The 143,446-nt window shown below is 32.5% G+C and overlaps 10 protein-coding genes and 3 long non-coding RNA genes across 18 annotated transcripts in view; 9 read left to right on the top strand and 4 right to left on the bottom strand.

Moving 5' to 3' along the window:
* The window catches only part of LOC111702916 (serine--pyruvate aminotransferase, mitochondrial), an 11,901-nt gene extending 5,559 nt beyond the window's left edge, over positions 1–6,342 (top strand). The window contains exons 4-13 of the mRNA XM_023474724.1: positions 243–299; positions 958–1,013; positions 1,459–1,574; positions 1,669–1,779; positions 2,322–2,400; positions 2,547–2,652; positions 3,652–3,751; positions 5,312–5,361; positions 5,575–5,620; positions 6,142–6,342. Coding sequence (XP_023330492.1) covers positions 243–299; positions 958–1,013; positions 1,459–1,574; positions 1,669–1,779; positions 2,322–2,400; positions 2,547–2,652; positions 3,652–3,751; positions 5,312–5,361; positions 5,575–5,620; positions 6,142–6,246 — 826 coding nt within the window. The 3' untranslated portion in view covers positions 6,247–6,342. The remainder of the gene's footprint in view (positions 1–242; positions 300–957; positions 1,014–1,458; positions 1,575–1,668; positions 1,780–2,321; positions 2,401–2,546; positions 2,653–3,651; positions 3,752–5,311; positions 5,362–5,574; positions 5,621–6,141) is intronic.
* A 1,015-nt stretch (positions 6,343–7,357) lies between these two features.
* On the top strand, positions 7,358–12,292 carry LOC111702915 (uncharacterized). The gene is made up of 7 exons (XR_002765524.1): positions 7,358–7,469; positions 7,670–7,763; positions 7,990–8,099; positions 10,802–10,900; positions 10,979–11,062; positions 11,953–12,010; positions 12,234–12,292. It is a non-coding gene; the product is annotated as an uncharacterized LOC111702915 (long non-coding RNA).
* A 6,052-nt stretch (positions 12,293–18,344) lies between these two features.
* LOC111702909 (F-box/LRR-repeat protein 16) lies at positions 18,345–32,976 on the bottom strand. The gene is made up of 14 exons (XM_023474713.1): positions 32,729–32,976; positions 31,903–32,020; positions 31,539–31,659; positions 30,882–30,977; positions 29,310–29,429; positions 29,058–29,159; positions 28,055–28,195; positions 26,934–27,413; positions 25,152–25,269; positions 23,582–23,676; positions 22,794–22,894; positions 20,836–20,907; positions 19,679–19,755; positions 18,345–18,622 (listed from the first exon to the last, which is right to left on the bottom strand). The coding sequence occupies exons 1-14, from the start codon at positions 32,745–32,747 to the stop codon at positions 18,474–18,476; spliced, it is 1,809 nt and encodes a 602-aa protein (XP_023330481.1). The 5' UTR covers positions 32,748–32,976; the 3' UTR covers positions 18,345–18,473.
* LOC111702912 (uncharacterized) lies at positions 22,901–30,515 on the top strand. Of its 2 annotated transcripts, XR_002765522.1 has the most exons (6): positions 22,901–23,182; positions 23,591–23,664; positions 25,187–25,283; positions 28,346–28,449; positions 29,043–29,155; positions 29,327–30,515. It is a non-coding gene; the product is annotated as an uncharacterized LOC111702912 (long non-coding RNA). The 2 variants fall into 2 exon arrangements; XR_002765521.1 differs by lacking the exon at positions 28,346–28,449.
* A 16,393-nt stretch (positions 32,977–49,369) lies between the features above and the next one.
* Positions 49,370–56,752, top strand: LOC111702910 (G2/mitotic-specific cyclin-B). Its single transcript, XM_023474714.1, has 9 exons — positions 49,370–49,424; positions 49,621–49,700; positions 50,613–50,666; positions 51,288–51,526; positions 51,831–52,009; positions 53,074–53,158; positions 54,230–54,331; positions 55,794–55,904; positions 56,193–56,752. The coding sequence occupies exons 1-9, from the start codon at positions 49,414–49,416 to the stop codon at positions 56,493–56,495; spliced, it is 1,164 nt and encodes a 387-aa protein (XP_023330482.1). The 5' UTR covers positions 49,370–49,413; the 3' UTR covers positions 56,496–56,752.
* On the bottom strand, positions 54,973–55,733 carry LOC111702911 (uncharacterized). Its single transcript, XR_002765520.1, has 2 exons — positions 55,141–55,733; positions 54,973–55,039 (listed from the first exon to the last, which is right to left on the bottom strand). It is a non-coding gene; the product is annotated as an uncharacterized LOC111702911 (long non-coding RNA).
* Positions 56,753–62,770: 6,018 nt separating the features above from the next.
* LOC111702924 (splicing factor 3A subunit 3) lies at positions 62,771–71,864 on the top strand. Its single transcript, XM_023474735.1, has 14 exons — positions 62,771–62,849; positions 63,364–63,437; positions 63,794–63,907; positions 64,044–64,172; positions 66,272–66,338; positions 66,921–66,986; positions 67,247–67,391; positions 67,919–68,033; positions 68,326–68,407; positions 68,664–68,752; positions 68,902–69,091; positions 70,564–70,727; positions 70,944–71,061; positions 71,665–71,864. Exons 1-14 carry the CDS (start codon positions 62,778–62,780, stop codon positions 71,743–71,745), a joined length of 1,506 nt encoding a protein of 501 aa, XP_023330503.1. The 5' UTR covers positions 62,771–62,777; the 3' UTR covers positions 71,746–71,864.
* A 1,246-nt stretch (positions 71,865–73,110) lies between these two features.
* On the bottom strand, positions 73,111–79,714 carry LOC111702925 (putative hydroxypyruvate isomerase). Its single transcript, XM_023474736.1, has 12 exons — positions 78,937–79,714; positions 78,509–78,575; positions 77,502–77,579; positions 76,631–76,673; positions 76,404–76,497; positions 75,647–75,674; positions 75,236–75,299; positions 74,554–74,641; positions 74,316–74,370; positions 73,901–73,969; positions 73,430–73,513; positions 73,111–73,231 (listed from the first exon to the last, which is right to left on the bottom strand). Exons 1-12 carry the CDS (start codon positions 78,957–78,959, stop codon positions 73,139–73,141), a joined length of 786 nt encoding a protein of 261 aa, XP_023330504.1. The 5' UTR covers positions 78,960–79,714; the 3' UTR covers positions 73,111–73,138.
* A 1,920-nt stretch (positions 79,715–81,634) lies between these two features.
* Positions 81,635–96,748, top strand: LOC111702926 (synaptic vesicle glycoprotein 2B). The gene is made up of 18 exons (XM_023474737.1): positions 81,635–81,967; positions 83,653–83,759; positions 84,372–84,465; positions 85,285–85,377; positions 85,856–85,925; positions 86,189–86,329; positions 86,638–86,737; positions 88,330–88,469; positions 88,870–88,936; positions 90,066–90,128; positions 90,373–90,497; positions 90,693–90,831; positions 91,301–91,375; positions 92,264–92,337; positions 93,491–93,561; positions 94,169–94,252; positions 94,451–94,504; positions 96,636–96,748. Exons 1-18 carry the CDS (start codon positions 81,919–81,921, stop codon positions 96,746–96,748), a joined length of 1,659 nt encoding a protein of 552 aa, XP_023330505.1. The 5' UTR covers positions 81,635–81,918.
* Positions 96,749–100,479: 3,731 nt separating this feature from the next.
* On the top strand, positions 100,480–108,351 carry LOC111702923 (ankyrin repeat and KH domain-containing protein mask). 2 transcript variants are annotated; one of them, XM_023474732.1, is made up of 7 exons: positions 100,480–100,971; positions 102,400–103,478; positions 103,606–104,398; positions 104,579–105,657; positions 105,732–105,821; positions 106,448–106,505; positions 107,689–108,351. In XM_023474732.1, the coding sequence occupies exons 2-7, from the start codon at positions 102,433–102,435 to the stop codon at positions 107,770–107,772; spliced, it is 3,150 nt and encodes a 1,049-aa protein (XP_023330500.1). In that variant the 5' UTR covers positions 100,480–100,971; positions 102,400–102,432; the 3' UTR covers positions 107,773–108,351. The 2 variants fall into 2 exon arrangements, with proteins under 2 accessions (XP_023330500.1, XP_023330501.1); XM_023474733.1 differs by lacking the exon at positions 100,480–100,971 and having other exon boundaries at positions 101,421–103,478.
* A 516-nt stretch (positions 108,352–108,867) lies between these two features.
* Positions 108,868–116,804, bottom strand: LOC111702921 (uncharacterized). 3 transcript variants are annotated; one of them, XM_023474729.1, is made up of 12 exons: positions 116,708–116,804; positions 116,117–116,201; positions 115,342–115,442; positions 114,779–114,837; positions 114,347–114,482; positions 113,874–114,035; positions 112,950–113,465; positions 112,713–112,849; positions 111,404–111,497; positions 110,954–111,016; positions 110,320–110,376; positions 108,868–109,236 (listed from the first exon to the last, which is right to left on the bottom strand). In XM_023474729.1, the coding sequence occupies exons 1-12, from the start codon at positions 116,762–116,764 to the stop codon at positions 109,138–109,140; spliced, it is 1,566 nt and encodes a 521-aa protein (XP_023330497.1). In that variant the 5' UTR covers positions 116,765–116,804; the 3' UTR covers positions 108,868–109,137. The 3 variants fall into 3 exon arrangements, with proteins under 3 accessions (XP_023330497.1, XP_023330498.1, XP_023330499.1); XM_023474730.1 differs by having other exon boundaries at positions 113,886–114,035; XM_023474731.1 differs by lacking the exon at positions 113,874–114,035 and having other exon boundaries at positions 112,950–113,432.
* Positions 116,805–117,888: 1,084 nt separating this feature from the next.
* On the top strand, positions 117,889–127,208 carry LOC111702920 (endoplasmic reticulum resident protein 29). 2 transcript variants are annotated; one of them, XM_023474727.1, is made up of 10 exons: positions 117,893–118,391; positions 119,792–119,838; positions 120,272–120,352; positions 121,017–121,049; positions 121,281–121,335; positions 122,656–122,704; positions 122,888–123,004; positions 123,475–123,568; positions 126,213–126,304; positions 127,127–127,208. In XM_023474727.1, the coding sequence occupies exons 1-10, from the start codon at positions 118,325–118,327 to the stop codon at positions 127,194–127,196; spliced, it is 705 nt and encodes a 234-aa protein (XP_023330495.1). In that variant the 5' UTR covers positions 117,893–118,324; the 3' UTR covers positions 127,197–127,208. The 2 variants fall into 2 exon arrangements, with proteins under 2 accessions (XP_023330496.1, XP_023330495.1); XM_023474728.1 differs by lacking the exon at positions 120,272–120,352 and having other exon boundaries at positions 117,889–118,391.
* Positions 127,209–131,014: 3,806 nt separating this feature from the next.
* Positions 131,015–138,213, top strand: LOC111702918 (acidic leucine-rich nuclear phosphoprotein 32 family member B). Its single transcript, XM_023474725.1, has 8 exons — positions 131,015–131,148; positions 132,829–132,975; positions 133,162–133,281; positions 133,557–133,619; positions 135,200–135,341; positions 136,004–136,204; positions 137,123–137,491; positions 137,845–138,213. Exons 1-7 carry the CDS (start codon positions 131,101–131,103, stop codon positions 137,176–137,178), a joined length of 777 nt encoding a protein of 258 aa, XP_023330493.1. The 5' UTR covers positions 131,015–131,100; the 3' UTR covers positions 137,179–137,491; positions 137,845–138,213.
* The last annotated feature ends 5,233 nt before the right edge of the window (positions 138,214–143,446 follow it).

The raw sequence follows: 143,446 nt of genomic DNA, 5'->3' as shown, positions 1-143,446 counted from the left end.
TCGTCTATAACGATCGTTCACGAATGGTCGTTGTTAACGATCATTAACAATGGGTCATCTTCAACGATCGTTAACGAAACGACGAGTTTTATAAAAAACGATCGTTTTGAAAAACGATCGTTTTTAACAACGAAAGTTTCGTTTTAGATTTTTTGGCGTCTTTTTCATAACGAAACGATCGTTTTTCAAAAAAAAATGAAAACTTTAACATCCCTATTTGTACATGACAATATATTGTACAGGCAAGGTGCTGTTGTACACGAGTTAAACACTCCAACAGGATCTAACTTTACCCTCAGGTTAGTATTTTTTTCTCTTCGTACTAGACAATTCATTCAGAATTAGACAATTTCACGGTTTTATTTAATCTCTGGTAATTTTGAAAGCAAAAAAATGGAAGACCACATCTTGGACACAGACCACATCTTGGACACAGACCACATCTTGGACATGGCGGAAATAAAGAGCTATTTTGCGATCATTGTTGATCAAGGGCGCCATTACAAACTCCTAAAATACAAACTCCTTGAATTCAAACTCCCGAAAGACATACTCTTGACAGGACAAACTACTGACATGACAAATTCCTGAAACTTCTTAACTACCAATTTCTAGTTTCTCTCGTTAGGAGTTTTCTTGTCAGGAGTTTGTCTTTTAGGAGTTTGAACTTCAGGAGTTTGAATTTCAGGAGTTTGAATTTCTGGAGTTTGAATTTCGGGAGTTTGATTTTTAGAAATTTGAATTTAAGAAGTTTGAATTTCGGGAGTTTGAATTTCAGGAGTTTGTCATGGCCCTTACTATGTAGTCTTGTAGAATGATGTACATATATTTTTTTACTCTGTATATAGTTCTGTATTAGATGTACATATATTGTTTACTCTTGTTGTCATTTATTTTAAAGATGTAATTTTTCTTCTTTTTAATATTGATGTCATTTAATCCTACATTTTGTTAAAGTGAGCTAGAAGAGGGAGTTAAGAAGTATAAGCCTAATCTACTCTTTGTTACTCACGGTAATCTTTTAAACTAAACTAGGATTTCAGAACGCGTCGCAACCCTCTTGTTTAGCCTTTATTGTTGCAGTTAAGGCGTCCTTTTCTCACAGTTCATCCAGGGGGGATGTTTTAACCAGTTTTACACAGTGGTAGACATCAAATGTTATGCTTAAACACTTTCAAAAGTTTATTTGAAAAAAATATTAAAAAGTGTCAATGATGTCTAAAATCAGAAAGCTAAACTTTTTTAGCGTTTTTCTCTTTATAAAACCTTTTAAGATATGATCTCCTATAACCGTGTTGTTAGTTTATTGAAGAAAAACTAACGAACAAGCCAAGTATATATTTAAATTATCTGTGTCAAAAAAACAGTATTTTATTAAAAACACAGTAATTAATCATTTAAAAAAAATAATTTTAATTCAACGTAATATTTTCAAGCTAATCCTCAAGTTTGTGTCAGGTGAGAGTAGTACTGGTGTTGTTCAACCCCTGGAAGGGGTGGGAGCAATGTGCCACGCCAACAATTGCCTCTTTGCTGTTGACACAGTTGCAAGCCTAGGGGGTGTTCCTTTAGAGGTAAAGGAAGGATTATTTGTTGCATTTATATCAAATAAAGAATTCATAACATGAATTAAGAAAAACCTAATAGCTTTTATCTTATATAATGTAGGCTGATAAACTTGAGATAGATGTTATCTATACTGGAAGCCAGAAGGTTCTAGGTGTTCCCCCGGGTACTGCACCAATTTCCTTTAGTTCCAGAGCTGTAGAACATTTTCAGGTATAATTATTACTACATTTTAAGAATAGTAATAATAGTAGGAATCCTCATCTTGATAATCTGCTGTCTCGTATACCATATCTTGTCACAGACGCTGATTGTCTAATCCATTTATCTTTGCAACCTAATTTCGTAGATCTTAGATATTTCAAACTATTCTGTTAGATCAAATAATCTAAGTTTGAAATATCAATGTTTTACAGAATCAGGTTGCAAAGATTTATGTATTAAAAAATTTGAGTTTGTTGGAAAGATTTTTTTTCTTTAGAACCTGAACTCACATTTTGATACTTCATATAAATATTCTACTTTTACTGTCATAATACACATAAAACATATTCATAATACACATAAAACATATTCATAATACACATAAAACATATTCATAATACACATAAAACATATTCACAATACACATAAAACATATTCATAATACACATAAAACATATTCATAATACACAAAGTTCAAACATTTTCGAATTTAGACCTGGAAACCATTTCCAGGTACTTCCCAGTATGAAGTTAAATAATTTTCTTTTTAGAACCGGAAAACCGCTCCACGATCTTTCTACCTGGATCTGGGTTGGCTGGGAGAATACTGGAATTGCTGGCCTGGAAAAGGTTGGAATTTAAATCATTTCCAACTCAAAGTAATTAATATTTAAACGTAGAATTTCACACAAACACACGCATATTTGACCGTTGCTTTAAATTTCTATTTATAAGTTTTAGAATGAACTAATCTTTTCTCTTTGCTTTTTGTTCAGGTCGTGTTTACCATCATACAGGACCGGTCAACTCAATGTACGCTCTCAGAGAAGGGTTAGCCATCCTAGCAGAGGAGGGGCTAGAGAACTGTTGGAGACGGCATAGGTAGAGTTAACTTTTTATTTATTTCCATTTTTCATTGATCCGTTCCAGCAGGGGCGGATACTGGAATTTATTAGGGGTGAGCAAAACTTTGGATACGCATAGCTCAACATTTGTTTTCTTGCTCACCCCTAGAGTGAGCATATAATCTTGATCCTGACCTCAAATTGCAAAGGTTTTAAATTATTGTTATGCTATTTTCACCCAAAAAGTTTAACAGTTTTCTGAATCACTTCTCCTATTTTTTAGCTTTAGGACTTTGTTTAAATAGTTTACGCTGACTTAAGTGCGAAATTCAACCTAAATATAAAATTACTAAACACTCTTGAGAAAGCTATATAGAATTTATTTTAAAATTTGGAATTTAGAATTTTCATCTTTTTATCCCTATTTTCCCTAGCTCATCTTTAAAGCTACAGCCGCAGGGGTGATCAATTTAGCTTCAGGTTTGAGCAATTTTCCACGGGTGAGCACTGAGCGGCCGTTCCATGGATCATGCATCACCCCTGTATCCGCTCCTGAGTTCCAGAGATAAAAACACAACATTTTGTATTTTCATTTAAAATGAATAAAATTAAATTTAAGACCTTCTTTAAATCTAAATTAAAGTACTTTTCATTTCCGATCATTTTTCCAGTGATAGAACTCTTTGATAGTGGTAGAAATACTATTAAACATGTTGTCATGCAATAAAAAGATGCAATAAGGCGTTTCATAAAGATATATACAGGATGTCCCATAATAAAGCTCTTAATGTACTTCGGTTCTCATCAAAACTCGATTTTTAGATTTTTCATTTTCGAAATCTACGTTACATTTGCCATTTAGGCTTGCTTAAAAATTGAGATCGATATAATTATATAAAAAGTAAAAAAAAACTTTTTTTAACTACATAATTTTTATAATTTAAAAAAAAATTTAGATGGTTGACAAATTATAAATTGACTTGTCGACTTATAAAGAGGTATTGGCTGATTAAATAACAAATAATTTTATCTACAGGGTGTGCGCTGATCTTCTCCACGAAGGATTAGAAAAGCTTGGACTAGAACTTTTTGTATCCAACCCAGCAGCCAGACTTCCAACTGTAAATACTATCAAGGTATGTATTGGTTCATAAAACCGTAGTTTGCAAACCTTGCTAAATAAAATAATGTTCTTGTATCACCTTTCATACAAGAAGACCGCGATTTGTTTAAGATAAAAATGATAAGACGAAACCTCAACTAAATCACAATTTATTCTTTTAAAATACAACAAAAAATAATCCTAAAGGAATGGCTCAGTTTCATTTGCCATAATATTTTTGCCATAAATATTTTTGCCATAATTACATTGGCCATAATACATTTGCCATAAGTAACACTTGCCATAAATTACACTTGCCATAAGTTACACTTGCCATAATGGTTACACTTGCCATAATTACACCTGCTATAATTACACCTGCCATAATTAAAGTTAAATTTGGTTAGAATTAACAAACACAAATATGTATATACTTTTTTTTTAATTACAAATAAAATACAAAATACAAATCTAACTCTGAGACAGTTCGAATTCTAGCTGAGCACATTTTGACCGAACATTTCCAACATTTCACTTCTGTAGACGAGGCATTGGCTACATAGGTGTAGTTGTTGCTGTCTCGAGAACCATTGGTTTACCCTTACTTGTGGTCTCAAAGGTCACCAAAGGGTCCTCCATTGTGAGAAAATATGGAGCTGAACTTGTGTCAACTGTTCTGTTTTAAAACAATGAGAAAAGTAAAGTTGAGAATTTTCATGGGACAATTTCCCGCATTTACAATAAAAAAGACAGATTCATATCTTTTTAGAAATTAGAAAATTTTGACAAAAGTAATTATAGCAATTTTGTAATTATGGCAAGTGTAACCATTATAGCAAGTGTAACTTATGGCAAGTGTGACTTATGGCAAGTGTAACTTATGGCAAGTGTTACTTATGGCAAAAGTATTATGTCAAGTGTAATTATGGCAAAAATATTATGGCAAATGAATTGAGTGTTTGCCACACTGATGGTTTTAAACCGTTGATATTTCAAACTTAGACTTTATGATCTAACAGGATTCATAGTTTGAAATATCTACGGTTTCCGAAATTGATTTGCAAAGATATAGGGATTACAAAATTAGAGTTTGTGGCAAAGACTCAATGCCCTTCTTTATAATTTAGTACATTTAACACTAGTGCCCATCTTTAACTTTTAATTGTTGCTCTGTTATCGTTTTTTTTCCGTGGATTATGAAAAATCTACATTTTTAAGGCAATATTTTTTCAATTCTTACATCCATAAACCTTCCCTGGGATCATGTGAGGTCCCGGGAAAAAAATGGGTCCGATCGGTTAAGCCGTTTTTACAAACAAATAAGCAAAGTATATACATAATTCAACATATTTACAAGAAATAAAATGTCTTAACAACAATATTTCAACAAAAAAAATATTTCCACTTATTTTAACAGCTTCTGATTGTTTACATGTATTGTATATTTGTCGCATGTGAATAAAAGCTGGTTAGTAATTAAAGCTTAGATAAAAATGATCATCAGTGTATTAAAATAAACGAAGACTACTGTTAAAATATTTTTTCATGTGTAATAATGAGATTAATATCGAGTAAAGTACCTTTCCACTTTTAGGTTCCAGAAGGCGTAGATTGGATGGCGGTATCAAGCTATTGCATGAAAAAGTAAATTATTCCATTTTATAAAATTACCCTTTGTAAATATTAAATATTTGATTAATATTATATTAGTATATTATCTATTATTAAATGGGAAAATAAGAAAATCATAATGAAATTCTATCAGTTCGATCAAACTTAAGTTATACATATGTATATATTAAATTTTCATGTGTATTTACTTTTATTTTGTCTTGTTTGACACATTTAATAATCTAGGCATCTCGTGGAAATATCCGGAGGTCTGGGGCCTACTGCTGGAAAAGTTAGTATTAGAAAACAATATAAATGTCGTCATCATCCGAATTTCATTTTACATTTTCATGCGAGGCTTTATAAACTTTGCTTTTTTAGTTTTTACACAAAAATTCGCATATCATTGCCGACCTGAAATTTATACTGAACTATTTTTAATCAATACAAATCTCTACGTAGATCTTTAGCTTTGTTTACAACATAAAGACATTCAAAATAATAGTACTACAAAATTTTGTCTGGAAAAAATGTCGAGTGTCGACATGTACAATCTGCGAAAATGTAAAATTTAAAGGTTTACTTTTAGATTTAATAATTAAGTAACTAAGTAACTAAGTAACTAAGTAACTAAGTCCCTACAAAATATGCAATTAAAAGTTTATCTGAGAAAATATTTTTGAGTTTAAACTTTTTGGAATAAATCTTTTGTTTTAAACAATCGTCTTACTTTGCGCATACGCCCTCCCATCACACAGATTATAATACCTTATATCTTACACTCATAATTATCATGCACTAATCACTATCTAGGTGTGGAGGATTGGTGTAATGGGAAACAACGCGAACATCAAGACCATCAACAAGGTCTTGGACACCCTCAAGGAGGCTCTGGAGTCTGTTGGATACAAGAAATAAAATTGGATTATCTAATCAATAAATTGATCATTTAGTTCATCATTGTAACCTTTTTATTAACTTTTGTTAATTTAAATAAAGATCAGTTTTCTCCGAGTTCACAGTTCACGCCTACATGATCTACATGATTACTCATGGACACAGATATATTATTAGTTGGATGGGTTAATGTACTATTAATTCTATAACCACCATGGTTTGAAAGTGAGTACGGATAGTTGGACAGGCAAAATCACGTCGACAAATTGGGCTATTTTTCAATTTTTACTGCAAAATTATTATTAGGCCATGAGTACGAATTCAATGAATTTGAGCCGCGTCTCAAATCTGCCAAAAACCGGTTTCGATTGAGCGCCGGCTAAAATCTTGAAACATCGAATCCAATTTTAGGTTTAAATTATTGGTTTTACCCCGTATTACCCTGTAACTTTTACAATTTCTTTAGTTCCTTCTTTTATATTAACTTCTTGAAGTATTTTAATTTAGAATAAGTAAATATGTATTAAAAAAGTCGTTCTGCTGATATTGATTGTTTTGTATGCCTTTTTTAAAATGTATGAAGGAGGACAACAGCAAATATCTCTATTACATAAGAAATTAGTTCCAGAACTGTTTTATGTCCGATTTCTATTACTGAGTATACGAAATGGGCCAAATCGCGTTTTGAAACTATAAATATCCTAGCTGTATTAATAAAAAGGTGTTACACTGTAATAAAAATTACCAATTTTTGCTTTAAATAGTTCTTTCGAAAAAGGGGGTTCTCAGGAATTTGTCTATAGGGAGGAAGGTTTCAGCTCTCTATCTCTGTCTCTCTCTCTCTTTGTTCGAGGGGGGAGGGGAGGTCAGTTCTCTTTCTTTCTCTTTTTGTCTCTCTCTATCTCTTTGTCTATCTGTTTGTTGTCTTTCTTTCTCTCTGTCTTTTTACTCTCTATCTATCTGTGTTTCTCTCTCAGTCTCTCACGAATTGGAATAAAATCATTGCACTCACTCCATCCATATCGATCAATCTATCTATCCACCTTCAATCTATGAAACCTACTATCCTACCTGCCTACCTTGCCTTATACCTACATTATACCTGCCTACCTGCCTTATACCTGCATACCTACCTCCCTGCCTGGACCGTGTAATCCCGCCCAACCCAACCTATTTCTAGCTGTTTACTAGGTTTACCAGGCTGGTATCGCGTAGTAAAGGGGAATCCACTGGTTTATATACAGGTAGATCATTGTTAATGTTTAGGAATAATTCAATTGTGTCTCTTGGTGAATGTCTCTCTTTCCGTTAGAAGTTTAAATCTTCATAGAACTTCTTAAATTTTTTTGTCATAGATATTACTTAGATTTTAGAAGTTCTTGATCGCAATCTTTTCATTAAAACAGGAGCATTTGAAAATGTTCTAATTTTCACTTGATTTCAGGGATGATATGGGTAATCAGCTAAGCACCTGGAATTTAACAATCCAATCAGCTGTAGACGGGCCTAACTTCAACTATAATTCAGAATATAATCAGGTTTCTATGGTTCTAATCATAAATAATCAAAATATATTAATTTATAGCAGAATTCAGATCAAAAGAATACAATTATGGTTTAGAATTCATAAATTAATGATTATTTGTTCAAACCATGAAAAATTAAAGTTAAACAATGTATTGCAAAATTATTGAAAAATAAACCAAAACAAAGAATTTACAGAACCTTTTTTTAACTTCTTATTCTTTGACATTTTTTCTTTAGGAGCCTTATATCTTTGCCGACTACCGAAACTTCTATATTGGTATTGGCGCAACAGCCCTAGCAGCTCTACTTCTTATTCTCTTCAATATTGTACTCGGCTGCAAATACAAGTAAATTTTTTACATTTTGAATATTCTTTTTGGTCACTACTCACTTTATCCTGAAGTTGACGCGTCAATGATATAAGCAAATAGTAACAGTGCATCATATTTAACAAATATGTTAAAGGTTGCCTTTGATCCCTTTGTAACATGAAAGTTAAAAGACAACTTGAATATAGTTTTTGATCTCTGAAGTTTTCCATTAACCTAATTTTGCACGCATAATTCTTTGAACAATAATCAGAAAAAAGTAACCAAATTTCGGAAATGCCCGGACTAGAGGAATTTTATTATTTTTTAAATAATTAAATTGCTAAATTGTGTGGACAAAGGATTGACGCTAATAAATTTAACGATCAAAGACGACACCCAATCCTTCTCTAAACTGTCATTTTTTGTAGTAAATATGTGAAATATTTCTCAATATAATCATGTAAGACGCGGCAGGGCGTTCTTTACAATTTCTTGATAATTCACGTAACGTTAAAATTTCTGTGACCCTACCAAACTAAAACATTGAGATTTGAATGAGAAGTAACAAAAATAAAAATGTCACACTTTTCGCCCGGGGAAACATAGTTAAGCACCCCCCCTAGAATTTTTTTACCCCCCTCTAGAAAATATCATGATGTATATCGAATTATTGGTTTTAGTTGGTTTGATTTGTATTTTACACTCATTTCTGGCATTTACAAACTCCATCAAATAAAGGCAATTCGTTTCCTACCTTTCAGCTTTCACCTTGTTTTGTATCCTTCATTATATTCATTCATTTTACATTAACTACAAAGATCTGTAAAAAAGCTGAATTTATTTTAAGCAACATAAAAAATAGTTTTACTCTAAGAGGAAAAAGATGTAACTTTTTTAAATCTTTAGAAAAGCTACTCTGCAAAACCTTGAAAAAATATTGTCTTTGCTTATATTCTAATTTATAATTTCCAAAATTTTCTTGTCGTCAATGTACTAGGTATTATTTTCACTATATCAAAAGTAAAATGTCTTACTTTTTAAAATTCAATTCTTAATAATCTTGATCTTTTAACATTTTATCCCCCCCCCCGGAAGAGCTTTATACTTAATTTGACATAAAGTGCAAGTACGCTGCTGTATTAAAAAACTCCCTTTTGGGTAACATTTATCTATGTTACTTTGTTAAAGTTGATTGAGTAAGATTATCTGCGCGAAGCGTCAAACATTTTTTTACATTTTTCCTTTTAATGGTAATCATGGACATGGAGTTACTAAACGGGGACGTTTCTGATCCTTNGGGGGTAAGTAACCTTAATAACCCCCCTTACTTACGCCACTGGAACTCCTCTTATTGAAGTAGAGAGGGGTGGCTGCCCTTAGGGTTTTAGAGTTGATCTTAGGATTTATTCTGAAAAAAAATTGGCAATAAGATAGCTTCTAAAGATGCTGAGATGTATTAGACCAGCTCAAATGAAACTGTTATGAATCTAGCTAAAAAAAAAGGTTTCTTTTCATTTACCAACAATGTTTAATGTAAAAGCTAAAACAAATGTCGTCAGTTTGGCCAAAAAAAACTATATGATCGCCAAAGACTACTCGGACTGAAATTTTCTATTTTTTTCCCTGCAAATATCTGAACAAAGGTAAAATTTGAAGGGGCGTAGCAGAGCCCTTTTTTCAATTTTCGGTTTCAAAGTACCCTTTTAAAAGGATTTTTCATATTTATTTGGGATGAATTTTTACGTTTTATCCCTGAACCATGGGGGCTACTCAAAAATCCTGGGAGCACTCCAAACCCCTGAAAGCATATCCAAAACCCTGAGAGCAGCCACCGCTCCCTCATAGATGAGTAAATGAGAAAAACAAAAGCTACGAGGTAACATAGGTGAAAAGTATCCCTCGGATTAATCGTTTCAACGTTAGAGGTTGTTATTTCCCAAGTGTTTTTGATTTTAAAAATAACTGTGGTTAGCCACTAGGCCTGGGCAGGTTGGGTTAGAACTGTGGTTAGCCACTAGGCCTGGGCAGGTTGGCTTAGAACTGTGGTTAGCCACTAGGCCTGGGCAGGTTGGGTTAGAACTGTGGTTAGCCACTAGGCCTGGGCAGGTTGGGTTAGAACTGTGGTTAGCTACTAGGCCTGGGCTTGTTGGGTTAGAACTGTGGTTAGCCACTAGGCCTGGGCAGGTTGTGTTAGAACTGTAGTTAGCCAATAGGCCTGGGCAGGTTGGGTTAGAACTGTGGTTAGCTAATAGGCCTGGGCAGGTTGGGTTAGAACTGTGGTTAGCCAATATGCCTGGGCAGGTTGGGTTAGAACTGTGGTTAGCTACTAGGCCTGGGCAGGTTGGGTAAGAACTTTGGTTAGCCACTAGGCCTGGGCAGGTTGGCTTAGAACTGTGGTTAGCTACTAGGCCTGGGCAGGTTGTGTTAGATCTGTGGTTAGCCACTAGGCCTGGGCAGATTGGGTTAGGCTGTAGGCATGAAAAATGAATGAAAATCACATGAAAAGTAAAAATTCCGCCAGAACTTTTGGCCAGGAAGATAAATCGATATTTCCATGTCTAAGGATATTACATCATTACATGAAAGTTTTTTTGCTATGTTATCAGGGGCTGACACATTGAATAATGACATTTTTAGATATCAATTCCTTTGTAAAATTACCCAAAAACGGCATAAGAAGTAAACATTAAGCCCAGCTTTTTCAATTGCAACTTTCTAAACTTTCTTGTAATGTGCAGGAAGTACTGGTACAGCAGGTATAGCGGAAATCGGTTTTTACTTCCGGTCTTTGTACTTCCACCTAAAGATCAGACCCCACTAGATATCTAAACAGCCAGGTAAACAACTAAAAACCCAAAGTTTTGTTAAGGATAATAAATCATAGTCTTTATCAATTTTGAAGATTTAATCTCTAGTATGTTTGTTATGTGGCCTTGGATAGGCCTAATATCCTCTTTGACGGTCATATCAGCGGTCTTCGTTATCAAGCTTGCAAAAAGGTTGGTTCTTTTAATTTAGAGACTGTATGTTAAGAAACTGATTAGTCATTCATTTTCGATCTAGTTAAATATTTTCAACTTAATGATGTAAACATTTCAAACGTTGCTTATATACATGGAAGTCTAGTATAATTCAAATATCTACGACAGCAAGTTGCAAAAATGTAATTATTAGATAATAAAAGTTTGAGGTAAGTAATCAGTTCCTTTGTTTGTATTATATAGGGGGGCCCGTAAATACTCGGAGTGGAAAGAGGTTCTGATTTTAAATAGTCTATAGTAAGCACAAACAAATTTCGCATTAACTAACTATTTACTTTACAACTACATTCGATCAAAATTTCTGAATTGTCGTCTTTTTACGATCCATGCGTCTGTCTCACGTTTATGGAATCTATATATAAACTTGGCTCGTCTGTCTGGGTGGGTGTCTGTTTGTATCCTATAAACGTCAAACCAGCTGAACCGATCGGGCCCAAATTTTTTGTGGGACATCACGTGACCACAGGGAAGGTTTATGAATGATAAAAATTTAAAAAAATGTGTCTGAAAGGTTTTTAATTTTGTAAAAAAATTGAATTCTTGAAAAAAATTTTTCTTCTTTGTTTTTAAATGTAAACAAAAAGAACATGTTCACAATTTAAATAGAAGATGGGCGCGAAGCGCCCTAAAAGCCATAGAAAGAAGGGCGCGAAGCGCCTTGAATGTCTAGTAGAGTAAATTGTGCTTGATTGGACATGATTTACAAATTACAAGACGAGAAAGAAAGAAAATTAATTATTTTTTTACGGGACATGACTCATATATGACTCTAACACTCTCGTAAAAAGTATTAGTCCCGATACAATGAGTGGAGAGTAAAAACCTAAAAATGTTTAAAACATATTTAGATGTGGAGTGAGGATGACGACATTACCTGACAGAACTGTAAGTTCCTACTTAGACCAGGTAAATAGTAAATAAACTTTTGTATCTTCTAAAAAAGCCTATTTTACGATGCATTTTTTGAGTTTCAAACAAACATAGTATAGAAGAAACATTTAGTATGAACAGTTTAATCAATTGTTTATTTTTCGGATTTCAAAAAAATAACCTTTATTTTATTTCTCCTGTTTTCTTGTTAACCCTGTTTGTTTGGTAAATATACTATAATATGATGATAAAATGCTAGGAGGACAATTTTGTCGTGATGGAAGATGGAACTGTGGACTATAACCTGCAGACTATGGACCAGTATACACCGGACGAATACCATCGGGAACAGGACTATCCTGGTATGACCGATTATCCCCCGCATGAGTCTCAATACATCTCAAGAGACGAGTACTCTTCCCAGGCGGACTATGGGCCTACTGAACTTCACCCTCCACCAGCAAGTTCATCTGGGAGGGAGTACGCATTATAAACTGGATGCATTACGTGCATAGAGAATAGAATATATATTAGAGGGGAATTTACTAGAAAAAAGTGTAAAACGGCCATTTTGTTGTATTGTTTCCATACTGCAGGTGTACTTCACATATTTATGCTATATAACCTTTTGGGCCCTGGAATATCATTTTATAGAAAACCTAAAATTAATGTTAAAAGAAAACCAAATTATGAAATAGGCTGGTTTCATAATTGACCAATGATCATTTCACATAGACTCTATGCCTTCCACTTTACAAACGATGATTTTCCGTTATAACTATAAATCAAATGATGTTTTTATTCACCTAATTCATTATAAATTTCATTTAACAGTTTAAAAAATTCGAAATTGAAATGAATAGTCTAGGGAACATTCTGTATTCATGTACTTTACTGCATATAATTTGTGAACATTTACATGATTTGTACACTTTGAACTCGCTTTCAGGCTGAAAGGGACTGAAAAATTCATACCGAGACATTCTTTAAATTCCTCTCTAATATATATTCTATTTTCTATGATTGCGTGCATTATTCAGTGCTGTTTTTTTAACGCACCATTCATCGAAATAAATTAATACAGTACTGGATATGAAATACAGTACTGTACACTTAATATTCGGATGTAATAGTGTACATACTGTATTTCATTATACACTACTGTACTCGTATTATGGTACAGTACACTGCTAGTACAACAAAACCTTTGAAGAAACAAAAACATATTCTTTTTATAAGGGGGGGGGGGGCAACTTTTTTATATTTTGTACATAGTATTTTAAGATTAAGTTAATGCTCTTTAAATAGAATACAGTTTTTATGGCAAATACACATCCTACAACCTGAAAAAAAAATATTTTTTAAAATCTCTTGAATGCAGTTTTTTGTAAAACAATTTATGTTAACCTAGTTTAATAATACTGTTTTTAATAATAGATAAAGATTTAAATAATAAATATTTTAAGATAAAAATACGTTTTAACAACTATTACTTTTTGAAATAAATTATGAATTCTGAAGAACAATAGATAATTTTTTGTATCTATAAAATTGACAAGTGTATCAAACATTTAAGCAATATTTTTGTTATTTGATAAATAGAAATGTGGATAGAGTTTTCAATGTTTCTGTCCGTTTAGAAGATGCAAAAACGGTAGACCTCATTTTGTAGTTTATTTATGTATTTCTGAAGAAATAAATGTAAAGATTTAGTTTTGGCAACTGATCTTGAATTCTTAAAAAAATGCCATTTTGTCGTTTCTGAAATGAAAAATAAAGAACTTCTCCATTATTGTCATAAACTGAACCAAAGAGTTAAAAGAGTATTTTAAAACCTGGTTTTCTCATGAACGTCTTTATATTAAAGAATTTAAGTTTAAAATTTTAATTCACTATACCCTTCTTTTAAAAAATTTAACCAAATATTTTTTTAAATGTCAGCATTTTTAGTTTAAAAAAGATCACTTTTTTGATAGAAATATCACGTATTTTTCAGAAAATAGTTTATGGCATTTTTTTAAAACTGATGATATAATTTAAAGAAAGAACATCATTTTAGAAAGTATTTGATGATATTTTTAGACTAATGTGTGGTGTGACCCCTTCATTTAAAGTTAAGAACTTGACATAAGATTTTTTATTGAATTTTTATTTAGAACGTCATTATCTTTTTTTAATTAAAATTTTTCTTGTAAGGAATTTCTCATTATTTCTGTAGAAAATTGTATTTTTATCTTTTAACGGTGAATTGGTTTCTCAGACTCTTTTTTACAAAGAAAACTTATAATTTGTCAGGAAATTTCGTAGAAAATCATTTTTATTTTGTAAGTTTAAAAATTTGTTAGAATAATTTTATGTAATCGAATTTTTTTCTTGATGACCTTGTTTAAAATGTTTGATTTTTTCATTACTTCACTGAAAAATCGTTTTTTTATCTTTTGAGAACTATTATACGACGATTTGGTTGGCGATTTTATAAAAAAAAATTAAAACTTTCTCTTGTAAGTTTTATAATTTGTAAGAATGATTATAAGTAAAATATTTGACAATATTTTTGATCGAATATTTTTTAAGAACATCATTATCATCAGAAGAAAACTTTTTTGAATAAATATTATTTTCATGAGATAAACTTCTATTTTGTCTTTTGAGAACTATTTTACGGCGATTTGATAAAAAATGGTAAACATCTCAAAATTTGATCCTGTATTGACTTTCCTGACAAGTTTTCTTTGAACGAGGTGTGATCAATAAGTTTTGCTAATCTTTGTTGTGATGTAAGGAGAATTCTTCTGAAAGTAATTACCTAATGGTTCGTCACAGCAAGAAAACTTGATCCACCAAAGTCTTTTTTGACCTTTTTAGAGGGATCAAAAGAAAAAAAAGAGATTGAGTATTGATTGCATTAAAGACTTTGAAGGAATTTTCTGGTTTTGATTTACATTTAAGATCTACGTAAGCATGTAAGGTTGTCAAAGAAAGGATTTAAAGCAGATAAAATGATTCTTAAGAACTATTTTTTCAATCAAAAGATATTCCAGGGCCCAAAAGGTTATAGAGCACAAATATGGAAACAGTACAACGAAATGGCCGTTTTACACTTTTTTCGAGTTAATTCCAATCTAAACTAATAAATGTATTCTCTTTCGTCGCATCCCCATCCCCACCTGTCCAGCTAAAACTACCCCCTTGGCTTCTTTACTTTTTCGCCTTCAGTTCCTGGCTGATCCTTCCTACAATTGACTGCCAGTGATGCAATAAGGGGAAGTGCCCCCGATTTTGTCCATCTCTCCCCTCGCTTTATTCGATCATGATCATGATTATGGACCATCTTTTATCAAATTTTACCAATCTATAGAAAATGACAAAATTTGACTTTGGCCCTTCGTGCATCATGTCTAATAGAACTTCGAACTATTTCTCTTTTTTAACTTAAAGAAAGTCAGTCTTTTAAAATCTATCCTCTCACTAAAAAACTATAAATGATGTTACTTTTAAAGATAAACTTAGGCTTACAATAAAAATGAGAACCTAAGAACTTCATACTAATAATAAAAATATCAGGGAATAATGAGGATTATAACAGACTATTAGGACTTTTGGAGCCTATATGAGTAGAACATGGGTAAGCCATTTACAAGCAAACAAGGGCAGATAAACTACAAAAAATAAGGTGTGTAGAGTATGGGGGATAGGAGTTGCGTATATTTAGCTGTGAAAATAAATCTCGGTGTGAGGAATGTAAGGCAGTGAATGCAAGGATTGTGTTAGGAAAAAAATCTTTTAGTGACAGTATTTTTCCTTATTTCATAATCCTTAGGGGATGGGGGAATATCCTCAAAGGCATAACCCCCCCCCCCTCATTGAAGGCGTACGGAAATCATATTGCCCCCCAGATTGTAACTTTCCTTGCATTACAACCTTTTTCGGCCCCAGCTTTACCTTGTCCCAACAAGTGTATCATCTTACTTTTCTCATTGTAAGGTTTCCAAACATTTCTAATAGATATTTATTTTTCAAATTTTATCAAATTTAAGTATTTTTCCTTGATTTAACTAAATAAAAATCACAATTACAAAAGAACATAACATAAAGGTAACATTAATTCTAAGTTTATACAAACTTATTTTTATCACAACAAAAGAGAAAGACAATTGTTTAGTTTCTTTAAAAATTGTTGTTTGCAGACATTCCTATTTTTAGGTAATACATCTTTCTGAAATAAGATGTTTGTCCTTGAACTTTTTATTAATAATACATTGCGAAATAATCTGAATTATATTAAAACATTACAGATGTCATCCTTATTGAAGAAAAATGGAAAAGAGAAACCTACTCAGTATAAGAAAAAAACTTTTTTAAAATTATGTGGAGGATGTGTCGTGGTCTCTAAATTTGTTAATAGTTTGTCTTTGTTTTTTTTTTCACTAAAACATAAGTTTTACAGAAATAAAATGATTAGTACACGATAATATGTAAAGAAATCGAATATTCAATCAGAAATCTAATTTTGAATTTTTTAAATATTTTTTAAAAGATATTTTTATTACTTTAAACATATTTTTCTTTAGTCTTCCAAAAAAACAATTGTTACCATCTAAATCATAAACCTATTTTAATTTTTAGATAAAGGAAAAAAAATCCCTATGATAAAAACTGTGACTTCAGAACAAAATATTTGCAAACATTTATCTAACATTGGTTGAACTTAAAGATCACAATAATGAGCGTAAACAAACGAGAAGAAAAATAACCAAAAAATACAAAACCAAAACAAAATGACTTCTTTTAATAATATTCCTTTTAATAAAATATTAAAAATTTTGTGATAATAGTTTAAAATTTAAGCTGTTTTACAAACTTACCTTAATTTTTCCATTCTCTCCTCAAAATTCTTTCTTTAGACTTTTTAATGCTGTATTACAAAAACATTCGTTCTTCATCAGAAAAGTTAGACTTTTCTCTTCAGGCTTAACAAAAATAAAATATTTATATCTACAAGTATGAGAATTTTTTTTGAGAAAGGGCAACTAACGGCAACGGCACAGAATACAATCTCTACAACCTGACCAATTTATTGAAGTTACTAAATTAAGTTAACACAGACGTGATACATCTGCATGTGTATGCTGTATCTTAACACTTACGTGGTACACCGGGGTGTATGCTGTGTATTAACACATATTCGTGGTACATCTGAGTGTATACTGTGTCTTAACAGATATACATGGTACACCTGTGTGTATGCTGTGTCTTAACACATATACGTGGTACACCGGGGTGTATGCTGTGTCTTAACACATATACGTGGTACACCTGTGCGTATGCTGTGTTTTAACACATATACGTGGTATACCTGTTTGTATGCTGTGTCTTAACACATACGTGGTGCACCTATGTGTATGCTGTGCCTTAACAGATATACGTGGTGCACCTGTGTGTATGCTGTGTCTTAACGCATGTATGTGGTACACCGGGGTGTTAGCTGTGTCTTAACACATATACGTGGTACATCTGTGTGTATGCTGTGTTTTAACACATATACGTGGTCTACCTGTGCGTATGCTGTGTTTTAACACATATACGAGGTATACCTGTGTGTATACTGCGTCTTAACACATATACGTGGTACACCTGTGTGTATGCTGAATCTTAACACATATACGTGGTACACCTGTGTGTTTGCTGTGTCTTAATACATATACATGGTACACCTGTGTGTTTGCTGTGTCTTAACAAATATACGTGGTACACCTGTGTGTATGCTGTGTCTTAACACATATACGTGGTACACCTGTGTGTATGCTGTGTCTTAACACATATACGTGGTACACCGGGGTGTATGCTGTGTCTTAACACATATACGTGGTACACCGGGGTGTATGCTGTGTCTTAACACATATACGTGGTACACCTGTGCGTATGCTGTGTTTTAACACATATACGTGGTATACCTGTTTGTATGCTGTGTCTTAACACATACGTGGTGCACCTATGTGTATGCTGTGTCTTAACACATACGTGGTAAACCTGTGTGTATGCTGTATCTTAACACATACGTGGTGAACCTGTGTGTATGCTGTGTCTTAATACATACGTGGTAAACCTATGTGTATGCTGTGTCTTTTAAAAAATCAAAACTAAAGAAACCCCTTTAAATTTGGTTACATTTAACAAGATTAGTCAGTCCTTGTGAATATTGATGAGTTCTAAATTAGGAAAATGTATTTTTATATTTTTGAAAAGACTTATTACTAATTGTTTGAGTAAAGTAATTGATATTTTTTTCTACACTGTACAAACATCTATTATTGATTCTACGCCAACAGGCAAGAATCGTGTATCGTTTTAAATTACATTTTTAACAAAATTGAGTTTCTCCAGAGCCTTAGCTTTGCAGTTTATTTACACCAGAAATTTGAGATTTCAATATAGTTTTAACTCGTTTCTAAATAGTTATTTCACAACTTGAGGATCTAGGCATTTGTAAATTGCTCTACTAATCGACAATAAGACAATTTGGTAGATTTTCTCTCAGATATAAAACTAGCTCACTAGTTGAGCCAGGACAATTGGTAAGTTCAAGTTCTTCAAGTTGCCGCAACTGAAGCAGGTTTGATAATCCACTGGATGTTAGCTGTGCGCATCCTGAAAAAAAGTAAGATTTCAGTATTTTAAAGTTTCTTGAAGGGACGGTCGACGAAATTTCAAATTTATTTATTTATAATAGATTTTTGAAAAAAAAAGTGTTCTATTTATCAAAGATTTTTTCATGAGATTTCAAAATGAAAAAAAAATTTAATCGATTTTGATTTTTTTTTCTTAAATGTTTTGCATTCGATTTCTTCGCACCAAAAAATGCATTTGCATTGTTAACTTTATTTGGATATTTTTCAACCCAAACATAACTTTACAAACAGTTTTGTAGTGTAGTGTAAGACAACACTGCTCCCCTTTTTTACTCATCCCATTCCCATACATTTTAGAGCTTTATGATTTCACATATTGTAAGGTATTAAAACGCAATAAAATCGAAACCTCTCAACCTTCAGTATCTGAATCGCCCCTTTGAAGTAGAAAAGCTAAATTTCGGACCATTCCATAGAATTTTATATTCTAAAGTAATCTTTCTAGATTTTCCACAAACTATGTTTTATATTAAAAATTCTCTATGATGGTGGTAAAACATGATATCCAGGATTTTTAATTAAAACTTCATCAAAAAATGTTAATTGAAAAACTAAAAACAGGTTTTTTCAACAAGAAGGAAAATATGCATTTTTATTTAAGTTTTTAAATCTTATTTTTGTATTGTTATGCACAATTAGTAAAAAAGAAAATTTTAACTTACGCTGGTAATTCAAAGAAAAATGTTTGCAGTAAAATTATGAAGATAGTATTCAGTTCATCTTCAAAAAGAGTTTTTGTGTCGAGTTGTTTCGCTTTCTTTTAATAAACTCAAACGATGATTTATTGAGCGACAAAACAAAATTAGTAATTAATAGCAATTCTTTATTCTCAAAAACACCAGGATTTTTTTTTGTAAAACAATTAAAAATGTTTATTCGAAAAAACATTATCTAATTAACGATTACGAAGAATTTACATTTGTGGCTAAAACTCAATTTCTCATTAAAACCAACAGATTTGAATTCGATTTATTTACTAAACCTGCCACAGATAGTACATGAATATTTACTATACCTGCCACAGATAGTACATGAATATTTCGCATTCCACAAACATGTTGTAGCCCAAAGTCCCTGATCTGGGTACACCATCTAGAAGAAGTTTGTTGTTAGAATAAATAAGAGTTTGTTCTTATCAAGCAATGTGAGGATACCAACAAAATAAAAAAGTTTTAAAATGAAATAAAATATTTTAGGAACATAATCTTCCTAAATTTTAAGAGAAAAGTATCTCTTAAGAATTTTAAAAAAATTGTTTATTTTTAATGAATGTTTCAACATGAATATATATCTATTTACATTGTTAAGAGACAAATGTAAAAAATATATTTAAACTCAACATTTGAGCAGGCCTGTAACTAGAGGGGGGGGGAGAATGTCCTCCCTCTTTTTTGAAAATAAAGTAATGATTTTAACAACTATTCTAAAGCATAATGTAACCTTGCCGGTATAGAGACAAATTGAATTTATGCATATAAATAGGCGATGTACTCATTCTCCAACTTGTAGGGGTTGTTTTCTCAAATTCGCTATGGGAGGCTTTAAAAAAATGAAGATTTGAATGCTTTATCCATTGAGCTTTTAAAGACATTTGCATCCTTTTAGATCTCATTATCTTTAAAGGTGAAGTTTTTTTATGTATGATAAATCGCTATTGTGATATATCATCATAAAACTTCACTTTTAAAGATAATAGTACTATTCCTCCAAGCATAAAAGAATTATTGAAAGGCAATTTCGCTTTGCTGCACAAATAGATTCTTAATAACTAGTAAGGGAATGAAAAGTAAAGACATCTAGATTTTCATTTTTGATTCATTGATTTTAACATAATCCTAAGGTTTAAGGTCAAGTAAATTCTAAATTAAAAACTAATATGTTACTTTCATCTATGTTGCGACTTTACAAATAAAAACATAATAAAACATAAAACATATCTTGTTAGCTTTAACTTGGACCGTTACCTTGATCTTGACTTTGTTCTAAAATATGCCCTTATTTTGGACCAATGACCTTGACATTGAACTAAACCTTGACCGTGATCATGGCTTTGAAAGTGACCTTGACCGCTGACTTGACTGTGACCATGACTTTAATCTTTACAATGACCTTGACTGTGACCTTGCCAATCACCTTTACCGTGATCATAAATTTGACATTGCCATGAAATACCTGAGAAAAAGTGAATGAAGAGCCAGCATAGTGGATATATATCCTACCCCAATATCACTTATATGAACACACCTAAAGTAAAACATGAACATTAAATGTATTAGGAATAAGATATGTATTGTTTATTGTATACTGCAATGAGCACAATTAAAATAAACGTGTCAATTTTAATTTGCAATTGATTTCCTTAAAATTGTTTTTCTTAAATATAATCTTAAAACCTTGCAAATATTAAGGAGAACTAATTAAAAATTATTTTCCCAAACTGTAAGTTACAGAGCTTTTTAAAGGTCGATAGAGGAAGGATGACACAAAAGCTAAAAGTACTATTTACATTTTTGAAAAGTTGGCGCACTCTTATAATAGTTCTGATTTTTATAGTTCGAACTTCGAACCCCTGATTGTGACATTTCAGGAACTTGTAGCCTCGAACTTTTTACAATGATGCATACATCATTTCAAGTGATCGAATAGTGGACGAATAGCATTTCAGATTCATAACTGTAGCCTTTAAATTTCTGTTTACTCAAGAATGGCGCATTATTTTATTTGCAGAGAACTTTGTGAATAGAACATGTTTCACATTTTAAAAATCTTATTGTTGATCTCAAAAGCATTTAAAGAAAACAGAATAAATATGCTAGTATACAGAAATAAATAAAATTGTACAGAAAAACTATATAGAAAGAGAACTAAATTAACGGTAAGACTTCAAAGTTAAAATAGAGTTTACTGTTTTGATTAATCGTCCTTGCAGGTCATTATTTTCGTTCTTTGCGGATCTTATTTTGGAAAGGAGGAGGTTTAATCAAATATTTCGTTTTGGGCTGAAAACTTTTATAATTTCTAGATGTTGATCCGTTCTATGTCGATGCATTGTAACTTCTAATAATCATACTCTGAATTTTTACACATTTTTAAAAATAAACAGTGTGTTTCTAAAACGTTGCATGTTTATTTTTCATTAATGTTGTCTGTGAGAAGTGTTATGGATCAAAAGATAGATAAAAAATCGAACGATAACATAATGAAATTTATCTTATATTGTTCCATGAAAAAAATACCAAACATACTGCCTGAATGTCAAAAAAGAAATATAAGTTTCTGCACAACGTTTCAAAAAGTCTCTTGACCAAACGTTTCTCCTTTTTAGGTCTCAAAAATAATTATTAAGCATAATCCTTTAAACTATTTATAGAAATATTTGCGAATGTTACTTCTGAAAAATTAATCATTTGCGGTTTAGCTTCAGTGAAATATCAGGAAACCTTTCAAGGTTGGTATTTATACTTCTAGAGAATTAGAAATGAAGATTCACAGATTAAATAACGAGAATTGGGGGTACTGTGAGTGAAGGCCACATAATGTAAACGTAGATTTAAAGGCATTGATTTGTATATTGTATGGGGAAATTGATGAACAGGCAATTAATATTCAAGTTTTTAACGTAAAAATTACAGATTTCTAAATGTTTCATCGATTAAAAATGTTTTCAATAAAATGTCACAAGAAATAAATAAGCAAAATTCAAGATTCAAGCAAGCAAGATTCAAGTCCTCTCGTGAAGAGAGAATAAAATCCATGAGATGAACAGCGAGAACAAGTTGATCTGATTAGACATGGTTAATCCACTTCTCACAATCTTGAACCGGCGCACGAGAGAAGTGGTTTAATTACTTCTACTGTAAATTAATCTACCTCTCACTATTTATTAAATCTGGTTTAAGGTATCTCGTTGTCTTTGAAAAAAAAAAACTACTATAAAAGAGCTTTAAAACGTTACGCATGAAACAGCAATTTTGGTTGCAGAACCCATGAACCAAGGAAAAATTTCCCCTTTAACCATTTAAAGTTGTTTTTTTGGACGGGTTGTTTTAAATAACCAGTTTAACCTGAATCTGCACTTAACATTAAAGATTCGAAACATTAAAAATCGTAAATTATTGAAATAGCCCCACCTGTCTAGCGTCAGTTCCTCAAGATGCGTCAGATCGCAGGCGATATATTCAAGGGCTGCATCAGTGACACGGGGACACCAAGACAAATCCAGAGATACAAGCTAGTCAATTAGTTGATTATTTTTTTTATAATATATTTCATTTGTTGGTTAATTCATTTTACTTTATGTAATTTCTTAAAGCAATTTTGATCAATTTTCCATTTTAAGTCCTTTACAAAAGAAATGATACTCGTTCCAGACTTTAATTTTTCTTTCCTGATATATTTGTAATATAATAGTGTTACCAATAATATTTCAAACTTTTACTATTTGATTAAGCAGAATATAAATCAAAAGTAAATGACATCGGGTAACAAAGAAATGAGACTTAGAAAATCAGTTTTGTAGGTGAGTAATAAGTTCCTTAACTTGAAATTATATATTTGTAAATCGCGAATATTTTACATATTTGTTAGATAACACCTAATTAGTTCCTTAACTTGAAATTATATATTTGTAAATCGCGAATATTTTACATATTTGTTAGATAACACCTAATCCTTTTTTATAAATTAATATAATGTTGTTAAGAGATGATGAGAAGTCTCCGAATCCAATATCATCGTGCAATGAAATATTAGAGAATTTACGACATGATCAATTGAAATATTTAAGTGAAAAAATGATCTAAATATAAAAATGGATGAAAACTGTAGAAAAGTGGTAATCTTCTTTAAATTGACCGTAAAACAATACAATTTTATAATAAAAAATCAGCGAAAATAGAATTTTGATCAGTTTCATTACCTTGCGCAGGTTCTCTGCTATCAGCTCTATCCCGTCATCTGTTACCTTAGAACACCCCGACAGAGATAGCACAGTAAGGTTAGGTAGGGAATGAACTGAATAATAATAATTCTGATAATTGAATTTATATTTTGGTTTCAGTGGCACAGCGGTCTTATAATTTTAGAAAGCAAACAATTTTAAGAAGAGAAAAATGTTAACTAAATTTGTAATTCCTAGGTCTAGATTGAAAAACGTGTGTTTTGAAAAATTGTTACGTCAAATATACTTTTGTCGTTATATTAGAATTCCAACGTGGTTCCACAAAAATATGCTTCAATCCTACTCTCCCATATGATATTAATTAAATATGAAAGAGAGGAGAGTAAGGGGCTCTGTGGATGGGGGGGGGGGGGGCACAGTTAAATAATTAGATAGATATCAAGAATAGATAGAAACCTCCATTTTGAGAATCTCATGTAATTAAACTTTCTAACATCTTTCCGTTTATTTCATAAAAAGTTTACTTTTCCATACTTTTTAAAACTTTGATTTAATTCCTTCTCATGTTAATACACGTAGTAGAGATGTCAACAATAATGTAATGTAACGTAAAATGTACGTTTTTGTATGTTACGTTACAGTTATATGTAACATTTGGATATATTTATGGTAAGGTAACATCATTTTTTTAATATTTGCAATGTTTTTGACCATAACATAAAGAAACGTTTTGTTTTAATGGGGAGCTTGAAGGTCTATAACGTTCGAAAAATCAATTGTGTTTTGGTTGCATATCGTAACGAAAGGATTTCTATTTCAAAGTTCAATTTTAAAAAGTGTAACGTTGCATTAGAACTAAATAATGCATTTCTGTTCATGAAAACGTTTTGAAATATTTTAATAAAAAGTTTAAAGTTTCATAAATGGTTTATTAATTAAATAATCAGGTAATTAAAGTTTTTATACAAAGTATAAATTTCAATAGTGTAACGTATAGTCAAAAAGATGTGATTCTGTAAATCAAAACGTATCATAACTTTTCTTTGAATACTAAATTAATTAGTATAACGTTTGATATAAGTTTGATGAAAATGTTTTTCATATTAGAACGTAAGGTTATGTTTTAATTTCAAAATTGTAACAATAATTCTGCCAATTAAAACTTTTCAAAACGTCTCTCATTTATCAATGTAAGGGATGACTGATGAATACGGCAGCAAAGACTAATAGATGTTCATTTCAACTTAAAAGGAAATGAGTTTATCTTTGCAACCCGATGTCTTAGACCTTTAATATTTCTACAACAAAGGTTTAAACTATCAGGTTGTAAAGATAAAGGGATTATAATAATTGACAAGAACTCAGTTCCTTTCTGAAGTATAAACTAAAAAACCTGATATCGAAGATAAGTCTTTTGACTTGTTACATATAAGCAGGTGTATACAGATTATAAACGGGCCAGTTTTTTAGTGAACATTAAAAGAAGGTTTTTTTGTGACTCGTCATTAGTGAAAACTCAAATCTTATAAATAATTCTGGTTTTAAAAGTGACTAAGTTGACATGAGCTTGGTATATTTTATTTCTTACCTATGTTAACCAGACCATGATTTGTTATTTCCCAGCAGGACTGTAACCTCATCACGTTCAAAGTAGAGCTTTGTTTGGGGGAGAAGTATGAGAGGGCGGAGTCCGTAACATGATACGCCTAAATAGATTTTGGTAAGTATGTTTATATATGTAGGCGATTATATCAATATAATGAGAACGACTTCAGATTTTAATTATGATTTATATCAAACATTTAAACAGCTGGATACACACAAAAATGGAAACCAAGAGAATCTTTCAACTAAAAAAAGCTTCTCTTTAATTACTTGTAAACTTGTAATTCAAAAAAATCTCTTCACCAATAAAAAATCGTCTTCATTATACTAATGATATTGCCACTGTACTAGAAATAATAAACAAAGAAAAGCATGTTCAGGAAGGCTACTACCTTGTTTCATTTTGAGTTTGAATTTAAATTTTAAAAACACCCTGCCGAAGAGAGGGGAATAGGTCAAGGATTTGCATATTTTAATAATTCAATTGTATGGAAAAAAGTTTCTTCAACAGAAACAATTCTATATATATAAAGGAATACGAATCCCTTAATCTTCATAAGAGAGCAGGTATTGGTCAAAAATGCTTTAGTTTGATTGGGTGCTCCTTAAACAATTCTTGAACAAATAAAAATTTAAGATACCAATTTCATACTGAAACAGAATATTGATATTTTCCCCAACAAAAATCAATTAGTTCTCAAACAAAATCAAATTTTTTTAATGTCATAACATATTGTAAATATAGGGAGGGGTGCTTTCTACCTTTTTCTTTAGTTTTTGAAATTGCGTTCGAACTCAAAATTAAAAAAGTGTCACCTCTACAGCGCCAAGTTTGTTTTTAAAATCTTTTGATGGCAACTTTTTGCAAGGCCCTATAGTATTAAAAAAACAAACAATTTATACTAATCCTTTCCAAAAAAAATAAGGAGATAGATTTTGACCCATTCTGGTGGATATAGGATAAAACTCTCAGTCTCAGAGTCAGTGAAGATTAGATTAAAGTTTTCTATTTAAACTTAAACTTAAACTTAGATGCATTCACTCAGACAAATTGAGGAAAACTGCGATGAATCATGGTATTAGAAAATGGGGATAGTTTAATTAACGAACGAAATTTTTCAGAAAAAACTAACGATGGGCGAGAAGTGAAAAAACTATCGTTATTTAAAAACGAACGAAAAAAAGAATGAGCCCATCTCTAGATTTTATATTTCCCGCAAATGTTTATGCATTTAATTATTTATAGTTTTTTAATCTTTACACTACATAAGCTACAAAAAAAGATGAAATTTATGCGACATTACTGTAACTTCTGTGGTTTTGCTTTTATCTGGTTACGTATTGGAAATTCAAAATATTTCTGTGTTTCAACAAGCGGAGTTATGATCAAAACCATGAAAGTTTTAATATTTTTTGCAATTTACTTTGGTTTGATGTGACTTATAGGAGAATAATTCTACCTAGTTTAGTTGAGAAGAGAATATAAAGGTATTTAGAACTAATATTCCAGAGAATATTATGCTGCACAGTTTCAGGAAGATAATTTTCCTATTTAGTCAGTTCTTGACACCAAAATATCTTTACTTTGCCTAGTGTGTGTGGGTTTGTTTGCTAGAGGGGAGGGGGGGTCATAATCCAAATATGTTTTGTTTTGTTATTTTTCTTCAAAAAGATAAATGGACAGACATCTTTATCGGACAGCTAATCTGTCGAAACAAAAGATCAGACAGCCTACATGTGTAAATAGTCAGTTTAACAACTCTACCTGTAGGTTAAATTCATAAAGAGCAGGTAACAGTTGTGTGATGGCGCATATACATTCATCAGCCACGTTTATGCAGTCCGTTACAGTTAGGGAGACTAGCCTCGGCTGAAGGGAGGACCAAAGGCCCTGTTCTGTGATTTCGTTGCACCCATTGATCTCCAGGGAGTAAAGCCCTTGAAGAAACTCAAGCAGGGCTTCCAATCCTCGATCTGTTAGGTTGCAACAGCGGAGACACAGGGTGCTAATGTTCTTCGCACCATGCGGATAATTCTGGATAAAATCAAACACATCACTGTCACTGGCGTGTAGAAGACAAATATTGTCGCAACCCCGTAGTTTGATGGATAGATAGAAGCTTTTCTTTGCCTCTATCCATTCCTCTGTAACGTTCCAAGTGCGCAACTCGCGGCAATGAAGCACAGGCCGCACATGTTTCCAAAATGGTGGCTGGTAAATAACCTCACGCCATTTTTTACAAACCTAAAATTATTTAAAAATCAACTCTTAAGGTAATACTATGAAAAGTTACTTAAAGTCTTGAAATGTTTTTTTTAGATTTCATACTCACTTTATATTTTAATCCAAAATTAAAATTAAAATCAAATAGAAAAGTTGATAAAGTAAGAGTACTGAGTAGATGTTGGTAATTTCTATTCAATTATAAGGATTAAAATTATCCACTTACTAACAAGTTCTCTTTCTTCAAAATTATTTTAAAGATAATATTTCTGAAAAAAATCGTACGTTTTTACGTTTTCACCATCCGTCGCTTAACTTATATTTTTTTCTCATGAACCCTCTTAGCTTAGTAATGAACAGAATTAAGACATTTGACCTTTCTCATCTTTCCTGTTGTAATCAGTAAAATTAAGTTCTACTGTTTCTCACGATAACTGAGGAAAAAAGAATTGGAGATCTGATTTATAAATACAACAAACGTTAATTCGAAACATAATACTTAAATCAATCTAAATTTGAGTTTTCTTTTCTTCAAAATAAAGTCTGATGACAGTTATAGGCCTTAATAAAAAAATTTTAAAAATTTTAAAAATTATATTTAATTCAAATATAATAAACGCAAACTGTGATTACAAATAATATTTTCTAATGATGGTTTATACCTGGGCCAAGATAGTTCTTTCCGATACCGAAAAATGAGCGAAAAAAATACTGAGGAATCTTGGTTCCTTCCACATTTCTTCCCACTCAACCCAACATTTAGATTTCTGGATGCTTCTGGTAACTGATTCACAGGACACTTTCTAAACAAATCATTAAATAATAATGTTTTTATTGTTCGGATATTTGATTTGAATGATTATTATTTGATTTGAATGATTATTATTTGATTTGAATGATTATTATTTGATTTGAATGATTATTATTTGATTTGAATGATAGTTATTTGTTAGAAACTGTCATGGAGATTTTTGGTTCTATTTCTTGTAAGGGTGTCAATCAGAAAAATAGAAGTGATTTTGCCTTTCTATAAATCATCAATTACTTTACGGTTGAGGTATTTAACAAAAATAGTTATTTTCTGATAATTTTGTTCATTGTTTATGTCATAAATCACAAATCACAAAAGTAGATTACACATATTTGAAGGACACTTCGTTATACTTAATGTCTGTTCAAAAGATATTATTATAAACTAGCTAAAGTACTTGGCGTTGCCCTTGAAAAAAACCGACTTTTTATCCGATGTACTCAAGGGTTCCCTAAAAAAGATGTCAACCAATTCGGTCCAGCCGTTAGGCCAGCTATAGCTAACATATATACAAATATACAAAGCGAAAAGCTTTATTAAATTATTATTTACATTATTGCAGGCACTGAAATAAAAAAAATCTTAAAATTAAATTTTTCTTAGTAGTTTACGAAGTCGTAATAGCAGAAGAATAGACTGCTGTCAAACAAGTTTTCGTTTCATTTTCCCAAAAAAGTATAAAATTATTCATTTTATGCCTGCAGCATTGATATGATGGTAAAATATGAGTTTGCTTATAACTTTAATTTTTTAACTAGTAAATTATTTCTTGTTTTATAATAAAATATTGTAGATAATGAAAATAAAACTAAAAATTAATAAAATTTAGTATATTTTAGTTCCTTTGCACCTACCTCTGGGGTATTCGGACTGTTCTGAATAAGCTCCTCTGAACAATTTGAGTTTGATTTCTTCTTTACTGGACCTGGCGTTATCGGCTCAGGGGGGGCAGGTACCTTAATACAAAAGTTATCATTAGAATAAACTAAGAACAAAAATATTTTTTTTTTCAACCTAATTTATCATTTGGGGAAGGCTTTTTCGTTCACTGAAAACAAATGCATTTGTAAACATTTTTTTTATTTGAAAAATATCATTAATCTTACCTTTGGCGCTTTTACAGGAAGTAGTGGGGTTCCGGGACGTGATCTGCTGAAGAACCTCATTGGTTTCTCGGGACTTATTTTAGTGTTTTCAAACTTGGCCCGACCATTCGCCACGGCTCCCTTTAATAGTTTAAAATATTTAGAGTATCCCCCCTAAACAACTTTGCAGTACGTATTGGGTACTGGGGGAACAATTTTTAAATTCAATTAGCATTTTATAAACTTAAAGAAAGCTATGGGTGTAGTAAATGCCCTACTCCATAAGGGTTTCTCAACCCCGTATCAATCCAGGACCCGGGTACAACTTCTTACTTTACTTTCAATGTTAAACTGGACACAATCTTGTACTAGCAATGTCAAACACGCACATGATCTCGTAAACTATCGCTGCAAAACAATGGGCATGATCTCGTAAACTATCGCTGCAAAACAATGGGCATGATCTCGTAAACTATCGCTAAAAAACAATGGGCATGATCTCGTAAACTATCGCTGCTAAACAATGGGCATGATCTCAGAGACTATCAATGCCAAACAATGGGCACGATCTCAACTATTCTATCAAGGCTAAACCACTGGGTGCACGATCTTGGGGATTGCTACGATATTTGCTACATGGGTACCTCAGTAGTTCTTACTTACTAACTTGGCAAATAATCCAAAGTAAGACTAATACCAATAAATAGCTAATTTGCTATTTAGTTTACCCTCAAATTACCCAAATAAGTGAACGGTCCCTTTTAAGAACTGGATGAAATAGAAAATGATACCTTGATTGTTAAAGTTAAATGAAAATTGTCCCCTTACTACCTAATATACCAGAATCTCCCTGGAAAGGGCTGATTCATTTGGTTTACCGTCCCATTTTGCCTTATTTAGTTAGTATAAGTACTGTTTTGGCGTGCTACTACTGAACCGGAAAAAGAGTTCTGAACGATTAACTTTATTAAAAATCTAAATCTATATAGTAAATGATGAAAGAAATATCTGGAATAAATATCACAAGTTAGAATCAGCTGATCGAATCCGCCCCCTTGGATTTCTCTGGAAACAACTCAGATGACGACATTCATATCCGCCACACTGTAGAGTTTGCTTTGGCTGCTTAAAAGCCGGCCCGGGCCTTGAAAAGAACCGGAATTTACACTGCAATGTTATTTTGTGACACGCTCAATGTATTTAAAAAATAAATAAAAACAAATGTCATTTTAAAATCAAGAGCTGGGATAAACTAATTTCTTAAGAAAAGTGTATGCTAATTAGATTACTGAGACGAAGATTTAACAGAAGAGGTTTGGTACCAGAGAATAAGGCTGGGCATTGTTTAATTTAAGAACAGAAGATTTCAAGAATGTAGAGGGAACTCAAAGATGAATAAAAAGTTTATCATTTCTATCATTTCAAATCGAACAAATCTGTGAACATGTCAGATAGTTGCATTGTCAAGCTATGTTGGATAAATTTCAAATTACATATTTCCAAAACAAATAAAGCTCGTGGATATATTGAAGAGCGAATAAAAAGTAAAAAAGAATTAAAAGCTTCGGTCCAAATTTACAAATAGGCTTTTACCTTTGGAATATTAATTCCGTTGATATCCTTGTCCTTGTCTTTCGTACTAGAGTTACCCATGATTGTATTGTCGCAGTTAGAGAAAATGTTGGTCACCTGATTAATCATTATTGATAATTTTTCTCAAGTACAAATTAAACTTTTTAATAAATAATCAAGAACTTTAAATATTCAGTCTCCCCCCGACCCTGTTCTTATCAACATGTCTCAAGACGTCAAGTAAGTCACATCTTCAGCTGATTTTATAATATTTTTACATTAACTGTATCTAACTTTTTACAACCAGAAATAAATTGAAATTTATATTTGAACATTCTTTAAACAATTGTAAATAATCGAATTATCCATTAATAAATAAATCAGTTTTAAATAAAACAAATATTGAATTTACAAAATATTACTTAATGTTTACGGGGTGCTACTTATGCACCTAACTATTTATTTGCCTTCCATTAGGTAATATGTCAATATAAATGTAAAAAAAAATCCTAAAATACGAAAAGGACAGCATCCAAAAATATCAAAATCTAAAATTGGCTTTTTTTTAATCTTGATTTTTTATTATTATTGGATTTAATTTTTGCATATTTTTATTGTTGCTATTGTGATTTTCATCCGCACCAAATAATTACCCAAATTTAAGATGTATAAAAAAACCTTGTCCATAACAGCACCCCGTGTGATGCCCATACTGGGCGTGGGTTGGAGAGGGGCGTGGACACTTTCACCCGCCCAATCACCATTGCCGTTCAATTGGTCCGCCTCGGCCTTTCCTTCTCTAAAACAGAGAATAGCGCATTATTATTATTTCTATCTCTAGATTCAAATTAATGTGATTCTTATTTTACTTGTGTAAAACTAAAAAATTCTTACACTTCTTTTATCTTTTGTTTCAATTGAACACATATTTCTTGAAAATTTTGGCACTAACTTTGTCTATGCGATCTAACAAGTTGGCTTCAATGATAAATTTTATTGTTCCCTATTATGTAACGCAGTCTGTAATAAATTTTTCTTGTACCTATCCGTCTCTGGAATCTCTACGAGGCGTTCATGTTTCTGTGTTGAACCCCGTCGAGTGCGGGCGGCAAGGGATGAAAAACGTCTTGATAACTCTTTAGATGCTCTCTCAACTACACCTTAATTAAGATATTTGAAATTTTGGCTATGCCGTTAAAATAAACACCGTAATATTAAATTTGGATTTAAGAGAAAATTTAGTTTATAACATTTCACTTTGATTCATTATAATGTTTTGTTATAATTTTTTCTTAAAACCTTACGAAAAAATATTAAATTTAAATGTTTGCAACCTGATGGACCTTTAAAATTAAAAACATAGATTATTAAAATAGATTCATACGGTCTGCTTATAAACAGTCTCATCACCAGGGTCGATTGGATTGTCGCACCGCATTGAGCTAAGATTTTACCGCTCTTGCTCACTAATGCTGTTATGTAGCCATTTACATGATTTAAAATTCGGTGATCGTGATGGACCAAACCTCTGTAGAGTAAAAAAGTAGATGTTAGTTCCACATTTATTGAAAATATATTTCGGTCTGGGTTGACTCTCGTCAGTTCTAACGATATAATAACCATCAAAATCATGTATTTTTTTAGTAATTGACAAAATTCTCATCGATTTTTGCTTGAGAGCGCGAGACCTTTAAATCACAGTGTATTTGATATAACAGAATTCACAATTGCAAAGATATCGAATATTATTGTTTGTACATAGACTCAATACCTTTCAAGTTAAGTATTTTTAGCATTAAATGGTCAAACATAAAAATGTGTGATAAAAACAAAAACTCTGCAAAATGGTTTCTAAACCGAATATTTACCTGCTCCGCTGTGATTCATCTCCCCCCCTGGGTTGGGTTCTCCAAGTTATCAAGATCTGCATGGAGAGAAAACATCACCAAGGTTTCACCATTCTTTAATTCAAGATTAATCTAATAAAAAATTTATCTTCAAACTCAAGCTTTTTTTAGACTGAAATCATTCTATTCTGAAAAAATTATTATATTTTAGAAAAAATTGTACTTAATAGAAAATAATAAAATACAGATCAAAGAAACCTGTTTTAATAAAAAAAAATTCAACCCTTATGCAACTGTTTCTGAATGTACTAAAAATAATATTTGCTGATATTTTTAGGAATTTTTGCAATTTCCGTCTGGAAATATTTAATTAATAATAATTGGTAACCTCCTGAATTAAGTATAAAATAGGGAAGGTTTTAGAAATAAGTTAGCTTGTTAAGACAGATCTAACATTTATAAGCAATATATTTGTAGGTAATAAACTACTATGCAGGAGAACATGATAATCTGATGCAGGTTGGAGAACTACGGGATTTCCACCAGCATATATCTTTTCCTGTATTTTCCACTTATCCTTCCAGGATGCCTAGTTCGGATTTAAGGAGAAAATAGATCCTCTGCAAGGTAAGATTTACGTCCAAAGATTACCTTAACTTAATTTAGCCTGGTTGCTATTGCTACCAAGTACCAATGCATGCACAATTCCAATGCTACCAATGATGTTCTAGATTTTTAAAGTATATTCAACAAAACATAGGGCTGTTAACCTTATTTAGCCTGATGCCTGGTTTACTGACTGGCTGCCTGGGGGGGGGGGGTCAAATTGACCCCTCCCCTCTATTTTCTTATTGTGATACAAATCTATAATATTTGATAAATTTTGAAAAGCCCTTGCCCTTAATCTGCAAAAAAATGGAAAATTCGCAAAAATCCAACTATTTGTTGCGAAATCTAGTTATAAAGCAAAAGATTGCGCAAATTGCATGACATTGTACGTTTTTGAAAAGCCCTTCACCCAACAAATTCAAATGTGCAAAAACATTTGCAAAATTTTTAAAACCTGAATATGTGTATTCAAGAAAAACTGGATATGTGCAAATTCCCTTTAAAGGCGTCTGTGCAAAAACCTGTGTAAAATTTCTTTGTAAAAATTGTGCAATCTTCTGGCTTTTATTACAGGCTTTCAAAAATGTTGAAATACAATGACTGAAAGTAGGTCTAGATATAGATATAGTCTGGTAAAGGTAAAATAAGGCATTTAGGCAGTATGCCTGAGGACTCAAGTTGTAGGTATAAAAGCACCGTTTTTATTCTTAAGTGAGGAGCATGTGATAGTTAGAAACACCAAAAATTTGAGCTTCCTAGTTTGAATACTTTTTGACATGTCGCAAAAAAACGATTGGGTGGGGGGGGGGTCAAATTGCCCCCGGCCGGATAGGCTTAATTTTATCAAAGAATAAACTTCCATGTTGGGAAGGTCCATAGAATGTTATAGTTGGTCATTTCATTGACAGGACATTTCATAGATAAGACAATTCATAGACAAGATATACAGGGTTACCAACAATCACAAAGGAGGAGAGTGTAAAGACGACCTGAAACTCTTTAAATTTGACGAGTTAAATGATGTCTCATGCCTTCAATATAATCTTTTTACGGTTTTTAAGTGATCAGGGGGAAAAAGAAACAGGTTCAAAGTTGCAGGTTATCATAGAATAAGGAAATTGTGTACAATCGTCTCACCCTGCATCATAATATAACGTTCCACAGCAAGCCATTAAACATACATGATATTTAAGAGACAGAGAAATTAACATTAACTAGCTCAAGTGCCCGGCGTTGCCCGTGACATTTTTAGGAAGAAAATATTCAATTTTTTAAGAAGAAAAAAATCAGCGAATTCTAACTAGCCGTTAAGCCAGCTATAGGTCACTATACATATATAAATATATAAATGAATAAATATGAGCAAAAATCTTTATAATATAGAATTTCCTTTCTAGGAAATGTCTTAATTACTTTCTTACTGTCTTAATTCTTAACTAACTTTGGTAACTTTTGGAAAATATTTTTTATGTACACCAAGTTTTTTATCTCACATCTCCCCCCCCCCCCTCCCCTCCCTTCCAGGGGAAAAAATGAGAATCCGACAGTTGACAAATATTCATCGGATTATTGATATAAATGTCATGTCACCAATAGAGAGCCGGAGGATATTTAAGCAAAGATTTAAACATACTTAATTACAGACAAATTACGTTTTGTAAACACTAAATCAAATCAAAACTGTACAAAATTTTCTTTCTCAATTTTAAAAAGCGTTTAGTTCTAAAAGTATTATCCATCGTTTATGCTTGGTTTATTTTGAGAGGGGGAGAGATTTAATGACAGCCGCCTCAGAACTTTCGACTGGCACTTTTGTGACAGATTATTTTAGAACTTCTTGTTAGTGCAGAATGCGGTAATAAAATGATTAAATCCCTGTATGTACACTATAATGATTAAATCCCTATATGTACAAATATATACAAATCTATATATAAATTTGACTTTTCTATCTGTCCGTTTGTATCCAATAAATGTCAAAACGGCTGAACCGATCGGGCCCAAATTTTGTGACCCCAGGGAAGATTTATGAATGATCAAAATTTGAAAAATTTGTGTTTATAATTTTTTATTTAAAAAAAAAAAAATATTAATCTTGGAAATCCCAGAATTCTTTTCATAAAAGCCTAGTATATATATACATATCTATATAAATATATATATATATATATGTATCTAGTATTTTCAACCTTGTTCAGTTTAAATATACATTTTAGATGTTTAAATGTATATTTTTTCCAATTTATATAAAATTAGCATAAAGCACCAATTATCAATATCGGCATATATTATATTTTCAGTAAGAACTGAGCTTTTATTATATAGAATGAATGAATTTAATCTGTTAAACGTTTTTTTAGCACACTTTTTTGCCATTCATGCACAATGCACATTTGTTAAAACTAATGTACGTTTAGACATAATTTTTTCAAGAATTGTGTAACGATATGTGTTAGATATCGAAATCTGTTTTACAGTTAACTAATCTTATCGATTATCATAAAAATATTTTAGTAATAATCAGCGTAAGAAAGGAAAGTCATAGTATTTGCATGGGAGTCGGACTTATTTAACAAACTTTATGTAGCGAAGTTTTCAAAGCTGCAAATATTTTTAATTGACCGTCAAGTAGTAGAGATCTTATTAAACCGTGATCACTAACTTGTGTCATTCCGTGCGCTCTGTCGAATGCATTATCCCTAAAGACATCATACACTATGCAAAATACATTTCTGCAGAGTGCAGATACTATAACCTTTTTATTTCTAGTTTACAATTTATTCTCTGCATGATTATTCCCAATAGATCTATGGTTCATTTATACACTGCACTGAATATATTTCCTCAGAGGGCATTTATCTTTTATCTTTTCTGTTTATTGTATTCTCCAAAAGTAGGATATAGAATATGTAAACATAAATAATAAAATACTAGCTCAAGGGACCGGCGTTGCCAGTGGAAAAAAAATTGAGAAAAAAATTTAGAATTTCTTTAGCCTATGTTACCCGCACTGACCCATCCGTTTCCTCAAAAAAATTTCAGCCCATTCGGTCCAGCCGTTTGGCCAGATATAGCGAACATATATACGATAATACGAATGTCTTGTTTTACTTTACAGAAGATATAATACAGAGTTTTTAAATCGATCATTTATCTCTAAATAGAAACCACTACCTTTACTTTTGGTATGTTTTCCTAAAGGGTTTTTTATCCATATAATAAAGCTCTTAACTATTTTCATCTGATATCATATAGATATTAGAAATATTGTAAAATTTAATTAAATAATTTATTAAAGTTAAGATAGTGCTGAGCAGAATTATTTAGATTCATTTTCCTCTGCTTCCAGATACAGGTATGGTATGAGATCAATTAGTTCGGTTACAAACGAGTATGATTAACCTTTCTGTTTGTCTCTCCTATACCTTCTTGTAATTCTCAATTCTACAAACGAGTATTGTTAACCCTTGTGTTTGCAGTTGGTTTGTAGTAGATTTCTCTGTGTCCACTATTCCTTTTTTAGTTGGTTTGTAAGTCCTCTACCTCCAAGATCCAGATGAAGAGTGAAGCTTTGCTATTCTTGAGTTCCTCAAAAAGTTTGTTTATATATTCAGCTGCTACAGTTCAGGATCTGTCTGAGCCGCTTCCTCTATTACTCTATCTGGTTCAAATGCTCTCAGAATCTCTGTTGATATGACTGCTCATACAATCTGGGATGCTCTTATTGTGTATTCAGCTGCATCTTTAACTACTGGAGCTCCTCTTTGAGTCCAAGTTTTATAGCCATTCTTACAATCTGAGCTGCTCCCCGGAGCTGTTCCTAGAGTCTCTGTTATGTTAGCAGCACTTACGGTTCAAGCTTCTCCCAGAGGTGTTCCTAGAGTCTCTGCTATGTTAGCTGTACTTGCAATCCGAGCTGCTCCCGTAGCTGTTCCGAGAGTATCGGCTATGTTAGCTGTACTTACAGTTCAAGCTGCTTCCCAAGCTGTTCCTATAGTCTCTGCTATGTTTGCCGTACTTACAGTGTGAGCTGATCCCTGAGCTGTTCCTAGAGTCTCTGCTATGTTAGCTGTACTTGCAATCCAAGCTGCTCCTTGAGCTGTCCCTGGAGTCGCTTGTGCATCTAGAAAGTTTTAGTTATCCTATGTATCTTGCAGCAATTGCTACCACAGATGTGTATTGAGCTGCTCTGCAATGAGCAGCGTCTCCGTACTCAGTAAGATCTGGTTCTGCTGCTGATTCCAAAACAGGTCTGTGAAGAGTTGCTCTACAATGCTGGGGATGCTGATGAATCTGGAGAAGCATCCTCCGGTGTCCTCCTTAGTTCTCTAGTAGGCATAATGAAGGTATAAAAGTCTGAGAGCTTCCTTGAAGTTCAAGTCCCCAGGCCTTAGTTGGACAAACGGAGCAAAGTTCTAACGGCTATCCTGTATAAGACCCTGGGGCGTACTGCTCAATCTCCAGGTCGGAGGTCCCAGATATTTCGATAACAAAGAGAAGAAGAGTTTTGCAGGAGTAACTATGTCTTAATTATTACAATATCCATTAATATTTAATCCATGATACAATCTGTCTCAACTCTGCTTTTCTAAACTTTTTTATGGCAAAATGACTTTTAGGAATTCTTTATAACATTTTAAAATGTCATCAAAAGAATTGTTTTAAGACCAGCAGCTGGGTTGTTAGGCTTCTCTAATTCCAGAATGTCAAGATGAAATATTTATGTTGAAACCCTTTTTACTTAATATATAGCCCTTATTTGTCACTGTAATGCATTTTATAAAGCTAAACTTTATACAACAAGCATTATTTATAAAATCTCTTTAATTCAAATATTAAACTTGGGATCAACTTCTGGGGTCTATAAGATTATTGGGGTAAAAAGCTTGGTTCACTATAAAAGTTTTTTGGAATAACCAGAAAACAATAGAATAAGAAGACGATCAATACTTAAGCTTATTTGATGATGTTACAAAGCAATGCTCCTTGGACTTTTTAAAGCTATAACTTAATTCTAAAAATCGTATTCTTATTTCAGAGTTTTCTGGTTATTACTGTAGTCTTTCCAGAAATGTTTATTCAATATTTGGAACCCCTGTTTAAAAATCCTAAAATGAATGGTAAACAGAAAGCTGAATTGTTCTAGAACTATCGATTTATTGATTTAGTGTTTCTTGAAAATTATGAAATTATTATTTGAACACTCAGCATGAAAATATATTCGGTCTTAATGCGCATAGTTCAAATCAAAGTAAGTTTCATGTCAAATTGAAATTTCACATGGTTTTTATGTATAATGATCCTCTTTTTAAAGAGCTATTGAAAAGAACAAAAATGTTTTAGCTTCAGCAAAAAATTATTGGTTCCGATGTCATATCGATTGGCTAGATTGCAGTGAATAATTTATTTTTCAAAATAGTTTGTCGTGAATTGATTTAATATCACTAGAAAAAAGACCAAACTGAAGAGAATTGCGTGCTTCATTATGCATATATTAAAACATATGAGTCAACAAGTTTTTTGTTAAAAATATAAAAAGTAAGTTGCAATTTGTGCATGTGTGTCACTATCCTCTATCCAGACAAGTTCACACAATTTTCGATTTTATTCGACAAGAAATTGAAGAAACAGGTTTTAACAAAAATTTATATCAGATTGATTGTTTCCCGTGTGCCATGTATGTTTATTTGTTATTTTCTCGGGTAAATTTGATTTTTTCCTACACAACGGGTTCATCAGCACTCATTATACTGTATGGTGAATACAAACCTACCAAGGAATATTCAATAGAAACTTACTTACTTAACCCTATCCCGGCTTGGCTTTTTTATCTATATAGGTTAGGGTATGGGTGTTTTCCAACTCCCCCCCCCCCCCATATGATTTTGACCTCAATGTTGAGATTGTGCCTATTTCTTAGGATTTTAAAATAGTTCAAGAAATACATCGGAAAAATGTTCAAAACTGATTATTTTTAATTTTGACAAATTTCAACATGTGGTGACGTGACCCTATGCATCAAAAAATTCCATAAATGTGTTCAAAAAGTTTATTAAATGAAAAAAATTGGAAACTAGATTCCATTCTCTACAATTGTATTCTAATTTATTTTTAAAATGGAAAAAAAACGGTTTTCTTATTCATGTTTATCTGAAAGGGACTTAATGCGTAATTAGACATTTTAAATTAACTTTTTTTTATAATTTAGGGGACATTAGTTCCAAACCAAATGAGAAATGCTATATATTGAAAAAGCAAATACCAACTTAAGCTCAATATATTCAAAGGTATAGCTTATAGTTTTTTACCATCGGTTTTTTGTCTCGATTTTGGACGGGATCCCAAAACTCCAAGATTTCGATTTCTAATCTGCAGATATTTAATTTGAACCATAAACTTTTATGGATTTTTACCTTAAGAACGACTCACCTTTTTTGCAAAGAATATTACACTTTAATAAATTTTTCAATTTGTCACATTTCATTTGTTTAAAGCTAAATTGCATTAAACAAAATAAATCATGCAATATATTTTTCTAACTTTTTAAAAAACAATCCCGTATTAAAACCACTAAAGATATATCAACATGTGGAAATCTGTGGTGACAGGTTTTGTAGAATTCTGAATTTCAGAAAATGCAAACTGACTGACTTAAAGGTTTTGAAAAGGGGAACAGGCACCTATCATCACTATTCGGAGATTATGGAACTGCAGACTACTAGTGGAATACTGCTGAGGGGGATCTATACTGCCAATGGTATGGGGGGGGGGGGCCTTTCGGAAATCTATTGATTTTCACATTATAGATCAGCTGTGAAAAGATCGATACAACAGGGGGAATATGTAGCTTTCTATCTATTTATCAAATTATCTTTTTTCTGTATATAACTTAACATTCTTTATACATTACTAGCTTGGGAACCCAGTGTTGTCCAAGTTATATCACCGTTTACCCGCGCTTTGTCGTAAATTACGATTTTAGCTATTTTCTCTTTAAAAGTCGACCCACCTACTCAACTTATAATCTTTGAATCAAACAAAGTACATTCCTGTGGTCCTACTGAGTTCCCCAATCAAAATTCTAGGCAAATCAGTCCAGGGGTTCATGAGTTATGATTAGACAAACAAATAGACAGACAAACAGGGATTACAACTTTGTATATATAGATATGCATGATACGAAAACAGTACTGTACATGATGGTTTATGACTTGCAGCAATCTTTGATCAATTATATAAAGTAGTAATTTTTGTTTGTTTGGGTGTGTTCCCGTAACTCATGACTCCACGAACCGGGAAACTAAGAGAGCTTAAACACAAATAATAAATGTCACAAATTCCCCTCAAATATTTATTTTTTTGTTTGTTTGTGATTTTTAAGTTGTACACTTTTTTCATGGGAAAGTCTGTATTTCTTGATTAGCACAAAATTATAAAACAATTTGAGAGGTCGGGGCCGTTTATTCAGGGTTTGCAGAATGCTTTGAACATAATTCCCTGATTGTTCTAGACATATATAGTTTACAAGTTCTTTACCTTAAATATACGCAATGTTATCGTCAGAGACATGCAATAGTTAGATATTACCAGATGGGTTGTATAGTTGCACTGCACTAAATGATTGTTTTATTTTGCATTTGCTTTTAAATGATTTTTTTCGTAAAAAAAAGAAGTACAACCTGTCGTACTGGCAGGCTATTATTGTCCAAAAATAATTGAATAAATAACATAATTTTGTACGATAGGGGTAAAATATATTCTAAAAATTTACTCTGATTTTCGTATCCCTGTAATAAATTCAGGAGCAGTATATAGTTCACCTATCTGTATTATCTATGTTTAAGCTCGTACCCTGACCGGCCCGACCTGTCAATCTATTTTATCTGTTATCAATAAATTAGTACCATGCCGATCGTTGTTTTAAACGGACGTAATTAGCCTGAGTAGGTTGTTGAGATAGTCAGGATTGACTGTAGAGTTAGAGTTTGAGACAAATAGTTGACAAGTCTGCGGGCCCTAGATTGTTACAACCCTATATCATTGCAACCCAATGTCGTAGACCTTTGATATTTCAATCTATAAACTTTGTTAGACCGAATAATCAATGTTTGAAATATCAACATTTAAAGGTTTACACCATCAGGTTGCAAAGCTGTAGAGACTAGAAAATTTGTGGCAAAAACTCAGTTTCTTTGCATGTCATTGAAATTTGAGTTCTGAGAAAGTTGAAGTACAATTTATATGGAAATATCACTTTCATTTTAGTTAAGCAATTGGCCTTTGAACTATTCCAATGTTTAAATGATATAGATATTTATAGAGAAAGGTCTTACTGAGTAGATGAAATAGATAGATATGTTAAAGAATACCAAAATTTGATGATAAAATTTAAGTAGAAAAATATGATATACTTCGTAATAAAGAATATATATATTGATCAATGTTCATCAAAAGATAGCAACAATTTAGCTACAGAAAATGTACAGCATTTAAACAATTCTAAGAGGTTTCTAATTGTCCCAAGCTTAATAGTTTATTTCTATAAATACTTTTAAATATAAAAAGATTTAAAGCTTTTTATAAAATTTCTTTTAAATTTTACATTTCATTCAACCAAAAACGCAATAGATTTGTATAAATTTATTCTTTACATTCACATATTCTTTCTTATTTCATCTTTGTATTTTTTTCATTTTTTATGTATTTATGTATTTTTTTGTGTATTTCAAGATTGCTTTGCCATTGGTCATAGAGAATAGAATATATATTAGAGAGGAATTTAAAGAATCTCTCGGTATGAATTTTTTCAGTAATTATAATTAATAATTGTTACTNCAGGTGTGATTAGTAACTGCACTGTACTTCTTGAACAGTGTACACTCAGGTGTGATTAGTAACTGCACTGTACTTCTTGAACATTTTGGAAAAATTATTTTGTAATTTTTGTACAGAAGTTAATACGTGTTTATATGATATAAAAAGTATGTATGTGTCGTATAATTACAATTATAGATTTTCCTTAAGAAAATATAAAAATATGTAGTATGCAAGTAAAAAAAAGAACAAGTAAATATTCCATAAATATTCGTGACAAACCTTATTTTTGTTATTCCTATATCTTTGAAACGTAATCTTTGATATTTAAAACTAATTATCTTTAAATCATGTACTGATTATAGTTGTAGTTAGATTTTGTCGTATCCTTCATATTCAATAGTTTTGAAAAAAAACTAAGTTTAATATTATTTGTAGAAAAAATATTAGACATACTTAATTTATACATAGATAACCCTTTAGATAACCATTATGTATATTATATTTTATTTGTATTTAAAAATACTAAAACTAAAAAATATCCTCATATGTGTAACCTCCCTATAGACCTTTGTATTCTTTGTATACTGCATTAAATCCCAAAACATGGATTCTAATTATATTCTTTGTATATTGCATTACATGACATGAATTGTAGTTATATCTTTAATACTTCAGTCTATAAGGTTTTCTCCATTAACTATAAATAATAGCCTGTATCTGGCTTTTGCCGAGCTATAAATATATATTGTAATGAATGTATATCTTGAAATCTACCAAAACAAAGATGAATGAAGAGATACAACTCTGTTTAACCGCACTAGGACCCATTTGGCGTCAATACAAATACTCCCCACTCCCCCTCATTATATTTGAAAACCAATACAACTCTTGATTCAGCAATTGAAAACATAGCTTAGATACAACTTGTTTATCTTAAAGGTTTAGTTATTGAGCTAATATGAAGAGAACCAGTTTCAGAACTAACTGCGATTCACCCGGAGGTTACGGATAATACTAACCTGCCTCCAAACGTCCTCTATTCTTCTACCTCTATCTATCTTTCTATCTGTTCTCTGTCTGGTATCTATCTATCATTGTAAGAATGGTTGTCCTCAGCTGGCCTCCTCTGATAGAGTCTCAGCACGGACTTTACACTTTTTAGAAGAGTTCAGTTTTTACCGNGCCATCTCAACCTTCCCTTCATTCTATATAAAAACCTACGTAATGGTTTAAGAGATGTTGAAAAAAAATCTTTTATAACGCAATAAACGGGGCCATTTTTAACATTAGTTCGGACAATTAATTCGTTGAAAGATTTTTCAATCCAGTCTTTTATCTTTCGATTTTAACATTTATTGTTGCTCTTTAATCGATTTTTTTCGTGGATTTTGAAAAATAAAATTTCTTTTCAGGCAATTTTTTTTTAATTTTGTACATCCATGAACCTTCTCTTAAGTTACCTTAAAAATGTTGTGCTCTAAATCGGTTCAGTCGTTTTGACATACAAGAGGAGGAAGGCCAGCCACAACATTTTCTCCTCCGAGTCAGCTCGAAATCCTCGTTCTTCGATTATTATGTGTTTAAAAATTTCTATTCTTGAAGATAAAATTTTTTTTTTAATCTGGCCACGTTGGGCTTAAAATATGGATGGCCCAAAGTACTGCAACGATTACACCCACGGGTGTTAACGTTTTAATTTCTTTAAAAAACGAACGTTTTTTAAAAAACGTCGTTTTCTAAATGATCGTTCGTCGTTTCGTTAAAGACGACCCTTTGTCAACGATCGTTAACATATTTATCAATGATTTTACTTTCAAAACTGATCTTTTTAAAAAAAACAATCGTATAAAAAACGATCATTATTCGTTTTCTAAATATTCAAAACGAGTTGTTTTTAAAAATGATCGTTTATTCCCAAAAACGAAACGGTTATTTTGGAAACCCATCGAAATATTAAACAATTACAATCGTTTTCGAAAACGATTAACAACCCTAAATTTACATCATGTTGGAATCTTTTTAAAGCCATGAGAATGATGTCAAACTTTATTTAGGTAAAACTTAAATCTCTTCTGCCTCCGAAATGGATATAACCTTCGCGATATAAAATAAATAGCAAAATATTTGGCATACCCCTGCCAATCATTTTCCCCATGATGGTTTTCGCCATAATTAACAAAAAAGATTAAAGTTCTATAAACTCGGGATTATTAAACACCAGGAATATCTGAAAATGAGCGTAAAAAAGGTAAACATTTGAAGGTCATTGAACTCGAAAACTTTAATTCGCTTAAAAACCTATTTTTTTCGATTAACAAAAATTCAATATTTCATTTATGCCCTAACTTGGCCCGATTCCTAATAAAAAGTTTTCTCGGACGAAGATATAAGGAGAATGTGGCTCGGACTAAAAATTGTTGTGGCTGCAACTTTCCTCCCCTTGACAGAAAAATAAGCAAAGTATATACAGGGTGTCCCAAATAAACTGTGCAGTAGGGGTCGCCACATTTGTATATAGTTGATTTTTCATAATATGTTTTAATTGTTATGATCTGAGAGTTACTTATAAAAACATTTATTTTTGTTTCGAGGATTTTTGGTAATGAAGACGACATTTTAATATTTTCCAGGAATGATCAAAAACAAGTTGCAAGCTAAATATTATTTTAAAAAATAAAATCATAACATATTCTGAAAAATCAACTATATACAAATGTGGCGAAAGATAATCGATGACCTATAGGTTGTAATATCTGAATGATTTGTTTGAAATTAAATAGAATTTTTTACGGTCTAAGTCGTATGTTGCATCTTTCTGAATTTGTATGGACACTACTTTCTTCGGTATCAGTCGTTTTTAACAATTTTCTCCTTATAGACGCAACAGATAGAAGTAAAATTAGTAGCAATCAAAAGCGCTTTTTTATCGCATTCAGCCTATACCCCCTTTCATTTTTCGCGAACACTCCCTTTAAGAACTGAATGCAACGTATTTGATGTCAACTAATAATTTTTAACTTCTATTATCATAACATTGCTTTTACTGTCTAACATTGTGTTGAAATGGTTAACACGTCATGGTAGTCATGGAGGTGTCCCCATACAATTCACCTGTGAGTGGAAGCCTATGGAATAACTTACAGTCTACGTCATATGGAAAACAAGAAATTTTGAGTTTACTACACAAATTCATATTCCCATTCTGGTTTACAGAATAGAAACCTAGAACTTTTTCCGTTTTACAGAATGGAACCTTGAAATTTTTCCAGTTTACATAACGAGGGGAGGAAGGCCAGCCACAGCAATTTCTCGTCCAAGCCACATCTTCTCATTTTCTCGTCCAGGCCACCTCGGAATCCTCATCCTTCGATTATTTTGTGTAAGTTTTCAATTCTTGAAGATAAACTGTTTTTTTTTTTAAATCTAGCCACGTTAGGGCATAAGATATGAATTGACTAAAGTATTGCAATGATTATATCATGTTGAAATCTTCAAACCTATGAGAATGATGTCATAACTTTATTTAGGTAAAATTTAAATCTCTTCTGCCTTCGAAATGGCTAACCTTCGTGATATAAAATATATAGCAAAATATTCAGCATAAATCTGCCTATAATTTTCCCCTTGGAACCAGTAACCACACGGAAAAATTCTATGGTTTTACTATAGTTAACAAAAAAGATTAAAGTTCTATAAACTTGGAATTATTTGCGGCATTCTACACCAGGAATATCTGAAAATACGCGTAAAAAAGGTGAAGATTTTTAAAGACATTAAACCTGAAATCTTTAATTCAATTGAAACTTTTTTTTCGACTTACAAAAATTTGATATTTCATTTATATGCCCTAACGTGGCTTGATTATTAAAAAAAGTTTTATCTGGAAGAATTATTAATATTTAAAGGACGAGGATTTCGAGGTGGCTCGGACGAGAAAAGGAGGAGACAGTGGTTTGAACGAAAAATTGTTGTGGTTGGCCTTCATCCCCTCACATAACTGCAAACACGGAAATTTTTCCAGTTTACACGAAATGGAAAATAAAATTTTTCCGTTTTTCAGAAAAGAAACCTGAAATTTTCCAAAATTTTGGAACAAGGTTCCGGAAATTTCCCGTTTCCATTTTGTAAAACGGAAAAAATTCCGGATTACAAAAGTGGTTGCAACGGCTAGAATCAAGGAACCTTAGTTTTATGAGCGCCATAGACTCCAAGGAACAATGAAGCAACAAGTTATGAACAGTGTAAACAAAATATAAGTGGACAGTTTTAATAAAGAACCAGATCTCAGAAGAACAAACATGAAGGAAACTGGAAGGGAAGATGGAAAACTTCAAAGCAGAGAATTGGAAGTCCATGTTGAAGAGAGTGGAGAAAATGGAGTTACAACATAGAAAGAAACTTTAAGAATGGAAAATATTAGAACAGATTTAAGAAGTAAAAGTAATGTTGGAGCAGACCTTAACAAGAAGATGGATGAATCACAACAATGTATGGAACATCTACAGAGAGTAGTGGAAACAGGGGAAGGAACTGGTGTTAGTATGAAAAGCCTTCTTTTTGTAAAATAATCATATATATCTTATTAAAAGTTAGTCTAAAAGGATGTGAAAAGCATATTTTCACTTTTATTATCTAGTATTTTGAACCCAAAAGTAAATGAAGATATTATACAAAAAATTTTCAATGACCTTTTTTTTTCCTAAAACTTTACTATGTGTGTCTTCATATTTTTGTCAGAAAGGATATTAGATTGGTCTGTATTAACTGAAAAATATCTATAAAATATCATGTGTATGTATAAGTCAATTCCTTGAATGAAGGATACAGAATATCAAAATGCCAAAGTTAAACTGTGTGTCTTGAAATTTGTATTTAAAAGGATATGAGATTATTCTATATATATCATGTATGTGTGTAACTCACACCCTTGAAAGAAGGATATAAGATTTGAAAATGCCAAAATTAAACTGTGTATCTTAAATTTTCTGTTTGCAAGGATATGAGATCAGTCTATATATATCATGTGTATGTGTAACTCGCATCCTTGAAACAAGGATATGAGATTTGAAAACGCCAATACTGTGTGTCTTGAATTTTCTGTTTAAAAGGATATGAGATCAGTCTATATATATCATGTGTATGTGTAACTCGCATCCTTGAAACAAGGATATGAGATCAGTCTATATATATCATGTGTTTGTGTAACTCACATCCTTGAAACAAGGATATGAGATTTGAAAATGCCAATATTAAACTGTGTGTCTTAAATTTTCTGTTTAAAAGGATATGAGATCAGTCTATATATATCATGTGTATGTGTAACTCGCATCCTTGAAAGAAGGATATGAGATTTGAAAACGCCAATATTAAACATATTACACATACACATGATATTACACATACACATGATATATATAGACTGATCTCATATCCTTTTAAACAGAAAATTCAAGACACACAGTTTAATATTGGCATTTTCAAATCTCATATCCGTGTTTCAAGGATGTGAGTTACACATACACATGATATATATAGACTGATTTCATTTCCTTTTAAACAAAAAATTCAAGACACACAGTTTAATATTGGCATTTTCAAATCTCATATCCTTGTTTTAAGGATGCGAGTTACACATACACATGATATATATAGACTGATCTCATATCCTTTTAAACAAAAAATTCAAGACACACAGTTTAATATTGGCATTTTCAAATCTCATATCCTTGTTTCAAGGATGTGAGTTACACATACACATGATATGTATAGATTGATCTCATATCCTTTTAAACAGAAAATTTAAGACCATGATATAGATATTATTCAGTTGGTACAGACCAATTATAATATAGAAATATCAAAACACACTTGATACATTATGGTTATTTGTTGATTTTAATCATCAGATATAGACTAATCAGAATATCCTTTTAAACCAATTTATTTTTAGATATATAGTTTAAAATTGGGAAAAAAAGGCTTTTCATACCTACTGAAGGAACTGAGGACACATATGGTACGAGATGTGTGATATCGAAATTCGAAACTAGTTAAAAAGAAAGAGCACATAGTTTCATTGAAAGAGCTCCCAAATATGATGGAAATCCAGAGATAATGTGCGAATGGTGCAAAAACTTGGAAACTCATCTGCATTGGGAAACAATTCCAGATAAAATATAAAAGGATGATGTTTAGAAGAGAGAAAATACCGTTTTTTTCAAGTGGGAGTAGAATTTGATGTGAAGGAGGAGTGTTCTTGCAGAAATAATGAAAATATTCTCACAACAAAAATATGATGATAACAAGAGACAGGAATACCTAGACAAGAAACAGAGAGAAGAGGAGGAGACCAGAAGAGCTCATAGAGACAAGATGAATCGGAAACAAGAATACCGAGACAGGAAACAGGAAAGTGGTGAAGATAGTAGAGAATATTATGCTACCAAGGAAAAGTTATGGTTTCAAGCATATACTCCAAACAAGAGCAGCCTGGTTGAATTAAAGGACAGGATGCTCAAGGGACTGTATGATGCAGAGTTGAAAGAAACATGCCTGTTATTTATGCAAGGAACCAAAACGAAAAGGAGAGATTAAGGCAGTACTAGACTGACAGTTATCTACTGATAGACATGAGTTAAAAGAAGTAAATAGTGTTATTTTAAGTATCTCGTCGTGTCTAATAATTTATGTTGGTAAATAGCTTCATTAATTGATTTTTGCACTTGGGACTCTTGGTACATAAAGAAATAAAAGAGTGACTAAACGTTGGTCATAATATTTGTGCCCAAATAAGCACGGTTTGGAACTTAAATAAGCACGGTTTGGAACTTTCTTCACCCTGAATAGCTAGATTTTAAAAATAATTGATAATAATTTTAGCAACCCGGACAGATATATGATAAAAAATGTTTGATTAAAATATGTGCATATAATGCAGATTATTTTCTAGTATATGAGTCTTGACTTATTTTAAGAAGATATTCCATTTCCCCTCCTTCCCCCGACCCTTTATCAGCCCCTGTCCACCTACTGGACTTGCAACCAGACGGGCGTAGGAAGGATAAAGGGGGAGTGGGGGGGGGGAATGCAAACTATCCAGGGGTCAAACAACTTTTTGTTGAAGAAATACATATATATATTTTTGTAAAAATTAACAGTGTTTGGAAAAGAAATTATTTTTCTTCAAAATATAATGAGAAAAAATTGTACTGTTCACAACAGGAGTAAATTTCTTGATTTTAGTTAGTAGTGAATTTGGACCCCGCGAAATCATCTGAATCATGGCTCATAGGAAATCTATTTTTCAACATTTACATTTTATTGTACGAATTTAATCGAGGCATATTAAAGATTATTTTTGGTCACAGATTATCTCCATGGCCTGGTGTTAAAATAATGAGATCGTAGGATGAAATTACATGAAATTAAAATTTAGCTTTTAATTTTTATTCATCAATATCAAATTGAAAAATGTTTCTTGATTCAAGGGTTAGTGTTAAGAGCAGAACTGATACTATGATGATCTCCCAGAGATCTGTCAAACCTGGAACAGGTTTGCTAAAATCAGGTTAGTTGTCTACTTATTTCCAAGGAATTTGATTTTGTACTGAAAGACTTAATTTAGCAGGTTACACTTAAATTATTGGAGAATTTTCCAGCTGGTCAATAATTTCTCACTAATTAGTTTTCGTAGTATTATAGCTACTTTTAAAGAGCTATGATTGGGTCCGTCCTTGAGAACGATTTTTGGCCCCCCCCCCCTCCTATCAATTTTGTACACGACCACTTTTTCAATAATTTTCAATTAAATTAGTATTTATTTAGGGTTAGGTTAGGTTAAGACACTTTCTGGGCCGTGCGATGCACTATAGGACAGGCTATAGGGGGCCGAGCGCTGCGGCCACGGGTTAGATTAATTAAAACACTTTCTGGGCCGAGCACTGCGGCTAGGACAGGCTAGGGGGCCGAGCGTTGCGGCCACATGTCTTACATGTACAAAATTGATAGGAGGGGGGCCGGGAGGGGGGTCCAAAATCGTTCTAGGAAATTACCGCAATGATTAAAGGGGTGGAAATCAATTGTCATTCGCAGTCGTAATAATTTTAGCTGATCTTTAAAAATAGGGTGGCATAGTCTATTCACAACAGTACCAGCTTAAAAACATGGGAACAATATTGTGCTTAAAATTAAGCATTATTCTTGCTATTGGAGTGTTTGATTCAGTTATTTTCGTTATTATCTCTGAATCGAGAAATTCCAACTCTACAACTACGTACCAATGATATCATCAGTTTCAAAAACAAATAAATTGATTTTTAATTCATTCTTACCATGTGAATCGACTCCCCCACCAGTTTACGCCTCTATCTTATTTCGATATTTACGAATAAATTGAAGATATGCAACACGCCATTCTGTTTCTTTTATTCTCGCATAATTAGGGCGTATTAAAATCTTATGTTTATTCTTTGTACTACAGGTGTAAACCGATCTGCACTTGGAGAAATTACAAACAAGGATGCGAAACCTTTTGGTAAGTGTGGATTCTATTTTTTAATTTTATTGTGTTTTCCGTCATAACCCTATTTAGCCTGACGTCTGGTTTACTGGCTGGCTGTCTGGGGGGGGGGGGGAGGTCCCCTCTCTATTTTCACATTGTGATCCAAATCTAAAACATTTGATACGCTTTTGTAAAGCCCTTGGGCGCTATACTTTAATCTTAAAAAAATGGCAAATTTGCAAGCTATGTTAATATTTATTGCGGATAAAATTGTGCAGTCTGCTTGCTTTCGTTATAGGCTTTCCAAAGAGCTCTAAAATGTTAAAATCCAATGACTGGAAATAGGTCTAAATATAGTTTTTGTCTGGTATAGGTAAAATTAGACATTTAGGCAGTATGTCTGAGGACTCTTGTCAGTAGGTTTAAAAGCCGAACTGTTAGCCTTAAGTGAGGGGCATGGGTTTGTTAGAAAAGCCAGAAAATTTGACCTTCTCAGGTCAAATACCTTTAACTTTGGGTTAGTTTTTTATAATGTTTTATAAGTTTTTAATATGTAATTCGCTTCTCACCTGGAAAGTCTTTCCTTTCCAATTACTTTATAAATTGATCCATCATTATATGTACATAAAACATTATTTTTATTTTCAATTCTAGAATTTGGAAAGTCTATCAAGCCTCTTAAACCTCGGCAGACTAAGGTTGCTGCTCGGCGTCTCCTGCTTGCTCCAGAGACTAATCAAATGGAAGTTGACGACACTGATGTTGTTGAGGAGTCGTATCAGGATATTTTGTCTAACCGAGTGACTGCTTTAGCTGTACAGTTACCTACTGGAGTTGTTGATATTGATTCAGAGGATCTAGACAATCCTCAGCTATGTTCAGAATATGCTCCGGTAATCTATTGTGAACGTTTTAAAAATTTAATTATAATTTTCTGCTTAATCTTTCTTCCTTCAAATCTAACCTTTTGTTTAATTGGTTTAGTTTTTAAATGATTCATGTTTTATGTTTCTTCATGGCAATTACTGCTTGGTGTAGGAACTTTACTTTTTGCAACGAACTTTGATATATCAACTGAATTTCATAGCTTGAAATATCACTAATTTCTAAAAATTAAAAATTAGGAATTAGCAATTCGGAGTTTGTGTCAAATACTCATTTCTATTGTACCAAAGAACATTAAGTTTCTGCTTTTAGGCAATGTACGCGTATCTGCGTTCGATGGAAGAGGAGTTTAGTATCCAAAGTGATTATTTATCTGGGTATTGTATTACACCAAAAATGCGTTCTGTGCTGATAGATTGGTTAGTTGATGTTCAACAGCAATTCAACCTTCTCCCTGAGACTCTGTATCTGACCGTTTCTATTCTAGACAGGTTTGAAAGATCTCGAAATAAAATTTAATAGTCTTCGATAAATTTCGGTTGTTAACCCTATCTCTGCTGGGGTACTTGAAAACCAGGATATGCTGGGGGGGGGTCAATTTGTGGAGGGCTTTGGGTATGTAGGAAAAGTCAGAAAATTTCAACAGCCTCAGACCAATACTTTTTGAGTTATTTAAAAAAAACTACAGGGGGTGGGTCAAATTGACCCCCCCCAGCAGGAATAGGGTTAATAGACTATAAGGTGAAAATTTTCAAAATGTGGTGTGCCTTTTATTGTGCTTGCTGTCAATATTACCAAAGATTTAAGAACATTGTTAAAAATTAAAGTTTGTGAAATTAAACCAAAATTGACGAAATCAAAACTAAATTCTTCAAATCTCAGGTAATATTAAAAGCACAAAAAGGCAGACCACATTTTGGAAATGCCAGAACTAGGTGTATTTTGTGATATCTCAAGAATTTTACTTCCAAATGAAGGTTAGGAAATAAAGCAGTAAATTTTATGAAAGCGTTTAAGTCGTCTTTTTTACCGTCATTTATCAACACCAAACGGTAAAAATCTAGGGCACTGCTCAGGTTTCCAGTCAAATTAAAATTCAAGACTTAATTAGGTTTTCTTGTTTTCTTGGCAATATTTTTTTAACTGTAAATTGCACACGGTACGCAAATTTTTAGGTTGTTCTTGAACAGTCCAGACATGTTGTAACAAAAAATCAACACGCTTAAGTCAACTGTCTAACGGTCTAGGTAGTAGGTACTGCCCGAAAACAAGTCATTTTGAAGAGAATTCAGATAAAATCGCGCCAATGCAGAAGAATCAAGGCAGTCGTGCATTTTATTTATTGTTTTTGTATAGAACCTGAAATGCACTTTATTTTAGATCTCTTAAAAATACTTCTCCTGAGGGAATTTTCCGAAATCTATAATATTTCATGCCATATTTACTATTTACTTTCCAAAGAATAAAAATGCCTCCATCGGCCATCTAAAACGCCAAGCCAAAAAATCTAAAATTGCTTAAGTGCACAGTTAGAAACTGCTTTTTTAAATTTTAGGTTTTTAAGCGGAGACAGTGGTAAAGATGTCCACAGAAGTAAGCTTCAATTGGTCGGTATCTCGGCTATGTTTATTGCCTCTAAGGTTGGTTATAAATGTTTGCTCATTTTCTGAGTTCTACAGTAATTTCAGGGGCGTACAAGAGCGTTTGTGAGGGGGTGGGGTACTTTTTTGGTCCCCCCTGGGAACATTATACCCCCACCTTTAAAACCCCTTTATTAAAAAATGTTGATACCTTTTTTAACCGTGTTAAGGTTCAATTCGATCATAAACACACTTCCATTTTACAAGTGTTAAAAATTTTATGTAATTTTCTTAAGTGGACTCATCAGTCACCCCCTAAGCCCTAATACTGTGGTGTAAGCTTAAAGAAGTGAAAAATAGAGATGGAAAAGTTTCTTTAAAATATCTATTTTTATAGAATTTATTACATAAATATCAAATCTGCAGTATTTACACTGAAGGGAGTATTAATTAATCTGCAGTATTTACACTGAAGGCAGTATTAATTAATCTGCAGTATTTACACTGAAGGCAGTATTAATTAATCTGCAGTATTTACACTGAAGGCAGTATGAATTGAAGCATTTTTTAATGAAACTTTTTAAGTTAAGTGAGATTTTATAGTATTTTTTCTATAGTTTTATAATTATACAGAAATGAAATACATATGTAATTACAAGTGACCCTCCATTTATAGAGTGGCATGTCCGATGTACCTTTGAAACCTTCATTTTTTTATAGTTTTTTAAGCAATATTCACTTAAGTAGAAAATCACAAATGAAAAAATAGTTTTCTAAATGGGCAACATGGATATTCAATTCAATACTTGATCAGACAACGATTTGAAGTGTATTGTTAATCAGAATTGAAATTATTTGTGCAGTCACTCTAAACCTCTTAATTTGATTCTATATTAATTAAACTGCTTTGTAGGTTTGTAAACTTTGAAGAAATTAAAAGAAACTTGCAAAATGATTTTTATTAAAAGATAATGAAAAAAGTACTGCCTCAAATCAAGAATCGTAGGTTTTTCCAACATATCTCCAGATGTAATATTAAATGAGCCCTTCCTGCGTTCCCCCCTTCAAAAGGGGGGGGCATTCACCGAAGGCCGCCCCCAACTTACCCCTGAGTTATTTTGTCTTATTTAGATTGAAGAAATTTATGCTCCTGAACTAAATGACTTCGTTTACATCACTGACAATGCCTACACTTCTGCTGAAGTGAGGTCGATGGAGCTTAACATTTTTAAGGTAAAAGCTGTCGACTGATTTTATTTAATTGACTATTATTTGAAGAGAAAAAAGCAACAAATACAATTCTTTGACTATAGTTTCAGTTTATTGTACTTGTAAATGCTTACAACACTTTAGTGAGGTTCTAGTTTAAAGATTAAATATTCTTACATAAATGTTTTTAAAGTTCCCTCTTAAGATTTGGATCTGTTTTTGTCATGAATTCCTTTTTTTGAGAACATTTTTTTCCAAGACAGTTTGATTGATTATTCCTCCACGGTAAGCTCTGATAACGTAAACTTTAATAATTTTAAAAACTTTCTTTAATACTTTGTGCGAGAGCAAGAACTCGTGTAGTCAGTAAACCTGGTCCCAGATTTAATAAAATTAAGCAAGACGTAGTAAAACATTGCATACTGGTCGAACAACTTATTTTAAATTATCTGGCGCACTAGACAAGTAAATAAGATTAAAATTTTTTAACCACGTTTGTTGACTTTAAAAGTCAATATGATAAAATAAAAGGAGATCTACATGGATATTTCTAACATTTATTTAATAAAACGGAAGTTTTGAAATAGTTTCCCAAGTGGCATTAAAATTGGTTGGTTTAGAAATTAATAAAGAAACTATAGACGAATATCAATTGGAGGTGTTTGTAGAACTTCATGATGGTGGTGCAGATCATCAATCTTGACGGCAGGCTTACTCACAACTAGGCTTAGTCTAAGGGAGAGAGATTGCGGACTTATCCTGTATACAGGATAATGGAAGGAAGTCTGGTTCCGCCCGGATCTCTGGAACATTGCGGAGCGAACTATTGTTACCTTCTCCTGTGGGAGGGAGAGATTGCGGACTTATCCTGTATACAGGATAATGGAAGGAAGTCTGGTTCCGCCCGGATCTCTGGAACATTGCGGAGCGAACTATTGTTACCTTCTCCTGTGGGAGGGAGAGATTGCGGACTTATCCTGTATACAGGATAATGGAAGGAAGTCTGGTTCCGCCCGGATCTCTGGAACATTGCGGAGCGAACTATTGTTACCTTCTCCTGTGGGAGGGAGAGATTGCGGACTTATCCTGTATACAGGATAATGGAAGGAAGTCTGGTTCCGCCCGGATCTCTGGAACTTTGTGGAGCGCGGAGCTAGGTGTAAGCAGTGTCTTCTGTTGTTGGTTCTGTATCTGAATCATCATCATGGAGGAGCCAGGGTTGAGACGGAGTTGTTAATGTCTTGAGTTTTCATAGCTGACTGCTGGGGCTGGGATCTGTAGAAAGGGGGGGGGAGAAGAAGCGGGGTTTGACATGCGGGCACTACGTGGAGGAAATAGATCTTGAGTACGCATACGTCTAGGGAAAAGTCTACGGCATTTGAGTCGGAAAAATCGTCTTCCTTATATTTCGAATAAATTTTAACAACGTTACGTAATTTCAATTACTAACCGCTATTCATCAACTAATTTCTGTATTGTGTTCTAGGCTCTTAATTATCATTTTGGAAAACCTTTGTCGATCAACTTCCTGCGCCGGTATTCTAAAGCTGGCGACGTCGACGTTACTGAACACGCTATGGCGAAATATATTCTAGAGGTACATTTTTTATATACTAATGCAGAGGACGCTAGTTCCAAATTTGACAGGTTAGGGCCAAAGGGACTAACCAAGATTTCAAGATTGCAGTTTTAAATCGGGCATTGCCATCTATGCATGGAGGGTCACTTTAAATTACGTTTACAGTCATTTTAATCCTACTGTCTTAGATTAACTTCACTTTTTGTTTAAAATATTAATGTTACAAAATGTCATTTTAATCAAAAGGACTAGATCCAATTACTATGCAAGATGTTTTAAGATTTTGAAACTTGAAATATATTTCAGGCTATTCTACTTGACTACAGTTTGGTGTCTGTAAACCCCTCCATGGCAGCAGCTACCAGTCTGTACCTTTCTCTGTGTATCCTGGGGATGGAGGTTGAAGACAAGATCCTGTGGACCCAATCCCTCCATCACTATACTGGGTATACCCAGGACCAGGTTCATGAGCAGGCGCATGGTGTAGCTGGTGCGCTCAAGACTGCGCACACAGGGAAGTATGCAGCAATTCGACAGAAATTCAGTTCCTCAGTAATGCAACGAATAGCGCGCAATCCAGCATTGGAGTCCAAACTTAGGTTTCTATAAGTTTCACTCTTCATTAATATTTTGATATTTGAAGCAAAGCTTAGTAAATTATTTTTAATATTTATAATTGTTATTTAATTAAGTTTAACTTCGAATATGACTTTTTGTTTTACTCTTCTTAAGACGTTGAATATTTTGTATAAAGTTGACATTCCACTACTTGAGTGGTAAGCTTTTTACGTTATTTAAATAAAAGCTTTGCTTTTATTCATTCTGTCTATTTTGTATTGTGACTTTGTAAATATATTTTCACTTCATTTACTTTTCATTGGGCTATTTTTGCATTTTTCGGGCAAGTATTTAGAATCCTTAATGGTTGCATTAATTAGAGCGAGGGGTAGTTGAGCCGTGACTGGAGTGTTGTTCTAGAGTAATGTATAGCTTAACTCAATTTTTTATAGTTAAGACTAAATCAGATTTTGGATGTTTTGTATATTTTGTAATTGATTGTTTTAGATGTGGCAACTTCATGTATTGATCGAAATTCGTTAATCCTCTGCATTTTTAGACCTATGTTTGTCATTCTTCCAGTTAAATTCCTGAAAAGCTAAAAAAATTGTTATAATGTAGCGTTTCAGTGAACATTTATATTTCTTTTTTTTGGTAGAAGGAGGAAGAATGGAAGGAAGGAGATTGTCAGGTGATCTGTGGCAGGGTGAGATCAGAGGGATTTTTATGTAGAGATAAATTAAAATACGGGGTGTTAATGATGGTAGTTACATAAAACAGAAATAAGCTAATAAAGTTTTAGTTATTTTATATAAAATTTATTCACGCTATATACAGCTAGGTTTCATGCATTTAAACCTCTCATAATTCTCAAGATAAATATTGATTACTTTGTTTGAATATTTTTGCAGATTTAGTTTCTTTAAGGTCAATTTTATTCCATAATTTAGGAAATATTGCGGACGGAAAGCTTTCTAAATTTTTGTTTAAAACCCGTTCTAATTTATATGATTTTATTCTATTCGGTTCAGGAAGGAAGAGGGAAGGTTAAAATTAAAGTATTCATGCATAAATGTCAGAACACAAAGTTTGTATGTATCATCAAGATTAAGAACTTTCAGTTTGAAAATAATGGATTTGAATGTGCCTTGAAAGTACTATTATTAACCACTCTGATTGCCTTTTTTTTTGCAAAGAAATGATTTTTTGCAGTTCATAGTTTTTAACCCCTCCCCAAGTAACAAATCCATATTCAATATGAGGCCTTACAAGAGAGTTATAAACAAGTAGACGAATATTTAATGGTAAGATACTCTTAATTTGAGACAAAGCAAATATTGAGCTAGTTATTTTATTCGAGATATGTTCAATTTGAAAATCCCAGTTTAAAAATTCGTCAAGTTTAAGTCCAACAAATTTGAAATATTTGTTCACACCGTCATTACCAATCCTTTCAAGTATCTCATTTCCTATTGATATATTATAAGGGTGGGGCAGAAGCTATACAGGTCACGGAACCTGGAGTAAACCGCAGTGTCCATAAAGTAAAAGGATTTTAGAGGGTAATTATGTCAAGAAAAGTGAAACTGACATTTGTTGTACTCTTCCCATACTGCAGGTGTACTTCGCACGTTTGTACTATAGAACTATTTGGACCCTGGAACTCTTGGAACAATCTTTTTACGAGTAAAAAAAAAGTTTTCCTGAATCATTTTATGTTCTCGAAACCAATTCTCTTGAGACCCTGTCATCTTAATGTTTTATTCTATTCCACATTAGTAGGGGTCCAAGTGTATGATACAGGGTGTCCCAATAAACATGGGAGTTCAGTGACGAATTCGATATCGTCTTTTTAAATAATTCTTTGATTTAGTATAGTGATACCTACTGAGAAAGCTGCAATCTGTAAGTTTCGTCTGCTATGTTCACATTTTGTTTGTTTATGTTATGACTGCATACGGGTGTACTTAGTAAAACAAAAAAAATTGCAGTATACAAACAGAGTAAACTTGTCCTTCTTCACTGTTCATCTTGCGGATACATTATTGACACATCTTTACAGCCATTTACCGTATTCATAGATTAAACTCTAGCAGACATAGTTATGTTATGGCTTTTGAAATTAGGTATTACAATGCTAATTCATATCAAAAACGATATCCAATTCATCACTGAATTCCCATGTTTTTTGGGACACCCTGTATATTTTATTTTCATTTTTTATCGTTTTATGAACTTGATTTTTTTTATTATTCTGGATCATTTTTATCTCGTGGACTTTCGGGTCTGCAATAGAATTGCGCAAGTCAATTTACTTTAGAGAAGCATTTTATTGATATTTATATGAAAAATTATTCTTAATATCGTCAACAAGGTTTTATTTTCAACCATAACGCCGATTCAAACTCATGACAAAACTTGTAAAGGATTTGAAAATATATTTTCAAAAAACCAGGAACCATAAAATTTAACCTGAACTAAACCTATTTCTTGTGAAGACTTTGTGTGGGTAACCCTGCAAACTAGTAAACAATGAGAGCTAAAAAGATATAGAAGAGAACTACGACATTTATGCGATGTTTTTAAATAGTCTATAATAAATGTGAGACAGAATTGTGCAGTGTGCCCAGACCATTTCACTTTATAATTGATTCTTAAGCTGCTTTTAAAACAACTTGCTTTGTATCAACAATTTGAATATAATCTAATGTTCCACAGCTTTCTGGTTCTGACTGCAAGGTTGGCAAGAACTATCGTACATCAAAGTAAATTGTACAAACACGTATCTATAAATGGGTTTCACTATAATTCAAGTAAGAAGTGTATTTGTTTGCACTAAAAATTAACGTTTATTAAATCAAACATATACTTGTAAAATGTTTATTATAAAGTTTTACTGCTCCTCTTGACTCAGCATAATAAACGCATCTCCAAGATAGTTGTTGACTAAATCCGTGAAGTGTGGAGCTCCAGCTAGGTTGAATAAATCTTCTGGAGTAGAGTTTTCAATAACATCTCCTAGTTTTCTCATAACAAGAGTTATCCAGTTGAAGCAGAAAAGTCTTGCCTCGTCTTCATTCATACTAAACCTCTCAGAGCTTAGAACCTCTGGATCTGAACCAATCTTAACACTGGACAATTTCAATCTTCTGTGTCCAGCTCTTAGCTCTAAAACAACTTCCACGGTTTGAGATTCAGGATTCTCGTAAAGTTGGTCTTCATCTGAGTTGTCATCATCAAAGTAGTCCTCAGCATCCACGTACTCAGCATCAGATTCATCCTCATGTGCGGCCTCTTCTTGTAATTCTAAAGCACGCAGATCAGGTGCAAAATCAATTGGCCCAAATAAACCCTCTCCCTCCTCTCCTACATCTAGGAACGGATTGGGGAGAGGAGGCTGGGGTAACAGAGGGAGTTCTCCACCACTCTCATCTTCCACTCTGATATGCTTCTCCAAACTGAATCCATACTCCACAGCTCCGATGTAGAAGTTAAAAGCAGACTGAAGTTTACGGATACTCATTCTCAACAATGGAAAAGTATGAATGTTTTGGAGGATTTATTGAGATGTTTTCGTTGATTCTATTAATGGTTTCACATATTTTTTCAACAATTTGTGTTAAAATCTTAAGAATTAAAACACATATGAAATTGAAATTTGATAGAAATTATCAAACATTTTTCATTAAAAATGAAAAAAAAAATAAAGAACCTAGATGTGCAATTAATTAAGCAAGTACTGTTTGCAAAAATACTTTCCACTTTCCAGAATGATTTAATAAGAATCAGAGTAATTATAAAATAAAAAAGAAGTCATGGAATATAGTTATTTTTAATAATTTTAATGTTACACTTCTAATGATAGCCATGCAAGTTGGCGACGGACACTTGATAATTACACTTCAAGTTTTTTAAAAACTAAAGAATCTGAAAGTAAGGACAAAAAATAACAAAACAAAAATTATTATCCGATTTTAGTGCTATGCATATTGTTATGCTATGTTATAACAATACCGTTCAAGAATTTCAATTTAATAGAGGTCAAACTTTTATGTTGAGAAACTCAGGATCAAGCAAACCTACGAATTAACTTGATTCCCCTTTGATATCCCATTGTGGTTTTAATCTGCAAGGATGACTTTGTTGTGGGATCAATATTTGATCTTCTAATCTAAAAGTGTCCACAGAGGTTATCGAAATCAAGCTTTCAAGACTAACAATATACTACACACGAAATTTCCGACATTTGATATCATAATTTAAATAGAACTTTACTTTGCCTTAATTTTTTCTCATGGCTTAACATTGATTTGGGTCAAAATTGTATTTTTTAGTCGAGCTACATGAATATTTCATGTTTCATAATTTGGCAGAGGCTTTTTTATAATGGAAATGTAATAACGTTTAAAAGTTTTCAAGATGACGATTAAATAATGGTATATTTATGACTTTTTTATGACATATCTTATCCATTCTTCCTTTGGACATTTAATAAGAAAGCAACAAAGAAAAATTGTTGACGATATTCATTCTTCTCTCTTACGTCTATCCTTCCCTTAAAGATATTGCAAACTCCGTTCTCTGGCTCCGCGTGGACGTCACACTACTCCCAAGAGGGGGGGGGGGGAGTGCATGTAGAAGTCAATCACCAGGCCGCCCAAATATATATATATAGGAGGTGAAGTATAAAATTAAAATAATTAATTCAAAAATTATTTCAATTAATTGAGTGCAATTGAACAATTAACAAATCAGACCTTTTGAAATGAACATATATTAGTCCATATGAACATTAGACCAATCAACATTAGACCAATCGAATGCCGATCGATCATTCAACGGTGCATGTACAGGGTGTCCCACGAAACATGACAATAGCAAGACGACTTGAAAGTCGTCTTTGGTATTTGAATTTATTTGTGACATTTAGCCTTCTATCTACTTTAACATGTATGATTCTTGAAACAACTATCACATAATTCTCCTAGCCCTGGCATTTCCAAAAAGTGGTCTGCGTTATTGTGCTTTCAATATTACTGGAGATATAAAGAGTTTGGTTCAGATTTCAATTTTGTTAAATAAAAGCAAAATTGTCGAAATCTAAACGAAATTCTTCATATCTTGGGCAATATTGGAAGCACAAAAAAGGCAGACCACATTTTGGAAATGGCAGGACAAGGGAAATTTTGCGATTATTATCTCTAGAAATTTACTTCTAAAATTAGGTTGAAAAATAAACGCAGCAAATTATATCAAAAATCAAGACGACATTCAAGTCGTCCTGCATACTGTCATGTTTCGTGGGACACCCTGTATTTATCGACCTACGCAAATCCGCTATACGATCCACTTCTGACCTACACCAAATCCGCTATACAGACTACACATCCAACATACTAGCACGGGATGTTACAGCTGCTATAGGAACTTGAGGCCGCAGCGCCCGGCCCCCTAGTCTATCCTAGCCGCGGCGCTCGACCCCTAGCCTGTCCATAGCCGCAGCACTCGGGCCAGAAATTGTCTTAACCTAACCTAACCCTCAAATAATACAAAATTAAACAGCTGGCGTAGGTCCGATATTGCAGTAGGTCGGAAAGATAGTGGGTGTAATTGTTGCGTATAGAAGAGTAACATTACCTACAGAGCGTCCCATATCATTAGATTATCTCTCATCTTTAACGACAAAATAAACTCGAAAAACTTATCATTTTCCGCAAGAAAATTCTTATATAAGCCTTGTGTTATTTTTCAAATTGATTTATTCTAATTAAATTTTCTTATTAGTCCCGAAAATCGCAATTTATACCCGTTGACGGTCTGATATGATGTGGGACACCCTGAGCCCGTTCTCTCCATAATAATGTTTAAACAGTGGCCGTGTTGTTTACGTACTTTGGGGGACGATAGTTTGGCCGCTAGGTGTCTCACGCAAAATTCTTATCTGATAGATAGATAGTTCTAACGAGAGACATCTAGCGGTCAAACTATCGTCCCCCAAAGTACGTGAACAACACGACCACTGTTTGAACATTATTTTGGAGAGAACGGGCTCTGTAGTCGAGCAGCACCGCAAGTTCAGTTTTTTAAAAGACGACATTTATTTGGATCCTAATTCACTGTAATCCAAACCAAATAATTTGTTGAAACACGGACTACGGAGCGAATCGTTTGTAAACTTAAATAAAAAACCGGCGAAATGTTCTTCAAAATGAAAGACTTTTGTGATATATTTTCTTTTGAAAAATTATGTTTTTGAACAAACAAACTACAATTGCCGATCGTTGATCAACGCCATACACTTTGAACTTTAAATTGTTTTTATCAGAAGAGAATATGGAAAGCTTGTTGGAGCAGCAAAGACGCTACCATGAAGAGAGGGAGCGTCTTACTGATGCTCTTGTTCAGGTAACGGATATTGCGGAGGGATTGTCTTCTTATTTCAATCTAATGTTGGTAATTTCTTAGAGAACGATTATTGGACCTTCCCTTGCGGACTCCTTTCTCCCCCGCCCCCCTCCCCCTCCTATCAATTTTGAACATGACCACTCTTTCAACAATTTTCAATAAAATTAGTATTTATTTAGGGTTAGGTTAAGACACTTTCTTGGGGGGGAATCCTTCTCTGTGACAGACCCTAATTATTTTAACAAAAAATGTTATTTGTAAATCAATAAAATTAAATTCTTTAATGGGAAATTATCCTGATAAAGGAGTTTCCTCGGGTTCCCATTTTATTGATTTTTGTTCAAACGAAAAATAACATTAGTCTGGGACCCATATTAGAAAAAATAAAGATTTTTTTTTAACAACTTTTAACAATTTCGTTTTTAAAAAAAGACGTGTGGCGTGCCTAGTGAAATGTTGGATTATTTTTTTTGACGAGAAATAATTTTCATGATTAAAATGTTATTTATTTTAGGAAAGATTGATGACTAAAGCCGGACATAAAGAAACCATCAACAGTGAGCACAGGCAGCGACATATGCTGGAGAGGTAGGAACAGGGCTTTGATTTTTAGCTGGTCAAGTCATTTACCTCGTTCTCACCACTTAACTGTGATAAAACCATTTGCATTTTATTTTTATGATTCAAAATGCCATTATAAAAAATATTATTACTTATATGTTATGTTGTGTATTTTAAACCAAAAATAGATTTAAGTAATAAAATTTTAGCGTTCTGTTTTTATTTTTGGAAGACGTTCTGGATTCTAATTTCTTAACTATCCATAATAAACAATACATTGTTCGGGTCATTTGAAGCGTAACGAAAATTTCGGTCCGATTGATTCAGCCGTCTAAACATTTATTGAATTCAAACGAACAGACAGATTGTAAAATGCGGCTTAGGTATGATGATACGACGAATAAGCTACGCGAGATATACGAGGATAAGGACGGAGAGAGGAAGAAAGAGGTTCAAGCACTCTCTGGACCTAATGAGTTTACAGAGTTTTATAACAGGTAGCTTATTTATATTATAGATAGGTATAAAGTATACTATCTTATCTAGTTCTATTACTGGTAGTTTAGTGTACACTATATAAAGATGTGGGAGATAAGACAATATTTAGCTTCCCTTAAATGTATGGTTTTACAGGTTGAAGCAGATTAAAGAGTTCCACCGACGGCATCCGGGGGAGATCTCCGTCCCGATGTCGGTGGAGTTCGAGGAGTTGAAGAAAATCCGCGAAAACCCAGCTGACGATCTAGCCATGGTTCCGTTCAGGTATTTATTCAGAATTCATTCAGTTTTTTATTACAGATTTGGAATTATATGTTTTGTTATTTCTTAGGATCCAGTCCAAAACATGCACCATAACTGAGTAGTATTTGAACTACGTAAACTATGTTGAACCACTTCACATGACCTTGAACCGGTGCACAAGAGAAGTAGCCAACCTAGTCTATGTAGTTCATAACTACTCTCTCGCTAGTCGTTAAAATTGATCCTTTGATTAAATTAGGAAAAATTTGCTAGTGATAAAAATGCAGTGGAGTGTATAATTATTCCCCCCCCCCCCGGGGGGAGGAAAGAAAGTGGATTGGTATGGAAGGGGATAGCTAGGGAAAAGGAAAAGTGGGCAAGGTTGGGAGGGAAAGGGTAAGGTTGAGACGGAAGGAGGAAAGTTGAGAAGGAAAGAGGAATATAGGGAACTACGAAAGGAACAGTGAAGGGAAGTAGAAGGGGAAGGTACTTGAGGAAGGTAGGGTAGTTAGGGAAGGGGAACAAAGGAAAGTGGAAGGTAGAGAGAAAATTGTGAATTTAGGTATCCAGGAAATAACAAAAGTTTTAGGGGGGGGGCAAGTATAAAAAATTGGAAATATTTACACCCCGATAAAAATGTAAATCTATATAATAAAACAAGGCATTCGTATATATATTCTCTTTAGCCGGCCAAACGGCTGGACCGAATGGACTGAACTTTTTTGTGGAGACTCAGGGGTAGCCGGTGACAGGCTAAATAAAATATGAGATTTTGTTCTTTAAAAGTTTGATTTTTTTTAAATATTAATTTAGATATTTATTTATTGATATTAAAAAATTTAGATTTATAGATTTAAAATCTAAACACCATTCTATATCCACGTTTCCGAAAACCTTTTCTTTTTTACATTATTAAGGTTAAGGTAGAGCTAATGGTAGAGCTAATGATGTGGTTTTTACATTTTATTGTGATATATAAGGATATTCCTGAGTCATAACTGTAACTACTGTTCAGGGGTGTACGGCGCGTCAACAAAATTTTTTTGTGCACCCCCTAGAATATTTTGAGCCCCCTCCCCCTCTAAAAATCCCTATTTTGACATAAGTACTGACTAGTTGTACGAGAGCTTTAGTGTNAGCTCGTCAACAAAATTTTTTGTACACCCCCGTAGAAGATTTTGAGCCTTCCCCCCCAAAAATCCCTATTTTGACAAAAGTACTGACTAGTTTTTTATCTAATAAAGAACCGTATATCTTTAATACTTGTAGCTTTGCTTGGTTTAGAACATAGGTTCAAAGGAAATTAGATCTTCATATTTAAGCTATGAATTCTATGAACTGTGAAACAGCCTAAGTTTGAAATAATGTTAACACCATCAAGTTCCAAAGAAATAGGGACAAGAAAGGAACTAAGTTTTTGGCAAAAACTTAGTTCCTTTCTTGAAAAATCTTTCCTCCTTTCAAAATTAATTTTCCGAACAGAAATTAGATATGTTTTAGCGGAGCAGCAAAAAAAGTGTATGGTTTTATGTTATAAAATTTTTAATTTGAATTGTAATAAAAAGAATAAAAAAAAAGTTTTTTCCCTCCAGTTAATCTCTAAAATCATGTTTTCCTACAGCAGTAAGGTTTGTTTGCTCGGAATATCAAAACAATTTTTAGGGTTATAACTTTTAATTGTGGAGTTTTTGGGGGTAAAAACAATTAAAAAAGGAGGAAAAACTTGCCTTTTAATGTCCAGGTTTTCTTATGCTTGTTTACGCGGAGCGCAATACAAATTTTCAGGGGTTTTTCTTGCTGAGTTTTGTCTTAAAAGTATTAAAAAAGGATAAACTTAAGTTGCCCTTTAATATCAAATTTTTCATTTTTTCCCCACATCATACAAAATCATTTCATAAATGAGGCTCCCTACGCTATGCGTAGGGCGGGCACGTGCATCCAGGCCCCCCTCTCGTACGCCCCTGTAATAGTGTTGTTAATTTATTCTTCCCAAGTATCGCTTCTTGAATTCACTGGGTTTTATCAGAAGAAATCTGCGAACGAATCCACAAAAAAATCATCTTCTAAAATTATAAAATTCAAAATTTTCATAATCATTCTTATAAATTACTTTTGTTCAGTGATGAGGAAGGATATGGAAAATATTTGGATCTTCATGAATGCTACGATAAGTTCATTAACCTCAAGGTTAGTATTTCCTCGTTCCTAGCAGCCTGTTTATATTTGTGCAGGACTGTTAACGTTAGTGGTGTGACATTTTTCTGATATAATTTTACTGAAGCAAAACTGTTTTCTACATAAAATTTAAGGCATCTTTATAAAATGCTTTTTGTGTGCACAAATCAAAAATGGTTGTCTCACCTTGGCTTTAATGACAAAAAAGGACGAAATTATTCGTTAAAAAAAAATACGAAAATCTAGAATATTGATTTGGGTATCCGTTATAACCTGGAGTGCAAATCAAATGAAAATACTTTAGAAATAAAAATGGGCAAGCTCGAGTCAAAAACAGTTTTAATTATCTTATTTAACAATAAAAAAATTTGTTCGAATTACCAGGTTTTCTCTGACAACATTTTTCAAATTTGACTGCCCATAAACATCAAAAAGCAAAGTAATCATATGGATATAGATGATTAGAGAAATGTTTTCTTGCATTTTTACTCGTAATTTCATTATCTCTTAGATATCAAGTTTTAATAGTCAGATGCTATTTTTTCATCATCTAGCTTCTTCTAAATTTTTGTAAAAAGTAATGTAAATGTTAAGGGTGTAGAAAGGATGGATTATATTCAGTACATCAAGAATTTCGACGCTTTAGCAGATATACCCAAGGTAAATATTTATTTTCTTTTGTTTATCTGGCTTTAAAGGGAGTGTAGACGTAATTTTATGTGAACCTTCGTATACAGAGTTGTATGTTCGATCCTCAACGGTTTATTTTAAATTCTCTGTCTGATCAAGAATAAAATAGAAATCCACGAATTTTATTTTTGAAAATAATTTATTTTAATTGTTGTTGTATATTAAAATTAGTTGCGGTTTTCTGCTGTACTCGTGTAGAAACAATTAAATCATTGTTTGTCCATATTTAGGAGCGTAAGAATGCTGATTATAAGAACTATCTATCTATCCTATCTGACTACCTCTACTCGTTCTTGAACCGAACTAAACCTCTGCTACGCCTTGACGATGAACTTCTTGATGCTAGCGCTGATATTGATGGAAAACTTGAACGAGGTTAGAAAGGGTTTAGGGACTTTATTGATTCTAATCTTACTGATATCCGTCAAGGATATAGTGGATGAATAAAGATTGGATTCTAACTGCCATGTTTTTCCACTCTTTTTAATACTTTTTTACTTTTTATCGAAAAATTCACGCGTTTCCTCATTATTCTCCCATTTTAGTTAATTAAACCAATAATATACCTAACATCTCTTTAGGGGAGGGAGGTAAGGGGTAAGCTGAATTTAAAGTTAATTATATTGACGAGCGAGACCTCCCTCCGGGCCCTCCCCCCCCCCATCCCCAAGTGTTCAAATACAATTAGACAATGAAAATATTCCTTAATTTAAATGATTTTTTCCGACGGAAAGTTAAATATTTTATTATTAAATTTGCGTTCTCCTTTACAACAAATAATGTGAACAGAAGTGGCCATTTTATGTAAGGAACACACTTAAATCCTCAATTTAAGTTGTTATTTTACGATTAATGAAATTTATAATTATTATTATTAATATAATTATGAATATTATTATCAGGAGAACTACCGGGTTGGGCTAAGGAGCAGCAAGGAGCAATGGCTCACACTGGTGCACATTTGGACCTCAGCGCGTTTAGTACACCAGAGGAACTATCATCTCTTGGTCTAGATAGGTAACCAACTTTACACCTTCTCATGTGTAGGGGGTCATTCGCTTAACACCCCTCCCCCCTTTGGTTTGTTTTGCTAGTCGTTTTGCTAGATTTAGTAATAGAACTGAACTGTTTGTTAATTGATTCATTAATTGATTGATAATTGATTTTCTAGATATTTATATCAAGGTTGGAGTTGTTTTTCTGATTGCTTATCTGGGTTGGTTGGTTGGTTTATTGATTGAATTACTATATTTTTTATATTAATGTTGAAATTTGAGTCGATTGATTGATTGATAAATTTGCTTCCAAGGTTGAAATCTGGGTTGCTGGCTCTGGGTTTAAAGTGCGGAGGTACTCTGCAGGAGAGAGCTGAGAGATTGTTTATGACGAAGGTAAACTGTTATTTTCGGGTGTAATGCTCAGGATCAGGATACAAACTATATCAGCTTCCTTGAACCGGATCCAGATCAGAATACAAACTATATCAGCTTCCTTTAACCGGATCCAGATCAGAATACAAACTATATCAGTTCCTTGAACCGGATCCAGATCAAGAGAGCTTGAATAGCATAAATCAGTCTCTAAGATTAACTTCATGTGAAAAACAGAGAAAGTTGATTTTAAGAAACTTATATTCTTATGTTACAGGGGAGAGATGTTACCGAGTTACCTGCTGCTATATTTTCTAAACAGAAACCTGGAAATAAGGCAGGAAGACCTGATAACTCAAAACATAGGTAAATAATAAGTCAGATTTATACAGTAACTTTACTCCAATCGATTAAAATATATTCTTTATAAAAGTATTTTTGAAAATTTAAATAATTGGACCTTTTTTTCTCCAAACCCCCACCTAATCGCTGTTTAAGTTTAACCACTTATTTAGGGAGATTGCCTGCCTGGAGTGTCAGATCTACAGGATGGCGGAGTTGATCGGTGAGGTGAGGAACGACACGGTGGAGAACGTTGAGAGGAAGCAGGCTAGGACGGAGGGGGAGAGGGAGGAGAGCGAGGGAGAGATATCTGAGGAGGAGGAGGATCCAGATGATGATGATGATATTCCATACAACCCTAAGGTTAGCAAAAGCAAAAGTTTTCTCTACACTGTAATTATCAACACATAAAAATGCGAAATAGAAAGACGACATTTAAGGAATCTTTTTTATTTAAACGTGCTTATGATATTGATTCGTTGGATCAATTATAATTCTTCATTTGTTCTACAAATCATTATATATTAAAGAACTGGTCATTGCCTGGATACAGATCCGGATTTGAACTTGGATCCGGATCCGGAACCGCATTAAAATGAAATGGATCATTGAATTTAATTGTTGTTATAAGTGCTTAGGATCCATTTAATTTTGATCCGGATCAGGATCCTGGATCCGCAATGGAAAGGATCCGCATATTTTTGCGGATCCAAAAATCTTGCCAAAATCTTGCGGATCCAACAAATTCGGATCCGGATCCTAAGCACTGCTTACATAGCCGGTCCGTCCCTTTAAACTGTGCAATTGCTGTAGTTTATGTTTATTGAACTACTTAAAATCAGTGCTTAGGATCCGGATCCGTTGGATCCGCAAGATTTTGGCTTCCTGGATCCGGAATCCGGATCTGCAAAAATATGCGGATCCACGGATCTTGATCCAAGGGGTAAAATATCAACCAAAAACTGCAAAAAAAAACCTTTTATACTTTTAGATCCAAAATCTAAACTTTTGAAAAAAAGAGAGATTATGAGAATTTCCTTATTTCTGAATGATTCATCAAGTTTTAGGATAAAAATATGCAAAAAAAAATAAAACAAAAATTTGAAAATTATTTTTTGTTAAAAAGATTCAGTAAATCTTATAGAAATGACCTGGATCCGAATCCGGTGGATCCGGATCCGCATCAAAATTAAATGGATCCTAAGCACTGCTTAAAATCATAACTTAAGTTTAATAGTCGTCGTCATATACCACCATAGGTTAAGGTGACCCAAATTTGTGTTTTTACATTTTCTCTGAATTTGAACATGCGCACAGTCTCAAATGGTTACAGGGGATATGTAGAGAACCCCCAAGAAANCCCCTCCCCAAAAAAATGGGGCTTCATCTTATTGGGATTAGCTACATGTAAAGATTAAGTGTTGCCGCTACGAGACGATTTAAAGTTCAATTAAACTACATTTATTTGTTAAATCAAAATAGTTGATTTCATTTTTTGAGAAAAAAATCATATCAGGCAATATGTACTGGTTTAGGTACTTTTAAGCTTTTGGCAATATCAGTTCTAAATTCAGCATATTTATATCACTTTTATATGCTACCACCAATGGCACATATGAGATTTATCAACCAAGTCGTTCATAGCTAGGAGATTAATCAGCTCATAGCTAAGAGGTCAAACAAGTAGCAGTTCATATCTAAGTGGTCAATCAGTTAGATAGTTGATAGCAAGGTGGTTTATCAGGTAGACAGTTCATAGCTAGGGGGTCAATCAAGTAGTTCTTGGTAAAGTATATTTTGTATATTTAGCATGATTTTTAACTTAAATTTTATAGAACCTTCCTTTGGGCTGGGACGGGAAACCTATTCCCTATTGGCTCTACAAGCTGCACGGGCTGAATATATCCTACAACTGCGAGATCTGTGGTAACCAGACCTACAAGGGTCCCAAGGCGTTTCAGAGACATTTTGCAGAATGGAGACACGCGCATGGAATGAGGTATTATTCATACATGAATTAGCAGTAAAATCAAAAAATCTGACTGACTAATTTACTGAAAAATTGATTGATTAATTGATTAACTGATTGTTAGTTTAATTGATAGTTTGACTGATTGTTCAAGGGAATTGATTAAAAGAACATTGATTAGTCAATTTTCTGACGGATTGTTTGATGAACCGATTTATTTATTGATTGATTGATTGATCTGTCTAGATGTCTTGGAATACCTAATACTGCACATTTCGCCAACGTGACCCAGATCGAGGACGCTATGGCGCTGTGGGAGAAGCTGAAGGTTCAAAAGCAGGAGGAGGCCTGGAAACCAGAGATGGTAATTGTGTTTGTAAAAAAAGTTTGAATAATTGGATTCACATGAAATAAAATGTGTTTTGATAGACTCAATAGATCGGCAATATTTTATAAATACTTCAAATCTTAAAACATCGAAAATCGGTTCAGAATTGGGGCTTTGGAAATAACTACTAATGAACATTACAGGATATTACATTAAGAATCAGATGCAGTGGAATTTTCGGCTTCTTTCTTGTTTTGACATTTAAATGTCACAAAGGATCTTGTAATTTCAACTGAACTCTTACTTATCTACAGTGCCCTGAAATATATCAGTTGTAACAATCGTAAATTACAAATCCTGAGGAACATTTATTAAGTATAATGAAGAACTAAGTTTACATTGATTCCACAGTTTTCTGCTACTCCCTATTCTCTAGGTCAGAGTTACAAAAAGTAGTTGTGAATCTTGCATGCCCAGCCCTCTTAAAATGGAAGTTAAATTAAAATTACAACCGCAGGGCAAAATCTTTTTTTGAATATTAGTATTTCTACAGAATGCATTAAATTGCAAATCAAAATGCAAAATTAATGCATTACATAATTAACATTTGGTTTTTCTCTTAATTTCTCTAAATTGCAGGAGGAAGAGTTTGAGGACAGCAAGGGAAACGTGGTAAACAAGAAAACCTACGAAGATTTGAAAAGACAAGGTCTCCTGTAGTCAGACAAAGATGAGGGGTAGGGTATGTTCAAGCTGAAAACAACAAATATTCGAAACAATTGTTCAGCATTTATTGAATAAACATCGCAAGATACAAATAAACGTTTTGGTAAACAATGTTTTTTTGATCTTTATATTATAAAATAATATTTGTTTTCTGGTTTTCATCATCAATTATTTGCAGAATAAGATAAAATGTAAATGATGGACAAAAAAATGTGATACTTGCGTGGGGAAAATGTAATGTTTAAAAGTTATCTCCGCAGAGACACTTGCGGAATTTGACTGTGAGTGATTTTCTGAAGAGAAAAAGTTTGGCGAATTTGGATTATAAATGTTCCGAACTACCAAAAGTCCGACGAGGGCAGACTCAACTGAGACCCGGTTGTTAATGAAAGAAAACCTTTCTGATACAGATATTGGTGAGTATTTGTTTGGCAAGGTTAAATAGACTGTAGGCGTAGATTATTATGACCCTCCATTCACAACGGTACCCTTTAAACCTCTTATCCGAGGGAAAAAAAAGAAGAAGATTTCATAGTTTTTCTATCTAGCAAAGTGTTGAATTATATTGTTTTCTATCAGTGATTCTGTAGCTTAAATCTTTAAAGTCTTAAATCTTATCCATTTCTTATTTATCCTTTATCAAAGCATACCGATCTGAAAATAAAGGGCCACGTAATATTACGTTTACAGACTGTTGATATCTCACTCTTAAAATATTATATTAATTTATATCGGTAGTTCTGTTATTCTGAAACTATTGATAACAAAATTGGCCATTTGTTTATTATTATTTTTTGTTGTGTGTATTGAGTATAATGAAAACACTTGAGCATCATATTACATTTAACAATATTGTCATTACATAACATGCTTGGAGCGTTTTCACACTTGTGTTTTTTTCCCAAACCGAATTAGTTTTAAAAGAATTGTTAGATCAAATTGTATAATCATAATAAGTATCTGGGTCATGTTCAACATGAAATAGATAAAATTTCTTTGGATGTGAAGATGAGAAGAGGAAGGGGGGGGGGAGGAGTTTATATTCTGCTGTGGCGTGTAGTTTCCTTGTATACAAAGAACACTATTGGCGATCTTTATTTTAGAACAAAAATAAAGGGTTACATTCAAAGGATGAGTCTGAAATGATGACCAAAAACACTTGAAAGTATAACGATTCAGAGCTTAAATTAACTTTTGCCATTTTTGTCTTTTAATGGCGTATTTAAAGATTTTAATAAGAAAAATACAGGTCTACACACTGCAGGAAATATTGGGAAGCAGATAGTACAAATTATGTACAGTCGTCTCTGAAATCTCATTCTTTGTGAGTGGCCCTCTCTTAAAAACGAAAATATGAAATCTATTTTAAAAAACAATATATATTAAATTATATACACAATAGATTGTATCCAAAATCTTGAATCCAGCGCAATCCATCTTGTGTATTAGAAACCGGTTTGTACTCCAGTCCTATCCAACCCTGGGTAAAAATTGATTGATTGAGAATAGATTTGAAAAAAAATGTAAAATTGTAATTTTATTTTTACCCTTAAACACTTAGTTTTTCCAATTCAGCGACAAACCCCCCAAAACATTCCCCCCCCCCCCTAATTTTGTGTTTAGAACAAACTTATTTCTATATTCTAGTTCTCTGGAACTACTGTAGAACCCATACTACCTGATATCTCTGGTTCTCCAGTAGTTTAAGAATGTATTTATAATCTAGTTCTCCAGAACTATTGGGCTCTCCTCTCAAAGGAACCTTGAAAGTATTTACTTTTGGGACATCACTCGAAAATGAGAAAAAATATAAGTTTTCTCTTTAATTTTTTGTTTAAACTTGAAGCCCCCGGCCAGGTTATCTGTCATTTGAATCCAGAACAACAAATCATGCTACTTAAAAAAACATCAAAATGTAAAAAGCAAGATTTTTTTACCACTACTCCTGGATAAATCTTAATATCAAACAAAGCAGGCCTGGTGCTAGCTTGTAAAAGCAGTGAAGATATAACTTTAAGGGATTCTACACCCAGGAAGTTACCCTCTATACCTCTGTTCGAGAAAAAATAAAAGGAACTGCTGTGATTGGGCTTGAAACTCTCAATGAAGTTTTACTTCTGTTGTTTGTCCTATTAATATATTATTTTACCTGAGCTATCTGAATATGTGAAACCAATGGAAGTAGTTCAGTTATTCTTCTTGTAATGTTTCCATCCACCTAGTCAGGGTTGTATTTTTTGTTGAAAAAAAGGCACAAATTTATTATTTAGTAAAATTTCTAGTTTNTGCTTGGGAACCTAGCGTTGCTCAGGGTAGTGTTAGTCCCACCGTTTACCCGCGCTTTGTTGTAAATCACGATCCATTTTCCATATAAAGGTAGACACAGTCGACTTTGAATCTCAAAATCACGCTAAGAATATTCCCCGGGCTCTCCCGAATTCTACAATCAACACTTGAGGCAATTCGGTCCAGGGGTTCCTGAGTTATGACGGGACAAACAAACAAACAAACAGACAGACAGACTGAGATAACAACTTGCTATATATTGATAGATATTCCCCCGCCTGCTGAAGATGAAATATATCAAGCTGAAGCCGTATATTTGAATGATTCAGCTCCCTGCAATAGAAAAGAGTTCAAAAGCTCAGTATTTTAAATATTTTCAAACTACAGTCAGTTTGGTCTTTTACCCTTGGGTTGATTTAGGTTGAATAAATCAGCTTTCTCTTACTTTAAATCATTTATAAAGATTTTGGGAATACCATTATACTTTTTTTTCTAGGTTCATGATGATTTTCTTACCTAATTATATCTACAGCCTGGTTGAAACTGTCCATGTTATAACCTGGGAGAGAAAATGGATTGATTGGTTCCAGTAGTCCAATCACACCTAGAGCAAGAATATTTTTTTGGAAAAGTGAAAGGGGCCTAATTTGACACTTTTTTATACAAAATTTTGTACAGGCTGCGTTTGGTCCTAATAATTATGATAAGAAGGCTGAAATTTTGCCTCTAATTTGGTCATCTACAAAGATCACCAAGAAAATTTGAGATCGGAGGTCCAATTTTGACCTCCATGAACTCAGAAAATACGAGAAGAAATACCACGCTTTTCACACTCATTAAATTATTTTAAGTTAATCAGACATGTTATCATATTTTATGCTACCCCATTTGTCATAGACACAAATATTCGACCTACATTTGACCTCCATTCGATAATGACCTCCAAAAATGGTAAAATATTAAATCAGTGAAAATAAGTCATGTGAGGTAACAAATCATAGGTTTTTTGGTGTTTCGATTCCATTCTGATACCTCTTTCTTTTTGGCTTCAGATGATTCTGAAGGCATTTGACCTCCAAATATCAATGATAATCGGAGGTCGAAATATAAAATCAATGAAAATAAGTAATATAAGGCTATAATAAATGAATAAACCTGTCTCTAATTGTTATTTATAGTATTAAGATGATTAGTTTACCTTCTCTTTCTAGAATTGGAATAGCTTTTCTTAGGTTACTAAGCATCAGTCCTTTCACCTCTTCCTTTACTCATGTTTGTGATAAATAGAAGAATTCAAAATTGATAAATTAAAGATTTTAAATAGGTGGAATATTTTGACATAGTTAGGGGTTCAGCTGATTTCAGTAAATTATAAGTATATTTTGTGACACCAACTCATTCACAAGTGTTTGATTCAGCTCACTTCAACATTATGATCTTATGTACATCTCCATTCTAACCCCTTATGTTTTTCAAATAAGGCCATTTTAAAATTTTTCCAGATTTAATTCAATTCAGAATTAGTAGGGCAGATTGTTAATTATGCTTTATAGAGATATACATTTTTCTTACCCCTACATCACTTTTAGTTTATCATTTGTCAAACTACCTTAGAAACTCCATCCTGCTTTATCCCGCTGAAACAAGAAAGTTTTGCCACAAACTGTGATTCTCTAATTCCTATATCTATGTAACCTGAGCTGAGATTTTAAGATTAAATCCGGGGAAAATCCGGCTTTAGCATCTATTAATGCCGCAGCCTAAGTAAAGACCATGTGAAGACTCAAGGTTTAGACTTGGTCCTTATTGATGTTGGAGATAGTAAATTTCGTAAAAAAAATTTAAATCTTGGGAATTATCTGCAGTGTCAAATTGGCTCTATTTATAAAATAAAAACACCAGGGAAAAAATGAATATACTTAAAGTTTAAGTTTTCGAAATTTACTCAGAAGAAAGCTAAATGTTTTAAATAAGTATGCAGACCATATGGAGACACAACTTTGAAATCATCTCTCATTGGACAAATCTGTACCAATCATAATTCAGTCAAACTCTTGAGTTTACATGGGTCGGGCTTAATTTTTTAAAATCTCAGCTATGAAGTCGCAGATTTTAGATATTTCAAACTATGACTTTTCTTAGATCAAATAATCTAAGCTTGAAATATCAAAAATTTACACCGTAAGGTTGCAGCAATATAGTGATTAGAAAGCTTGAGCTTGTGTCAAAGACTCAATTTTTTTGATAATATACATTTAGTTGTAGATTAGTTTTTTTATTTGATTTGACCAAATAAGATTTTGACGTTCTGACCTCATTCTTTTTAAATTTAAAGTTATTAGCTCATGAAATTTCAATGTTCTGACCTCATTATATGAAGGAGTTTTACTCCTAGCTCTCTACAGTATTTCAATGAAAGGTTTAAGGATTCCATAAATTGGTCTTCTTCTCCTTTACGTCCTGTATACAAGGGTATATATTTTGAAAGAAAAAAGTTATAATTTTACATTACCCCCAATAACCTAAGAACGCCACTGCTGAATAATCAAATTTGGTGGGGGATTAATTTGTTAAAAAAATCATAAACCCTTGCCTGTATATCCATATACAGTGCCAGGATCTGTGTTGATCAGTACCTGGAAGAGATCTATTAGAGACTGTTAACACAATTTTAATTGAACCTCCATTTATAGAGAAGCTCATTTTTTATTTACAACCATACCATGAAAACCCTTGTCTCAGCAAAAATAATTGAGATATTCTTTCTTCTTTATATTTCAATCAATTTCACCACAATTCTTCTACATCTTTTCTCAGAATAAGGTTATCAACAATCCCAATAAGCATGTTCTATCTTTTAGAATTTACCCTGTTGAAAATTCAGTTATTTTTTAACCAAATCAAGAATAGATTTTTTTTGTTTATTTGGACATTCACTCACATTTGGATCTTAAGAATTTAAATAAAATATTTCTTTCAAATATTTACTTAACAAATCATTATCTATATCTATATATATAATGTTGTAATCTCTATTTGTTTGTTTGTCCGATCATAACTCAGAAACCCCTGGACCGATTTGCCTCAAAACTGATTGGGGAATGTTCTTAGCTTGGTTTTGAGATTCTAAGTTGAGTGGGTCTACTTAAATGGCGAAAATTTAGTTTCCCTGTAAAATCGTTCAAGTGCGGGTAAACGGCGGGAGTAACTTTTAGTAACCTTGGCAGCGCTGGGTTCCCAAGATAATAGACTAAAAAAAGTGCAGAAATAATATTAAATTCTGGTTTCAAGATTTAGTATAGTTTCTTTATGATGTGGCTTTTGTTACTTTACTTTATTAAGGCAGTCTAGGTCTCCAATATCGAGGGGGCGTTTCGAATGAACATCTTAATTCTTATTTCTAGTAGGACGTCTCAGGAACGTCAATGGTAATAGTCTGATTTTATTTGATTTTGATTGTTTACCTGGGTAAGTCCAGTGCTCATCAGTTTTAGTTTTAGCTCCTCTACTGGAACACTGTAGGGGAATGCACATTCTACCCCCTTCAGATCAAAATGATGTGTTGAAACTAGTGATAGTTAAACGTGCGCTAACAAACGTGGAAGAAAAATCAACTTATGTGTTAACAAGAGGGAGGGAAAGAAATCAGATGGAAGCTAAAATATACACCCCTGATATCTGGTTCAAGGCAGTATGGATCGTAAAATAGCAAAAATGTTAGTTAGTTGTTTTTAAGAATTAAAGGGACAGTAAAGAAAAGTTGTTATAACCTTAACGCTTAGTGAGTTGATTGCGACTATATGAGTTCTATCTGATGTCCCTGTCTCAAGATATTGATATAATACAGTTAAAACGTGATACCAAAACTTATATATATAAGATTTGGTATAAATTTCAAAGTTTACTGCACTGCCGTTGGTGGAACAATTGAATCAATTATATCTATTTAAAAATGGATAAATATGAAACTCGAGCTGTTAAGGCTCCTTTTGGTTATCGTAATTTACAGGTTCGTACCGCATTTGCTGAATGTCATCTGTTTAAAAGTTTAAAAATATATACCAACTCTCATATATTCGTTTTGGTATAAAATTGACACCGTTTTATATTAATTTCTCGAGGCAAGGAAATCAGATAGAACTCATATATGTCGCAATCAACTCCTAAAGTGTCTAGGTTTCAGCCTATACCCCCTTTCATTTTTCCTGAACAGTCCCTTTAAGCACCCATTAAATTTCATTCTTTGGTGGTTACTTCTGATGGAGGTTCAGCCTTGATTGTTACGGAATTAAGGTTGATCATCTTCTATTATTATTATTTTTATCTTTAATATTCCATAGTTTTCACTATCCAATGTAGGGATTTGAATTTTAGCCCGATCTTATATATATAAGTATATATATAATTGCTAGTATTTTTTTACTCAAATGATATTGTTATTTAATTACCGTATTAGATATATTTTTAATACCTTAAACCCAGATTTTTCAGCAAGATCATATCTTCTAAGCAAATTCTCTTCCTCCCCGTACATAAAACTTTAAAACAAACTTAATAGGTAGGTTATATTTTTCTGGGGGAAAAAACTTGTTTTCACCGATCATACCTCCACATCTTTATAAAACAGAGGAAGTAAATAATTATAAAAAGAGTCCCATATTAAAGTTATTCTCGAAGCTTTCAAAATTAAATCTCTGTACAAAAATGCAATGGTCGAATTATGGACAATAATTTTATTTCTAATATGGTACAAGTTATGAGAAATTACTTCATTTTTAAACTAGTATATTTATTTCGAGTTTGGGGGAATGGATAGCAGGACTCCCTAACAACATGATTTGATTTGTTTTGATTTACAATTCAACTAAAGAATCAAGCCAATGAATTAAATGATTTTACCTTAAATTTGCACAAAATTTCATCCTGCAGTTATAAATCTAAAAAAATAAATTATCTTCTTCAGACTGTAAAGGTTTCACAAGTTAAATTTTTTATTTAATATTTCTAAATATTTGATTTAAATCGTTTTACATATATTTAATGTTTGTGAATATATTGAACATATTTTATTGAGATTAACTTATTTCGACCTAAATGACACAACCAGTCCTTTATCAAACCGTCCCTGGGAGCAATGATCATGCTGTAGACCTGTTCTTGCATTCGCATACAAATTTCATAAGTTTTTATGTTTGGGTCTGGGAAATACTGAGGGGGCTAAATCCCCCTAAGCTAAAATATATAATATAATATATAATATATCTTCGTTCAGTTTACTGCATAATACTGCAGAGCGCACCGAAAGGGTAGTTGATTGTAATCCCCCCCCCTCTTAAAAAAGGCCTTACAGTCTAAGGATGGGCTGTCAAGTGTCAATGCACGTTCATGATTAATTTTGAAAACTCTGGCACTAAAAATTAGCATTTTTTGTTCGTCAGAAAATGAAAATTCACAATACATTATAGATGATAGAAGTACGTTGCATGCAAAGAAAGTCTGTCTGGCAAAAATGCAGTAGTTATTTTTAAAGTGATTGTTGTATAATCTTTGTCCGATAAAATTGTTGGATAATCATAGTCCTATAAAATTGTTGGATAATCTTTGTCTGATAAAATTGTTTTATAATCTTTGTCTGATAAAATTGTTGGATAATCTTTGTCTGATAAAATTGTTTTATAATCTTNCCTTCCCTCCCCTTCCCTCCCCCTGAAAACTCCTCTGACGCCACTCTACAAATGGAAGATCACTCAGAATGTCAATCTGTTTAAGGGGACCTTGTAATGGTTGGAAGCCAATTTTGTTTTTCAAAAACTTTTTTATGGTAAACACAATAATTTTCTGTCTAAATACTCTGCAGTATCCTTCAAATTATGTATTTAATTCATTGTGAAGAAATTTTACATAAATTTTAAATTGTTTGTAAACTTCCTTCAATGTAATAATGTTTAAAAAAAATCCAACTGTTTTACGAAATAATTATTAATTTGTATTCAAAAATATGAAACCTTTATATGCATGCATTTTAATGTTATTCAAAATTTGAAAATTGCTGTAACCTGATATTTTCAGATATTTTGCTTATTCTGATATCACAGATTAAATAAATTATAAATAAAACAAATATAAATGTAGAAATATCTTTTTTTCTAGGGAAATAATACCCCTGAACCTTGATAAGTAAAATTTTTTTGTGGGTTGTAAGATGTGAAAAAAGTCGTCATTCCTAAAATATGAAGTGTGGATACAAAAATAAAGGAATCGAGTCTTTGCCACAAACTCTGATTTTCTAATCCTTATAACTTTGCAGCCCAATGTTATAGACTAGATATTTCAAACTGCAAATTATACTGTCAGGGTACAAAGATATAGGTATTAGAAAGGTTTAGTTTGTGAAAAAGACTCATTTCCTTTGTTATCACTTTTCGTCATGTTGTACTTGTGTCTTGATAAAGTACAAAAATGACGCAATTTCTTCAAACGTGAATTAAAAACCTGTAAAAAAGGAAAATTTTAGATGTAACCCACATTTTAACAAAACATAAACATTTTGCACGGAAACATTTTATTTTAAAACGTAAAAACTAATTTTTGTTTAGAATTGAAGAATGTAGAAAGTCACGAATATATCTGTAGTTGCAGTCAAGCCAAAGAAAAACACATATCACTATAGAACTTAACTCTCACAAAACTCCCTCAATAAAGTCAGCTGTTAGCCTATTTCTTATATCAAAATAATAAAACAGGTTTTGGAGAAATGTGAAATTGATAACTGATTTAAATAAGAGCATTCAGTAATATCAATTTTACCTTTTTTTCTTAAAGGTTAAGGTACTTTCAGCTGTTTTTTTTCAAGGGAAATTTTGCTTTTAAAGCTGTTCAACAATTTTTTTATTAATAATTTTTTCTAAAATGTTTTAAAGTGTTAAATGTCGTCATCTTCAAAGATACTTTAAAAAAGGAACTTAATAACATTTTGTGTGTTAATTATACCTTTTTTTGCCGCTACCCCTCCCCTCTATTCGCTTAATAGAATAATTGGAAATTAACTAGGAGTGTTTAATTCTGAACTCTATTATAATGAGATACCATTACACAAGCTATCTTTATTCTCGCTTACACAATTTTTTATTTATATTGAATTAATCTTAGGGTTCACGAACTAATTATTATTGTCTTTCCTCTGAGTACACAAAAAAGTTGTTTATTAACAATGCAATAAGCATGGGTTTTTGAAGACAGATTCTTAAAACATTTAAATTGGCATTTCTGATAATTTTGAGTCGTAACACTTTTGGTTTGTATTTCGCTTTGTAACATCATTTGAGCTCAATATATCCAAAGTGTAAACTTTGTATTTATTTTATTTCGGGTGTTTACTAAAAATCCGTTAATGGGACTGTAAACTTGATTTAAAGTGACCCCCCATTTATAGAGTAGCATGTACAATTCACAACGAAAACCCTAAAAGCTTTGTCTGATCCAGAATCAATTAGAAATCCATGTTTTTGTTTTTAAAGTCTTAAAACTATTAAAAAAAATTACTTTCAAGCTAAAAGAAATGTTAGAAATTTAAAACTTTTGAATTAGACTTTTAATTTTTCTAATCAACTTTTTTTAAATTTTAAATGTGTATTAAAGTGTTATTTGTTTGTAACTTAAGCCTGTAAAGCTATTAAAACCCAATAAAGGGTCGGGGGTGGTGAAGGGAGTATTTTTTTTTCATTTGTTGAAATTTTTTTCTCCAGATATCTGAGTTTGTAATTTCTCTTTAGTTAATATTCATCCCTGTATATAAGACTATTTGCTTGCCAGTGTTGGATAATATATTTGAATAAATATACTCCAGTCGATACGACACCCCCCTCCTACAATTATCATACAATGGGGGTTCATCCAGCAAGCATAGAGAACCCTAAACGGAAAGATAAAGGTAGAGAGAACATGTTATAATAATATTAAATCAGGGTGCTCCGCGGTACCTTTTGATCTGGATTTTAAAGTTTTTTCGGGTTCTGTTAAAACTTATCCCATTTCGAGGGCCCATACTTATTTGGGCCCAATTAGTAAAGCCAAAGTCAGGACATATAATAGATATCTTCTCACTATGTTAAGTTTCAAGCTGCCGTGGTAAACCTATTTGCTTTATACGAACATTAAATACACATAAGATGAGGTTGACCTATTCAATAGGTTACATGGGTCTCTCTGCAATAGAATTAATAACTCAGCATATATTAAGAACATTCTACGTCGCTGAATAAATTTGGACATTTTCTTTTGTAACAAGAGACATTGTTTTTAAAAGTTTCATAAATTCTTGTTTGAGTAATTTTATAAAGGTAGTGTTTTGTGTAACGTGTAAATGCAATGTATATAAGTATAACGAATTTTATTTGCAAATTGAATTAAACCCCATTCAGCATAGCAAATATATTATTCTAAAAATTCTAAATGGCTTAAAAATTTGGTTGACATTTTGAATACACTAAAAGATTTACTTTTTTGAGAATGATGTATTTTTCTTGAAGGAAGTGAAGACGGAACTTTAAGCGACTCTGCAGTTAAAGTCCGATTAACAGTGGTAACCTTAAAACTTTTGTCTGATAAAAAAACTAAGAAAAATATCGTCGTTCTCAATTTTAAAAAGTCACTTTATTAAAGAAACCACGATTTTAACAGATGAATTTACAACTAAAAAAACATGCTCATCTCATGTATTCTTAATAAAACAAACATTTATAAGGAGGGTCAATCTTGAAATTAGTCAACAGTCACTTTAATGCTCTAGTTTAGAAGAAAATACTGAGTTTAATGGCCAATTTCTTATTCATGTTCCCTTAATACTATTTGCCGTATCTATCTATCTACACTGCCCTGGTAAAGCGTAACCATATGTGTGACTATGGTTCTACCTATTTTAGAACTTCTTAGAAATTGGCCATAAGTTTGCTATTGAAGAATGTGGATATGGAAAGTTTATTAAATATTGTTTTGAAGAATATACTGAGTTTGAGGATGCTATTGAAGAATGTAGATATGGGAAGTTTATTAAATCTTGTTTAGAAGAATATACTGATTTTGAGGCTGCTATTGACGAATGTAGATATGGGAAGTTTATTAAACCTTGTTTAGAAGAATATACTGAGTTTGAGGCTGCTATTGAAGAATGTAGATATGGAAAGTTTATTAAATCTTGTTTTGAAGAATATACTGAGTTTGAGGATGCTATTGAAGAATGTGGATATGGGAAGTTTATTAAACCTTGTTTAGAAGAATATACTGAGTTTGAGGATGCTATTGAAGAATGTAGATATGGGAAGTTTATTAAACCTTGTTTAGAAGAATATACTGAGTTTGAGGATGCTATTGAAGAATGTAGATATGGGAAGTTTATTAAATCTTGTTTAGAAGAATATACTGAGTTTGAGGATGCTATTGAAGAATGTAGATATGGAAAGTTTATTAAATCTTGTTTAGAAGAATATACTGAGTTTGAGGCTGCTATTGAAGAATGTAGATATGGGAAGTTTATTAAATCTTGTTTAGAAGAATATACTGAGTTTGAGGCTGCTATTGAAGAATGTAGATATGGGAAGTTTATTAAATCTTGTTTAGAAGAATATACTGAGTTTGAGGATGCTATTAAAGAATGTGGATATGGAAAGTTTCACTATATCCTTCTTATGGTCTGTGGATGGGCAAACGCAAGTGACGCCATTGAGGTGAAAATTTAAAGAAATTTAGGCATTTCGCGAATATTTCTGTTTTCAATGGTGGATTCCAAAGGTTATGACAAATTAAAATTAATTTTGATCTGCTATAAACCTTCCATGGAGTCATATTAGTTACCACACCAAAGAAATTGAGTTTTTGCAACAAACTTAAATTGTCTAAATTGTCTCTACCTGAACAACCTATTTATGTGTAAACCTTTGATATTTCCAACTTAGACTGTTTGAACTGACTATCACAGTCTTAAATATCAAAGGTCTAAACCATTTGGCTGCAATAATTAAGGGACTAGAAAATCAGAGTATTTGTCAAAAACTCAGTTTCTTTGGGCTTGATCAATTCAGACGTAACAACGTTTCACATTGTAAGGGAAGACATGAGATGAACATAAAATAATAGTTCTCATTAAATTTCTTATTTTATTTTCTACATCAAAAGCTTTTCTGTATCCAAGGGCGTTTGCGGGGGGGGGGGTTAAACAGGCTTGCTATCTGGTCTTGAAACTAAAGATCACATAAAAAAATTATTTCCTATGATGTTGCTCTATTTCAGATAAAAGGAATGGGGTCCAAGGCACAATTTTGTCACCCCGATTTGTTTAGATTCTCTGTATATCCTTCCTACTCCCTTCTGCAGAGTGTGATCTGAACTTGAGTGCTGAAAGGAAAGGATGGCTCTCCGCAATACTTTTTGTCGGTAAAGAAACTGAGTACGAGCCACAAATTCGAATTTACTAATCAGTAATCCTTATATCTCATATAACTCTGAATACTGTTAAATCAAATGGTCTCTAAGATTGAAATATTAAAGGTTACACCATCATTTTGCAAAATGTAGGGAACCGAAAATTCGAATTTGTGGGAAGTGTTCAGTTTCTTTTTTACTCCTTGATATTAAAGTATTGGTTTACTATATTTCATACGTGTTTTAGAAATGTTTAAGCGAGTTTTACCACTTTCAGGTGTCTTATGTTAAGGATACTTGAGAATGTCAAAATGGCAAAACAATATTGTCTTTTTACATTGAAAGAAAGTGGAGGATTTTTCTTCAAAGCTTCTTTTTTTTTTGGGGGGGGGAGGAGTTTAAAATCATATAACTGCGAATTTAGGGACCAAACAACTTTTCTTGATTCTAGTTATGATGGTTGGTGGATATGTATGCTCTAGGGATGGTATTGGGAGAAGATCATGTTATTGTATTCTTGATCCTAGGTATGATGGTTGCTGGAAATGTATGCTCTAGGGATAGTATTGGGAGAAGATCATATTAATGTATCCTTGATCCTAGGTATGATGGTAGGTGGATATGTATGCCCTAGGGATTGTATTGGGAGAAGATCATATTATTGTATTCTTGATCCTAGTTATGATGGTTGGTGGATATGTATGTTCTAGGGATAGTATTGCGAGAAGATCATATTATTGTATTCTTGATCCTAGTTATGATGGTTTGTGGATATGTATGCTCATGGGATAGTATTGGGAGAAGATCATATTAATGTATCCTTGATCCTAGGAATGATGGTTGGTGGATATGTATGGGGTGCTCTAGGAGATAGTATTGGGAGAAGATCAGTGCTTATCAATGCAATGATTGTAAATGCCCTTGGAAAGTTTTAAACATTTATAATTGATTTTTGGATTTTTTGTCATCAAAGTTCAAACAGCAAAAATTTAATTTAAAAAAAAATCAAGTTTAATTCTTAAAATTTAAAAATCTAAATATTAAATTAATATTTGTTAGAAAAAAAATACCTAATATTTAATGTTGGTACACTTATCAAATAGTTTTCTAATAACGCAAAAACCAATTAATTAAAGGGACTGTAAGTGCAATTTTAAGTCACCCTCCTCGTAAAGATATCAATGCGCGATTTACAGCTTCCTCAATCTGATTTGGAAGACAGCGTGCCTTGAAATTACGCTTACATTCCCTTTAAGTGAAATGAGTCTGTAAACACTGCACAATTGCTGTGGTTCATATTCAGAATAACAATGTGAGTCTAAGAGTGGTATTTTTATTCCACAGCAGTTGTATGGATCCCACTGTATTATTAAGCAATTGTTTAAATGTTTAAAACCTGTAGCTGGGATTGGGTCGAGTTTTGCACAAGAGTTTTATCTTTTTCTAACTCTCAGGTTCATCAGTGGTGTTGGGTAAGTAAATAATAATCTTGAATAGTATTCCCTCCCCCCCACCCTGTATAACAATAATTTTTTCCTCTAGATATAAGGTTGTTGACTTTAAAAGTCACTATAGTAAAATAAAGAGATCTAAAAATGGATATTTCTAACATTTATTTAAAAAAACGAAAGTTTTGAAATATTTGTATATAAGACGGAGTTAAAATTGGTTGATTTAGAAATTAACAAAGGAATTAATGATGAATATTTGATGGCACTTCATGGGAGTGTTGTAGAGCTTCATGTTGGTGGAGCAGATCAACAGGAACTGGGACAACAGGGCTTATCAAAATCAGTAGGAAGAGATCGCGGCTTGTCATGCTGGCTATGAGCAATTATGCTGTCTCTGGAATGCATGATGAACTGGGAACCCTCGGGTATAAGCACACGTATTGAAAATAGTCATCGGCATTTGAGTCGGTAAAATCGTCTTCCTTATATTTCGAATTTGTGTTAACAAAGGTATATTTGCCAGGAATTTTTTAAATTTTTTAGTCGCTTAATTGTGTATAATAAACTATTTTAATGGTAAATAATTCAAATTTGCAGAGATTTGGGTCTCTTCTGTCTTATCATATCATTATTATTGATCACACCAAGATTTTAGGGGGCAACCTTGAGAATTTGACAGGCCACGAGTCACTTAAAAATTACAACGACAGTTCATTAGGAAAGTTATATTTAGTGTTGGTGGAAGTATACCGGTAGTTTGGACTTATTTTGCTGAATTCCAACCTGCCAATAAGAGAGGAGGTGCACTCAGCTTTCTTGCATCATTCTGGATGGTAGGCTAATTATTTCTTTTAAACTTTAATAGTCCCTTTAAATCTGACTATTCACTTTAAAACTAAATATTCACTTTAATTAAGACCACTCTTTTGTAACTAAGCCTGAATACTTCCTCTACTTACTCCCTTTAAACCCGATACTCCCTTTAAACCTACATACTTCCTTTTAACCTGAACACTTTCTTTACACCTGAACACTTCCGTTACACCTGAACACTTTCGTTACACCTGAACACTCCCTTTACACCTGAACACTCCCTTAACACCTGAACACTCCCTTTACACCAGAACACTTCCTTTACATCTGAACACTCCTTTTACACCGGGACACTCCTTTACACCTGAACACTCACTTTACATCTGAACACTCCCTTTACACCTGAACACTCCATTTACTCCTGAATACTCCCTTTATATCTGAATACTCCCTTAACACCTGAACACTCCCTTTACACCTGAACACACTACCTTTACATCTGGACACCCTCTTTACACCTGAACACTTCCTTTACACCTGAACACTCCCTTTGCACCTGAACACTCCATTTACACCTGAACACTCCATTTACACCTGAATACTCCCTTTACACCTGAATACTCTCTTAACACCTGAATACTTTCTTAACACCTGAGCACTCCGTTTACACCTGAACACTCCGTTTACATCTGGACACCCCCTTTAAACCTGAATATTCCCTTAACACCTGGACACTCCATTTAAACCTGGGACCCCTTTAAAGCTGCATATTTTCTTTATCCCTGAACACTCCTTTTACACTCGAACACGCCCTTTACACATGAACACTCCCTTTGCACCTGAACACACCCTTTACACCTGAATACTTTCTTTACATTTTAACACTCCCTTTACACCTGAACACTTCCTTTGCACCAGTAGCATTCCTACAGCCTAGGATAGCAGAGCTCTCTGCACTATTTGCAGTGGACGACGAGAAAGGTGTTTGCACATAGGAGGGAGGGAAGGCCAAGGGGTCCTGAATCTATGCCCAATTTGCTAGCTAGCATCCTTTCTTAACTACAGCACCCATGGGTGGGGTACTAAGTCTTGAAATAGGAATAACAAAGAGCTAATATGTCTAATACTTTGATCTGGTTGTATATCCACTCCACTCGAGGCCCTTTCTGGTTCCTACACCTAGAGCAGAGCTGATAAAAGGGGACAACTCCGCATTCTGCACGCAGCGGTGCACAATAAAAGTGATACTTCCTACAGGAATTCCGCTGGACTGGGAAACAGTATAACATGTGGACAAATGGTGTAATCTTAACGAAATATTCCTGAAACGCCACTCCTAAAAATTAGTCTCGGGGACATTTCTCTGTTGGATCCTACATCAAAATTACCTCTGAGCGGGTCACTTGATTTTCCTTTGTTAAATAGCAACCTTCTTTGTATAGAAGAAAAAATGTGCGTTTGATAGCAGATAAGCTATTGCGTCCTTGCTGCAACTAGAAACGAACTTTAAGTGCTAGGAGTGGTGACCTAACTAATGCAAGTAAACAGAATGTCCAGAGCTGAGGCTGCTATTACAATTAAGCAAAACAAAACAAAAATTTTTTGACCTCAGGTTGGGAATATTGCTGTTGCTGGTATGGCCTGGGTTGTAATCCCTCATGAGCTGGGCTGGAATGGAGATGGATTCAAGTTTAATTCTTGGAGAATCTTTGTTGTCATGTCTGCAATACCCAGTTTATTAGTAGCTCTCAGGTATATTCAAGGATATGTCTTTAACCTCTTGTCATCTTTCAGGGGTGTATAATCCCCCTTTTGAATTCCCCCCCCCCCCCCCCAATATCAGGTGTGTTTGTGTGGAGCGCAAACCTTTTTATTCGCCGAGTCGATGAAATAAAAGAATCTTCAGGGAATATTTATGAAGTTTGGTTAACAAGTATCAGAAAGGATGAAAGTTGCCTTGTAGTATCTAATTTTAAATGGAATTTGCTTCCATCAGTTTGAAAAAAAATTACTAAATTTTAAAAAAGTTAAAGGATATCGATAACTTAACAAATTTCAAGGACAGTTCCCAAATACTTTCTTCGATCCAATTTAATTTAGTTCACCATTTTTTGTTTCCCCGTTTAATATTTTAACATATTTTTTTACTCAGTTTAATGTTTCTGCCTGAATCTCCTAAATTCCTCCTTGCGAAAGGGCATCAAGACAAGGCACTAGAGGTAATATTTTAAGATTTTAATTTAAACAATAACTGTTTTAAATTTTCCCTTTCAAATGTCAATGTGCTCTGCTCAATATGATGGTTGAAACTTTTAATGTCTATCCCAATTTTTTTTCAATTATGTTGGACTTTTTGATAAGTCGAACACAAACCTTACAGATTTTTTCTCCTTTTTTTATAAAAATGTGACCCCCCTCAAAGAAACACGTGTTAACGTATTTGCATTCATGATTATCAAGTCATTACAGTACAAAAAAACTGTTAATCTTAATTTCAAAATATGTTTTTGCCTAATTAAATGTCAACTTAACAAAAAAGATAAGAATAATATTATCTGTGATCTTTAAAGATAAATTTATGTTTGATTTGCCTTCATTAAAGAGACTATAAGCATAATCCTTCATATAAATGGAAATTCCCGATTCTCAACAGTACCCTTGAAATCTTTATCTGATCATAAATGTGGTTGATATCGTCGTTTTCTAGGTTTAAAAGTGTTTTCCTGCAGTATAAATGCGCAGGTTACTTGCAGAGAAACCACAAATTATTTTAGTCAGTTTTCAAAATGATAAATATAGATATCTATTTCATACTTAACCCGACAAAGCTTGTCATCGGGCATTGCCATTTTTGATGGAGGTTAACCTTGACATTACGCTTAAAGTTCCTTTAATAGTGATAAACATAAGTTTATATTTATATAATTTTGTAATCTTTGTTTTGTAAGCATTATTCTTCTTTATGCAATGCAAGATGGAATTAACCTGTTAAGACATTTCTCCAAACCCGGGGTAAAATTTAATCAACAACAAATATGTTTTTATTTTTTAAAATTTAAACAAAACTTTTTCGAAAAATTATCAAAAATTGCAAATGAAACCTTTTTTTATCAAAGCAGACTTTAGGAATGCAGATTGTGTTTATTTTATTTTTTAAGAAAACATATATGATAAACTCTTAAAAGTAATTAATGGTTGTTTGACACTACTTATGTTGACAGTCCCATCAGTAAGCCAAAAGAGGCATTTTATTTACTGGAAAAATGGAAACCAAATTGTTAATTAAATATTTACATTTCTTTTTCCATCTGGCCCAAGCAACTGTTTTCTTATCTGAATGTTGTTTAGGTTCTAAGGAATATGTACAGTATGAACACCGGTAAACCAGCAGCCAAATATCCAGTCTCACAGGTTTTAATATTTTTATTGTTCACCATATTTAATTTTGATTTGGTCATAAGGTGTCCCTTAAAGTATGATTGATTGATGATTGTTAACCATATTTTATGGTTCATCATTTTGTTGTTAATCATTTTTATTTTTATATTTTTTTACAATTTTGTTCACAGCTTAACAGTTTTCCTATTTTCCTTTTTTTGCATAAACAATAATACATAATACTTTTTACGTATGTTAGATAATTTACAAAATTTAGTTGGTGCAAGAGGATATATCTCCACATATAAAGTCTGCTAGTGGACTAACAGGATCCTGGACTGCTGTTCTAAAGGAAACCATGAGCAATACAGCCCAGCTCTTTACAAGCAAACCTCTTCTCAGGTTCGTTTCTATCTTGGTATCTGTATCTGTATATGCATGTCAATGTCTCTTTCGCTGTTTTGTATCTGTATTAGTATCTGTATTTTGTTAAAGGAAACTAAAGGATACAAAAAATATCCCTTTTCTTAATTTAATTTCAAGCAAAAAGCAAAGAAAAACTAAATCTGAATCATTAATTGTTTTGATTCCTTCTAGGGTTACCACGCTGATGATCATAATCCACTTTGCGATCCAGTTTGGATATTATGGATTATGGCTATGGTTTCCTGAACTGTTCAACAAGCTGGAGAAGTATTATGCCGAACATCCAGACGATAATGTTTACATCTGCGAGGTAATTCACATATACCAACGATGGGTGTTGTTTCGAGGTACGTTTTTAACGGCTTTTTGACTTGTCAGAAGCTCTACAACAATCTAAGGTGAATATCTTGTTTTAAAATTGCATGATAGATAAGTTTGCTTTTATTATTTCATGCAAGAGATATTAACCAAAACCATTTTTTAAACGGTTACAAAATCGTTCTGGTTAATAACTTTGATCTAAGGAATTTTATTTTACATAATATAAAAAAATCAAACTTATTAAAAATACAATTTTGTAATAAACAGTTCAAATTCGTTGGGAGCACTTTAAAAGTCAGCAGTTTTAAAATGTTTTAAAACGCACCTCACTATGCCCATTATTGCCCACCCCTAGTTATACCATATTGATGACAGATATCTCAGAAAGTAAACCTTAAAAATGTAAATTAAACATCGATTTATTTTTATTACTTTAGAATAAAATAAAATAAATTCAGGTTGTTGGAACATCCCTGAACACAACCAATACAATTACAGAATCTTGTGAGGAACGCGGCCCTCCAGATAATCAGGTTTTTAATTTGTTTTTATTGATAAATGTTAATTGCTTTTCTTATTTTTTGACTATTCAGTAATTATTTTTTCAAAAGTTTCTTATTTAGTATGGATTGTGCAGTTCTTCTTTTAATCTTTGTTTTTTTTCTTTTTCTTTCTTGAATTGGTGCATTTTCAAAAATTTCGACATTGTCAAAAATTTCGACATTGTCAAAAATTTCGACATTGTCAAAAATTTCGACATTGTCAAAAATTTCGACATTTTCAAAAATTTCGACATTGTCAAAAATTTCGACATTTTCCAAAATTTCGACATTGTCAAAAATGTTCAGCTTCGACCTTTCCTGGGTGACATGTGAATTTAGCCCTTTCTGATACACGCAACAAACAAACATACAGACAACTCAAGTTAAAATATGTTTTTTAACTTCTTTTCATTGGAACTATTGTATTGGAAGTGAATGGATAATCTTCGTTTATCTTTTTTCTTCTAATTTAAATTTTAATGTTGGATGCTCATCATTTTTTCTTTTAAATATTAAATATAATTATGAAACTCGAAATTCTACGAACTGTTTTTTCGTTACCGTGCATGGCACATTTTGTGAGTGGACATGAACAGGACGAATTGTCGTCCCCAATTACACTAAACGGACGACGGGTTGTCCTTCATTTTATTGAAAAACTAGCTTGGGAATCCAGCTTTGGTTGGAAACAATGTTTTCTGATTTATTAAAATTTAAATACAATTCACTCAATTTTGAATGTTTGACCAAAACTAAGAACATTCCTGTAATTCTAAATTTGAGGCAAATCGGTCGACTGGTTTCTGAGTTATGACGGCCATACAAACATAAAACAGAGAGATTACTTATGTAAGTGTATACCAAACGACCATTGTTTAGGTTTTCATCAACAGTTTTATAATCAGTCTCTCTGCTGGGCCTAGCAATCTCTGGACTATTCTCTGCATGGACAAGTAAGCCCCCTCCCCCCCCCCTTCGAGGAAAGTATTTACCCCATCACTCCAAGAATATTTACATTTTACAGGGTGTTTATAAAATGACTAATAAATCAGGGTTTTTGTACCTAGCAGTTAGTGTACTATTTACAACATTTACTCTTTATTATGTAACATTTCATCACTGCCTTCATTCGGCCTCTTTATTATATCACCATTTCAGTAGACGATTTTGTATCGATATATATATGCTGACCATGGTACTTGAAAATGTTATGACAAAAGTCCAAATTAAAATTTATTAAATTCAACTAAAATTCTTTAAACATGTAAAATGTCTTTTGTTACACTAAGAAATCTTATAGCATGAACATGATGAACAATATTTATTTTGATACAGACGTACAAGTTTTCAATAATAAATAAAAAATGTGAACTCAACTTCCAAGAACTTTTCCCCTCAAATCTCATTTATTTTTCTAAAAAATCAAATTTAGTAAAATAATTATTTTTTTTGAAGGGTTGTGCCGCGGGAAGGGGGGGGCGATATTTTAAGCAAAATTGTACTAGTATAATTTGGATGTTAAAAGTCAATTATAAATGCCCTGTATTTGTTTGAACCATTGTATTTAAATTTGAAAACTTTTTTCTAAGCTCTTAAATTACACAATTTCCGATTTAACAAGATTTTACAGAAACAAAAAGGAAACACTAAATATAAAAAAATAAATTAGAATATTAAGAAGACTGTTACATTAGTATTTAAATCCTACAAATGCAAGATGTACGGATTTTTCGGACAAATTGATTTTTAAAGGGGGGGGGGGTAAACTCAAATTTTTAAGCTGTTCTTCCGAAAAGGTTACCCTTAAAAGACGACCTGTAAATTCTAAAAAATCTTATGGTTTAATTTGATTTCAGGTCTTGAATATGGTCTGTAATAGGTGTTCTAAATGATTTTAAAAGGAAAGCAGATACGGGGAACCATCAATGTAAAAATAGGTTTTATAAAAACGTACAATAACGTCTTTAAAGTCGCATCCTTTGTGGGTAACCCTGTATTTTCATATTCCCCCCTCCGACATTATAAAAAATACTCATCTTTTGTATTTAGAATAGAAAATGTTTTAGAGGGATTTTTTGATTATTCATCCTAGGTTTTAATAATTAGGTTGGGTAGGAAGTTCTTCCTCTGCCTCTCTATGGTTTTGTCTGGGGGCAGTGCTTTTCTTATTTACCTAGGAAACCATCTTAATTTTTATTCAACTTTAAATTGCAGATATTTTTTTCATGAAATCACATTTTTTATAGCTGAGCAAGCAAGGTTTTTCATCTTTTCAATATTCGCCATTCAGAGAAGAAAGTACTGAACTGTATACATAATTTCAAGTAACCGATCGCTCTTTATAGAGTGGCCGATTCACAACGGATCCCTTTAAAGCCTTAATCAATGAAATGTCCATGTTTTTGTCTCTGAAAGTTTTAATGTCCTGTCCATATTTTCTTTAAAGTTTTTATTGATGAAACGCAAAAAAAGTCAGAATGCGAATATTATTCTACGTTTTAAATGTTGATATACAGGGTTCATAGTGTCCTAGAACCCCTACCTGTGAGAATGGAATATCCGTAGATCCGTTCTGCCATATGATTATATATGCATGCTTTGCAGAACGGTACTCCGTTTGGAGAAAAAAAAACTTTAAATGTCGTCTCTATTTATTGAAATATGGTTTACATTAAATAAAAATATTCGTTTCCAAAAGGCGGAACGGGTACAATGATTATTCATTGTGTTTCATAATCTCACGCCTACTCTCGTTAAAAGAAAAATAAGATGGATTGTGTACAGTCAACAGTACAACAATGAACCTGGTTCTAAGTTGTGTATTTGGAGCTGTTTCTACAATGGGATTCAACAGCCTAGATTGTTTAGGTAATTCAACATGCTTCGCGCTTATCCTTTGAAAAATATAATCTTATTTTTTCCCTTATCTTTCTGTTGGCTTTCCAAACATTCAGAAAAATAACTATAAACTAATCCGCAGATTGAATAAATCTTGTATCTTGAATCTTGTCGAAATATTTGTTCTTCAAAATTTTAATTTAAAAATTTATTTTTATTGTATTTTAGGAATAGAGTTATTTCCAACAAGATTAAGAGGAACTGCTATGGCAATTACTCTAGGTAAGTTTAGCGACAGCGGGACGAGGGTTGGAAGACTAGCAACAATTTTCATCCGAGTCACTTTCTCCTCAATTTCAAATCTCACTATAGTCCAAAATGTACGGATTGTACGGATTCTTTTTGTTTTTTATTTACGGATTGTACGGATTGTACGGAATGTATGTATAATGTCTAAAATTGTACGAATTTTGAGGATTTTTAGTCCGGAAATTATTTTTTCAATTTGACTCAATAAAAAGCTAATTTTTGCATGAAAATTTTTCTGTAAAAAGTCGTCAAAATGAATTTTAACTTATTACCTTAATTCCGAATTATATTAGGTTGATGAGTTTCCATTGACAATCAAAATTCATTCTTTTCGAGAATATGTTCCAAAAGTGTTCATTCGACAATATGTTCCAAAAATACATGGTGTTCTAAAAAAATTGCAGTAGGGGTATTTGATACTGAGGGAATATTTTTCGTTTAATTTTCACTATCAAGGTGTCATTGAAACGCTGAAACTTTCAGTTATTTCCAGGTGTAAGTTTTTTCTTTCTTTGTCTTATAATTTTTATCGTTACAGCCACTTTGTACTTTGTAATTTTCTATACCAGATTTAGATCAAATATTTTTGATAAAACGTGAGCTCTGGAATGTACCGATTGATTAAAAATAGCTAATTTTTTCGTGTGAACAAAGTTAGCATAAAATATGTCGGTACCATAGCGTTCTTTTAATTTTAATAACGCCGATTTTATTTTTAGATTGCTCTAGCTCAAAAAATAATTATCGATTATCCAAAGTTTTAGCTGAAAAAGAAACCTCAGATTATCAGTTTAATTTTTTTAACTCAAGAAAATCTATCAATTCTTGTATAATTTAAGAACAGTTGAAAATAAAATGTGTAAAATTAAAAACTTGAAAAGACCGGGCCATCTCTTGTACTCAAAGAAGTTATCGTAACATGAAACTTGTGATGCCCAGAAAGAAGAGCGCATACTCAAACTAAAGCATTATTGTCCATTATGAAATTTAAATCTTCTTCCTTTTTTTAAAAGCACTCGCTTCCTGAATATGAAATTTCTTTCTTTGTTTCATTTAAAATCTAGATACATCTGAAATTGATAAAGTCGTTGTATCTTTACAATTGAAAATTCCCATGTTTATTGGGAACACTCTGTAGACTGTTGATAAAGTGCAAAAGATTTCACAAAAATCATCCTAATCTTATGAAAGGACATGAAAGGATTACATATTTCTAAATAATGAGTTTTTAGCTTATACAAATAAAGAAACCATCCCAATTAAGAAAATAAAAGGAATAGCTTACATATTAGTAAAAACATAAAAAGCAAGCAGATTTTTTAATTGTACTTTTTCCATTAATTTGTATCATCTTTATTATCGGTACACTGCACAGTCATTTTTGCTTCAGATAAATTTAAAGCAATGTAAGGTCAGCCTTTGCTCACATACGAACACAAAGAAGGATGAATGATAAAAGAAATAAGAAATTAATTTTTTGTTTAGATTTGAACTTAAAACTATATTTTACGGATTGTACGTTTTTTTTCTAAAATGAACGGATTTTTTCAAAAAATATTTTTTTGTATGGATTTTTCACAAAAATATTTGGCCACCCTGGAAATATTCTTTTTTTATTCTCTTTTCCTAAAATCCGGTCACACCAGGGCATCCACTTAGTTTCGGTTTAAGTGTTATGAGTTTGATTATGGGATTGCCTCGGAAACGAGGAGATTGTGGCTCGGACGAAGAAATGTTGTGGCTGGCCTTCCAGGCCTCGTAGGACTCAAAAACCTGTCTATTAGAAAGATGTTACTGTCTGACTAAAACCATCGTTTTAAATGATTACCTTGAAATTACTTTACCTTGAAATGTCTGTAGATTTGATTTAAAGCTAATCTAATCGATTATTTGATATTTTCTGAGACTGATTTGAATCCCCGAAACTGTTCCGCGACGCTCGAGTCCCAAGCCTGTGTTAGCCGCAGCCTTCGGCTCAGAAATTGTCTTAACCTAACCCTAAGAAAATATATAAAGGCTCACGAGGTTACATAAAAAATTTCCAGTTTGATTGGTTAAATGATTCTACTTTAGTTTGATTGATTAATTGATTTGTTGGTTTCAGTATCTGCTAGAATTGGAGCTATTCTTGGTAACCTAGTTTTCGGTTACCTTGTTGAATCTCATTGTGCTGTTCCCATTATTATGGTTGCGGGGGTTGCGGGAGGAATATTTTAAAGAAGGGGGTTAATGATTTTCAACTAAATACACGCCACCCAGGGATATCCGATATATATATATCCCCTTCCTTTTGAAAATCACATTTTTTTCATACGTTTTTTTAAACCGGGTTTTAATGTTAAAATTAGGAAAAATAGATTTTAGTGAATAACGTAAAATTCTCAGGTTAAAGTTATTAAAGAATTGGAATACCCGAATCACATCGGTACCCTTGAAATTTTGACCGCTCATCAAGGGCAGATGACTTTATCTCTAATTGATTGTCTGTTGTCCAACACGGTTTTAAAAAAAATGTTCAACTTCTATTCAGTAAATGTTAATATTTCTTAAATATAAAACAGATTTTTCACTGTTGTGAATCGGATACGGCACGCTACAAATAGAGGATCATCACTTGAAATTTCACCGACAGTCCCCTTAAGCCTAGAACGGGGAATGTTACAAAAGTTCGGTAATTTGGTTTATACTTTACTTTCAAAACAACCTCTACCGTGCAACCTTATCCCGTCACTAATTTGTGTAGAAATAAGGTGGGGGGGGGGGGGGGGGTTTCTAATAGCCCCTTTCACCTTATTTGAACACACATTGCGCGTCACCATTCAAATCCAACTCCCTGTAATTTTTGATTAATCACAAAATTTGCCAACATTGTAAAAATAGAGAATTGTTAGGTATTATTATCACAATTTGATCTTTTGAAAATTAAACTATTAACAATTTGCCTAAATCTTAAATTTGTTAGCCCTAAATCTGAGTAACCTGAGAGAGTAATCAACTCTTTGATATTTTAGATTTTGATTTTTTGATCACGCAGAATTTTTGGTTTGAAATATCTAAGGTTTGCAAAGATTCAAGGATTAGGAAATAAGAATATGAGAAGAGTATTTTATTAATTTATATCTGTTTTAATTGGTCTTAAATGTGATTGTTGACCTAATTTTGATTTACCCTGGATTTGCAGTGTGGCAATAGAGTTTTAGACTCTTTATATTACTCGAAAATAATGAATATTCTTTGTCATCACTTGGTCATCTTATATCAGTCAAAGGTTTTAGGGGTAACTTTGTGAATCGGATACGGCACTATAAATCCAACTTCTATGTTTTAGGTGGTGGATTACTGAGTTTACTTTTACCCAACACAACAAAGACTCCATTACTGTGATAATATAAATTGTATTTTACACTTTTCATAAGACATTTAATTTTTGTTAAAATAATGTAGGCATCACATTTTGAATATATTTTATGTTTCTTGAAGGGATAGTTCATATATGCGGTGTGAGAGGTTTCAATTTTAAAATGGAGGATGTTTATCGTATATCACCCGCGTACAGTGATGATTATTAAATGCCAGAATGTGTGTCGTCTTTTTCTTATGCAGGGTTTCCTACAAAAAATGAGACTGTAAAGACGACCTGAAACTCTTAAAATATGATGATTCCAAGTATAAATTAAGTCAGCGTTGTCTTGAATATAGTTTATTGATTTGACAAAGTTCACAACTGCAGGGAACCATAAATAAAAGGACAGGATAATGTCTATACAATATACATGTTCTCTAGCTGTAGTCTCTTCTTGTGTGGGAAACCATGTATTTGAGGCTGGTATACCATGGTCTTAGAAAAAGAGGAGGACGGATAAAGGATAAGAAGATGCGAAGAGGATGGAAGGATGAGAATAAAGTGGACAGGATGACGGGAGGACGAGAAGAGAAAAAGAGGATGAGGGGAGAACTAGAGAATTGGAGGTTTAGATGAGAAGAAGAGGTTGTTAAACAAAAATGAACAAGAAATGAGGTGAGAAAGAGAGGATTGGCGGATCTCAAGAGAATGAGAGGATTGGAGGATGATATAAGAAGAAGAGGAGATGATGGGAGTATGAGAGAATGAGAGGATGGTAGGACGAGAATAGAAGGAGAGAAGGAGAGAAGAAGAGGATTAGAAGATAAGGAGAGAATGAGAGAATAGGAGGATGGAAAGAGAATATGATGACGAGAAGAGAAGTAGAGAATAAGAAGATGGGAGGGTGATATGAGAATAGGAGGAGCAGTAGAGAATCAGAGGACTAGTAGAGAATAAGAGGATGAGAAGAGAAGGAGAGAATAAGAGTATGAGGAAAGGATAAGAATAGGCTGAGAAGAGGATATTTAAGGATGAGAAGAAAATAAGAGGATGGTAGGAGGGGAAGGTATCCTGGTATCCTATAGTAACCAGATGTAAACAGACCCACATAAATCTCTCAATAAATATCTCAGTGTTAGACCTTCACCTGCCTCCATTTCTCTTCAGTGCTAAATCAACCTCAATCAACGTCTGTTCAAACATATCAAAAATAAACATTAAACCTAAACAGGTTAAGGAGCGCGTTTGCTTTAATATTCTCACCTTAAAAGGTATCGATAATACTTATTGACTTGTAAAAAATATCAATTTTTTACTGCATACATGGGTTTGTTTCGTTTTTCAATCGTTTTCAAAAACGACCGTTTTGTTTTTGGAAAAAAAACGATCGTTTTTTAGAACGACTCACTCCTTTTGAACTATTAAAAAACGAAAAACAATCGTTTTAGAAAACGATCGTTTTTTAAAAAACTATTTGTGACCGTTTTTTATACGATTGTTTTTTAATAACGATCGCTTTTGAAAAAAGATCGTTTATGAAATATAAATTTTATTACAAATTATGTTAACGATCGTTAACGTAGGGTTGCGTTAACGAAACGACGAAATTTATAAAAACGGTCGTTTTTGGAAAAAAATACAAGCAACTTTATTGAATCTCGTCTTACATGAAGTTAAAAAGTTGTGGGGGCGCTAAAACTTCTTGATATTTTCTTAAAAACTACTCAATGATAAGTACAGATGCCCTTCAGGTCGGTTTTCTCTCTTCGTTAACTATCGTTAAAGAATGGTCGTCGTTAACGAACGTTAGCGTATAGGGTCATCGTTAACGATCGTTTAAAAAACGACCATTTAAAAAAACGAATTTTATGAGAAAAAAAACGATTGTTTCGTTTTCGATTTTTCATCGTCGTTTTCAGATAGTTTTTCAAGAAATTGAAAACGTTAACATCCCTACGGTCGAAAGGCCAGTCGGTGTTACAAAAATTTGTTAAATAAGCTACATATCTAAAATTTACATTCTTGAAAAGTCCTTAAAAATGGAAATAAAAACATGTGTTTTGTTTTGTTATTTTTCATTAACCCAAAAAATTTATTTTTGACATTTCCGACATTATTTAAAAACCTCCCTTGGACGCAAATTAACGGTCAAATTTTTGTTTAATGAGCTGTCCTTAAAAATTGAGCTATACCTTGCATTGCAACTCCAAAACTTGACTCTCAGGCTCGGGACAACCCCCCCCCCCCCCCCTCCTTCCAGTCTTTTCTGGGATAAACCCTATTTACAGGAATATCTTTTTAAGTCTTTATCTGATCATTTCTATTGAAGATATCGTAGTGTCTTATCAAAAAGTGTTAATATCTGTCAATGTTCTCTACTTCAATTTTTCTATTTAGCAGAAATCCGCAAGTTACTTATAAAACAACCAAAATTGAACACAAATTATTGAGAATTTCGTAAAAAACAAAGGACGAAATAAATCCTACACATGAGCAGGTACTCCAATAAACATAAAATAATTAAGGAACTCCTTTTCAAAATAAAGTTGAAAAGTTGATAGTTTTTAGTAAAAATTAAAATTGTTTAAATGAAAACAAAGATAATTTCATCATTTTTCTTAGACGTAGGTTTTTAGTGTACCGTTGTGAATCGAACACGCCACTCTTTTTAAAATGGAGAACGTAATTTGAATTTCATCTAAACTTTCTTTCAATAGCTATAATTTCGTGTGTATTTTCAAATCTTATCATTGCGTAGTAACATATAAACAAAACATTAAAACACCATTTTCAAAATTATTTCACCAATTTTATCCAAATACCAGTTATGAATTTTTTAAATCTTCCTCTTCGTTATTCAAAGCATATTTAATAATTTTACATGCTAGTCTGTTAAAATATTACGTCTACCGTTTCTTCAAGCTAGTCTACAATATTATACATTATACAATATTATAATATTTTCAATAAATTACTTAACTTAAGAATTTATGACATATGAGGAATCAATCTCTGAATTCTCCTACTATGATGTGTTCTATGTTAGAGAGGAACAGTTCAACTTCTATTTATCAAGATAAATGGCCAAATGATCATGGTGAGACATGTTCGTTCAATGTTCATTCGAGTTCATGTTCGTGTTCATGTCAAATATATATGCACCTTAACATTTGATCTTAATCAATGAGAAATCAAAATATTAATATAATTTGTTCTTACAATATAGATTTAACTAGAAATGCGGGAAACTGTTTGTTTAAAATGCTTGAAAATAAATCATCAATTTTTTTGTTTTCAGTGATTTATTTTGTAAGTTATGAAAGTGAGTTTTGTTTTGAATTGCGGATTATAATTTAAAACGGGAAAGTGGGTTTTGTCTTGAAAACGCAACAATATGTTTCAAATTCAGGATATGTTCCTAAATGGAAAACCTAACATTGTCTTGAAAATGGTCAAGATATTTAATATAAAAAGAACTTCCATTACAATTTGATTTTTTTATGTTTCAAATTGGGAATTGTTGTCCTCGTCATATTTAATAAAAAGTTGGTTATAGTTTTTGCTATCGACTTTTACTCTGGATATGGGATCCCAAAAACCCAGTCTTTCAATTTTTGCACATTATTAACACTCAGTGTTAAAAATGGGCCAAGTGTTAGTTTTGGAGCATGTCCCCGGAATTAGTAATGATATATTTTAATGCAAAAGTGGGTGTATTTAACAATAAAACGTAATCCTTTATCTTCCAATTAAAACTAAAATTTACATAATCCAATATACATGTATGGTTTTAAATTTATTAATTACATATGACCAGAATTTTAATATCGTCTAAATTTTATTTAAGGGTGAAACTATTTTATCGAAAATGCCCAAAAAAAATAACACAGTAGCATATTTGAATAAAAAATAAAAACTCATATTGTAAAGTTAAAAAAAAAAAAATATAAGAGAACTTTATTTTCCAATTTTTTCAAACCATGTGTGACATGAGCATCAAAAGATGCGTCCTGAACCGCTATATCAAAATTGATTTATTAATTACTCAGACAAATATATTTTCAAAAAAAAATTTGGGCTCAGAATTTCCTTATATTTCAAGGGATTTTACGAATTTACTTTTAGTGACAAATGACAATACACAAATAATCGGAATGTGTTTGGAAAGGTTAAAGAAAATTCTTAAATCTTTTGAAAACATTCTAAATTTAAAAACTGGCACAAGGCGGATTTAAGCATTTTGATCAAAAAAGTTCCCCATAGTTTGGCTCTTGTTTTATGTATTACATTTGTGCGAAGCCTCAAATATTTCATGTAAAAGGGTGAATTGTTGTATTCATCAACAAAAGGTTTGAATAGGACTAGAACTGCAGTTTTTGAAGAAAAAAAATGGAAAATTCCAGTCCTATATATATATATATACGGGCAGACATAATTTTTCTTATCATTAAATAAAGTTAACATAAGCAGATCAAAAGCTACTTCTAAAATTGTATACCGAGCTTATAAAGTTTATACATTTTAGGTTTCTAAAATCTGGCCACCATCTGAAGCCTAGATGGTTTGGGTTTCTCTCTCAACCGACAAAAATGATTTTCTGACCACGCTTCCCCCAAGGGTACCCAGGTCATTCGCAACAGTTCCACAACAATCACGAAATGGAGAGAATCTTAGCACTTTAACAGGTGCTAGAAAGTCCAGTTTTCCGAAATCCTCCACACAACTGCCACCAAAGTTAAGAGTAAGATCGTCTTCTTTAGAATTCTCAATTGCAAACATGACTAAACCCAAAACTGTTAAAGTTTCCTCACAAGCCGATGATATTTTGAGGTTTAAACCTCCCGATGATCTTCTAAATTCAGACAGTGACACCCAGTTTAATCATTATAGTGGTTCAAAATCTTACCAGACGAGTAAGAATTTCAAAGAAGAAAAGAGAGTAGATATAAATATTCATCCAGTGAGTGAAGAAAATAGCTTGGCTATCTCTGTCGAATTAAACCTTGAACTATCAAATGATGAAATAACCACGTCCCCAACCCAAGATCCTTTCCCCAAGCTGGAATCAGAAAAGAATGTTAAGTTACATGAAATAGATACTGCAGACTGGGCATCAAATGATAGTCAGGAAAAGGAAGGATTAACCATCTTGATGTCAGTATGCAGTCAGGAGTTGGAACATGAAGTAAGGGATATACTGAGAAGAAAACCAACCATGATTTTCATGAAGGATAGAACAGGAAAAAATGCTATTCACTATTGTGCTGACAACCAGCATACAACTTGTATTGCACAGTTGATAGCTGTTCAACCAGAACTAGTCAACATCAAGGATAATGAAGGGTTGACTGTTCTACAGCTCTGTGTAATAGCGGGGAATCTTACCATGATTAAGTTTTTACTAAAAAATAATGCTGATCTTAACACGACTGATAATGATAAGCGGTCTGTTGTTCATTGGTCTGTGGTTTGCGGTCAGCTTGAAATACTTGAGGTTCTCTGCAAGGTTGGAGCAGATCCTTCTGCTCCTGACAGTCATGGAGCACATCCTATTCACTACGCAGCTCAAGCCTTGTCTTCATCATCGAATTTTGATTCCTCCAGGTACATTTAATCGAGTTGTTGTGTTTTCTCTTTCAGGTTAAGTAATAAATTCAATATTTTATAAAAAAAAAACCATTGCAAATAACAGATTTTTTTTCGCGTTGTAGAAAGAAATAATTTTTATTAGTGTTGGGCTTGTTTGTTTGAGAAAGCTTCTGTCATATGGAGTTGACCCAAATGTGAAGGACATAGATGGAAGACAGCCATTACTCTGGGCAGCGTCTGCTGGAAATACAGACTCCATTTTGGCATTGGTAAACTATGGAGCTGACATTGCTGGATGTGACAAGGATGGATTAACAGCTGTGCATTGTGCAGCTTCTAAAGGTCACAATGATTGTTTGAACAATCTTGTAACCTTGTGCGGGGCGGATATAAACAAGGCAGATAAAAATGGATGCACTGCTCTTTTTTATGCTGTGACTTTGGGCCACAAGCAATGCACTACAACACTCCTAGAGCTAGGATCTTATAAAAATGTTAAGGACAGGAAAGGTAGAACCCCAGCACATGGTGGAGCAGCTAAAGGTCAACTGGAAACCATTATTTTACTGGCTAAATACAAAGCAAATTTATGGATTCCAAATAATAAAGGAAACTTACCATTCCATGAAGCAATTGCATCTGGGAGACTTGATCTTGTTAAATACTTTATCAATGTAAAACCGAATGCAGTAAGCATTGAGAACGGAAATGGGAAGATGCCAATTCATATCGCAGCAGCATTCAATAACCCTGAGTTGTCTCGAATCTTGATAGAGAGTAAAGCTGAAGTAAATCCACTTTGGAGAAGTCCTGGAAGAAAATTGTTGACACCTCTAGATATTGCCAAAAAGAAAGGGCACAAAGCAGTGGTTAAGTATCTTCAGCTTGAGGGAGGATTGTTTGGAAGCGATATGATTGATGTTAACACTTTAAAGGAACTGTTCAGAATATACATCTTTTTACAATTTAGTATTTTCTTCTAGTTTTTCTGTTTCATTTAATTCAACCATCAAATAGTTTTACATTGTTCATTTTCCATAAATATTTCCAGTTAAAGTTAAACACTGGAAATGCATGCAACAATACTTTTTTTATCTTGAACAGTATTCTTGCAGAAAGCTTTAGATGATGCACTACAAGAAAAGAAAATCATTGACCAAAGATTATCAGTGAATTCTCAGAAAACTGAACCCATCAGAGGTTCCGAGTCTAAACAAGATAATTTGCTGGCAGAAATAAGTCAAATTAGTTCCAAGATAGAGTCAGCATCCATCACACAATCTTCCTCAGTAAGTAACAAGCTAGCACTCCTAGCCTCCCCTATGATGTCAAGATCAGCCTGCAGTAAATTTTCTTCATTTGGGATGGATAAGAAAGCCCTGAGCTTGCTTAGCACAACAGATACAGACGATACAGATGATGAGGACAACTTCCATCAATCTGTAAGACAGCGGAGAAAATCTCGTCGCAAAAGGTTTTCCTCACATCCGCATTTGAATAGGCATGACACTTACTCAGACTTTCTCGGTAGCTCTGTCAGCATCGGGGAGTTGGGAGAAAACAGAAAAAGCATTTCAGGTGTAGAGGAGTCTAATTCTTGTTCTGTGTTTCCAGATATAATTCCATATTTTCCAGTTCCGATTCCTGATCAAAATCAAGAAGAATTGTCTAAAATGGTAGCAGAGCCGGAGTCAAGGTATTCTCAAACAGTAGAAAAGGAGGAGACAGTTGATGACAATACAGAATTGGTGAAAAGATCCAAATCTTTAGAGAAAGGTTATACTTCAGGAGAATCCTTTATTTATGATGGAGTGATCAAACTAAACCCATTTAGAGTTGCACGGAGTAGTGGAGAGACATTCTGTAGAATAAGATCTGATCCAAAAATGATTTTTCAAGAGCAGAAGAAATTACGAAAAAGTCAAATTGCTTCTGCTTTACAGAATGAGCTGTATAACCTTCAGTCACTAAAGTTAGGAACTTCTGATACTTCTGAAGGAAAGGTGGTGAAAAGATTTGCTCAAGAATACAACCGGCGAATGGCTGAATTTGTAGGTGTAAGGACTTACACAGGGAGCTTTACATTTCAAAGCTTAGAAAATCACATAATGGAACAACAGGGACTGTTAAATAGGAAAACCTCTATAATTACCAGAACTCAGTCAGAAGGGTACATAACTCCAACCTTCGAAAGGTACAATACTATTTTATTATTTAGCAGACCTTAACATGTGTTATTTCAGCTTCCAATAAAAATACAATCTATAGAAATAGAAAACCTGTTTCGAGCAGGAGAGAATCGTCATCTTCAAAACAAAAAGGAATCACATTACCAAAGCTAAATTTCAGTGATAAAAGGTAAAAATCCTACCATGCTAAATTTTATGAACCTAGATTTTTAACTTTAATAAATGAATTTTTCAATATAATGAAGACGACTTTCGATTTTAATTTTGATTTATATCAAGCTTTTAAACAGGATGGATACACAAAACATGGAAACAGAAAGAAGCTGTCAATTAAAAAGCTTCAATTCAATTGCTTGTAAACTTGTGATTCGAAAAAAACTTGTTAACAATTCAACTCAAATAAAAATTATTCTTCATTATATTGCTATAATCGCCTTCCACCGTCGCGTAGTAATGGTTTGAGCTTTGAATTGTACTTTCCAAACTGTCATTTTTTCTCTTACATCAGAAGAAATGGGCAAAGTTATTTAATTTTGTTTACCATAAACGTTTCCTGTTGGATACTAAACAAAAATAGGCCCAATTAATTCAGTTATCAGTATTGAATGCAAAAAAGCAGACAGAAAACACAAATTAAAATAGAGCAATATATTTTAGGGTGAATAATATCCTCCAAAAAATTATTAGTTAAATGTCAGAGGAGGGAAACAGCTTTTTTTCTCCTGAAAAAGCTTTTTTTCTCTGCAACACTGACCTGAGAATCTTTTTTTAACGTTGTTACCAAAATCTGTTCAGGAAGTTTGAAAAAGTTCCTTTGACATTGAGCCTTTTAAGTGGTTCCCAGTCACATCAGGTATAAAATCAACTTTTAGGAAAACTTAAAATGTAATCTAAACTTAACTTTTGATATATAATTTAAACTAAACTCTCGATATCTAACTTAAACTAAACTCTTAAAATTAAACTAAACTCTTTATATCTACTTAAACTTAACTCTTGATATCTATAACTTAAACTAAACTCTTGATATCTACTTAAACTAAACTCTTGATATCTACTTAAACTAAACTCTTGATATCTACTTAAACTAAACTCTTGATATCTACTTAAACTAAACTCTTGATATCTACTTAAACTAAACTCTTGATATCTACTTAAACTAAACTCTTGATATCTACTTAAACTAAACTCTTGATATCTACTTAAACTAAACTCTTGATATCTACTTAAACTAAACTCTTGATATCTACTTAAACTAAACTCTTGATATCTACTTAAACTAAACTCTTGATATCTACTTAAACTAAACTCTTGATATCTACTTAAACTAAACTCTTGATATCTACTTAAACTAAACTCTTGATATCTACTTAAACTAAACTCTTGATATCTACTTAAACTAAACTCTTGATATCTACTTAAACTAAACTCTTGATATCTACTTAAACTAAACTCTTGATATCTACTTAAACTAAACTCTTGATATCTACTTAAACTAAACTCTTGATATCTACTTAAACTAAACTCTTGATATCTACTTAAACTAAACTCTTGATATCTACTTAAACTAAACTCTTGATATCTACTTAAACTAAACTCTTGATATCTACTTAAACTAAACTCTTGATATCTACTTAAACTAAACTCTTGATATCTACTTAAACTAAACTCTTGATATCTACTTAAACTAAACTCTTGATATCTACTTAAACTAAACTCTTGATATCTACTTAAACTAAACTCTTGATATCTACTTAAACTAAACTCTTGATATCTACTTAAACTAAACTCTTGATATCTACTTAAACTAAACTCTTGATATCTACTTAAACTAAACTCTTGATATCTACTTAAACTAAACTCTTGATATCTACTTAAACTAAACTCTTAATATCTACTTAAACTAAACTCTTGATATCTACTTAAACTAAACTCTTAATATCTACTTAAACTAAACTCTTGATATCTACTTAAACTAAACTCTTGATATCTACCTTAAACTTAACTATTGCCATCTAATTTACACTATTGTCTAGGTGACTTTGCCAACACATCTCCTGGATCCAAATAAAGCCTACTCAGTTTCTTTCAATATCCTTCCTGTATATCGAAAACCCTGAAGAATGGCAATCAGAGCCTTTATTAGTTTGCTAATAAAGGCCTTCCTCCCCTAAAATGTTTGTATGTCTATATAAATGCATCTGTGGCTTCACCGCTCAGACGCTCCTAGATGCTAATACTTAATTTAAACCATTTCTTGATTATTTTATGGTGAATAATTTCTAATCTAAAGTTTACCCGGTGAAGCATAGATTTAAAAATCAAACGCTGAACTGCTAAGTGCTTTCCCAATCATGAGCTTTGCTCTCAAAATTCTTAAAAGTTTAGAATAATGATAGAACTTGAACTATCCATAGCATAATAAGATGTTTTAAAAATAATTAAGAGTTTGTGGTTTAATACGTCTTATTAATACACCATGAATCTACAGGCGCAATTTTCTTGATCTTTCCTAATTGGCTTGATATTTTCTGCTTGCTTCTAGTCGAAAAGAAATATATTGGAGAGACAAATTAGCTGCGCATGCAGATTTAATATTCGTAAATTAGACAAAATCTATAAATGCGGTAATGTGTAAATAAAAAAAAAATTAAACAGTCCCTTTAGAAAACTAATCAATACTAATAAAATCTTTTAAATATTCATTTGAAAATATGTGCATAGAGTTTAAAACTATTTATTTAACTGTTTAAATAAAAATTGATAAAATTACATTTTTATAAAAGTATATATATAATATATTAAATAAATTAATTAGTTTTTATTTGAGATTTGAGGTATTCATTTCTTAGAACTAATGTTTAATTATCTCAGGTCTACTGGATTCCCATTCAATTAAGAGATACAAAAATAGAGGAATGCATACGACATTTACTCAAATGCACTCAATCTACTTTACTTGAAAAAAAACTAGTTAGTTTACTTACAGGGTTACTCTCAGAGAATGAGAATTAATTATGACCTGAGCCATAGGAGAAACAGTCGTTTTTAAATTCTCATCAAATGATCTTAATTGTATAACCCTGTACATATTTTTGTAAAACAAGTTCTTGTTAGGGCTCACAGAAGTTATGTTAAAAACTTAAATTTTAAAAAAATAACGTGAAAAACTGTTAACAAAGTTTTGAAATAGAAAAGCACATTTAAGTTAACAGTAGAAAGAAGTGATTCTCAATTCGTAAACGTTTAGTTGTTAGTTAAACAGACCGGTTACTTGGTGGGCCTACCCGTTCCGTTAATTCAGCTAACTGTTAATCGACGGAATTAAAAAATGTGGAATAGAAATACGGCATTTAATATCACTAATAGTCATCTTCCTTTTACACAGTTTTACGGGTCCCGCTAAAACTTGACAAGAGATTTCAATCAATGTACCAAAGTTCTATTTCATAATAAAAAAGGGGGCTTCTTGGAGCACAAATTATTTAGTTTTCCAGTCCGTTTTTAATCTCTCTTCTCAGAACCATTGTAGCTAACGGGGGCACCAGAGATTCAGAGAATTCTACTGAGTCTCGTTTACCAATCTGGAGAAAAAAATTAAGAATATTAAGAATAAAAGTTTGTATCTTATTGAATTAGTGACCAAATGCAACAAAAAAGGGAGAAACTAATAGCCTTTAATTCAGATTCTAGAGAGTCCAACGAAAACAGCAATTGTGCTGTGTACACAGGCCCCTTTAACGTTTACTAAAGATATAAGCAAAATATATCACTCTCCGTAATCGTTAACAAAAGATTTGAGAACTCGTTAAGCATCCTCTACCAATGTCATAAAATTACGAATTATCGGGTTATCTATATAACTCGATATATATATAAATAAATACAGGGTGAGTCAAATAAAGTGTGATTTGCGGCGCCTGATGCAAATTTGTACCTTTTTTGTGCAACTCTACTATGGTGTATAGTGTTTTTTCAATATTTTTGAAAATTTGTAATTTTTTTGGTACTCCATTGGCCCAAAAGAAAATCCGCGAATCTTTTTTTTCTCTCAAAATCAAAAGTTCAGAAAAGCAAAAATGAGCATTCATATAATTTCTCTCTAAATCTAAAATTTTATTAAAATTGAATCACAGAATCACAGAAAATTGGCAAAACTGTAATAAGAAAATTCGCAATTTTCAGTTCTAGGCTAATTTTTAAGGAAAAGTTATTTAAATTCTCTAGTTCCTTTCTTCTTAGTATTAAATATACGCTGTTTAGTTGAAACCTTAAGAATCACTGAAAAACAATTTTTCCGTAAAAATTATACCAGAACTGGAAATTGCAAATTTTCTAATTACAATTTTGCAAATTTTCTGAGATTCTGTGATTCAATCTTTTTAAAATTACAGAAACAATTTATTTACACATTTTTGTTTTTCTGAACTTTTCAAAACATATTAAAAAAACACCATACATAAGAGTTGCAAAATCCAACGAAAAATTTCCAGTGAAAAAAAGAATTTCGATTTTTACAAATGCACAAAAAAAATTGAAAAGTCTGCAAATTTTTTTTATTATTGTTTGATATTTAAGATAAGAAAATAACGCAGATAGCGCAACAATTAAAATTAAAAATCGAACATGTGTGCGAAACCTAATAATAATAATAATAATAACTATACCTGCGTAAGGTTCAGTCGCTGAAAAGATAAAAACTCTACTTGACCTGTGTTATACACCTGAAAAAAGTCAAACAATATATTTATCAATTACATTTTGTGCCTTTTTTAAGAAGATTAACTTGGTCCTCAGTATTTAGTAATAAGATCAGGATTTCGAGACGAATCGTATTAGAAAAGCATGGAATTTATAAATCGTCTTTAATCTGCACGATATTATTAAGTGAACTTACTTATGCATTAATTTATAACGATTGATATCAAAGTCATGGGATTTTTAAAATGTTGTCTCTTGAATGCCGTTTTTGTAACGTTAAAATTTGCTAAGATTTTTAGTATATAATTATAAACAAAGATTTAAATTCTTAAATAAAACTAAAATTGTTTGAATGCCTCCAGCTTATTTTTTTTAGGACAGTAAGCGTAATTTCAAGTGAAACTCCATGCAAAGATTGCAACAGTACCTGTGGCCGTAAAAACTTTGACTGATCAAGTAAAGGATTAGATATCAATGTGTATAATTTTATGATGGTTGACTTGAAATTACGCTATCATCTAGTCCCTTTCAGATGGTTGATTCACTGACAATATAAAATTAAAGAAAATATTTGTTTTATTGCAACACTCTGTTCTTTACCTTGAAAATGATTGTACCAGCTACAAGCCCATCTGCAAACCCATTATTTGGCGCCACCCGGTCCTACAGAAATATTTTCTTTCTTTTGAATGAACAAAATGAGTTAAAAACTAACTTAATGCTGGCAGATTAAACTATTTATTTATTTGTCCTCAATTTAGATTTAACCATGCAAGGAGAGTTTACAAGTATGAGACAAGGAAGTGGACAGCTTCCAAGTATAAAAATTTTCGCTAAACATCATTTTTTATCAGTTAAAAACGAAAACATTTAGACCCAAGTTATGGCTTTATATAGTCAAATAAACATTGACACAGAAATTTTGAAATGGTATTAGACCCATTTAATAAACGATTTAATAAGTTACTTGTGAAACTATATTTGCTATGTAACAACATAAGAAAACTTAAGGTTTGTTTAATGTCGTCTTCGCTGTTTTCTGGGTCTCACCTGAAGAGTAAAGGTTAGTCTGACCGGCCCAAGCTTGATTTGAGCTAATACTAGTTGAAAGTCTTCACCTTTATACAACTCCACATTTACAGATCTAAATAGATTTTTGTTGTACTTTTACAGGGATTTTACTTTATGTTATTTAAATAAATAAATGAAATGTCCAATTTAAAACAGTGACCTGACAAGTTTTGTCTGATCAAGAATCTGGAAAATATTATCGTTTTCTAGCTTGAAGTATAATCATTTCTTAATTCTAATATGTAGAAAATCTAAAATTGAAAATCATCAAATTTTTAAAAGTTAATAACAGATATCTTAGTCATTCTTGATCAGTCAAAGTACAGAGCGTCCCATATCATATTAGATTATCTCCAAGCATAACGCCAAAATAAACACATGATACTCAAAAAACCTAGCATTTTCTGCAAGAACATTTTTTATATAAGCCTTATTCAATTTTTCAAAATGATTCATTCTTCTTGAATGTTTTAATTAGTCCCAAAAATGGTAATTTAGATCTAATATGATGTGGGACACCCTGTAGTTAAGGGTACCGTTTGTACCGTACCGTACCGTACCGAACCGTACCGTACCGAACCATATTGTACCGAATCTATAAATGGTGAGGCATTTGAAATTACGCATACAGTCCCTTTTAGAAGCTTCGCTATCAGTCTGAGGTGTTTAATGTTATCGAAATTGTTTTATGTATAACTAATTATTTATTATGTATTAAGTAAAGGCCAAAACGAAACAAATTATTTAAAGTATTGTGATAAAATTATGAACAAACCAAAAAATCATGCCTCTTAATTAATTCTCAAAGACATAAGCACATGAATTGTTAAATTTTAGAAAAAATTTGACAATTCTTTCTAAAAGTTTTAGATTAGTTTATTTGAAGAAGAATTAGGTCGTCTTTTATATTTTTATATCTGAAGATTAAACTCATTACATACATACATGAAATGAATAAATTAAAATTCGTATTTAAAAAAAATTTGAACGAAAATATCACGCACCACTTGTTGCACAGGGTTATCCATAGACTGAGAGTTTAATGAAGACCTCAATCAATATAATATAACGATCTAAAGGTATAACTTTGTTTACTGTTAAAAAATATTCTTTTTATATTTTTTCAAAGGCTAAGAGAAAAAACAAGCGAGAAAAAATCAAGCGTTCAGCTACAGGGAGTCAAAATTGTAACTGAAAATTACATTCTATTCTGAAGTCCCATCCTGTGTTCAACCCTGTAAGTGTACAGTGTACATGGTACAAGTTTATTGGGAAACTCTGTACTTACTGCAGTGTCGCCAGTCCGTTCATAGAAACTGATATGTTGGTTGATAAACCTAGAGTTAAAGTGGGTCGACCGATAGACTGCGCTAGCTCACGAATTCCAGGTAAGTTTTGCTCTTCACCGAATGAAATTGTAGAAACCTAAAATAATTTGAAAAAATACTCGTCATTTCTAAATTCTTCAAGTTGTTCAATATTAAAAAAAAAACAGTGTAAGGTCTTTCTAACAGGGCGGCCTTACCTGTCTTCTGTTGGTTTTGAAGTTCTTCTTAGGTTTAACACTATTCTTTCGAAGTGACATTGTTTTTCTTCTCGATTCTCTCAATCCTTTAGAATGTTTAATAGCTTTGGTTTTCGGTTTTGATATTCTAGAAGGCTCCGATTCTATTGCTCGTCCAAAAGACGGTGGACTATCCGAAAATTTTTTATCTAAAGTTACCGCCAACTCGTCATATTTTGCCAGATTAATGCGAGAATTTTCAGCTGTTTTCCTTGGTTCCGAAAATGGCGCGGCATTATTCTTTTTTCTAAATTTCAATCTGTAGGAGTCAGATTCAGGTCTAGTATTGGGTTTATTATTTCTCTTTGTCTTTGATTTATTCACTGGATCTCCAAACATCATAACTGGAATGTCTCTTTGAGATTTTCTTGGCCGTTTATTATGTTTCTTGCTTCGAGTGGGCTGATTAGAATCTTGGATATTTTGACCGAGTTTTGAATTTATCTGCCCCAAAACAGTTGAAAACGTCGGCTGATTCTGCATAAGGGTGCAGTTCCGTGTAAATAATGTTTGGAAATTAAAAATTTTATTCTAAGTAATATGTACAAAAACAAAATTGTCAAATGACTTCTAGCTTACCATAAATTGGTTTAGAGTGAGAGGAAAGATCACTTCACTTCAGCAAGACCCAAATTTTATTCTGTAGAACTTTAATGTTTTGACATTGTCAAAAAAATGACAACTCTGAGTGTTTCCGTAACGTCTGATTTCCTTTAAAATTTTCTAATTTAAAAAATTGTGTTTCTCCATTTTTAAATTTTGAGTTCCCCCTAAGAATACACTCTACTCTAAACCGATGTAGAGTCAGCTAGGATTAGGAGTCAATTCACATTTTTTTGTAGAATTAATATTGCTCAAAATTAAATTATTTATTAAATTATTTACATGACACTGCACCGTATTCTGCACTGCATTTCTGTTCCGACTCTGGAAAGATTTAACATTTCCAAGTATTTTATTCATATCAGCGTGAGTCCAAAAATTTGGCTTCTGCTTTTCATTCCTTATTAATGAATTATCGCTTGACGAATGGATATCTTCAGATTTCTTAAAATGGATTGTCGTTGTAATTTCAAGAAACACTGCGTACAAAGAGGGTCCTGCTCGATTAACAACAGTACTCTTTCAACCTTTATCGCATAAATAATATGGAGAACTTTTTAATTCTGACAAAATCCTCCATTATTTCTGAAAAAGAAATCCGAAAATCACTGGAAAACCTCAATTTAAATAATTAATTTTCCAAAAAATTATGGTTATCTCATTAATTCTTTATTTGATAAATCTTTTAAGGTTACCGTTGTGAATCGAATACGAGTCTATAAATGGCTAGTACATTGAAATTACGTCTTCAATTCCTTTAAATCAGAATTTCTCCGCTGAAACCCGTCTTCTGACTTCATTATGGACCTCTTATTTCGCTTGAGTTGTCTCTTCTTTAAAAGCTGGAATTCCATTGGATCAAGATAGCTCTCAATAATTTGCAAATTAACCCTGGCAAAAAATAATTGAATTAGAATCAGCAGATTTTGAATAAAGGGACTGTCATCATCACTAAAGCTAGAGGGACATTTACCCTATAACTGGGTTAAAATTGGAAAGAGAGCGCCGTTTTTATATGTTTATACTGCATAGATACCCTAGTTCCATTTAAAAAGAAAACTCTTGAAAATTATCAATTTTTAGATTGAAATACAAGAACACCTGTACATTATGCTGAGACTAAGGATTTTAGGGTACTATTGTTAATATTGGATCAATTAATATTACCATTTCAGAAAATCAAATACCTTTGGAGAAAATTTTCTAGCCACTTCTTGACATCAGAGGTGTGATGGTTGTCAGAATTCTGAAATTTTAAGATATCGTAATTTATAATACGTCAAAGGAAATGAGTTTTTGCCACAAACTCTGATTTCCTAATCCGTTTATCGATGCAGCCCAGTATAGTTGACCTTAGATATTTTAAACTATAATATCTGTTAGATCAAATAAACTAAGTTTGCAATATCAAAAGTTTAAATCATCAAATTGCAACATTTGAGCTTGTAGCATAGGCTCAATTATTTTAAAACTGAATTTACAAACAATATTATTGACAATGATCCAGTATAACAGAAATAAAAGTCCTCTTTATTCAATCTTCTAAAGAGATGAAAGAAACACAATTTGTATGTTTGTAATGATTGTGACTCATAACATTATAGTTTCCAATTCTCATGCAACACTTGTAGTTTAAAAACTTAATAAATACGACTTTCTACTTTTATGGCTGTAAAAAGAAAATTTCAGGATTTTAAAAAGGATAACCAATCCCCCCCTCCCCCCTCCCCCGGTAAAAATAACAGCTAACCTTGTGAAGACCCTGACACAATGCATCTGAATCTATCTCCTGGTCAATGGTGTCCTTCGTATATTTATCTGAAGAATACTCATAAACAGTTCTTCCATCATCTAAACTTAATAATTATACATCTAGGAGACGGACATCATTTTTATATTCTTAAAAAAAACTTTTAAGTTTTGGAATTTTACAGAATCCAGTTTTCAACTTTTCAAATGTTTTGAATTCCCATTATTTGTTTGGCGTCTTTAAAAGGTCCAAAAACCTCTAAAACAAACTGAAAACGATCAAAGCTATGTCTCCGCCATAACGAGTGACCTTCCAGTTCTAGAGTGGCAAGTCCGAAATACAACGGAACCCTTTAAACCTTTATTAAGTAACAATGAGTAAAAAATCTTTTTTTTTGGCTTGAACAAGATTCTCACTAATGCATACTTTTGCAAGTCACTTTTAAAAATTGTCAATAACAGTCAAAATGTCTTAACTTTTTCTCAGACAAAGGTATAAATTCTGAAGGATACCATTGTGAATCAGACATGCATCTCTTTTTAAAAGAAGGTCAACCCTTATCATCATGACCCTTATACCCTTAAAATATTTAAGTTTTAAGTAAGCTATACAAGAATATGAAAAGTTCTGTTAAAGAAACGAATGCCCCGACTAAAGAATATAATTTGGAGGTTATCTTTGTGTAGACGTAACTTTAAAAAGAAACATTGTAAATTCTATAGAGAGTAACTTTAAAAACATGTTGAAAGTTCTTTTAGTTTGAAAAAACGTTAACCTTTAATAAATAGATTATGCCATAAGTTTTCGGCCATCAGAGAATTCGCTAAAGGTTCAGGTCTCAACAAACCTTCTCCTTCCACCTATGGTAGAATGGTAAAAAAATAAGGATTAAAAAGGTTGCATGCAATTTCAAACTCCGAATTCCGCTAAATCAAATAGACATTTTATAAAAATTACATTTGACATAAGATTCAAATCTTATATGTTTTCAATCATTTTATTGAAGAGCTTTTGAGAAGAACAAAAGTGTTTTGACATTCTTATTTGTAACCGTACTTAAGTAAATTTCAGGTAAGATTTAAATCTTATATTGTTTTCAGGTTTAAGGCCAAAATAAAATTGTCTTGCAAAAAATGCTAGGTTTTTTTATAAGTATTATGTGTTTATTTTTGCATTAAAGCTTGGAGATAATCTTATATCATATGGGACACTGAATTTATATATATCTTTAACTTAAACGTATAATCAAAACTAGGGGTCACATTTACCCTCTACTTCAGTTTAGTTCATTGAGGGAACATTGTTATTTAATAATGAACATTTAAAAAAGTTGAATTTTTATTTTAAAACTTATTTTAATGATGACCTGAATTCCAAGCTGAAGGAAGCTGGCCACCATTGTTACCCAAAATTTGTTAATCATCTAAAAAAATATACATTAAGAAATTTCGTCAAAATGCACAAACAATGATTAAAAACAAAGAGGAAGTTTGATTGAGACATCACATTTTCCGTTAGAAAATTTAGATACATCATGTCTAGTACACCGTAAATAATACATACATAATTATTTTTACTTTGATCCACCCGGTATGGATGCTGCAAGTATAATATTAAGAATACTTCAATGGGAAGTTTTTCACACTAAAGCTATTAGAACATAGAAGAGGTATAAAAGAAATGGAGTTTTCCCGATAAAAGAATCACTTTAAACCATTGTTTTATGTATATATAGATAAATAAATCATTAATATTCTAGTAGTATTAAACATAAAATTAGCAACGGGGTCATTATTAGGTTTAAATCCAATTCCAACAGATTTACATACAGATAATACAGCCAAAATTCGAACAGATTTACATACAGAAAATACAGCCAAATTTGAACAGATTTACATACAGATAATACAGATTTAATACAGATAATACAGCCAAATTCGAACAGATTTACATACAGATAATACAGCCAAATTTGAACAGATTTACATACAGATAATACAGCCAAATTCGAACAGATTTACATACAGATAATACAGCTAAATTCGAACAGATTAACATACAGATAGTACAGCCAAATTCGAATAGATTTAACGATGTTATATTACTGTCATTATGGTTGATACAAACTAACTGAAAACAATTATGAAATCGAAGAAATATGACGCGTACTGCAGATATTATTGTAATAGTACGAGATATTGCAATATGTACTGCAATTATTAAGATTCAGTACTGCAATCTAAGGTCTAATATGTAAATTCTAAAACTAAGGGTATGGATAAATTACGAAAAAATATTTTTTTAATGTGAGTCTTATAACTTTAAAAAGCACAAACATAAACATTAATAATAATATGTTTTTAAAGGTTGTTTATGCGATAAATACTTTATTTCTGCTCTATTAGTAGTAACCATACTTTACTTTAAAAAGACGACAATTTGAATTCTTATCTTCCTAATATAAAGTAATTGATAGTTTAGTTATCTTTAAGATAAATACTTATATTTGAGGCAACACATAATAATACAATACTAGTAATGCATCAGAGTTAATAACTCATCACATTGAAAATTAAAATAAGTTAAGATGTAATTTCCAGCGATACTTTTTTTACTTTAATTACAGTGACATGGTCGATTCACACCAGTTATATTTAAACCTTTATGTTTGGCAAAAAGATGGAGTTATCCCGAGGTTTCCAGCTAAAAATGTAATATTTTTTTGCGGTTCCTTAGAAAAGAGATTTGCAGATTTATGCAGCAGACAAAATGCAGAAAATAAAGAGAAATTATATCCTTTCTATGGAGCTGAAACATGATAATACTTTGCCGTTATTAATCCGATAAAGGGATAAAGAGCACTATTGTGAATCTAGCATGTACGCTGAAATTTAGGGCCCCTTTTTAAATTACATCGACAGTCTATTAAACAGTTTTTTTTTAAAAATAAAACTGCAGTGACATTCAATAATTTAGTCGTAGAATGAACCTTCTTCTTGTTTCTGCAATCAGTTTGCAAATCCATTTCGCATTTTCTTCCCAGCTCGCTGGTAAGTGCATTAAACCTCTTTAAACATTATGTATAATAAGATTGGAAAAATTGCACTAAATTAAATTGAGTTCTTTCATTTGATAAATGCAATTTTATTCTTTAATTTTAGTGACGTAAAAATTAAACTACGTTTCTCACAAATAAATCGGTATATTTGAGTTGAACTTAAGATTATTGAATTCCTCACAAGATCAAATTCCAGATTTTTTGCTTTCACATTTTTAAATATTATTCAGTCGTCGTATTTATGAAGTCAAACCTTATAGAAATCCGACGTATAGGAACCGCTACGTATAGCAACAGGGCGTATTTTCCGGGAGAACATTTTTTATATTTTTGAGAAATTAAATAATCAGTGTAAAGTAGATATAATTTTCATAAAATCCTTTTATTTAAATGGTAAAACGGAATTTTATGAAGTGATCTTAGCATTACTGGAGAACTTTTTTTATACTTTTAAGAATTTTTTATATATAAATTTTGTATAAAACTGTAGATAGCATTTTTATAAAATATTTTTTTTAATAGTAACACGCAATTTTATGCATAGCCATATAATCATTCATTTATGGTGTCAGTACATAATAAAATCTGGGGGACCTTAAACACAATAGAGAGCAGTACAAATGTACATATTAAACTATTTTGCTCCTTTAACGTCTAGGGTATGTTAAAAAAAAAAAGAAATAATGCTAATGATAATGATAAGCTACAATGTTTTACAAAAACGTTTAATTTCTCAAAAATATAAAAAATATTCTCCCGCAAAATAAGCCTTCTTGCTATACGTTGGATTTCTATAAGGTTTGAATTCATATTTATCAATACAATAAAGACGACTTTTGAAATAAATTTTAATCTTTATCAAGCTTTAAAACAGCAGAGTTACACATAAACATGAAAGAAAGAGAAGAGCTGTCAATTAACATCTTCTTTTTGTTTACAATTGTAAACTTGTGATTTGAAAAAAGCTTGTTGAAAATAAAAAAGTAAATAGAAAGGTCGTCTTAATTGTACTGATATAAACACCGAGGTTCGAGATTTAGATGGATATCTTAATTTCAAGAGACCCTCCAATTAAAAGAGAGAATGTCCGATTCACAACGGTATCCTTGAAACACTAATCTGGTAAATAATGTTAAAGATAACGTTTTTTTAGGTCTGAAAAGTCACTTTTGTAGAGAATCCACAAATGAAAAGGAAAAGGAACAATAAAAAACATGGATATTCATTATTTATCGGACAAAAATCTAAAGATTGCCGTTGTGATTCAAACATGCTATAGACAGAGGGCACTTAAAGACGTACATGTATTGATTTTTAAAAGGTTTAATACAAAAATTTTGATTTTAAGGATGATCTAATAAGCATTTTCAATCAATCAATTTTATTATATAGGTGTGGTAATGTTGGACACTATTACGTTTACAAAAATGCTATTCAAGGAACAAAACATAGATATTATAAATAAATAAAATAAAAACACTTCAAATGATCCATTTTTGGTTTAGGAAAAGAGTTCCTTACTTTTTTTCTTTAGTCGTTCTTACAGGGGTTGTTAACTTAATTTCTAGCCATTTATCATTTATTGAGTGGAATGTCTGATTCACAAAAAGATTTTTACAATTTCAAATATTTATTAGATATCCATGTTTAAAAGTTTAAAAATTAATAATTTTTATTTGTCATTTCTCTTCAAAAGTGACTTGTGCATTTCTTCTGCAGGAAAATAATATAGGAATTATCAAAATTGAACAATTTTAAGTTAGAAAAGTGACCTTGCGAATCTGGAAAATCCTCTTTAGATAGAGGTCGAATAAATTTACAGAATTTTTGTATTTCTTAATTTTAATTGTATCATATGCAGACACATGTTAGTTTGAGTACACTGTAGTAAAATTTGATCTTTTCTACCCTGTAGGGGATACGCATAAAAACTTTGGGAAAGTAGCAAAACAGGTACAGGGTGTCTCACTAAACAGGTACAGGGTGTCTCAAAAACAGGTACAGGGTGTATCACTGAACAGATAAAGGGTATATCACTAAACAAGTACAAGGTGTCTCACTAAACAGGTACAGGGTGTCTCACTGAACAGGTACAGGGTATATCACTAAACAGCTACAGGGTGTCTCACTAAACAGGTACAGGGTGTCTCACTAAACATGTACAAGGTGTATCACTAAACAGGTACAGGGTGTATAACTAAATAGGTACAAGGTGTATCACTAAACAGGTACAGGGTGTATAACTAAAACAAGGTGTATAACTAAACAGGTACAAGGTGTATCACTAAACAGGTACAGGGTGTATAACTAAACAGGTACAGGGTGTATCACTAAACAGGTACAGGGTGTATAACTAAATAGGTACAAGGTGTATCACTAAACAGGTACAGGGTATATCACTAAATAGGTACAAGGTGTATAACTAAACAGGTACAAGGTGTATCACTAAACAGGTACAGGGTGTATAACTAAATAGGTACAGGGTGTATCACTAAACAGGTTTACGCGGATTATAAGCTTCCCAAATTAAAGTTTACTTCCCTTTTACCCTAAAGTAGTAGCAAAAAATTGTAATTTAAACTGAAAAATGTAAATTTAATGTTAATTTTTTTTACAGTTGGTCATTGAGGATGCAATACTGATGGCACAGGTAAAGAATAAGACACTCTGTGTCCCGCTAAGCATGAACATTTTAAGACGAATAATGAATTTGAAAATGCAATCTTGAAATTACATAAAATGTTCATAAAAAAAGGACAACTAAATGAATTTGCTCAGACTAAGGTTTAACCGGTACCGGAGTGAGTAAATCGGGTTTACTTGAAATAGCATGGACACTCGCAGTCCCGTTTAGTTTGATATTAAAGATAATATTTTTTAGGTTCAAGTTCGGGACTATGGAGAGAAAACAAACATGGATTTAGCAAACAATTATGGTAATTTTGTTTGTGAAAAGTGATCTAAAGAGGAACGTTATATGGATTTCGCAGTTAGTATATACTTTGAGTATTGGCTTCATGTTTGGGAAACTTTTTAACATTTTTTAATTTTTTACAGGCTCCACAATAATCAGAGATGTGTAAAATTTTACTCTGACCGAAGATATCAATTGAAGAATGATTTAACAAAGTAATTCACGGCTAAAATAACATCTCTTGTGGATATTTTTATATTTTTAATATTAAAAAAACCAAACGCTTCACACTTTTTTCTCTCAGAGGCAAATTTGTTACCTGATCATAATGAAATTAATATCACAAGGTCTCTAGGATGTTAAAACTATGTAAAAAAAATTGTCGGATTTGGATTTGGTCAACTCAACCTGTTGAGAGGGAACTGATAACGCTACGTGCAAAAAAAACATTTTCAAAACCAAGGTTGTAATGTCGAAAGTGAATTGCAGTTGTGTATACTCTGCGTACATATTGAAATCAGTTCTCTCTGGGCGGAATTTGGAAACAAGAATAGATGCATCAATGATCGTTTAGCATCCGAGGAGGTTTAAAGCATTATAGATTTTTAAAATTTTGATAATTCACATAATAGTTTCCCATGACCAGAATAATTCCTTGATTTTTTTATGTAAAAGATGGATCCCATGTCAGGCTTCAACATCCGTCTTGTGTTTACATTACCGCCCAGTGACAATACACTGCAGTACAAAAGATGCGTACTCCTCTTAAATAACTTTCCTTGCATTAGAACCTTGTGGCAAAACTAAGAATGGTCCAAAACTGGCTTAAAAAGGACAAAAATCTGATTAGATGTATTTAAAGGAATGTTCTAACTATCCTAAACCTGGTGTAAATTAACTCTTACCTGGTCCTTGAGGGCTGAGCTTGCTGGAAGAACGAACTGCCACCACTGCCAGCCTCTCATACTGTCAGCAATAGTTTAAATCAAAATTTGGTTTAGACTTGACAATGTCCATAAAGTTTAACAATGTCCGGCCTATTATAATTGAGAATAATTGGGGCATAATGAAAAAATAAGGTTGCAAGGATGAAATGAAAAAATCTCTGTCAACTGAAACACAGTGATGTAAAACAAGGAACTCCTGACCTGCGTAGGCTAATCAGTTTTATCCCTAAGATACGAAGAGCAGTTATTCAGAGCATGGGATGACCAAATCCGATTAATTTTTTTGACATGGTCCTGACATCCATAAGACTTTGTGATATTTATTGCATTATGATCGGGTAAGAAGGAAGCCTCTCAGAGAAAAAAGTGTGCAGTTTTTTTAAACACCCTTTAAGGTGTTCAGATGGACAAAGTAACCGCACCAATAACCATTCTATACTCTAGGTATTACAGAAATCAAGAAAGGGGCGGCATTCTTTTTTTTCTTTTGGGAAACTGTAATTTTTAAGTTCAATTAAGAAAACATAGTAATAAACTCATCTTTTGTGGGTGACCCTGTATATTGTATATACTCTAGAAATTTAAGTTTTTTCAGAATTGCCATTGTCCCTGTTTTCTTTGTTTTAGCTCTGGTGGAGAAATAAAAGAAATCCGCCGATTAAATGGAGATTTTACAGAAGACGACCTTCGTGACTTTATTTCATCGGAAACAGGACTTTATTTACAACGCCCAGGGTGTACTAGGTATATATGACGAATTAAAGGGATTGTTCACAAAATAAGGCAAAATGTCCAATTTTTAGAATTCTTTGGACTAAAATACATGATTCATGGCTTGTCATTTCACATCGAAATTTAAACCTCTTATAATTTATCTTCATATCTACATAATCTTGACATTAGTTCAAATATTTTTGGCTGAATTTGTTAATTAAACGGAATCTTGGTGTCATTTCTCGAGACCCTTTAACCCAGAATTGAATGCCCGATCAAAAATGAACCATTATCTTGGTTAGCTTGTTTTTTTCTGTCTGAAAATTTAGGGGTTTGTGCAGTACAGATCAGAAAGAAAATGAAGAGAGTTTACAGAAAAACGAAGATATCTTCCTAATTTAAGTCATGAAAAGGACTGAAAAGTACCATTTAGAATCGGGCTTGTAACGTTTTGAATTGAGGTTCACTTAAAATCGACAATTTCCTTTACTTCTGCTCAGGGAACTAGATGAATTATCCAGACATTATCTAGCTGCAGATGCTCAGAGAAGATCCCAGATACTTGATCTAGTTCAATCCATCCGTGATTCTCAGGTATACTATACAGATAGAGAGGTTCTATCTAGTATCTTCTATCTATAGAGTGTAGAGCAGATCCCAGAAACTTGATCTAGCTCAATCCATCCTTGAATCTCAGGTATACTGTACATTACAGACAGGGAAGTTTTATCTAGTATCTACTATCTGAGAAGATCCATCCCATTTACTTGATCTAATTCAATCCATCCTTGATTCTCAGGTATACTATACACACAGGGAGGTTCTATCTAGTATCTACTATCTATAGAGTGTAGAGCAGATCCCTGATACTTGATTTGATCTAGTTCAATCCATCCTTGAATCTCAGGTATACTATAAAGAAGTAGATCCCAGATACTTAATTAAGTTCAATTCATCCTTGATTTTCAGATATCTAATACAGACAGGAAGGTTAGAAATCTAACCACGGGTAGAGTAGATCCCAGATATTTGATCTAACTCAACAAAGACAATTCTAGCTTTGAAATTTTGTTTCATTTGTGAGCTGTTTTTGAAGAAAAAAGAATATTCGCCTATTCTGATAAAAGTCAATACCGATAGGGACAAAGCCTTCTTTTTCTTTATTTTGAAAATTCCCCATTAAATCAAAAAATTTAAAACATTTATGGAGTTTGATGGTGCTTAATAATCCTTTATCGTTTTTGTGGGTATAAAATTGTTTAATTCTGAATTTTTTTTAAGCTATATTTTATACAATTTGTACTTGATCGGATAAAGTTTTTAGATGTACTTTTTATTCAGGCAATGCCAACTTTACAGAGAGGGTCACTTGAAATAGCGCTTACGATCCATTAAAGAAATCTTTTATCAATGGGCAATGACTAAACCTGCACTCCCGGGTTTATGTGTCTCTCACAAAAAATGAACCCGATCGCACAGTTTAGCATTTTTTTACGATTTTTGGGTTTAATTAAATAAAGGAATTTTTCAGTTACATCTAGCTTTCAAAGAAGCAACAACTGGGTCTTGCTCGGCGCTTCTAAAAGTACTCAGATATAAAGTTTGAGAGAGAGAAAATAGCAAATTAGAGAAACTTTAGCCAGGGATCCCCTGGCTAAACCCCTGCACACAAATGGAAAAGAAATAAATGGAACTACGAGTAACATTAAAGGCCTGCATTCATCTTTTAAAGCTGTATTTAACTGAAGAATGGAGGTTTTTTGCCTAGCTAGATCCAGGTTTTGCTATTGACAGCTTTAAATTTACTCCTTAATAACAAGCCTGGTTGCAGGCTGTCATTAAGTATCGGAACTCGTCGGAAAGACGTTAATTCTTTCAATTGAATCTGGTTCATATGTGTAAACGTTAATCGGAGCTCAGAACAGTCACATGGTTCTTAAACAACTTTCTCCAGTTTCTTTCGGCTAAACAGAACCCTGTGTGGAATAAAACATGACAGTACACCCTACTTGGAAAATAAGAAAATAACAGTGCAGAGCAGGAGGGGTTTCTCTTTGCTTCTCTTCCCCCTCCCTTTTGCCAGAAACAAGGAAAATGAAAACATAGAAAGTAGAATCCTGATAGGTTGTGCACCATACACTAAAAACCGGTTTAAACTGCTGGCTGCAAGGAAAGGATGCTGTAGACAAGACTGTATTCTGAAGCACTGTCTGAGATGAAGTTACAAGAATCAAGAATTGTTTGGTCGAAAATATCCACTCCTTGCCTAACCTTTCGTATCCCATTTACCATCATCAATGTGGAATTCTGACAATGGATCCACAGAATTTTCAAACCCTGCTTAGCAGTGACTTTTATTTTTCCATTTTTTAAGAATATGTGTCATAAATAGCAAATCAGAAATCATCAAGAATTTCACAATATACTGCATCAGAGATATTTGACACCTCTGCATTGATCACAAATAGTAACTTTCCATTATACTAAATTTGATATTGCTGGTGCCAATATATCAAATTATTGAATAGCATGAAAAAGAAAATTGGCAAAATGAGATCTGCAGCTCTGGGAAATATGCAGTATATTAGGTAGAAACAAAAGCAGAAATACGTAAAAATGCATAATTCATTTTTCTTACAAGGGATTAGAATGCTTAGATCTACAAAAGAGGAACAGAAAACAGACGTATGATTGCAGCTAAAGAGAAGATAGAACAGCCTAAGAATAAATTCACTGCGCTCTTTATAAAAATTTGTTAAAATTCAAATTCAAAAATAAATGTTAAAAAATAAAAGATTTTTTTTTACAAAATAAAAATAAATAAAAATTATCATCCCTTCTTCCAATCTACGATAATTTAGTTTTCTTGGGCTGCTTGAAATAAAGGCATTTAAAACACTGTTGTCCGAAATGGAGGCAAGCCTCTCTGGGTCTTTCTTCTTAGGTTGACCAACCTGTCGGTGGTCATAGATGACCTGTTCCAGGTCAAAAGCCTTTGGAATAATACCTTTGTAAAAATCCATTGGGGTTACACCCTCCCCCCTTAAATTCACTCGGGGGGGGAGGGGTAATGGACTGTCTACCCCCCCCCCTTAAAATCGCTTATGCTTGAGATTATAACATCTACATTATAAAGTTCCTTGAAGTAAAATTTATCTTTACATATCTTTAGTCTAAACAGTCATCTTCCTTTTCCACAGTTTTATAGGCCCCACTTTACTTAGCTGAATGTTGTTAGGTTTACTTGAAGCTGATGCAAGGTATTGAGAAACATGGAGAAGAATATCTTCAAGATCAGCTGATCAAAACACAGAATATGATACAGCAAAAGTAATTTATTTAAAACCACATGAGATACCTGATACCTGCATTACGGAGAGCTTACGGGTGTCCCACCAAACATGATGCAGTAGTAAGACGACTAGAAGGTCGTCTTTAAACTTTTAAATAATATGCAGCATTCTTCATTGACCAGAACTTGTACATACATTTTTGAAACAATTATAGTCACAAAAATCCCGTAGCCTTGGCATTTCCAGAATGTGGGTTGCCTTTTTTGTGCTTCCTATATTACCGAAGATATTAAGATTTTAATTTATTAAATATACCCAAAATGTCTAAAGATTCTTCTTAACTCCTAATTAAAATAGGCTTACAATGTTTTAGGGTATTTTGTGATTAATAAGGAATTTTACATCTCAAATGGCCACTTGACAGTCGTCTTTTAACTGTCAGGTTTAATGGGACACCCTGCACCCTGTAGCTTATAAGTCATTTAACTTTCTAGAAATTAGAAATAATTGTCCTATTAGATCGAATATACTGATGTTTTAAAAGAATTTAAATATGTTTAAATCAGTACATTAAAGACGACTTTCTGTTTAAATTTTGATTTCTACCAACCTCTCAAACAGCATAAACACTTAAACATTGAAACAATGGGAAGTTGTCAATTAACAGCTTCTCTTTGTTTCCTTTTAAACGCTGAAAATTGAAAGAGGTAGTCTGGTTTATTAATTAGAGACAGATAGAAATAAATGAATATACATGATTAATATCGAGGTTGCTATGTTAGACATAGCAGGGGTGGGAGTGGAGGGGATGGGGGCGGACGGGTCCAGAAGCACTTTGATTGACCATGTTATGTTTCAGAATGAGCGAGACAAGCAAGAAGAAACTGATGGAAAAAATTAATGTTATTAATTCCTTTAAAATAAAATAAGCTTACTTTAAATGTAAAGTTTTGTAACATCTGTAATAATAAACCCGTAGTTATGTGAGTAAAATTAATTTGTTACTCAAGGTCAGGTTTTAATTTTATCTATTTCTTTATCGGCTTAATATAAAATTAATCCAGGAATAAGAATAATCTGAGCTGAGCTAAAAACATTTGCCTTAATCCAGTACCATCCATTCAAAGAATCCAAAAAAACCCTAGTAACCTGAAAACTTTAGAATCTACAGCCTCTATATAGGTATACGTATTATTAGGTATTTACACATTAAATTTCTTATTCTCAACTTTTTGGCAAAGTTACGTATATTTACGTATTTATCATACAGTGAAACCCTTAATAACGAATACATCGGAAGAATTTATCAAATGTCGTCTTGACAATTTTTCAATGAGTTTTATACTTCAGGGTGTCCAAATAAACATGGGAATTCAGTGACGAATTCAGTCTTTTCAAAAAAATCTTTGATTTAGTATAGTGATACCTACTGAGAAAGCTGTAATCTGTAAGAGTTTCGTCTCCTATGTTCACATTTTGTTTGTTTATATTTTGACTGCATATGGTTGTACTTAGTAAAACAAGAAAACTGCAGTATACAATTACAAACAGAGTAAACTTGTCCGTCTTCACTGTTCATCTTGCAGAGACATTATAGACACACCTTTAAAGTCTTTTACCCTTTTCGTAAAATAAATTCTAGCAGACATAATAATATTATGACTTTTGGAATCAGGTATTACAATGCTAATTCATAACAAAGACGATATCGAATTCGTCACTGAATTCCCATGCTTTTTGGGACACCCTGTATATGACGTACATTTCAGTATATTTGCGAAAATAAATAAATAGCCATGAATATGCGGGAACAGTTTTGAAGAGTTCCATATAATCATTTAATTAAAAAACTAAATATCTCCAACATTCCATTATCAGAGAGTGAAGAATACGACATTTGATGAATTCTTTCGATGTATTCGTTATTAAGGGTTTACTGTTTATCAACCGGCTTTTTTAAAGCTTAGGATTTCCAGAGACGTATTTTTACGAATAATTACGTATACATTTAATCAAGAAATTTTTAAGGTTTTTAGGTTTTTATTTTACGTATTTTTACGTATCTTTCGGGTTTTTCTTTACTGAAAAAATTGTAATTTTTTTTAGTATAAAAATTTGATGCAAACCTAAAAATACATATATTTTCGAAAATTTCATACCAAATAATTTTTTTTTTAAGTTTAAAAATTTTATTTTAGGCATTTTTACGTATTTTTTCGGCTTTTTTACTTTAAAAAATTTGTTTATTTTAGAGTTTGAAAGTTTGATAAAAAACATAAAAGATACGTATATATTCGTAATTTTCATACCAAGTAATTTTTTTACAAAACTTCAGCTGTACAAAAATGCATTTTTAAGTTAGAATTTGAAAATATTTTATCATTTTTCAAGCTAGAATTTTAATGCAACTATATTTTGGTAAATATAATGATTAAATTTCTATTGTTTTGGAGTAAATTGATTTTTATTAGAATAAATGTCAGTAAATTCTCGATTTTTTTTATAAATAGAAGTTACACTTTAACAGAGTATACATGTTGATTTAGACATGATTTATATGAAGATAGATTTAGCAAACTTTACTTTTAATCCTCATATTTAGTAGTTTACATCTAAATAATTTATTTTTTAAGATTTTGATAGGGATGGGCAATATCCAGATTCATTTTACAGGAACTTTTGATGTTTTTAGACTTTTAAAAGGTATTACGGCAATATGAGAAGGTTCCACGTGTAGAAGTTTACCAGACATGCAAATTTGTTACCCTCGAAGAAAATATAAGGCAAAAACGATAGTTTTTGGGGTTTTAAAACGATCATTTTAGTTTGTTTTTGCCTTATGTTTTCATCTAGGATAACAAATTTGCATGTTTGAAAATAGTAAACTTCTACAGAAGACAATGTCAAATCGTTGAACCCGTAAATCTTTAAAAAGTCCAAAAGTTTCTGTAAAACGAATCTAGCAATATCCCATAGCTATTATCTACATGGCTAACCACAAAGAATAGGAGTTAAGAACAGATTTCAACTCTACATTCTTGAAATCGCATCCTTTGGGGGAACTTGTAATTTAATAAGTCACATGAAAAAATACCCTGAACAAGCTTTTGAAGTTAATATCTTAATCTTAAACAATATGTAAAATTGTAATTTGAAATTACGTAATGCCAATGAAAATGGAAAATATATTTTTTATAAATTAATACGTCTGAATGAAAAAATTGTAAGTGCAGCTCTAAGGTAGAAATATTTTTACATACTATAAGAGTAATTTTCTGTTTTTAGCACTTAAATTACTCACCTTTAATGCTTATTTCTTTTAAAAATTTACGGGGGGTACGCCCCCCCCCTGCACCCCCCATCGCTCACTACGTTTCGCTCGGTACTATACCCAATATTATTCAGACTTTGACCCCCCCCCTTTTATAAATCTGGATCCGCCCCTGTATATATACGAATGTCATACGTATTTTTAGGATTTTCTGTTAGTATGGATGAGATCTAGAAGAATATAAAATGTGTGTACATTGAATACTCGATTAAGGAATCGGGATTATAGCCGGCGCGCAACTAGGGGGGCATGGCCCTAGCCTGATTAAGGGGGGGCATGCCCCTCTCTGAAGAATGCTTGCCCCCCCTGTAGGGGGGGGGGGGGGTAAAGTTAGTGAGCTGTGGTTCAATCAGAGGAATGCTTCAAAAACTATAGCAAAGGAAGTAACAGCTTATACAACTAATATCTTTCATTTCGTTATGTAAACTTAAATGTAGGTTATTGCAACTTTAAATTATGCGGCATCTATATGTAACTAAAAAATTGTTTAATAGATTTATTTTTTTATTTCATTATCAGATGGGGTCATACTGAATATCCGGTTGGTAAGGTTAGTTTTTTATTGTTTGAGTATAATACACATTTTTCTTGCCCCCCCCCCCCCCTACAAATGTTAAGGGGGGGGGGACAAAAATATTTTTCCCGCGCTTCGCCCGAAATATTTGCATCTTGCCCCCCCATAACAAAATGTATAGTTGTGCGCCTGGCAATATAGGATATACCATTCTAATTTTTCAGCTATGAACGCTGATAATTATTTATTATATATATGAAGAACAAATGACGATATTAAAATATGATAACTTAAACTTTCTTTATTCAATTAAGCTGCACAGTATTTTAAGTTTCTTAATGCGTAAAAATTAAAATAGTAGGCAGGGGCGTGCGAAAGGGGGCGCCCCCCCCCTACGCGTCCCCCTCCGAGCGAAGCACCCATATGAAAATTACTTTAAAATTTCACTTTTACCCTTAACTAAAAAAGTTTCATTAAAAATCTTTAATCAATACTGTCTTCAGTGTAATTTATCTTACATTAAGTATCGTTTCTATGAATATGTAGATATTTTCAAAGAAACGTTTCCATTTCTATTTTTCACCCATTAAAGCTTACATCATGTGTACACATAAGAAAATCATATAAATAATTTAATAACACGTTTGTTATTTGGAAGTTCGTGTATATGATCGAATAGTTTACATAGTTAAAAAAGGTATCAATATTTCTCAAAAAAGGGGTATTTAAGGGAGGGCACATTGTTGCCAAAGGGGGACAAACGGTGGCCCCCCCCCCCTACACAAATGCTCCTGACAAATTTTAATAGAAAAATTAATTGTCCGTCAACTTTTTGTTTCTCTAAGAATTACAACGACTTTAGTCTAGTTGGCAGGACTGCTGCTAGAGGCGCTAGTGTCGTTCAGAAGTGGTACCCTACCGACTTCAGACCTGGCCCCCTCATTGACGCGAGATAGACACAAATATTCAGTTAAATCTTTTAATAGTGATGGAAAAACGGATTTCTTTAGAGTCTCGAGGCAAAGAGCCACATCAGGTTAGTTTGTCAGCTTTGTGATGATATTTGCCAGCTTTTATGTAAAACATAATGATAATATAACCTTTAAAACGCTTGTTTTTGATCAAAACGTGAGGAAATTGTGCAATATCGTAGAATTGATAAAAACTGTTTTAAACTATTAGGATTTTTTTACTTTTCTGCACATTTAACCAAACTAATATATTTTTTCTTCGGTATTTACTTTTTTATTTCATATAACTAAATTTAACACAAACATGTACATAAATATTAAATTGTATTTATTTCTAAACGTTTTCTGCAATATCTTACAACATAAGGTTTCCAATGTAATTACTTCCTGTGAAATAAGTTACTATATTTACAGTTTACAAAAATTACATTATACAAAGTGAAATTTACAAACTACAATTTTCATCGTTTTATTTTTTTTGCGCAATTTTAATAATTCATAAATAAGAATGATAAAGCTATAATTATACAAATTAACATTAATTATTCAAAATATGCTGAAAATTTGCAAAGAATATGGATAATAAAATTGTATTGTATTTATATAATTGTTTTTTACTTTTCAGATACGTGGGAAATTTAGTTTTTTTTTTGTCAGCATATAAAAGTTATTTTAATAAAATTCATGAAAGTTTGTTTTTGTACTTTGTTCTTTGTTCTTTGTCTTTGTATATTAACTTTGAAATAATATATTATAGAATCGGCACAAATGTATAGTTGCATTTTTTCATAGCTATAATGCATTTTTCCCTGAATGTTAACAGCGCATGCTCAGAATTCGAGTGCACGCATGAAAATAGAGAAGTGTAACTTTTTGCTTTCTTTTTTATTTAACTCTCCAATTTTTCTTTACTTCTGACGATTTCAGTGCTTGAGCCTTTTTCAATAAAATCAACTTTTAAAAATTTGGTTTAAAGCACCCCCCCCCCCACGGTCCGGGTCCTGTCAGGTGTTTGCGGTGTTTTCTTATTATTATAGTGTTTGTGCGAGGGTCATGACAGCTACAATCAGTCGACGCCATTTTGAACGCAAATTTCTTTATCATACGCATTCTTTTAACCGAAATAGCAGCGAAACTACGTCGAGTTTGAAGAATTTATCAATTGGAATCCGATTTTAAAGTAAAAACTTAAATTTTTCAACATGAAAATCTACAGGTTTTGTGGAGAAATCCGCGAAATATAGGACAGTTTTGGATAAATGGAACTCTATTCCCCCGGCAAGATGGCTCCCGCTAAACTGAGCTGTTCCGGCGCAGCTGCTCAATAATGGAGATTTATTTACTCCGCCAAAGAAAAGAGTTTTTGTAAAACAATATTATTTTTGAATTCATTTGGTGTGCCACAGTAATAAGGTTTCTCTATTCCGAGATTTTTGTTTCACGGATTTTTTTGAGGATAGAACAGAGTTTGTTTTTTTGTTGTCTTCGTGTAAACAAGTTTAGCCGACAGCTTCAATCCTGATTCATATATTACTCCGCAGTAACAGGTCCGGAACTGTCAGACTCAACCGCGGGAAATTCAAACGGGAATATTTGTCCGACAAAAATCCGCAAAATTTATCAAAATAAATCATCTTTAGAAAAAGATATTTTTCAAAGCCGACACGCTACTAAGATTGGAAAGGGAACCAGAATTGATTAATAGAGAATTGTTTATATAAGATTTAATAATTTTTTTTCTCTAGGTGACTGAGCTAAACCTTGATAACGTAAGAACGGTGGGAGAATTTGAAGGTTTAACAGAAGAGTTTGTCAATCTAGAGAAACTAAGCGTAATAAAAGCCGGACTAACTTCATTCAAAGGGTTTCCGAAATTACCGAATCTCAAAAAAGTAAGGATAAGATTTTTTATACTTTTCTATTGTATTTAAGAAACGCGTATTAACCTTTCAATCATTGATCTTTACTTCTTTAAATTTACTTTAACATAGAATTTTTTTATGCATCTAAAACATTTTCAACCTGTTTTTGGGACACCCTGCTCTAAATCAATATATTCACCCCTCATCTGATTTTAGTTGGACGTGAGTGAGAACAGAATATCTAGTGGACTAAATCATTTGCGAGATTGCACAAGCCTTACACATCTCTGTCTTAGCAACAACAAATTCAAAGATATTTCCGTGTTTGAACCATTAGTAAGTATATCTAATATATCTAACTGTTTTATTGTAAAAAAAATAATAAATAATTGAAGTTGAGTTAAAGTGCGCCATCAATCCCATCCTTCAAACTCAAAAATCAGATATCAGAAAATTTGATTCATAAATAAATCCCAAAAAAATTAGAAATTAAAGACAAAAGTTGAACATTCTCTTCTTGTAAATCCACTCAGAAAAAAGCGCCTAAAATGTCATTTTTTATTTATATCTGATTTAATTTTTTATTGCTTATTTTAATCTTTTATTTTTAGAAAAGTTTGGAGAATCTTAATAGCCTGGAGATAGGAAACAATCCTTTCCCTGACTCTGATGAGGTAAAAAACCCCCCCCCCCCCCCTAGGAAAATACTCCCCCCTATGACTAGGGTTGTTAATCGTTTTTGAAAACGATCGTTAAACGATCGTTTTTTGTTTCGTTTTCAAAAACGATCGTTTCGTTTTCGGAAAAAAACGAACGTTTTTAAAAACGAACCACTCGTTTTGAACTTTTAGAAAACGAATAGCGATCGTTTTTGGAAACGATCTTTTTTATTAAAACGATTTGCGACCGTTTTTTATAAGATTGTTTTAAAAAACGATCGTTTCTGAAAAAACGATCGTTTTTGAAAAAACGATCGTTTTTGAAAAAAATTTTTATTGAAAATTATATTAACGATCGTTAACGAAGGGTCGTCGTTAACGATCGTTAACGAAAGGTCGTTGTTAACGATCTTATCAAAACGGTCTTTTTTGGAAAAAAAAATTTCATGCAACTTTATTGAATGTCGTCTTACACAAAGTTTAACAGTTGTGGGGGAGTTAAAACTCCTTGATATTTTCTTAAAAACTACTCAATGATAAGTACAGATGCCCTTCATGTCGGCTTCCTCTCTTCGTTAACGATCGTTAACGAAGGGGTCGTCGTTAACGATCGTTAAAGAAGGGTTGTCGTTAACGATCGTTAACGAAGGGTCGTCGTTAACGATCTTTAACGAAGGTCTGTCGTTAACGAAGGGTCGTCGTTAACGATCGTTAACGAAACGACGAATTTTATAAAAACGATCGTTTTGAAAAACGAGCGTTTTGAAAAACGATCGTTTTAAAAACGACCATTTTTAAAAAACGAACTTTTTAAAAAACTATCGTTTTTAAAGACGATCGTTTCGTTTTCGATTTTTTGTCGTCGTTTTTATAACGAAACGATCGTTTTTCTGAAAAATGAAAACGTTAACATCCCTACCTATGACAATACCCACTTAGAGAACAATGTTGTAAAAAATTCATCTGTGCTAGTTTTAGTTTCTTAAGTTAAAAATTAAGAAAGAGGCCATAAATATCAAGTGAGACCTCCAGCTTATGTTATATGTAAATCAAGATTTAATTTCTTCATTTGACAAACTTTTCTCTTTAACCCCATGTTAAGCTTCATTGTAAATTTTTGACCCTACTTTTTATTTTAGATTAATCCCCTGTTTAGCTTATGTAAAGTAAGTTTCATTCCATCGTCATGTTTTACCTTGCCTTTTGTTTTATATTTACCTCTTGTTTTAGCCTCATTTTCACTATTTTCATCCTGCTCTCTGATTTAAACTGAACTCCCCTGTCCAGCTTATGAAAATCAAACTTAAATGTCACTTTTTGACATTGCCCTTTGTTTTAATCTAACCTCTTCTGAGGCAGAATTTAAGAATTCGAGCCGCGTCTTGGATTTGAGACGCGACTCAAATATGGTTGGTTCCACTTTAAATTGTATTCAACGTTTTAAGATTTAAGCCGGCGCTCAATTTAACCGGTTTTTGGCGGATTTGAGAAGCGGCTCAAATTTATTAAATTCGGACTCAGTTCGGATAATTAATCAAGTTACCATGTCAATTTAAACTCTCTTTCTGTTTTGAACTAACCCCCCTACACTATAGGTTCGAAGCCGTGTATTCTCTATGCTACCGAACCTTGTCCTGCTGGATAACCAGGACAGGGAGGGGAACGAAGCTAGTGAGGACGAGGATGACGACGATGAAGAAATTAACGGTGTGAATCATGCAAGCGAGGAAAACGAAGGTATTGAAAACGTTCATGATTAAAGGGGAGACCATTTAGGGAAGTGCCTTTTTTTCAGAATAACTGTAAAGCTTATAGCATGTCCGATTCATTGACAACGGTATCCATAAGAGCTCTGTTTTATTAAGAATGAAAGTTTTTCTGTTTAAAAAATATTATTTTAAATCATAGTGACTTGGAAATGCTCCTTTTCTCAATTTTAAGATTAATAAACAGCGATATCTTTCACATTACTGATCAGTTAATGTCACGTTGTGATCCTGGCAGGCGTAACACACCCTCCTTAAAATATAGGTTAATTTAAAATTACGACATCATGCTTTTTTAGAGAGACTTTTGTTGCAATATAAAGAAACCCTCCAGTTAAAGAGGAGCATTTCCAATTCGCTATGGCAATAGTTTGAAACCGTCCTGTGATGTGGAAACTATCGTCGTTTTATAGCTTGAAAAGTTGTTATTTCTGAATTTTTTAAAGCAGAAATGCGTAAGTTGTTTTATAGAAAAACCACAAATCTAAATAACTTAAAAAGATAAAATTATGGATATGGCATGCATTCTTGTTCAGGCTAAGCTTTTAAAGATACTTTTGTAAATTATGGCATCCTATCTAAACCCATGAATAGTCAATAAGGATAATTTCTTAAAATAACTCTTGTTTTTAGAAGATGTTGAGGACGGTGATGATGAGGAGGATATAGAGGACGAAGATGAAGAGGAGGAGGAGAGTGATGAAGACGGACCGGGGCTAGCTGACCTCTACAACAACCCGAACCTCAACGACGAGGATGACGGAGATTATGACGAGGCTGGGGAGGATGAAGAAGAGGATGATGTGGAGGAGGAGGAGGAGGAAGATGAGGATGGTAATGATTTTTAGCATGTATCTACTGATAAGCAATAACTTTTGATTTAAAATTTTTTTTGAAGAACTTTTACAGGACACGCAAAAATCTTATAACCTTACCTGGAATCTTATCTTCACCCGAGGTTTTCATAAATGTTGGGTTAACTATAAGAGGACGGTACCATTGGAGATATTACATTTCAAAACTGAACTCTGTGAAAGTTTATTTATTTTACTCTAAGCAAATTATTTATCCTATGAGAAAATATTAGGGAAAAAAGGATTTAGCTTTTCTCAGCTTATGTCGAAATAAAGGAAATTTTGGAATCAGTTATATTTTAAAATTTTAGAAACTTCTCAGATTCTTTTGGAACCCCTGGCTCCGAAGCCTTTTTATTTTTTGATTCCTCATGGCTATGCTCAACTTCTTTATCACATTGTTTTTAAGTCATTGTCTTATTAGCTCAATGTTAAATTAGCTCAACTATCATTTACCATAAAAAGATGAATTTTCAATTGATTTTGAATTGGAAAAAGAAAATAATTTAATTGATTCAAATCCTACCTCATTTGAAAACTTATAACTAGCATTTTAAATCTAGAATTCAACACTAATATTTGGTCACGATGTGTTTTTGGTCACACTTTTTTTCCTTTTTTGTAAATTGTTGTCCCTTTTAGAAATAAAATTACATTATAGAAAAACCTTTTGGGTATTTTGCATTGAACAATAACTTAAAAGTGATTTTCGATGATTTCTTTCCCAACTGCCAACTTAGGAAAAATTTGACAATTTTCAATTAAATGGTTTGCGGTATTTAGCATTATTTGACATTTAAAAAAAAGAAGTCTGCATCTAACAAAATTTTTACAAATCTTTGTTTCCCTTCCCTCCCTCTTCATCTCTTACTCTAAAAAGTAAAAACTAAAATTTTAGGTGAATCTACACGTCGGAAGAAGAGAAAACACGAGGAAGAGGGGGCGGCAGAGTAATATCAACCAAACCAAACCAATTGCCGAACCCGTTCCAAACAAAACCAATCTTCGCTAAAATTCCTGCATTATCAAACCTGCAGTTTACCGCATTTTCTATAGAACAAAATCCAAAAGAAATTTGAAAATGGATAATGTGAAACTACAAAGCCGACTTACTTGATACTTTTTCCTTAATTGACTCTCTCCATTCTATGCAACATCATTATCTTCATATAAAACAGTGGTTTCAAATAAAAGTGCAGGGCTAGCATGGCTGGTTCAGCTGTTCCCATGTTTTCTTCCTTCTTCCGACAACACTTTTTCTCTGCAGGTGAACATTTTGTCTTGGAACATTTTTTCTAATATTAATTCTTGACACATACTCGATCGAATTTGCCATGCGAAATCTTACTCTTGAAAAGTATGTTTTTTTTCTCATTTTTTATTGATTTATGCTTATGCTTATTAATAAGACGACAAAAATCTAATTTTATTTTTTTTTATTATGACGTTTTCCCCTAAACTGATCTGGATTCAGATCCAGAAATGAACAGGAAAAAAAGGATTCCTTTTTTCACTAAATTTCAAGATATGAGTTTAAAAATGTCTTCTAAATAACTGAACTATCGGAGCAACTTCTGTTTTAAGGCTGCTCTTTCACCAAAAATGATTATTTTTTTCTAGGTTTGGTTTTGGACTCCACAGTACATAAACCTTCTTCGTGTACTCCTATTGTACTCCATCTATTGATACTAGTATCCAGTACCTGCTGTAGACACAGTACATACTCTCGTCTACCCTAGTACATAAACAGGTGTACATAGTTCCATATTGTGCCGTTCACTTAATAAGTTAATACAAAGCCCTGTTCTACCTAATCAGAATTATAAACAATCTTCAAATCATGATCTAATTTTTATTTCATGTACAATCAAAATGATCTTTCTGTACAACATTCCTTTGTTCGTGATGTACAGCCTATTGTACAGTGGGTACTGGAAGTAAAATGTACAAAAATATCTTTAAAGCTGTAAATACATGTTTCTACTATGATTAATGTGTTTGGATTTAAATTGTATAGAGACGTTTCTAAGCTTTTTAAAAACAAATAGCTCAAGATTCTAACCTCAAAGTATATGGCGTCCCGAAACATGACAGTTGGTGAATAGTTTTGAATGTCTTCTTTCATTTGCTGTATTTTTGCAGTTCATTTAGTTTTAAAAAAACTTAACTCAAATATAATTTACTTAGAAATCAATTTTACTATAATATGGATGCCATAAAATATTTATTATTATTCTCAAACAACTTGAAATATTATGGAAGAAGACATTTTACTATTCACCAACTGTCATATTTCGTGGGACACCATGTATCAGATTTTTTTTAGACCATTAAGGAAATTTAAAAGTTTATTCCAGAGAATAGTAATTTCGTAAACTTTAAGTTTCGCCATTCCATTTTGTTCCTTGAAAATTTGCGGCAGTTGATTACAATTGATTTAATTGATTTAAAAACTTGCTTGACCCCTCTCAAATAAATGTCATAATAACCCAAATTCCTACATTTTTCATGGAAATGGTGTCTCCATTTGGTTCATTACTTGTATCTTAGTCTTGGAAGGTAAACGTTAAATAATGGTAGTAAACTCTACGCAGCAAATTTTCCGCGGCATTCGTGCAAAATTCTGTGAATGTAAACAGTAAATTAAGTGAAAGTATTTCTCATATTTGAGAATCAATCAAGTTTTGCTGAGCGACAGACGGTAAAAATCAATTGTTTTAACATTAGGGATCGTTATTGCTTAGTTTACGTTAATTAATTGTTAATATACTTGCAACTAATGAGAGTTTAATGTATAGTACTCACATTATATATCAGCATATAGTGTATAAATGTAATTTCTAATTTTGAAATTAAAGAAAAAATACCAGATTTCTGTTGTGCACATTGCCGTAAACTGCAAAAATATGCGCGAATGCCGCGGAAAATTTGCTGCGTAGAATCTACTACCCTTATCTAACCCTTACCCAGAAATAACGCCACACCTGGTATTCTATAGAAAAACCCAAAGTTATCTATGAAGAGAAAATGGAATTTCTATGGAAGGATTGGGTTCCAAGGATTAGAATATAGTAGATAAAGCTCAATCCATTCGTACCATTAAAAAATGGTTTGTTAGTTCGGCTTTCCCGTTCATACTGAGCCTCTAATGGCTCACTTTCCCGTTCGTAAAACCTTATTCTTTCTATGAAATCACCTATTTCACGGATCTACTAGACGTTGACACGTACCGCCCAGTTTTGTAACCCGGACGGGATTTTTACCAATTAGACACATTAACCAGCTTTATACAGGGTGTCCCACGAAACATGACAATAGCAAGACGACTTGAAAGTCGTCTTTGATATTTGCATTTATTTGTGACATTTAGTCTTCTATCTACTTTAACATGTATGATTCTTGAAACAATTATCACATAATTCTCCTAGCCCTGGCATTTCCAAAAAGTGGTCTTCGAGTTTTTTGTGCTTTCAATATTACCGGAGATAAAGAGTTTGGTTCAGATTTCAATTTTGTTAAATAAAAGCAAAATTGTCGAAATCTGAACGAAATTGTTCATATCTCGGGCAATATTGAAAGCACAAAAAAGGCAGACCACATTTTGGAAATGGCAGGACCATGGGAATTTTGTGATTATTATCTCTAGAAATTTACTTCTAAAATTAGGTTGACAAATAAACACAGCAAATTATATCAAAAATCAAGACGACATTCAAGTCCTCTTGCATACTGTCATGTTTCGTGGGACACCCTGTATATGTATTAATGTCGTCTTCCAGAAAATACGAGCCCGTTTATAGTCTAATATGATAGGGAACACCCTGTAGCTATATTTTTCTAAAAAATTAATCAATCGGGATGGATATTTCGGGGTTATCATATATGTCATTCACGGATATCCACTGTGGGTTCAGTTGGTTGGTTTCAGAGCAAACCTTAAACTCGGTAATCATGGAAAACCAGCAATCTATATCTTTTAGACCATTGTGCATTTTTACATCAACGTTTATCCACGTAATCCACGACTTATTTTCATTTATCAACTATCTGAATTCAAAGATGATATTTCAGTTGAATCATATATTCTCGTGTTTATCGGGACAACCATATTTATAGCGTGGTTATGTCAATCAATGTATCTAACATCCTTTAATCTGATAAGTAAAACCCAGATTATTTTTCCATTTTTTGCTGTACAAATTGTGTTTTATTAAAAGTCGTCTTTGAAATACAGAAGCTTTAGTTTTCATTAGACACTATTCCTCCGAGTCCGTACAAGATAAGATTAAACACCACAGACAGTTTTTTTCGGAAGAAAAATCCCAAACCGTTGCAGTTCACAGTCCCTTAAATTACAAAAAAAACAAAGCCGGGAATCCAAGACAACTATTAGTTTTCATTTTACAGGGTGTCCAACAATACATGACGACTAAAAGATTTTCTTGATTTCTGATAATTACATGGTTACCAACAAAGCTTAAAACTAGAAATGCCAATGAGTGGGAATGCTCAACAATATTCACACCGGCATGCAGTACTGTATAGTTCATCCCCATGATTGACTTTTGCTATTGGCTATCTTAAACAAGTAATTAAAGCTTAAAATTACGTTTTAAAATATATGATTTTTACCGAATCCACCTAACTTGTCCTGTGACTGGGATTCACATCTATCTACAGGGTGTCCCACGAAACATGACAGTTGGTGAATAGTTTTAATTACTCTGATAAAGGTTAAATATATCACTAATGTTGTATAATTTTTCTGTAAAAGGTTAAATATATAACTAATGTTAAATTACTCTGTAAAAGGTTAAATATATCACCAATGTTGTAAAATTAATGTGTAAATCGTTAAAAATATCACTAATATTGTTTAATTACCCTGTAAAAGGTCAAAAATAGCACTAATATTGTTTAATTACCCTGTAAAAGGTTAAATATATCCTACACCATCCCCCGCACCTTCTAAAATTCAGTGGAATATAACTGTTTGGCTAAATAAGAAAGGAATTATGCAAGAGCTGGTCCAGGGTCCATTGTCTGCTAGAACTCCAATGTACTGCATAACACCCCACCCAGAAAATTACATCGAAACTCGTCTATGATCCATCCATTTTATTATATATCCGTGGTATAATTACTCTGTAAAAGGTAAAATATATCACTAATGTTGTAAATATGCACTATTTGTAGTGGTCACTGAGAAAGGTGTCTGCACATATGGAGGGAGGGAAGGCTAAGCGGCCCTGGACCCGGTGCTCAATTAGCTAGCCTCCTTCTACCGTCAGTAGCCACAGCTGGGGTACTAAGTCAATTGAAATAGGAATAACAAAGAGCTCCTGTGTCTAATACTAATCCGGTTTTTATCCACTCCAATTAGCGATCGAAGCCCTTTCCCTGCTCCCTGAGCAGAGCTGTTATAAGGGGATAACTCTGCATTCTGCATGCTGCGGTGCACACTATATGTGAGACTTCCTAAGGAATTCCACTGGACTGGGAAACATCATAACATGTAGACAAATTGAGTAATTTTAACGAAACATTCCTAATGTACGTCACTCCTACAAACCCTTATCCTCATCTCCAACTCTCCTCTACCTACCATCTTACCTCGCTCACAAGCAGCGAAATGAAACTTGACGACATTTCTCTGTTGGATCCTACAACAAAATATTACCTCTGAGCGGATCACTTGATTATCCTTCATTGAATAGCAACCCTTTTTGAACAGGAAGGTAAAAATGTGCTTTCAGAGCAAGGAACCTATTGCTTCATCGCTAGAAATAGAAACTGACTTTAAGTGATAGAAGTGATGACCTTGCTAATGCAAGTAGACAGAATGAGTGGTACATCTATACAATGAAAGGGTGATCCTGCACTTTCTTACAATGGCGCAAAGACAGCGACTCGTAAACATTCATTCAAAAGTAGCGCCATAAATGGAAGGGCAAAGGGAGGCAAGAAAAAGAGAAACTGTGGACGCGCAAATGGAGGGCGCAACGACATCTGCTCTATTTCCATTTGCTCTATGGCCATTTGCTCTAGTGCCATTTGCTCTATTAACCATTTGCTCTATAGCTCATAGATCACGACGTTTGCTTTATATGGCATCTGCTCTATACGTCCATTGATCTATGACATAACACGTCATTTGCTCTATGAACATTTTTATGACTGTGATGGTCCAATTGCTGTACTCAACATTTGCTCTATGAGTAAACACGTCATTTGCTCTATAAACATATTTCACAAATATCTAATCATATTAAAACTATATTTTTACAATTTTACAATTTTACAATTTACAATTCTTCCTACAGTTGTATTATTCCGCCAACTTCCTGGAGGTAGTTTTGTTTAGAGAAGAATAAATATAGGTTTCACCACATATTAGGTTTTTTTACCCCTCTTATTTTTGAGCAGTCTCTCTGTCATGATGAACTTTGAAGAACTGATTAAAACTGCAATTTGCGAATTTTCCAAAAAAAAATCCCGCATTTCATAGTCAAGTTACGCTTAGGAATTCCAATAAAAGCTATTTTATAGTGTATTTTTAGGTTATAGAGCAAATGACGTGTTTAGTCATAGAGCAAATGAGGTATAGAGCAGATTGAATATAGAGCAACTGACGTATAGAGCAAATGACTTGATAGTGCAAATGGAACTAGAGCAAATGGCCATAGAGCAAATAGAAATAGAGCAGATGTTGTAGCGCCCAAATGGAGAAAGAAGATAAAATATGAACATTTGAAATTATTAACTATGCGTCGTACCATTTTATGTTACCAAAAAAAAATATATAAAAACATTTAAACTCTGTAAGAGGTTAAATTTATCACTAATCTATATATAAATTTGGCTTGTCTGTTTGCTCTTATTTGCCCACGGGCTATCAGGACATTTTCGCATACAGCGTAGGGTTACCAGGACCTCTCCGGCTATCAGGACCGGCTGTCAGGACCATCGCGTTCACAGTAGGGTTATCAGGACCAAAAAACGGCTGTCAGGACCTTTTTGTTTCGTGTCAGCGCAAAAAACGCAAAGCAAACCAACACATTTATAGGGTTTAGCGAAAATGTTTCTATACCGATTCGATTATACACTCAAGTTGAATGTCACATATAATGACAGCAACTTAAATATTAGCTTTATAAAATTAATCCGTATCACCATTGATTGGATGATGATGATAATAAAAATCATAAGAATAATAATAATT

The sequence above is a fragment of the Eurytemora carolleeae genome, unplaced genomic scaffold (genome assembly GCF_000591075.1).
Source record: "Eurytemora carolleeae unplaced genomic scaffold, Eaff_2.0 scaffold526, whole genome shotgun sequence".
NCBI classification, from domain to species: domain Eukaryota; kingdom Metazoa; phylum Arthropoda; class Copepoda; order Calanoida; family Temoridae; genus Eurytemora; species Eurytemora carolleeae.
The sequence above is the reverse complement of the archived record's forward strand: the minus strand, read 5'-3'. Positions and strand labels throughout refer to the sequence as shown.

Excerpts from the sequence above, each read along its gene's own strand:
- LOC111702923 (XM_023474732.1), top strand. The coding sequence starts at position 102,433 with ATGGTTTGGGTTTCTCTCTCAACCGACAAAAATGATTTTCTGACCACG. Across the intron at positions 105,658-105,731 it reads ATAACTCCAACCTTCGAAAG|AAATAGAAAACCTGTTTCGA; the intron begins GTACAATACTAT and ends TACAATCTATAG. Across the intron at positions 106,506-107,688 it reads GTGGTTCCCAGTCACATCAG|GTGACTTTGCCAACACATCT; the intron begins GTATAAAATCAA and ends ACTATTGTCTAG.
- LOC111702926 (XM_023474737.1), top strand. The coding sequence starts at position 81,919 with ATGGGGGTTCATCCAGCAAGCATAGAGAACCCTAAACGGAAAGATAAA. Across the intron at positions 83,760-84,371 it reads ACGCAAGTGACGCCATTGAG|ATTCTCTGTATATCCTTCCT; the intron begins GTGAAAATTTAA and ends CGATTTGTTTAG. Across the intron at positions 90,129-90,372 it reads CCAAATATCCAGTCTCACAG|TTGGTGCAAGAGGATATATC; the intron begins GTTTTAATATTT and ends TACAAAATTTAG.
- LOC111702924 (XM_023474735.1), top strand. The coding sequence starts at position 62,778 with ATGGAAAGCTTGTTGGAGCAGCAAAGACGCTACCATGAAGAGAGGGAG. Across the intron at positions 63,908-64,043 it reads TTTACAGAGTTTTATAACAG|GTTGAAGCAGATTAAAGAGT; the intron begins GTAGCTTATTTA and ends ATGGTTTTACAG. Across the intron at positions 67,392-67,918 it reads TGATGGAAAACTTGAACGAG|GAGAACTACCGGGTTGGGCT; the intron begins GTTAGAAAGGGT and ends TATTATTATCAG.
- LOC111702921 (XM_023474729.1), bottom strand. The coding sequence starts at position 116,764 with ATGATTAACAAATTTTGGGTAACAATGGTGGCCAGCTTCCTTCAGCTT. Across the intron at positions 116,202-116,707 it reads TCCTTCAGCTTGGAATTCAG|GTGGAAGGAGAAGGTTTGTT; the intron begins GTCATCATTAAA and ends ATTCTACCATAG. Across the intron at positions 111,017-111,403 it reads GACTAACCTTTACTCTTCAG|GACCGGGTGGCGCCAAATAA; the intron begins GTGAGACCCAGA and ends ATATTTCTGTAG.
- LOC111702910 (XM_023474714.1), top strand. Across the intron at positions 49,701-50,612 it reads AACAGGTTTGCTAAAATCAG|GTGTAAACCGATCTGCACTT; the intron begins GTTAGTTGTCTA and ends TTTGTACTACAG. Across the intron at positions 54,332-55,793 it reads TGGAGCTTAACATTTTTAAG|GCTCTTAATTATCATTTTGG; the intron begins GTAAAAGCTGTC and ends ATTGTGTTCTAG.
- LOC111702909 (XM_023474713.1), bottom strand. Across the intron at positions 25,270-26,933 it reads TTTATGAATTTAACCTACAG|GCGTATCATGTTACGGACTC; the intron begins GTAGAGTTGTTA and ends AAATCTATTTAG. Across the intron at positions 23,677-25,151 it reads TCATGGTCTGGTTAACATAG|TTCATTCCCTACCTAACCTT; the intron begins GTAAGAAATAAA and ends ATTATTATTCAG.
- LOC111702918 (XM_023474725.1), top strand. The coding sequence starts at position 131,101 with ATGGAAAAACGGATTTCTTTAGAGTCTCGAGGCAAAGAGCCACATCAG. Across the intron at positions 133,620-135,199 it reads CTTTCCCTGACTCTGATGAG|GTTCGAAGCCGTGTATTCTC; the intron begins GTAAAAAACCCC and ends CCTACACTATAG. Across the intron at positions 136,205-137,122 it reads GGAGGAGGAAGATGAGGATG|GTGAATCTACACGTCGGAAG; the intron begins GTAATGATTTTT and ends CTAAAATTTTAG.
- LOC111702920 (XM_023474727.1), top strand. The coding sequence starts at position 118,325 with ATGAACCTTCTTCTTGTTTCTGCAATCAGTTTGCAAATCCATTTCGCA. Across the intron at positions 119,839-120,271 it reads TTACAAAAATGCTATTCAAG|TTTGAGTACACTGTAGTAAA; the intron begins GAACAAAACATA and ends GACACATGTTAG. Across the intron at positions 123,569-126,212 it reads AATCCATCCGTGATTCTCAG|GTTTACTTGAAGCTGATGCA; the intron begins GTATACTATACA and ends GAATGTTGTTAG.
- LOC111702925 (XM_023474736.1), bottom strand. The coding sequence starts at position 78,959 with ATGAAATTTTGTGCAAATTTAAG. Across the intron at positions 74,371-74,553 it reads CAGGCTGTAGATATAATTAG|GGAGCTGAATCATTCAAATA; the intron begins GTAAGAAAATCA and ends TTTCTATTGCAG. Across the intron at positions 73,970-74,315 it reads ATATATTTCATCTTCAGCAG|GTGGATGGAAACATTACAAG; the intron begins GCGGGGGAATAT and ends AACCCTGACTAG.